General features: G+C 42.4%; 2 protein-coding genes across 9 annotated transcripts; one reads left to right on the forward strand and one right to left on the reverse strand.

The window, feature by feature from the left end:
• The first annotated feature begins 6,472 nt into the window (after nt 1–6,472).
• ATIC (5-aminoimidazole-4-carboxamide ribonucleotide formyltransferase/IMP cyclohydrolase) lies at nt 6,473–37,474 on the forward strand. The gene is made up of 16 exons (XM_004576860.3): nt 6,473–6,594; nt 6,890–7,016; nt 8,326–8,402; nt 9,768–9,834; nt 12,282–12,370; nt 16,558–16,709; nt 17,014–17,170; nt 19,897–20,022; nt 21,690–21,797; nt 22,724–22,809; nt 24,473–24,562; nt 27,696–27,824; nt 31,898–31,990; nt 33,820–34,002; nt 36,845–37,000; nt 37,259–37,474. Exons 1-16 carry the CDS (start codon nt 6,576–6,578, stop codon nt 37,376–37,378), a joined length of 1,779 nt encoding a protein of 592 aa, XP_004576917.2. The 5' UTR covers nt 6,473–6,575; the 3' UTR covers nt 37,379–37,474.
• An 18,603-nt stretch (nt 37,475–56,077) lies between these two features.
• On the reverse strand, nt 56,078–120,277 carry FN1 (fibronectin 1). 8 transcript variants are annotated; one of them, XM_058664982.1, is made up of 46 exons: nt 119,813–120,277; nt 118,815–118,943; nt 117,516–117,653; nt 115,792–115,923; nt 114,733–114,870; nt 112,309–112,464; nt 110,384–110,557; nt 109,521–109,700; nt 108,971–109,147; nt 107,765–107,917; nt 106,184–106,312; nt 105,043–105,186; nt 99,507–99,628; nt 98,290–98,470; nt 97,919–98,095; nt 96,708–96,836; nt 96,521–96,610; nt 95,197–95,391; nt 94,237–94,509; nt 92,756–93,022; nt 88,246–88,340; nt 86,723–86,891; nt 86,202–86,288; nt 82,506–82,697; nt 81,014–81,286; nt 79,843–80,025; nt 77,839–77,928; nt 76,297–76,566; nt 75,456–75,572; nt 74,659–74,823; nt 73,955–74,110; nt 72,951–73,064; nt 71,824–72,093; nt 70,504–70,691; nt 68,985–69,072; nt 68,580–68,756; nt 68,230–68,319; nt 67,837–68,016; nt 66,662–66,751; nt 65,231–65,691; nt 63,852–63,990; nt 61,738–61,902; nt 59,754–59,879; nt 59,143–59,249; nt 57,199–57,309; nt 56,078–56,844 (listed from the first exon to the last, which is right to left on the reverse strand). In XM_058664982.1, the coding sequence occupies exons 1-46, from the start codon at nt 119,961–119,963 to the stop codon at nt 56,773–56,775; spliced, it is 7,410 nt and encodes a 2,469-aa protein (XP_058520965.1). In that variant the 5' UTR covers nt 119,964–120,277; the 3' UTR covers nt 56,078–56,772. The 8 variants fall into 8 exon arrangements, with proteins under 8 accessions (XP_058520965.1, XP_058520963.1, XP_058520959.1 ...); XM_058664980.1 differs by lacking the exon at nt 81,014–81,286 and having other exon boundaries at nt 65,231–65,337; nt 119,813–120,273; XM_058664976.1 differs by lacking the exon at nt 81,014–81,286 and having other exon boundaries at nt 65,231–65,616; nt 119,813–120,273.
• Nucleotides 120,278–144,179: the final 23,902 nt, after the last annotated feature.

Below are 144,179 nucleotides of genomic sequence, written 5' to 3' on the forward strand. Positions count from 1 at the left end.
ACAATTCCATCTCGATCAGGGTAGTTTGGGTGGAGGCATAATGGGAATTATAAATGTACTATTAAATCTTCCCAAAGTCACATTGTTAAGGATTATACATGATTGGTCCTTGCAAACTCAGGCTTGATGAAATGTGGTGGGGGCGTGAGCTAACCATGGCAGCTAGGAGGTGGGGCTGTGGGAGATCCTTAGGTCATGGCCATGGGAGTGGGGTCACTCTTGGAAGGCCCTCAAGAGAGGGCTGGATGTTTATGCTAGATTCACCCTACTTTCTATCTGCGCTTCCCTACTCACACTCCACTTGAGGACACCTGACATCAATGGAGCTGCTCACTCTTGAACTGTGAACTTCCAAACTATGGCCAAAATAAACCTTTTCCTCCTAAGAAATTCTGCTGAAGTAATTCAACATAATAGGGTTTGGTGCTGGGATTCCATGTGGTTGCCAGGTCATGGGGTGCCACTCCCTGCCTGTGGCCTGGGAATGCAACAGAGAATGGCGCAAAGCCTTGGGACCCTGCACCTGTCTCGGAGACCTGGAAGAAGTTCCTGGCTCAGCGGATAGGCCATCGCAGCCAGTTGAGGAGTGAACCAGTGAATGGAAGATATTTCTCTCTGTCATTCCTTCTCTCTGTAAATCTGCCTTCCCAAAATAAATAAATAAATAAACAAATACATTTTTTTCACATTAAAAAAAATCTTATTTAGTTGATTAGGATACAAAGAGTCAAGGGCTACAGGAAAGTAGGTAATACCATTGTTTCTACACTAATATCCCATCCAACGGTCCCCAATGTGAGGCGCGTTCCGAGAGTCCTGCTTAAGTTTTCATAGTTCAACAGTTCTAAGCACGATGAAATCTATTCATAATCCACTGGCTGACATAGTCTCTTCATGGTTGGGGTTCTGAGTTCAGCAGTTCAATTGGAGGGATCCCCAAAGAAACCTTGTCCGAGGTGATCCCAGACCTAATTCTTATGTGTGATTGCCAGTACAGGGTCTGGCACAGTCCGTTGCCCCAATCAGCTTATGCACATGCTGGGGTTGCAACTGCTGGGTCAGTTCTATTTCCAGCCCTGTCTTCCACTTGAACCAATGGGTGTTGCAGCCCCACCCTCCCCACTTCATACATGATATATTTTATTTTAACCAATAGGTCCTAAATCTCATCATATCATGTAATCGATTAAAACCATGACAAATGTCATGGTATACTAGGATAAACTTCTACCTTTGGTGCCAGGATCCATATGGAAACTGGTATTGAGTCCCAGCTGCTCCACTTCTGATCCAGCTCCCTGCTTATGACGTAGCAAAGCAGCAGAGGGTGGATCTAGTCCCTATGCTCCTGCACCAATGTGGAAGACCTGCAGGATGTTCCTGGCTCAAGATGACTCAAGACTGGCCCAGCTCTGACAATTGCAGCCATTTAACAAGTGAACCTTGGGGTGGAAGACCTACCTGCCTCTCCTTTTCTCTGAAGTGTTGCCTTTAAAAAAAAAAGTATTAAAAAAAAAAGAAATATGTTGCACTTTTTGTTGTTTCGGTCTAAGCTTTCAAAATTTGATGCTTATTATATCCTTGCAGAATTTCTTATTTCAGGAATGTCTAGCAACATTTCATATTCTTGATAGAGACACCCAGCACTAGTGGCTGCCAGACTACAGCATGGGTCCTCACTGATACTGCATGTGGGTCAGTGCTATCCTTCGCTAATCTCTTTCTAAAACAATTATGTGTGTGTCTATATAAACTTTTAGGGTATTTTTTAAGCTATTTGAACAGAAGATTCCAAATCAGCTGGCTTACACTAAATGACACCAATTACTCAAATGACAAGAAACTTGAAAGCACTATAGCTTAAAATGTTGTCTCATTCAGAGACTTTGTAATGGCATTAAAAACCTTAGTTCTTGTCATATTTATCTTCAGAGTTGGTCCTTAGAGCTTAAAGTTGGATGCCACACTTTCTAAAATTATATCTAACAAGATAAAAGGGATTTTTTTTTTCTCCCTTGAGCCTCTTGTTAAAAATTTCCCAGGAGACATCTATTTAATAGAAAAAAAAGTAAAAGATGTCAGAACTGAAGAAGATCTGATACCTTCTGAAACCTGATATCAGAATGGTGTCTGCATATGCCAATATAGCAATAACAGTAATAACAGCATTCAAAGGGAGGACTTTGGCCACTAGACCCCACTCAGTGCCCCGAGTTAGCACTCATATTATGTGTGACATCAGTGATCAACTGAGGCTCTTGTCACATGAAGCCTAGGCTGTGGGAGCCTCTTGAATCCACAACAACTCCAGGAGTCATTAGACAAGGACACACACAAAGTGGAGGCTTTCTCTCCATTGACAGAAGAGCACAGCCATCTTTGATGGACACTTCTTTGCACTAGGGCCTGGACTACTGAGGTGATTCACAGAGGGACACTTTTTGCAGCAGTGTCCTGGCTTTCCACACCCGATATGCTCTCTTGTTGGCTTTCCTACTGGACCAGAATGTCTTTTGGGCTGATTCTGAGGCCACTGAGTGCTACTCAAGATTGCCAGTCTATGAGTCGGATATAAGAACTGCTTCCCTTGTTGGAGCATTTTAACTTCCCTGATGTCTGAATTATCATTAAACACTTAAATACATATATCCATATATTTTACCATCTAGCTCATGGGAATTTGGGGTCCCATGACCAGTTTGGTATTGTGCCCTTAGCAGTAAGTCTATTTGAATATATGCAAAACTATACACCTGAACAGAGTTTGTAGGACCTGAGAAAACAGAAACACACATATTTCTCCAAGAAACATGACTCTTCAAGAGCCTGATCATGTATCTATACATTAATTTGGATCCATTAATTTGGATCCACTACACCACTGTAATTCCCTTTAAATTACACCTTAAATTTCCTTTTTGTATGCAAACTGGGGACTACTGTTTAACCCAGCCTACTAGGGGATCCTCTTGCAGATTAGTCACTATTCAATGTCCCTTTTACATGTACAAAGCCACCATGCCCATGGTGCATGCAACCACAACAAAATACCAGTATACTTGAAAGCACATTCATATATATATATATATATATATATATATATATATATATACATATATATATATATATATATATACATACATACATATCTATATAATTGGAGCTTTATCACAACAGTTTAAACAAGTTTCACCGGTTGCACCGTCTCTGGATACAGACATCCAGGAGGCCACACCTCACCCCAGGACGCCGAATTTCTGAGTGGTAAAACCAACTGAAGGAATCTTAAGTGAATTCCATGCTCCTGCATCCCCAATTTTCAGGGCACTTACCCTGCAGTGTGCAAAGAGCATGACTTTAGGAGGTCCTGTCACAGCTGTGATCCTAGTAACCCACAAGGAACATCAGAAAATGAAAAATAAGTCCCAGAGAGGCCTCTATCAGAATCTTCTGAGCATCTCAAGCCATTGGGGGCCATCTTCACCCCATCAGAGAATCCGAAGTGGCAAAGCCACACTCCTAAAATTGGTACTGGGTGACAACCAGACTAACACTTCAAACCAATGAACCAAAAATGGTAGTACTGTGTAGCAGTCCTACAGCGATGGACTTTGTGCACAGAGCCGGTAACGACACGCATGGACTACTGACTGATGGTCAATAGCTGAAGTTTATTAGTGGCATCAGACTTCATATACCAAAGGTCTCATAGGATAAGGGAGGAGGCATTGAGCTTGTCTATAAAACCCATCCACTGTTTCTATACTTTTGTTTGGAACTCCTTTTGTTTTGTGTATTCTACCAAGTGTTATTCACATGCTGTCCACTCAACTGTTCTCATACAAATGATATTCATTTAGTTATATGAATGGTACACACTCAGTTCTCACACAAATGATGTCCAATCAGTGACACAAATGGCATCCATCCAGTTGTTCTCATACACATGTTATCCAATCAATTGTAATCCTGTGCTCGCTGACCTTCTAAGGTCACAATGACCCTCTACAATACTGCTGACCAGATATGTAGTTCTGTGGCTTTCCTTTTGTTTTAGATTCATTTTATTTTATTTGGAAAGGCAGAGATACAGAGAGGAGGAGAGACAGAGAGGAAGATCTTCCATCTGATGATTCATTTCCCAAGTGACCGCATGACCGAAGCTGTGCCAATCTGAAGTCAGGAGCCAGGAGCTCTTCCAAATCTACCATGTGAATGCAGGGGCCCGAGGATTTGGACTGTTCTCAACTGCTTTTCCAGGCCACAAGCAGGGTGCTGGATGGGAAGTGGAGCTGCTAGGATTAGAATGGGATCCCAGGTGTGCAAGGCGAGGACTTGAATCACTACACTATCCTGCTGGGCCCTAGGTCCTTACTCTTATCACTTTATGAACCACTTTGTTAATTACATGAAGTTAAAGCTGGTAAATCCACTTGTATGCTTAGAACACTGAGTTTTGCTCGAACAGATTTCTGTTCTTTGGCCTTCTTCTTCAGTCTATTGCTAGACTTAATGAAGCAAGCTTATCAGGCTCAGCTGCTACTTGAGTGTCATTGACTCTCAGTTTATTTTTACTTAGCCTTGCTTTCATTCCTAATTTGCATTTGTATTTCCAACAATTTACGGTATGATTTTCATTGTGCTCATCTGTTGTAACCCAATATCAGCATTTAAGTACCAAAAACATTATATTTACCTATCTTCTTACTAGATTTACATAAAAGTAGACACAGTTCCAAGCTGTTCTTTCTCATATGCACATGTATATTGCATGTCTATTTGCCTCCTGGGCTGTTTTTAAGAGCATAGCAGGAAATGGCATTCTTATTTCTTTCTAATATTTCTCCTATGAGGAGGGTTCCACATCCTGTTGATGTTACCTCTGATTTTCTCTAACAGAGGAAGAAGACACATTAGACATTTGTAGAAAGTGAAATTTGAAGATATTTATTTTGCTGCAAACAAGGCTCTTCAAAAAGTTTATGGAAACTGCCTATGATGAGAAAATTGCGCTTGGGCAAGGAAAGCAGAAAGCAGATATCTTTCCACAGCTGTGAACATCACACTAAGAATAAAAGATACTCACCACCATTACTCCATGCTATAATCCTAATAGGGAACTTAAAAAAGGCAGCCTTGGGTAGACAGCAATAATATGTACTCATTGCTCAAAGGAATGTCACTTCGCTTTGACTCTAACCTATAGACCACTTGGTCCTCTTGTTTTGTGAGACTGTGGAACTAACGTAAGAGCTAAGTAGTACTAAAGGGTGCTGAAGTGATAGATAAATCAAGAGAATAGTGTGTTAAGCAGTAGGTAACTAGTACTGGAATGATGGTAATAAGAAATAGTATTAGGGAGTAGTATTAAGAAATAGTTTAATTATAAATGAATGTCTACCGATAAAGAAAATAAAGTTAGGTTAACAGAAAAAATATGTATTAAAAGATAACATTAGGTGATTATAAAGATTAAGGTCCAGGGATATCATTAAATAAGTAACAAGTAATAAGGTAATCAAAACAAACATGTAGGTGTTAAGAGAGATAGCAATTGGTAGAGGGTTGGGTAAGTAATGGTTGGGTAAATAAAGTTAAAATGTTGCTGATTGAGCAGTTGTTAAGCTAACTGCTAAGTCTGGCTTCTGTAATGAGATCTTTGCTTGCTACGAGGGGAACCAAGGTGAAGCCATGACAGGGCTCGGACAGGCTAGGCCTAAGTTTCAGTCCCTAGAATTGAGGCACCTGCTTCCCCAAAGTGGGCCGCCACACACCCTAGACAAAGCCGACCAATCAGAGGAGACTTGAAAGGCCCCTAGTCATCAGGTGGTCATGGTGATAGAGGCTGACCCCGGGGATGGGCACGGATAAGAGACTGACCACCAGGGTGGTCGCAGGCGATAGAAACTGACCAATTATAATCTTGCCAATGCTTGTTCGTAGAATCAATGGCCCGTTCCTGGAATTGCAACCAAAACCCTATGTGAAATGTATGGTCGTGGTCCTGGTCAAGACTCCACAGCGTTGGATGAGACTTGGACCCTAGCGCGGTAGCAATTAAGTTCCTTTGCTTTCGCATTTTCTCGTGTGGAACTCCTCTGTTCGAGGCGGTGGGATAAATTCCGGATCCAACAATTTCAATCTATTAAAATGGTAGCTGACCGCTGAGATTCCTTCTAGTCCGTTTGGCTCGTCTTCAGTGCTGGGGCGTTGGACACTGGCTCCCACGTTCCAGCCCCGGGGTCAGGTGTTTTCTCCAGATTCCTCTTTAGGGCAGGGCACTTGGCTGGCTCCCGGTAACCCGAGGGAATCCCGTCAGACTCAGATTCCCAGCCCCGGGGCGCCAGCTGGAGCGCCCCCTAATCCTTTTCCTCGCAGCCCCAAGGTTCCTATTTCACTTTCGAAACTCAGCGGGGCGGGGTCACCGGGTCGCCGGGTCATGTGACGTGTCAGGTGATCACCAGATCAGCCCGCTTCCTGAAGGGGACGGTGGCGGCCGCGCCTCCTCGGCTCTCTGCACGTGGCCTCGCGGCTGCTTCCTCCTCCTGCACCCTCCGGACCCCGCGTCTGCAGCCATGGCTCCCGGCCAGCTAGGTGAGGCCCTGGCGGAGCGAGGCTCCCCGCGCGTCCTTCCCTCCGCCGCCCCCTCTCCCGCAATGGCGGCGGCCGGGCCCCAGCTGCGCGGCCCGGCGGCCCGGGGGTCGCACAGAGCGGGTGGCCGGCCCCTGCAGGGGCTCGCTGGGCGATCCTGGGCGGGCTCCGGGGCTAGACCTGTGTACCATGACCCGGGAGCTGCCAGCTGCTCCCCAGACCCCGACCAAGGCCTTGGAGACTTCAGTTGAAAATACATGGGTGTAAGGAGAGAAAAAAAAAATGTCTTTTCTTTCAGCCGTCTTGAGTGTCTCGGACAAAACCGGTCTCGTGGATTTTGCCAGAAACTTGGCTTCTTTTGGCTTGAATCTCGTCGCCTCTGGAGGGACTGCGAAAGCTCTTAGGGATGCTGGTCTGGCGGTCAGGTAAGGCCCGACTTAGTGTGGAAGTTAGGTCCAGGCACGAGGAGTGGGGCGATCACCTGAACCCTAGGAGGGGGCCCAGGCACTGGGAAGAAAATGCCTTACCTGCCAATAATGCCATGAGGGCCACTTTCAGTGGAGGAGCGAGATTGGGCCGGGGAGTTGGCGACTTCTGCGCCGTGACTGACTGCAAGAACTTAGCATCCCTCGAGTCGGAACTTTCCTTCTGTCCAAGCTGCTTCCTCTGTTGAGTCCACACTGCTCCCGCGATCGGTCCTCACTGAGTGTTGAGGAGTACTAAGATGTGAGGATTCAGATCTGTCTGTCCTGCGGAGAATCCCCGGAACCCCTAGAAGGTGCCAGTCGTCTCTTCGGCGGCCGCTGGCAGGCCTGGCCTGGAGGTGGGAAGGCCGCCTGTAGGGAGGGTGAATGGGGGGCCCTTACTCGCCTCAAAGCGACTCCGCTTGGCAGGAGGAGTAACTCCACTGAAACATACCCTGGAAGTCCAGCAGGCAGAGCTCAGGGAAGGGCAGCCTCACGCGTCATACATGCTACAAGACGGCTCAGATGTCTGCCTGCCTTTGTGGCGATGTGGGAAATCTACCTGGTGTGGTCTGCCCAGGACACCAAGTCCACTGGATGGACCTTCAGCAACTTAGAGGGGTGTTTCATACTTCCAATGAGACAACCACAAGTGTATATATAACAGATCCCGCACCACCTGGGCTTGTATAAATAAATTTGCCTTCTTCAAGTCTTACATGATTCTTCTTAGTTGGAAGAACTGGATTGTTTCCTGAATTTGAGGAAGGGGAGTTATGAATTTGAAGCCAGTTTGTCAGCTGGTGTTAAAACTGTGTGTGTTTGTGTCCTTGGCCCAGGTCAGGCCCGAGCTGCTTAGGGCTCACTGGAGTCTGCTCAGGAAGTTCTGGAACCTTTTGGTGGAGTTTGCTGCTTTGACATTTTTAAGTCACAGAATGAAATTCTTTGTTTCTGCTTTGGTCTGCATCTGCGGGAAGCATACTTTTTTTAAATTTTTTTTGTGAATGTATTGCGAAGTTCTCATGTGTGTTTATTAATTAGCATAATTTGCGATGCAAGTTCAATGGTGATTCTCCCCAATGAAACATCTGTTAGAAAATATGCTGGATGACTTTTTTTTTTTTTAAGGTAAGACAGGAACTACAGTGAAAGACAAGTAATTAGGATCATGCGTTGTCTGAAATGAGAACAGTAGACTTAGATAAGCTCTTTCGACAGTGTGAAATGGCAGCTGACCGAGCCAGTGGCCATGTCCTGTTTCTCTTTTCAGGGATGTCTCCGAGCTGACAGGGTTTCCTGAGATGCTCGGAGGGCGTGTGAAGACCTTGCATCCTGCAGTACATGCTGGTAAGTGGTGGCTGCCTTCCGTGTGACACCGTCCATGGCCTGCAGGCACGTGTAGGGCGACCGTGTGATAAAGGAGGGAAAAGATCTTCAGCTCAAAACCACATTGACTTGTAAGCTGGCACTGGTATCGTCATGTTTGCCATCACGTGTTGTGGTCCAGTAGAACCTTCCCTCGCTACAAGATGATTCTGATCATTTCCTGCTGCTAGCTATTTAGTTCTGCATGGTAACTAATTCAGAGGGTGAGATTTCCTGCTGGAGTTAGTGAAACATTGGGAATCTGTGGCATGAAAAGGGCTTTTGAATGACTGAAGGGTCCAATGCTGGCCTCATGCATGGACATCAGCTTGTGTCCTGACTACTGCCCTTAGGATCCAGCTCCCTGCTAATGCACCTGCGGAAGCAGAGGATGGCCAAGTTCAGGGCTGCAGCTACCGTGCGGGAAGCCTGGGGAAGCTCCTGCCTGCCGGCGTTAGCCTGGCCAGTCCCAGGCGTCGCAGCCATTTGGGGAGTGACCCAGTGGGTGGAAGATCTGCTTGTCTCTCTTTCAAATAAATCAGTTACATTTTTTTTTTTAAGATTACAAAGTCAGATAGACAGAGAGGAGGAGAAATAGAATAAGATCTTCCGTCCAATGATTCACTCCCCAAGTGGCCGCAACAGCCAGTGCTGCACTGATCCGAAGACAGAAGCCAGGAACTTCCTCCAGGTCTCCCACGTGGGTGCAGGGTCCCAAAGCATTGGGCCATCCCCAACTGCTTTCCCAGGTCACAAGCAGGGAGCTGGATGGGAAGTGGAGCTCCCGGGATTAGAAGCGGCGCCCATATGGGATCCCGGCGCGTTCAAGGCAAGGACCTTAGCCACTAGGCCACGCCGCCGGGCCCAGGAGTTACATATATTTTTAAAAAACCAAACTTAGATTCATGCATCACAGTGTGACTAGAGTATTTTTCCTAGCACTTACATTTGCTCATTAAGCTGAGACAGTAAATTGTATATGAACCAAAAAAGACAAGAAAAAAATGTATTTCTAACTTGCTGGTTGCAATGCAATGCAATGCAATTTAGCAAATGACTGAACTCCTATTCATCAGAGAAATAATCGAGTTATAGCAACACATAGTTTGTAATGGAGTGACCTTTAATTTTGTATTTTTTTACTTTTTGATTTTGTTCAAGAAAGGGAAATCTAGTATGAATGATAAGGTTTAAATATACCTGCAAATCCTAATTTTCTTGTTTGGTAACCTCTGACGTATGCATTTGGTGTTCCTTAAAAATAATAGAAGAGTGTAAGTTGACTTATAGGACTGTTTTGAAAGAAGACTGTTTTTGAAGCTCCCACTTTTGTTTTTATTAAACCAGGAATCCTGGCTCGTGACATCCCAGAAGACAATGCTGATATGGCCAGACTTGATTTCAATCTGATAAGGTAAAAATCTGAAATTGAACTTTTAACAATGCATCAACCCTAGTGTCCTTCCCCCACACCTTCTTTATTTTTTATTTTTTATTTATTTATTTTTTTTAGTCACTGTAATCACTGTGTCCTGTGTGGTATATAAACATGTACAGGTTAAATATTTTCCTTTTGCCCATTTTACATTACAAAATCCCTAATTTCCACTAAAAATCACTTCTGCTTTTGTGGGAAGTTAAGATTGAAGTTTTGATATATCTCTTGTTAATATATTAGCACGGGAAAGCCTAAGATGGCTCATTGCTTGTGCTGTACATGCAGCTCAGACAGCTGCTGAGAGCAGGTGCCCAGGGGATTCCCACACACCGTGTGGACGGTCACTCGTGCAGCCCGTCAGGCTGGTTCTTCTCTGTGCTGGTGCACAGTCGATGCTGTCTGCTGGGAGGTAGTGTCCAATCCTACAGGCTCCCGGGACTGTCCCCTGTCTGACATCGCTTGCATGGATAACTCCCAGATAACTGGCTCAGTAAAAAGAATATTATAAATGGGTACAAATGAAGAAGTGTATAGGGCAAGGTATGTGGCACAGTGGGGGTGGAGGGGGTCATCTCTGCTCCCTCAGCTCTTCCGCCTTCCAGAACGTTTCCCTATGTGCTTTCTGCTTTTAGACTAGCCAGCCTGGCCTGTAAGCTTATTCAAACCCATCTATGGCTGTCCAGTTGTCCCAGAATCATTTGCTGAAAAAACCTCTTCTTCCCCAGTGGATGGCACCTCTGTGTGCGTCTCCTGTTACGCCAGCACAACACCGTTACTGTAGTTTGCAGTAGTCAGTTTGGAAATCAGGACTTTGAGTCTCCAACTTTGCTTATCTTAGCCAACACTGTTTTCATTCAGGATCCTTTGCATTTCCTCCTACTTTCTAAGCTCTGCTTGCCTGTTTCTATGAGAAAGAATTTTAGCTGGAACTGCGCTGCATCTGTAAGTCGTTTTGGGGAATATCGTCATCTTCATAGTCTCCTCACCGAGATGGAAAGGATAATTTTCCACTTGTTGAGATTTTCTTTGGTTTCCTTCAACAATGTTTAGTACCTTTAGTATATGAGTCTTGGATTTTTGTTAAATTCTTAAACATTCTGCTATTTTTGGTACTATCATCTAGGATTTTTTTGAAATTTAACTTTCTGATTATCAGATATTGGCAATGTATATTATTAGTACAATTGATTGTTACATATTGATCGTAAGTCCTGCTTCCTTGCTGAACATAGTGTGATTGGGTATTTTTGATAGTGTTTTTGGCAGATTCCTTAGCATTTTTTTCTAAGATTTATTTATTTTTATTGGAAAAGTGGATATACAGAGAGGTTCACTCCCCAATTGCCACAATGGCTGGAGCTGAACCTGTCAGAAACCAGGAGCCAAGAGCCTCTTCTGTGTCACCCACATGGGTGCAGGTCCGAAGGCTTTGGGCTATCATCTTCCACTACTTTCCCAGGTCACAAGCAGGGAGGGTAGCTAGATGGGAAGCAGGGTGGCCAGGATTAGAAACAGTGCCCACATGGGATCCTGGCATGTGCAATGTGAGGACTTCAGCTGCTAGGCCACCATGCCAGGCCTAGAGAAAAAGTTGCTTATTGGAGCTTAATAATTGTGCCTGTTTATGGGATAAGGTGTGATGTTTCAATTGTGCATATAAGGCACAATGGTCAAATCAATGTAATGTTTCTTTTCCTAGCCTTTTTGTTACTTTTGTCTGGGACCTTTTAGCTCCTAGGTTACATTTATGCAGTTTTGTGAGCTATAGTTGCCTGCCAATTTAAAAAAAAAGTTGATGGGCTCAGCGTGATAGCGTAGTGGTTAAGGTACTTGCCTTGAACACACCGGGATCCCATGTGGGCGCTGGTTCTAATCCTGGCAGCCCCACTTCCCATCCAGCTCCCTGCTTGTGGCCTGGGAAAGCAGTCAAGGACAGCCCAAAGCCTTGGGACCCTGCACCTGCGTGTGGGAGACCCAGAAGAGGCTCTTGGCTTCGGATCGGCGCAGCACCGGCCTTTGCGGCTGCTTAGTGAGTGAACCATTGGACGGAAGATCTTCCTCTCTGTCTCTCCTCTCTGTGTATCCACCTTTCCAATAAAAATAAATAAATCTTCAAAAAAAAAGTTGATGGCATGCAAGTACTAGGTGGAAGCTAAGGCTGTGTGGGCAGCAGCAGCGCAGCCTCATTCGGGGGGAGTAATATGTATGCACGTGCTGAACACCTGCTGCCTAAAACTACTGCCTGGCGCAGCAGGAGGACATCCTGACTCCAGAACAGAGTGTTCTAGAATTCTAAAGTGCCAGGATCACCTTTAACACCGCGGATCCCTGTGGGTTTGGGTCACATTGTGCTCAGCTTTTCCTCCCCAGCCGGAAGCTCTGCAAGCCGTGCTGCAGTGACAGCTGCCCCCTCTTTGTCCCAGAGTCGTTGCCTGTAACCTGTACCCGTTTGTGCGGACTGTGGCGTCCCCAGAGGTGACTGTGGAGGAGGCCGTGGAGCAGATCGATATTGGTGAGTGACCTCGGGGGCAGTGAGGGAGGAAGGCATGTTTACATGTTTAAGGTTTCATTTTGATGTTTTTATTAATTATTGATTGTGTTCTGTGATGACTAATTTTGTATCTTATAAACTGTTTTCTGTTTGTATATGCTGAGACCCATCTGTTTTTTTGTATTTTGTTTTACGTTGTATTTTTAATATTTTTTTTAAGAAAATCTGGATTATTTTAAAATAAGAAATTCCATCTTTAAAATATTTACTTATTTTTTATTGTATAGTCAATATGCAGAGAGGAAGGTCCTCTGTCTGATGGTTCACTCCTCAAGTGACCACAATGACCAGACTGCGCTGATCAGAAGCCAGGAGCCACCTCTGGGTATCCCATGCGGGCATAGGGCCCCAAGGCCTTGAGCTGTCCTCAGCAGCTTTCCTAGGCCACAAGCAGGGAGCTGGATGGGAAGCAGGGCCCTGGGATTAGAACCACTACTCTTATGGGATCTCTGCGCATGCAAGGCGAGGACTTTAGCCACTAGGCTACTGCGCCAGGACCTTTCTTCATATTTCTTTAAGAATAAAGTGGGGGCAAGTGTGGTATAGCAATTAAGCTATTGATTGGTATATCTGCATTTCATATTCAAGTCCCAGTTCTACTCCTGAATTCCACTTTCTGCTAATGTTCCTCCTGCAAACCCACAGGTTTAGGTCAAGTAGTTATATTGGAACCTCATTATTGTGCCATTTTGATAGTAGGTCTGCTTGAGGCGATAGCTCAGAATTCGCTGGGATTGAGTGTTCGGCTCCTGGCTTTCACCTGGCCTACACTCTGCTCTTCTAGACTTTTGGGGAATAAAATGGCGGGTGGGAGGTCTCTCCTCGTTAATCTGTTTGCCTGTGAAAATTAAATTTTTTTTTTTACATTTTATTATCATCATTATTATTATTTTATTAGACAGTTCCATAGGCTCCTGGCATTTCCCTTATCCCCTCCCCAATTCCCTCCCCCCCCCAACCCCCATCTTTGGAAGTAGAAATGCATACTACATTGTATCTTCACATCTGGATGTTAGTCTCCATTTCACAGCTACTGTACATCCCCTTAAATGAAAAGTCATAATACAAAATCAACAATAGAAAGAAAAATAGAAATTGCAATGCCATGAAGTTAAATGACATGTTACTAGATATGACAGTCTCCATTACACAGCTACTATACATCCCCTTAAACAAAAAGCCACAAAACAAAATCAACATCAGGGAAAAAAAGAAATTAACAACACCGTGAAGTTAAATAACATGCTACTAAATGACTAACGTGTAGCTGAGGAAATGAAAATCAAGAACCTTCTTGCAGAAAATGATGCTACTCTATGATTGAATGCTTTAATCAGAAGAAAGTGTTTTGAAGAGATGAAACTAACAGAAAACAACAAAACCCATGTGATATAGTTTCCGCTGATCTTTGTCGAAGTGTGTCTCCTCCAGACAATACACAGATAGGTTTTGTTTTTTAATTCAGTCTGCTAATCTATGACATTTGATTGAGATTAAGCCATTTACATTCAGGGTTAATATGTATGGTGGTACTTTGGTCCTGTCATTTTAGGAATGGGTTGTTCATTGATTTAGTCTTCTGTTGTTATTTTACTGGGCTGTTCTTCCTGTTTGCCTTTGGTTTTGGTAGGTGCTATTCCTCTTCTCTGTCAAGAGAACATCTTGAAGTATCATTTGTAGGGCAGCTTTGAAAGAGGCAAATTCTTTTAGCTTTTCTTGACTGTGGAAGAATTTTATCTCATTTTCAAAGACAAGAAAGCTTTGCTGGATATGTTATCCTGGGCCAACAATTTTTTTTTCTTTTAGAATCTGGAATATGTCACTCCATTCTCTTCTTGCCTGTAGAGTTTCCTGTGAGAGATCTCCTGTGAGTTTAATTGGTATTACTTTATATATCAATTGATTTTTTTCATGTGCACATTTAAGGATCTTTTCCTTATGTTCGATTGAAGAGAGCTTGATAATCATGTGTCTTGGTGAAAACTGCTTTTGATCAAGCTTGTTGGGAGTTCTGTGCCCCTCCTGGATCTTGTTTCCCAATTCTTTCTCTAGATTAGGGAAGTTTTCCTTTATTATTTCATTAAATACATTTGCAAACTCAGCTTCTCATTCTGCACCTTCTGGGACTCCCATAACTCTTATATTTGGCCTCTTAATAGTATCTTTCAATCCTTGAATACTTCTTTTGGCCTGATCCAGCTCTGCTTCCAGCTTTTTGTTTGCTTCCCCTTGGTGACAGGAAATATCTTCCAATTCTGAGATTCTTTCTTCTGCTTGCTTCATTCTATTTTGGAGACTCTCCATTGTATTTAATTTACTCTACTGTGTTCTTAATTTCTGATATATCAGCCTTGATTTGCTTTATTGTTTCCTTAAATTCGTTGATCTCTTGTATGTGTTTCTCATTGTTGATCAGAAGCTTTAAAATGAGTCTTATGAATTCTGTGTGCCCCATTTTCTCGATGTCTTCCTCAGTGAACTCTGAGGTTTGCATAGGGTTTTGCTCCTTTGCAGGGGAGTTTTCGGTAATATTCGTTGTGTTTTTGTCTCTTCCTTTGTTCTTGATCATTACACTTCTGGTTAGCAGAGTCTTATCCTTGGGGCAGGTTTCTAAGCTGTGTCACCCACAGATCTACAATGCGATTTTACTTATTGCGGTTAGTACACAACTTTTTGCTTGCAGCCAGTTGTGCCACAACCTCCAGCGAGTTCCAGGTCTGGGTTCTTATGTTAGATTTCCACCGTGGTCTCCACCCCCCTGCTCCTGGCTCACCACTCTCCACCTCCTGTGATACAGTGCTGAGGCTGCATCACTGTCTCTGCAACCTTTCTCCCACTTCCGGTTGGAGCAGGTCCCAGGATTAGAAAGACACCAGGTGTCCTATATAGTTAAGTTGTTGGTGGCACTGATCTTGCCAGAATCTGTGGGACATTAGGTCTGGGTGCCACACGGACCTATTTTGAACCATACGATGCCACAGTCGGTATTGTTTTCCTGTGGGACCAGGGCTATCCATGGAACTCAGCGAATTCTCGCGAGCTCAGCACATGTGCAGTTCACTGTTGTCCCTGCAGTCCTAAAGCTATTGCCACAGTGTACAAAATGGTGCCTGACATACTACTACTCAAGTTCTTGATTGGCTGCCCGTCAGATCCAAGGGCTACTTGGACCTGTCTTGGGTTGAATCTGTAGAATGCCACATTGATGCAATTCATTGAGTCAAAAATGAATTCACTCCCAGCTCAGCGTATGCTCAGTCCTTTCCCTTGCCTTTGCCTCCTTATGCAAAATGGCGCCCAATTCGGCTCTATGGGGCTGACCTGGCTGTGAAATCCACCCTGTTCTCACACTGTCCTTCTGGGATCTGCTGCTCTGTCTCTGCTCCTGGTCAAATCAAACGGACCAGCAGGACGGACAGTTCTTTGTGTGGGTTCACCTCCCAAGCTCCCAGTGAAAGTCCCTTCCCACCTGGTTGCTGATGGAGTTTCGGCTGCTGGTGGAGTTCAGATCGCCATTAGCTGAATGCTGCTGGAGTATCAGCCACTGCAACACCACATCGTTGTGTCCGTAGCTTTCCTGTGTTTGTCAGTCTCCAGGTACCTCTCTGCTGTTGTTCTGTCCTTTCCTAGTTCCTGGAATGTGTCCTCTCTGCTTCATCCTGATTAAATGTTTTTCCATCCATTTAAACGAGTCCTTACCCTATTCTGCCATCTTGATTCTCAAAATTAAAACTTATATTAAAAAATTATTGAAGTAGAAATATGCTCAGATTGTCTCTGAAAGAAGTTCATAAATTGATGAAAGTGGATCTTTTGTTCTTTTCAAAATAAAGACATTATTTATTTGAAATTTAGAATTACAGAGTGAGAAACAGACACAGAGACATCTTCCCATCTGCCATTTTACTCCCTAATTTGCCCCAACCACTAGGACTGGGTCAGGCTCAAGTCAGCAGTTAAGACCGTTTCTTAGCAGCATCTCCGATGTGGGTGACAAGGGCCAGATCTTTGGGCCATCCACTGCTGCATTTTCCATGCCATTAGCAGGGAGCTGAATGGGAAGTGGTGCCCATGTGTAGTGCCCAACTCCTAAGCGGTGGCTGTGCCAGGTATGCAACAATGCCATTCCCATTGTTTGTTTGTGAAAGGTGGAGTGACCTTACTGAGAGCTGCAGCAAAGAACCACGCCCGAGTGACGGTGGTGTGTGAACCAGAGGACTATGCAGTGGTTTCCACGGAGATGCAGACCTCCGACAGTAAAGACACTTCCCTGGAGACTCGACGCCAGTTAGCCCTGAAGGTAGGATGGATGTCTGTAACACATCAAAGTGAACACCAATCTACTCAGCTGTTGGCCAAACCAAGCAGTACTCAGTCCTTTCCAGTTTTATCTTGTTTCTTTTGCCAAAGCTCTGCTTGGAGTTGAGAGATAATATATAGGGATTCTGTCAAAAAGAAGACAAGAGAATTGGAAAGATACAGTCTGTCATCCATTGCCACAGGATGTTGTACATGTGTGTGTGTGTCCCCTGTAATTTGCTTGGTACCTGAAATAGCCTTGTCCCACGGTCTAGCCTTATCTCACAAAACTTAAACTTTTGTAGGCATTCACTCACACAGCGCAGTATGATGAAGCCATTTCCGATTACTTCCGGAGACAGTACAGCAAAGGAATATCGCAGATGCCCCTGAGGTATGGGATGAACCCTCATCAGACTCCTGCCCAGCTCTACACACTGAAGCCCAAGCTGCCCCTCACAGGTGAGTCCTCAGTGTTGTGTCCGGAGCTTTACTGTGTCTGGGGGGTCTTCTGTGTAGCGTTCTTTCCAGGTGTATTTTAGCCGTATTGTGTCTGACGTGGTTCACGTTTGGAAAGTAGGTTATGTGATACCTCTTAAATCTATCTGAGGTCTGAGCTGCCCGTGGGCTTGTCAAGGTCAGCTGGAATTCTGGGCAAAGTCAAGTTGGAGGTGCATTGCTGGAATGTCCTTGGCATACAGATGCTTTTGAAGACAACGGGACGGGATGGAACGGCCTGGGCTTCTAGAAAGGTTTCCCAGACCAAGGTGTAGAGGACTTGCCACTTTGAAGGTAGAGCAGTGCGAGAACCAGCAAGGAGAGTATTGCTTTTAGACTCTAGTGCCAAGCTGTTTCCTTGGAAGCATGGGTCTGGAATGGAAGTGTGAAGTGAAGAAGTGATGCAGGCTCAGGTAATTGTGTGGCAGGTGGAGAGAGGGTTGTTCATTGTGTGCCCCCCTTTTGTTCTTCAGGCTAGCTGAGTATACCTCCTGGAAGAGGGAATCTGTCATTTCATCAATTGATTTTTTATATAGATTTTTTTTCTATTTCATTTATTTCTGTTCTAAGTTTTCTTACTTCTACTATTTCTGAGTTTGATTTGTTCTTGTTCTCATTCCAAAAGATGCACTGATAACTTATCCACTTGATATCTTTTCTGCCAACAAGTGTTGATAAACTTTCCTCTTAGATCTGCTTTTGTTGTAATCCATAGCTTTCTGTAGGCTGCATTTCCCTTCTCATTTATTTCAAGAATTTTTTTAAAGCTTTCTTTTTAATATCTTCAGTAATTCATTAGTTATTTGGGACCCCAAGTCATATGTGGATTCCAAAATTTTTCTTATTGATCTGGTTTTCATTGTACATGGTTAGAAAGTTAGGATTTTTTTTTTTTCTTTTTTTAGTTTGCTGAGCCTGGCTTTGTGGCTCACCACATCATCTGTCTTGGCAAATGTTCCAGGTGCAGTTGAGAATTTTTTATTCTGCAGCTGTTGGATAGAATGTTCTGGGGATGTTTAATAGGGCCAGATGACACAGGGTACAGCTTAACTCAGTCGTTCTAGACCTTCTTCAAATACATGTGTTTGTGTTTATCTCGGACACTGCAGGTACAAAAGACCTATGTTCTCATGTATGATCAGTCTTCTCTGTAAAGAGGAAATAAACATTTTCCTCCATTCTATCTGAGTAGGTGTGTTTCTTTTGATGTATAAAAGATTACAGTAAACATAGAGGAGAGCATACATTGTGGGAGCATAAATTATATCTGGGGACATAAATTGTGATTTCTGATAAGAAATTCATGGGGTTTTCCCAAATGTGCTTATCTTCATGAACAATGAAGGGCACTTTGCCGTTTGAGATGGTTTGCGTATTTGGCAGCCGTGTTTTGCATGCTAGTTTTGTGTCTGAGAAACAAATTTGAAGCACAAATTGAGTTGTGATTGTGTGTATGAAATCTCAACCACTTTTTCTTGTGTCTGGAAACAAAATATTCTTATTTCAGCTATTTAATAGATTAAATAACCGGAACATTTTCCTGTGGCCATTTTTTATTTCTAACCAGTTGTTAGTACCTTTGCAAATCTGATACCTGAAGGAAGGGTGGTATTCTTAATTCAGATATTTCAGAAACAAAATTCTTTCCCATAAATCACAGTTGATTAATTTACTCTCAGAGAGCAGGTACTGGGGGGTTGTGCTCATGGTGTCTTTTTTTTCTTAAGGTTTACTTTATTTTTTATTGCAAAGTCAGATATACAGAGAGGAGGAGAGACAAAGAAAGACCTTCCATCTGATGATTCACTCCCTAAGTGACCACATCAGCCAGTGCTGCGCTGATCCAAAAGTCAGGAGCCAGAAACTTCGTCCAGCTCTCCCATGCAGTGCAGGGTCCCAAAGCTTTGGGCCATCCTTGAATGCTTTCCCAGGCCACAAGCAGGGAGCTGGATGGGAAGTGGAGCTGCCGGAATTAGAACCAGCGCCCATATGGGATCCTGGCTCATTCAAGGCAAGGATTTCAGCCGCCAGACCACCACACCGGGCCCATGGTGTTTTGTTTTACGTCACCCATTCTGTGCCTCAGGGCCATTTGGCTTACCGTGTGCTCCCTGACTTTGCCTCTCATGAGTTCCTTCAGGATGGAGGCTTTTTCTTTCTTCCTTTTTTTTTTTTATGTTGTTGTTTTTTAAAGTAGTATTTTAACAGATCCTTCAGAGCAGTCTTAGATGTTCAGAAAAAAATTGAATAAAGAATTCCTGTGTCTGTTCCCAGTCACTCCCGTCAGTACCTTGCATTGGCCATGGTTTATATTGTCACCCTGTGTTATATATTCCGAGCTTTTGGAGTAATGCTGAAGTCCTGTGTCTCCCATAACACTATTGTGCAGAATCTGCTACTGATTCGTTTGCAGGTCTGTTTCCTTTGGCCCTCCAGTCAAATGGGTGCATATGTATACGCGGGTTGTGTGTTGTGTGTGTGTTCTTGCACATGTGCAGTTTTTTGTTTAAGATGATCTCAGGCTCAGCTCCTGTATTACCATGTTGATGTATGGTTATGAGTATCTATGTGCCTCAGTAGCACTTGAAATATTACTGTCTCCTTGATAGAAGCGTTTGTGTGGGAAGGAACGTCTATTAACTGGCTTACTGCCCTTGCTCACTAATGTGTGTGTTTATTTTTCTATGTAGTTCTCAATGGAGCTCCTGGGTTCATAAACTTGTGCGATGCTTTGAATGCCTGGCAGCTAGTAAAGGAACTCAAAGATGCGTTAGGCATTCCAGCTGCTGCCTCTTTCAAACATGTCAGCCCCGCAGGTAATGTGCTCTAGAATGTCCTGGAATGTGTGATTACATTTTTAATATTGACAAGTTCTAATGTCAGTATAGACATTCTGTGATCAAAGCCATTTTAATGGAATCTACTGATGACATTATCGTCATTTAGCAATAAAAATTGTGGTAGCTTGGGTAGTACAAACCTCAGACGGATGACCAGGCAGTAAGGCTGGTTTTTTTGTTTGTTTGTTTTTTGGGTTTTTTTTTTTTTTTTTTTTTTTGGTTTTTTTTTTTGCTTTGTTTATTGAGGGGGAGGTGTAATTTGTTTTGTTTTTGGTTTTGTTTTTTGTAGTGAAAACATGAAAGTTAAAAAATAGTGAAGTAACTTGAGGCGAATGAGTATTTCTCTAGTGGAGTTCATCCAGTGCCCATGGAGTATGCAATGGCAACATAGTTCCTAAGAGACTTCTGTGTTTCCTTTTAGTTAAGTATGTGCTGCCTACTCAGTGGCACATTACTTAATCAAGGTGCTACAATTTGTTGTTGACGTTGTTGCTGTTGTTATTCATGCTGTGATTGATGTGGCTGTTATGAAATGATGTCAATCCGAAAAATAGTTAAAAAAAAATGTTCTAGACATGAGAAAAAAAATGTCTTTGGTATTTTGAGATTGCAATAAGCTTGTAAATTGCTTTAAGTACGATGGGTATTTTGATGATATTAATACTTTCAATATATAGGAATTTGATTTTAACAGATAATTTTGTACTATGAATGTTTACTGTTAGTACCAGGTGTGAAATATGGCTTTTTGTTATTGTTATACTTTTGTTTTCAAAAGATTAATTTTTCTGGCCGAAAGTCTTAATTATTTTAGAGGTAATCTGTGAAAAAAAAAATAAAATAAAAAATAGTGAAGTAACTTGAGGCGAATGAGTATTTTTCATGGTTGAAGATGGAACCAAATAGACTTAAAGAAACAATTTTTGTTTGTTTATTTTAAGAAGTAGTTATTGGAAAAGCAGAGTTGAAGAAGGAGAGACAGAGGGAGATCTTGCATCTGCTGGTTCAACTTCCCACATGGCCAACATACCTGGAGCTGGGCTGGTTCAGAGCTGGGAACCAGCTGCTTCTTCCGGCTCGGCCACATGGATACAGTGACCCGTGTGGACTGGACTGTTCTCCCATGCGCAATAGCAGGGAACTGGACTGGAAGTGGAGTTGCCGGAACAAACCACTGCCCATATGAAGTGTTGCTGTGCTAGGCAACAGCACCAGCCCCCTATTTTTAGATTTACCTGTAACTGTTTATAGCCATTAGATGATACATTCTTGCCTCTGTTTAGTCTTTAGCTGCACACCTTAGGTATGGGTATCACTAGATCTGCTCTCTGCCAGACACATGGTTCTCAGTACTTACTGCACTTAATAGCAGCGTCAGCAGAGAGGACATCGGAGCCGTGTGAAGTCAAGTGGGAACTTGAGGCAGGAGTGAAGCGAGGCAGCTTCCGCATGCCAGGGACCGTCCGACTCTTCTGCCTCCTCCCCAACTTGCTTTTGGTGTTTCAGTTTGGCACAGGTATTAGCAAATATGTTACCTAGTCTAGATGCTAAAAAACAAATGTAGTCTTGACTCAGGAATGACGGAAGTAGGCAACTTGCGATTTGAGGTTTATTGTTTACTCAATGGTGTTCTGCATTGACAGGTGCCGCGGTGGGAATTCCACTGAGTGAAGATGAGGCCAGGGTCTGCATGGTCCATGATCTCTATCAAACCCTCACAGCTGTGGCAACCGCATATGCCAGAGCAAGAGGTCAGATGAAGTGGGCTTTGTCCTGGGTGAAAGAAAAGCAACATTTTACCTAGTGTAGAAGAAAATAGTAATACTCATTATTTCATTACAAGGTTTCAAGTTACTTGTAGTCTGTTTTTAATTACTACTTGAAAAGTGTTATATGAATACATTCTAGCATATTTTGTTTACAAAAGTATGTGTTAATATTTCAGTATAGTAAAAAGAAACACAGTTTTGTGCATGTCATTTCAAATTAGGCGACTGAAGGTATTTACACTGCTTAATATATGACCACTAGTGTAATATTAAACCACAGGTTATTTAATTCTATAATTATGTAGTATGTTCAATGAATAATTTTTGACATAGATACCACAAATCTTAAAAATTGAATTTAAATTATTATATAAGTAAATTTTGTGATATGTAAGCCTAGTCAGTTTGTGTCAATTACATTTGCTATTAATATTTTGATAAGTGATTATTAGTTGAATGTTAGTGTTAAATAACATGTTATGGTTAATAGATAACCTTGAGTGAAGCGGTCAGGGAAGAATGGTCCTCAGGTTGAACCCATCCTATCACTTATGTTTGTCATACTTTGGTTGAAACAAAATCACATAGCTTGTTTATGCATTATTGGTGGTTGATTTTGAACCTCTTGTGCAAAATTCTGAATGGTTGGAGTAGAAACCATATGATTGCAGAGCGTAATCCAAGCTTTCCAAAGATCCTTCAGAGACAGTTGGCTGAAGGCTGCTCTGAAAGCTGAAGCTGATGGGTGCCTTCCTGCTGTCTAGGCCAATGATTGACGGCCTGTTAGCTCACTCTTACATAAACAATACAGTTAGCTTTGGAGGAAGGGATCTGATCTGATTGCATGGGGACTCTTAAAAACGTTTTTGCTATAGGATTATTTACCTTGTCCTACTGTTCATTTCTAGGGGCTGACAGGATGTCTTCATTTGGTGATTTTGTTGCACTGTCTGATGTTTGTGATGTCCCAACTGCAAAAATTATCTCTAGAGAGGTTAGTGAGCTTTCATGTGTCATGGTTCATATATAATTGAGTAAATCTCATTTGTTCATCGTGTTCATTAAAATTATACCCATGAAATACATGTATTTGTAACATCTGTAAATTAGTCCAGCTTCTTGTTTAGAATATTCACATTTTACATCAAACATTTAATTTTGAGCTACTGGTTGTTTCACATGGATATGTGGCTGCTAGGTTAATTTTCATATATATTGTGAGGATTCAAAAAGTTTGTGGAAAATTTATATATATATATATACATTTTTTTTTAAGATTTATTTTATTTTCATTACAAATTCAGATATACAGAGAGGAGGAGAGACAGAGAGGAAGATCTTCCGTCCAATGATTCACTCCCCAAGTGACCACATCAGCCAGTGCTGTGCCGATCTGAAGCCAGGAGCCAAGAACTTCTTCCAGGTTTCCCACACGGGTGCAGGGTCCCAAGGCTTTGGGCCATCCTTGAATGCTTTCCCAGGCTACAAGCAGGAAGCTGGATGGGAAGTGGAGCTGCTGGGATTAGAACTGGCGTCCATATGGTATCCTGGTGCGTTCAAGGCGAGGAATTTAGCCGCTAGGCCACAGCACTGGGCCCTGAATTTATATTATTTTAAAATTCTATTTTTTCCTTTAACTTTCTAAAATCTATGTAATTCTTTTAAGCTTTCTAGCTCTTCTCTTAATACAAAGTTAGTATTAACAAAGATCAGAAGTTGCTATCCTGGACGGTGCTGTGACAGTGTATAAAAGTCCTAGGTCTGTAAGGGAAAGGACAGTTGAAAATCATTAAAATACTCCATAAAGGTGGTAGGGAGGCAGAAAGAAAAGAAAACAAGCTTTAAGACTGGAGAGATGGCTCGGTGGCTAATCCTTAGCCTGCAAGTACCAACATCTCTGCTCCACTTTCCGTCCAGCTCCCAGCTTATGTCCTAGGAAAGCAGTCAAGGCCCAAAGCGTTGGGACCCTGCACCCATGTGGGAGGCCCGGAAGAAGCTGCAGGCGCCTGGCTTTGATCAGCACTGCTCCGGCTGTTCCAGTCATTTGTGGGATGAACCAGCGATGGAAGGAAGAGCTTTCTGTCTCTCTATAAATCTGCCTTTCCCAGGATGAACAAATGAATATTTTTAAGAAGAGAAAAGGCTTAGAGGGAAATATTGGGTAACAAGGCCGAAGGGGCATGGGTCTAATTTTTGAGTGCTTTTGGGTTTCTTTTGACGGTTGCATCCCAGCGACGGTGGAGCTGTTCTGCCCTGTCCGTGATTGTAGCAAGGCTACAGCCTTTGTAGATACAATTACAAGATAATGTTCCGCTTCCATGCAGTGTATCAGTCTTGCTGCTGAGACACACTCCCAGGCTCTGGACTAGAACCTGCGCTCTGGGGTATAGAACACCACCCTGCTGAGAGTGAGATGCACACGTTAGAACAAATCTACCTTGTTTGCAGAAAGAGATGGGGTCACCTCGAGAATACTGCGTTCTAAAATCAAATTATAATCTGTTCCAAGTGTGACATAGGTATTATCTGCTACAGAATAAAAAAAAATAACTAAAAATTAGTATGCTGCTGTGTTGTTTAAGACAAATGGCTATTGCTAGATTTTTTCAGATGTTCTCCGAGTTTCTAAAAGAGATTCATATTGAATGCATTTGTAGGTGTCTGATGGCATTGTTGCCCCAGGGTATGAGGAAGAAGCCTTGAAAATACTTTCTAAGAAGAAAAATGGAAGTTACTGTGTTCTCCAGGTTAGTCTAATTCATGTTCAAAATATTAACTTGTTCTTTGGTGTCTTTTTCTCTGTGTTTAACTTGCTTCATGAGCTTCATGAAAATTTCCAATTTATTCCTCTTTACTACCATTTTGAACTTTAATGCTGTGTTATTCCCTTCAATGTTAAGATTATTTTCTTACCCTTGATTTGGAAACTTTAAAGATGTTTTATATATGTATAGATATTTATATTCTTATTCAAAAGACATGAAGTATTATTCATTAGAAAATCTCCCCTCTCTTCCCTGTTTTTCAAGAGACTAATACTTCAAATTTCTTACTTCTCTTTCCTGAGATAGTCTCTGCATATTCAGTAAATATTTACATTCCTTTTTCTGTCTTTTTGCTGACAAAAATACACCTGACCTCACCACTGAGAAAATTGTGTCTTAAGCCTGCCTAGCCAGCCACCTGTCTAGATGGCTACCATGTACACTCCTCCCAGGAAGAATCTAGAGAAACCTTAGGAGTGTGTTGGTGGTTTTGCTAGACACTGCCTTTCTTAGAGATTGTACGAAAAAGTTAATGTCTTGATAGGGAGTTTATAAGGGTGTCATCTATTTTCTAACACTTTTGCAAGAATTGTTTTTTCTTTTTTTCTGTTTAATTTTGCTTTTTTGTTGTTGTTGTTCTTGAAGACTCAGTCATTTGAAAGACAAAGTTATAGCTAGAGAAAGTTACAGAGAGAAAGAGTTTCCATCTACTGGTTCACTAGCCAGATGTTGGCAACAGCAAAGACTTGTCCTGGCTGATGCCTAGAGTCCCCTGTCCCCCACGCTCCCCCCGTGCGTGCAGGGGCCCAGGAAAGTCTTGGGCCATCTTTTGCTGTTTTCCCAGGTCCAATAGCTAGATGAAAAGTGGAACAGCCGGGTCTTGAACTGGTGTCCATGGGGATATCAGTGTTGCAGGTGGCCACTTAACCTGGTATGCCATGATGCTGGCCCCCCGCTATGCGTTCTTACGGTTTTTCATCTTCACAGTTAGATAGATGAGAATGGTTTTTTATCAGTTCTAACATCCAGTTGCATGTTGGGCAAACATCTTTTCTATTACGCATCTTTTTACTAAATGAACTGTGTTCATGTTATTTGACTATTTTTGTGGTAAAATTGTTGAATTGCTGGAGTCCCAGTAGTGGTTTAACCCAGGCTGCCATATTATCCCTGCTGAAGGATTTCTGGGAGTTCCTGTATAACAGATACCACAGTAAGATTGTGTCTTTAGAATGCCAAGAGTTAGCTGGATTGCAAGCAAAAAGTCATAATGCTGATTCTCACTTGGTATTGATGCAAAAGAAAATTGAGCTCCCAACTCCATATAATGGAATTATTAAAGATATATTCCTAATTGTAATAGACCAGCGAACATATAATCCACAGGAAAGAGGGAAATGGAACACTAACCTTGCATAGTCTTTCTGTAAAACTGCTAGACAGCAAGTTTACCCATGTAAAACATGCCCCAGTGTTTTTCAGTTTATCTAGTGTCTGTTCAAAGTGTTAGGTACCTATTACAGCTGTCAGAGAAAAACATTTTCTTTAAAATCGAGCTCACCATTTTGTCTTCTTTCTAATGTGACAGCCCCTGTTGAAGCCTGTGAAAGGCCTTCAGCCCTTCGTCTGCATTTACTCGGCAGCTTTCCTATTTTGCATGTGGATACAATCACTTGCTCTGCTTATGATACAAGTGACAAGTTTCTTTTGACATCAGTCAGTAGGAGAGTATAGTGATCTTAGAAATTTTATAAGTTTTATAAGACTATGTAGGGGCAATTGTTTATAGATGATTGAAACATAAGTCACAGGTTATCTAACTGGTAATTGAAGAAATATTACCATGTTTAGAAAAGTAGAGTTTCTTACACATCTGAAAGGTTTTCATAAAGTCCATAGAAAATGCATAATTGAAAAAACTTGCATTGATCTCAGTTTTTTTCACCAGAAAAAATTTCAATTTTCCACAGACTTTCTGAAATATATATATATATATATATATATATATATTTTTTTTTTTTCAGTTCAAACTTTGGGATTGAAAGACAACAATAAATGACATGAGTTCTTTTTCTCACTCTTCTCTCTCTCTCTCTCTCTCTCTCTCTCTGGGTATTTATTTATGGGCCAGCACCATGAAGTGATAGAAGTGCCAGTGTCCCATAAAGGTGCCAGTTCATGTTCCCATGTTCCACTGGTCCAGCTCCCTGCTTAAGCAGGCAAAGCAGCGAAGAATGGTGAAAGTGTTGGGCCCTTGCAGCCACATGGGAGACTTGGAAGAAGCTCCTGGCTTCAGATTCCCTCAGCTCCAGCCACTTGGGCCATTGGGAAGTGAACCAGCAGATGGAAGATATCTTTCTCTTCTTTTCTCTCTCTTTCTGCCTGTTGGTTCTTCTCTCTGTAATTTTGCCTTTCAAAGAGAGGGGGTGGCATAGAGGGAGGGATCTTCTATCCACTGACTCACACCCCGAATGTCCACAACAGCCAAGGATGGGCGATGCCAAGGCCAGGAGCCAGGAACTTCACCTGGGTCTTCCTCCTTGGTGCAGGGGGCTAAGCACTTGGACCATCTTCTGCTGATTTTCCAGCTGAGACTCAATCTGTATCCCTGTGGGATGCTGGCATTGCAGGCAGTAGCTGAACTTGCTGTACCCATAAATTCTGCAGTAGAGATGCCAGACCACAAATCTTTTATTTAACGTTTAAACTCAATTGTTAGCTTTGTGATTTCATAATAAATTTTTTAAAACAAAGGGAAATTAAAATTGAATTTTTGGGTCACAGTCTGCTCCTAAGTAAACCCATTTTGTCTGCTAGATAGAAGGAATAAGTTGTAGTTACTGCAACTAAAGATTCATGGGATCATTTGGCTTTAATGCTATATATAAATTGTAAATTGTATAAAATGCTACAGGGTTGTAATATTTTTAAATGTTGGAGCAAAATAATGGGGCATGGCCATTGTATCATGCCCATATAAAACTGATCTTACACATGTTTAAATTAGAATAATACATCTAATATTTCTAATAATGAATACATTGTGCATATTAATAAAAATATCTTGGAGTGTTGTAGATTATTTAATTTTTAGCTTTTTGTATTTGTATCTTAGATGGATGCGTCTTACAAACCAGATGAAAATGAAGTTCGAACTCTCTTTGGTCTTCGTTTAAGTCAGAAGAGAAACAATGGTGTCATTGACAGATCACTGTTCAGCAATGTTGTCACCAAGAATAAAGAAGTAAGTTGACAGTGTCTGAAGTGAGTGCTTGTTAATACATCGATGAAGGCCCATATTGAGAGGTGGTCGGTATGCATACGGTTAGCACATTAAGTTGTCAAATGAGCCTGAGTGTTTGAATAGTGAAAGACCATCTTAGAAGCTTCTGTACGTGTGTGATGCTCATCTTCAGTTATACATAAGATCGTGTCTTCTAGAATTGTGCTTTTTCCCATCCAGCAGCATGCAGGTGCTTTCCATAACAGGAAGTGTAAGCCCACACCGCTGTTGGAAAGGCCATATGGTACCAAGGATAGATATTTAAGTAGTTTCTATTTTCAGTCCTCTGATCAATGTTTTTGCTTGGCAGTTTTTCCGCGTGTACTTCTTGTCATCCTAGGGTAATAATGAAGACTCTTGGGTTTGGGTTATCATCTCAATACACAAGGCCCGCTACTGAAGTGACTGTCGTCTGTTGCGAAGATTGTACAATTTTGACAGAGAGGATGGTTGAGAAATCTGTGCCAAGCTACACTGTAAGGAAACAGATGTGCTGAAATAAGGCTTTAAAAAGATACACCTCACACATACACGTACAAACTTGGTTTTTTGAAGGTATTTTAGCTGCTGAGTCTGAAGTTCACAGGTTTTTCTGATGCTTTTTTTTTTTTTTTAAGTATTTATTCATTTTATTACAGCCAGATATACACAGTGGAGGAGAGACAGAGAGGAAGATCTTCCGTCCGATGATTCACTTTCCAAGTGAGCCGCAACGGGCCAGTGCGCGCTGATCCGAAGCTGGGAACCTGGAACCTCCTCCGGGTCTCCCACACGGGTGCAGTGTCCCAATGCATTGGGCCGTCCTCAACTGCTTTCCCAGGCCACAGGCAGGGAGCTGGATGGGAAGTGGAGCTGCCAGGATTAGAACCGGCGCCCATATGGGATCCCGGGGCTTTCAAGGCGAGGACTTTAGCCGCTAGGCCACGCTGCCGGGCCCGTTTTTCTGATGCTTTGAAGGCATTGCTTCGTTGTTTGGGATTTTTTTGATTGAGTGCTGCACATCAGGTGTTTGGGGAACACCTTGAGGGCCCGGATGCTGTTGGCTTAGCTTTTGAGTTGCATTGTGCCTCTGCTGGGCAGTTACAGTGCAGCTCATCATTTTCATCCTGGTGAAAATTGACTTGGTTTGCATTTTGGCCTCAGTTTTGTGAGGGCTTCTCTGTTTATGGCCACGCCTGCTCTCCTGAAGCCCTGGCCGTTGACCAGTGTCCCTCTTTGATGTTCGTGGAACTCCGTTTTCATCCCTTAGTGTCCTGCTTGGCAACCTAAAGTTGTGTTTGCTTGTTTGCCTCTTAGTTTTCCGAGGAAGCGTTTTGATTGTCAGGTGCATTTCCTCTGGCTTCTTTGTCTCTGGGACCTTTGCCTGTCAGTATTTCCTGCGTTGCTTGCTCTGCGATTTCGTTTTTCATTTGTTCCTGGAGCAGGATTGATTGGTCTCTTGTCGTTCACATAAGTGGAATGAAGAATTGCAGTTTATTTCTAAGTCTGGCTCCAGTACTTAGAGATTGCTGCAAATTAGTCTTCATGTTTAACGGGATAGTTCTGCTAACAAGCATATGATGATTAAGACATCTTTTCATTTGATGGTTTTTTTGATTTAATAATTGTTCTTCCATTTTTGTCTTTGGAAAATTGATATCTTGACGAAAACAAGCTTGTAAGATATATGTAGCAATAGTAACATACTGAAATTTTTCTTAGTAGAAATTTGAAATTGTCGGATGAGAGTGATGGTTAACATTTTCTTTTTAGTTTCTATATAACCTCATCTGGAATGGGTTTTGTTAAAATTCTAGCCCCGAAGTCATTAATTAGGTCTAGAACCATTTCCATCCCGAGACCAACAGGAGGAAGGAGTGTTGGCTGTTTGTAGACCTAGATTCTTTCCCTCTTAGCCCATCACCCCATTCCTTGCAATTTGCATACACTTTGACCTTAGCTCAGAATGCTGGCCTTGTACCTGAAGCTAAATGTCGAGGAGCTGACTTCGTTACTAATCTTTCATGTAATCAGGGTTATTGAATTAATAGTTGGTGACTTAAATAGCATATAAAGCAGATATTACATTAGTAACACCTTACAATAATAAATTCTTGACTGCTACCAGTTTTTTTAAGGCTTATAATTTTTTTAAAAAGATTTTTATTTAATTGGAAAGGCAGATATGCAGAGAAGAGGAGAGAAAGAGAGGAAAATCCTCCGCCCAATGACTCACTCCCCAAGCGGCCACAACAGCCGGAGCTGAGCCAATCCAAAGCCAGGAACCAGGAGCTTCTTCTGGGTCTCCCACGCGGGTGCAGGGTCCCAAGGCTTTGGGCCGTCCTCGAATGCTTTCCCAAGCCACAGGCTGGGAGCTGGATGGCAAGCAGGACTGCTGGAATTAGAACCGGTGCCCATATGGGATCCTGGCATGTTCAAGGCAAGGACTTTAACCACTATGCTATCATGCTGGACCCTAAAACTTCTAATTTTTAAACGACTGCTTATTTACTTGAAAGGCAGTTATTGAGTAGAGGGATGTAGAGAGACCTTTCCAATAGAATGTCCTGCCTGCTTTCCCAGGTGCATTAGAGGGGAACTGGATCAGAAGGGGGGCAGGCAGGTCTCAAACTGGTGCCCTCATAGCGTGCTGGTCTTGTAGGCAGTGGTGTTACCCTTTATACAGTGTGGGCATTAAGTTAAGTTTTGAGATTAAAAACTGTACATTCCCTTGGAGTTTTCAAAGTTCCTGAAGAGCCCTTAGCCTCCTTTTCTCTGATAGCGTCTTGTAGAACTGTAGTGAAGCGCCTCACCCACAGGTTTGCCATGAAAGCCACAGTCAAGGTGGAATTCCCATGGTGCCCTTCTACAGCCAGGCTCACTTCCCTGCCGCCCCCGCCTCCTCTGAACAGCTGCTTCTTCGGCTTTTCTGTAAATCTTAATCCTTCTCCACGCATGTGCAGGTTTTAGGCTGTGGGGAATGCCCAGTAGAGCTATTGCTTTGTAGTACAGTGGATACCTGTCTAGTTCTAGACGAAGCCACCCATGCTTCAAGCAGCGTTCGTCCTCCCCAGCTTGGGTGTTGCTGCTTTCCTTGAAGACATTCTGATTGTCTCACTGATTTGAAATTAGCTTGTATTTGCTAAAGCCTCACGATGTTCAGTTTTTTCCATGTGCTTAGTGCATCTCTATGTCCTTTACATGAACTGTCTGCTCCTATCATTGGCCCATTTTCTAGAAGTTGAAGTTGAAGTGTTTGTGTAACTCAATTTTGAGAATTTTAAGATATGTTACAGATAATAGCTCTTTGTCGTATGAGGTTTGTAAATATTTTGTCCCAGTCTTTATTCTGTCAACAATAGGTCTTTTGCAGAGTAGATGTTTTCCATTTAGATGAAGTCAAAATTATTGCATTCAGGCTAATCTACCTGCTGCGGCTGCTACCCTTTTCCCACAGCACCGGGGCATGGAGCACCATCCTTCCAGTTTGTATTCACTAAAAGCAGTGACATTTTTGACTGTTACATTGGTTCTACTTGTAATGTTAATATGCAATACATATTGTAGTTCCTGCATAGAATATTCTAAGCGAAAGAGAAATTGATCCTAATTTGATTTTCACTGATTGGTCTTGACCTAGTGTGTACAGCACAGCGGTTTGTAGCATCTGTGAAAACTGTTGTCAGTATTGTTTTCCAGCATAAATTTTATCATGTCTCCAGATATTTAGAGGCTCTCTTGTTGAGAAAATCTTGTGAGTTTTAGAGAGGATGTTGTATTTTATATCTGTATGATATGCAAGACTTAGTCTAAAATTATTGCAAGATGGCATTGGCTTGTCTGTGACACATTAGGCATTGTGCTAAATTTCACTGTTAATAATCTTAAATACTTAATCTTCTTAGAACATTGTAGTCATGTGTAGCATGAACAGTCCATTTTACTGTGTTTTGAGAGCTGTAACCATATTGTAGGTCCATCACATTAATAATAGGTAAGAAGCTCAGAGTTTAAAGGGCCTGATCTTGATCCGGTTTACCATTCTGTTTCTTTAGCTGCCAGAGCCTGCCATCAGAGACCTCATCGTGGCCACCATCGCTGTCAAGTACACTCAGTCTAACTCGGTGTGCTATGCCAAGAACGGGCAGGTAACCAAGCTGTCAGCCCTACCTCAGGGGGACTGGTGTTTCATAAAATCACATTCCAAAGTCCATCTGCCTCAGGCACCAGATAGCTTGGAAGGGAATCTATGCCAAGTTTGTTGGTATTTACTCAGCACCTTGTAGACTGCTCAGGCTAATGTGGTTAAGAAGTATCTTTGGAAACAAGTACGGAAATCTGCGTTGCCTCTCGCCTGCATTAAATTGCACATTTTGAAGTCACACTCCACTGGCTGTTACTGAGTTCCATTACTCGCTCTCTCTCCCCACGTGCTGACATTTCTGATGAAGAGGAGTAAGGGAGGATGCTGCTACCCGGCAGTTTTACAGCTTGCAGTACTATTTTCACAAATACTACTTATGCTACCAAGATTCTTAGTGTAAAGGTTGCTAGAGCAGGAGTTAACCTGAAATTTTACAATTGGGTTCTTGGAGACAAATCTTTGTGTGGCAAAATTCACCCTTTTAAAATGTGTGGTATGACCCCTTTTCATAAGTTGTGTGATTGTGTTACCACTTTCATAATTGCAATGTAGAACATTTTGTATTTGGTGGTAAGCAAGATATTTAACCTCTTTCCTAAGATGCTAAATCATAGACTATAAGGTTGAGTTGCTTGATCACCAAGGCCTCTCTTAACTAGGGTGAACTTGGTTTTGCTGTGCTTGGAGCAGCATTGAGAGCCATTTTTTTTTCACAGTGCCTCTTGAGTCCCCTTATGGCATATGGTAAGTTATCTGGCCCACTAATGGATATTAATTAGCAAGTGACCTGGAAGTCGTGATTTCCAACTGTTAAGATTTCTAGTCTCCATGGACACATTTTGGGAGATGGCGATTACTGGTATCTTGGCCATAGGCTGTTAAGTCCCAGTAAAGCTGTGCAGAATAAATGCATCCAAGATGAGCTTGCTGCATGAGGGTTGCGGCTTCCCTGACTGGTGATGTGGTGGAGGTTGCCCGCAGCAGCCCCTAGGCGTGGAGGGTGCCTTCAGGCAGACCACTAAAAGGCTGACTGTTAGACATCAAACGCAGAAAACACCTATGCCTTAAGGTTATTGTTTCTCAGAATTCAACTTTTTTAATAGAAGAAGAAGAAAAGAAGAAACTTTAGTAGGTTCCTGGGAGGTACTTTTTACCCTTTCCACATCAGTTCTATTGTATTTGAGCTGTAAGTTAAATCTGGTATAAAGGCTTTCAAATAACTGTAGTTATTTTTATAGTTTTCATAATTCTTCCCTCAGGCCATTAATAATGAAAATTTTTTTTAAAAAGGATTTTATTTACTTGAAATGCAGTTAGAGAGAGAAAGCTCTCTTCCTTCTGTTGGTTTACTTCCCAAATGGCCACTCTGGCTGGAGCTGAGGCCAGGTTGAAGCCAAGAACCAGAGGCCAGGACCTTCTTCCAGGTCTCCTATGTGAGTTCAGGACCCCAAGGACATAGACCAATCTCTGTTGCTTTCCCAGGCACATTAGCTGGGAGCTGAATCTGAAGTGGAGCATCCAGGATTCAAACAAGCTGTTCTATAGGATGTTGGTGCTGCCATTGGTAGTTTAATCCTCTGTGCCACAGTATAGTTTTAATAATTTTAGAAAATTCTGGAATATTAAGACATACATTCATTATCATTGAGGTAAAAGGAACATTTAGTCATTATAAAACTCTTACCTTCCCCCTTTTAGTAACTTAAAGAATCACATATTTTTTTTTTCTAATCTTCAACAAAATTAGCAGGTATGTTTTGGGAAATGTGCATAAAAGATCCTTGGAGAGTATTTGTCATTGGAAAGGGCACTCATCTTACACATCTTCCTCAGGTGATTGGCATCGGTGCGGGGCAGCAGTCCCGGATACACTGCACGCGCTTGGCAGGGGATAAGGCCAACTACTGGTGGCTTAGGCACCACCCACAGGTGCTCTCAATGAAGTTTAAGGCAGGAGTGAAGAGAGCAGAGATCTCCAATGCCATCGATCAGTATGTGACTGGAACCATCGGCGAGGTAAGAGGCTCGTCACTGGGTCCTGGACAACCCACATAAACCAGCCCGGCATTTCCTGTGCCACGGACTTTGCCTTCCTGCGTCCAGCCAGTCCCCTTCCCTTAACATTTGAAATCATTTAGAGTTGTTTATCAGAACTTCTTACCAGTACTGTTGGGTGGTTGGTTTGCTTTTTAAATTATTTCTAGTTCACTTTCTTTATCCCTTTCTGAACTTATAAACCTCTTAAAAAAAAAAAAAAAGGAATGACCACTGGTTTTGTTTTATACTTCCCCTCTTGGTGATAAGTTTTGGAAGGCAGGGTTTTTAAAATTAATTTATTCATTAATTACATTGTATTACGTGACAGTTTCATAGGTACTGGGATTTTCCCCACCCCTCCCTAAACCCTCCCCCCATGGTGGATTCCTCCACCTTGTTGCATAACCACAGCTCAAGTTCATTTGGGATTCCCTCATTGCAAGCATATAACAAACATATAGTCCAGAGTCCCATTGTCCAGTCAAGTTCAACACCTTCTCAGGGAGACCCCCTCTAGTCTGAAGGCAGAGCCAGCAGAGTATCATCCCGCTCAGTTAAAAGCTCCAACATACCATCAGCAACAATCCAGGTACAATGAGGCTGGTGCAGAGTCCACTGGTTGACATAGTCCATCATAGAGTCTCCCCTTGTCCAGTATTTCACTGCCAACATATAGCTGAGGTGGTTGGTTGATCTGCTCCATCTTCTATCTTTTCTTGGTTAATGTTCTGATTCCTCCATTTTGATTGAATGGATCCCCAAAGAAACTTTGAGGTGTTCCCAGATCAGGTTCCTATATGTACTAGCAAGCACAGTGCCCGCCTCAGTCCATCACCCCAATCAGCTGGTGGTTGCAACCGCTGGGTTGGTTCTATCCTCAGCCCCGACCTCCACTGGAACCAATGAGTATTGCAGTCCATCCCGGCTCTGCCCATCACACACTCGACCCTCACCTAAACCAGTGGGAAGTGTGCTGGTTGGGTGCTGCGTTCCTAACAGGCACAGGCAGCCTCGCCTTGGCATTTTGTGTTGTGTACTGTTTTTATCACAACCGAACCTGGCCTGACCCCCACCCAGCTCCAGCGCTTGGATGACGCGAACTGATTCAGTCAGGAAGGCAGGTTTTTACTTGAAAACTTAAGGAATCTCACCATTCCTGACCCAGCTCTGACTGCATGGTGGATGTATGCTCAGTGCTAAACACAGATTACCTGACACGGATACACAGCTGTGTTTTGTACCAGTGCCGCCAACAAGTCAATCAGTTTCTCTTACTTTTCCTGGTCTTCACGGTCTTATATTTGGAAGAGGTAACATAGGATTAGAAATGGGATAGGCTACCAAGAGGAAAGATTTGGCAGTCTCTGGGTCTCGTGAGAGTTCAATGAAGTTCTGCAGTAATCAAAGATGTCTGGCTGGAAAAACTGGGTGCTCTTCTGGGGTGCATTCAGCTTGTGCTGAGTTAGCCTGGCAGGAATCAGGATTCCCGGGGGCATCCCTGAAGCCCAACGTTGCAGAGTGTGAGCCTGGCAGCCAGGAAGCAGCTCCAGCAACTCTTCTTCCAATACTCGTTGTGTTTTCATCCAGTAAACCCCTCCTAGGAATTCTGGAAATGTATTTCTTTGTGAACTAGAATGAAAGTATGTTAGTGCCAAAATGTCAGACAGAATGGAAGTGCCTTTTTAAATATGCATGCTAGTCTTAGTGTCTGTGTTGCTATAGGAGAGCACCACAGACTGGGAAACATATAAAAAGCAGTCATTTAGTTCTCACAATTTGAAACTCAGGAAGTTCATCATCCTAGCTGGCGGGCCTGGTGGCTGATGAGAGCCGCTGTCTACTTGCTATAGATCCTCTGCAGGAGATGAGTGGCCCGTGTTCACGGCTGGGAGGCACAGACCAGCCCACAGAGCCTCAGAAAGCACTCCTGCACTCCTGTAGAGGCCACGGAGCTCCAGGAGGCCTCTCACCTGAACACCGTTGCTTCGAAGGTGCAGCAACACCTTCAGAGGGAACATAAAAACAGCCCATAGCAAATATTCTGAGTCATGTGTTTCATTTGTCTACAGCTGACCTCATGTTTGAGTTACAGTTTCAAAATAAAGCTTTTGGTTGTCAATCATCTATTTCCAGATTGATTATGGAAGTTTATCTCCTAATACCTTTGCAGTGTGATATTCCTTTTGCTTGCTTTGCTACATAGAGATTCAGTGGCAGATTTAACTTCAAGAAGATTCAAAAACAAAGTACATTTAGAAAGTACATTTAGATGATCTACTTGGAAAAGTTTTCTTTAGTGAAATCTTTCCAAAACACATTGTTCATCAGTCTTTCAATACTATAATAAACTACCTGAAGCAAGCCATTTATGCAGCTAAGAGAAGTTGTTTGGGCTGTTGGTTTTAGAGATTCAGTCAGGATTAAGCAGTCCCATCATGCATTTGTTGAGGGGTCAAAACATCATGCAAGAGGGAGTGCGTGTGTCTTCTGTGTGGCCTCATAAAGCCACCGTGATTCAGTGACAGGGCCTTCACCTTAGCGACGCCTGCCTCTGAATAGTGTCATTGAATTGAGCTCCCACCAACCCAAGGCTTTAGGAGGAGCCAAGCCTTTAACAGATGGCCTTCAGTGGCACCCAAACTAATGTCCGAACAGCATGCATGGAAGAAATTCCCCAAAAATATGAATTCGAATCGAATCAAGGCAGTGTTGGATAATGAAGATGGCAGAAAAGATGTTCAGATGCTTTCTGGCATTGTGATGTGCATCAGGTTGAAAGCAGAGATGTCAGACTCACCTCCCCGGCCTGCTGTTCCCCTAGGATGAAGATCTGCTCAAGTGGAAGGCTCTCTTTGAAGAAGTCCCTGCAATGTTAACAGAGGCCGAGAAGAAGGAGTGGGTTGACAAACTGAGTGGGGTCTCTGTCAGCTCTGATGCCTTCTTTCCCTTCAGGGATAATGTGGATAGAGCGAAAAGGGTAAGTGTGGAATTGGGTTTGTTTGCATAAAAATGAGCTTTATGAAGCGACCATATCAGAAGCCCTGCTTGTGGTTCTTAAATTTGAGTACAGTATCCAATTGGTGGCCATGTGCTACAGATCAGTAATATCTGGAGAGGCCTTGGACCCAAGTACTGTTATTTTTGCCATTTTGGTTGCAGGTTGCTTCTTCACAGAGGAGGGTTTTGATTATCCATGAAATTCTATTTTGAATGTCACCCTCTATTTTTCCCCCAGAGTGGCGTGGCGTACATTGCTGCTCCATCCGGTTCTGCCGCTGACAAAGTTGTGATTGAGGCTTGCGATGAACTAGGAATCATCCTCGCTCATACGAATCTTCGCCTCTTCCACCACTGACGTCATCACATCTGTACGCAGGGGGTTGCTTTTGTGTAGGTACAAAGAATTTTGAACATGCCTTTTCAGAAAAAAATAAAATGTTACACCTAACAAGTGGATCTACAGTCATTGGAGGCTGGGATTTATTCATCATAAAGAGGCAGGCTCTTAAGACTGTCACGTGATTTGTGTGCTTGGGTATGAGCAAGTTAAGGACACCTGAGCTGTTGGGGCTTAGCCCATCCACAGTGTCACCTGTTGGGAGCAGAAACGCTCTCGGGCGTCAGTGAACCTGAGTAGCAAGGAGCTGTGAGCATTTCAAATTATGTGGCTTTGATCACAAATATTCTTCTCATGCTTGGTGTCTGATAAAAAATCTTGCTTCTCGGGCCAGCGTGGTTGCCTAGTGGCTGGGGTCCCATGTGGGCATTGGTTCTGGTGCCAGTGGCCCCGCTTCCCATCCAACTCCCTGCTGTGGCCTGGGAGGGTGGTCAGGGATGGCCCGGGTCTTTGGGACCCTGTGCCCTTATGGGAGACCCAGAAGAGCTGGCTCCTGGCTTTGGATCGATACTTCTCCGGCCATTGGGGTCACTTGGGGAGTGGGTCATCAGGTGGAAGATCTTCCTCTCTGTCTCCCTTTCTCTCTCTATATATATATGTCTGACTTTGCAATAAAAATGAATTGTTAAAAAAATCTTGCTTCTCTACTTTCTGAACACACAGCACGTGATCACCCATGAGCTGGAAACTTGAAAGGGATTCGTCAATCCCTGTGATTCCTTCCTCCATGAACCAGACCTCCGTGCTAAGTGAGATGCTACCCATCATGCCAGCAGTTCTAGATCCACCCCTTGGAGCAAGAAAATGCCATCAAAGTTTGGTCCCCAGAGTGACGTAGGGCCTTATCTCCAAAGGAGGGCACCATGGGAGGGCAGGACTTTGATGAGCTTGCGTGTGTGGTCCTGATGCATACATTACACCCCTAGTCCACTAAACCCCTTTGGCATCGTTGCTTCTTGGATTGTTTCCTGTGAGGTCAAGGCCATATGCAAGGAGACATGGGCCATCCTACATATTGAGAGAAAGCCTGACTGGCTTATACTGTCTGCCAGCTATGTGACTTAGCCATCCTAGAAATGAAGAGAAATTGTTCTATGAATGCTGTTTTATCTAGCTGTGCTTACATATGAAAGTGTGCCAACCACTACCATTTTGAGTCTAAAATTGTACACTGTATATCCAAGTCTTCAAAATAATAATGGAATTTTACTTTTCTTTTTTGAAGTTGTGAAATAATAGACTATTTTGGTCCATTTTGTCACTAGCCTTTATAAATAAGCTGTTTTATAGTATCATTCTTAATATTTGTGCAAACATTGTTAGGCAGTACAATCTTTTAAAAAGGATTGAAAAGGGTACATCCATTTATGTATATCCAAAGCCGATGAAATCAATATGTTGAAGTAACATTCACATTCCCATGTTTGTTGCAACTCTATTCCCAACAGCCAAGAAACACAAACAGCCTGAGTGTCGCAACTGTTGGGTGACTGAAGGGGTTGTGGCACATGAATGTGAGACACTTTCCCATCATAAAAAGGATACTTCCCTGCCATTTGGGCTAACAGCAGGTAGAACTGGAAGTCATTAAGTGGAATAACCTGACATGGGAAGACAAGTACTCTGTGATCTCACACGTGGGATCTAATCAAGTTCGTTTCCTAGAAACTAAGGGTAAAAGAAGGTGCGATTGCCAGAGGCTGCAGAGTGACTAGAAGGAAGGATTTCCAGTGTTTCCAGCCAAAAATCGATCATTGCAGTGCTGGATGTATCTACCGTGATCTGACCATTACACGGTGTATGCATGTATTAGATGAAGCCTCAGGAACCTCATAAGTATTTACAATCTTTATGTCGATTAAAGGCAAGAATACAGACCCCAGAAAAATATGACTATTTTGGACCTCAGGCTTAATCAACTTAAATAATCATAACCCTTACCACCCAAAATAAAAGCTGGACTCAATATAGCATATTTAATCATTTGGCACACTGAAGTTCTTTGCCCCAGCCCATCTCAAATTCTTTATGATAATCTCATTCTGAATCCCACGTTTTCATTATGTCTGTATTTCTAAAAATTATTAATATTTGCTTATATGTTCAAAGACTATATAAAGATTCTTTATTTTCCTACTGTTGTACAGTTCTCACTTGAATAACCTGCCATCTGCTTCAGTTTTGATGTGATGTGTGGCTTACATTTTAGTTTTGTTTACATATATTTACCCAGTTCCAGAGTCACTTGTTAAAAAAAAAAAAAGAATCACCCTGTTGAATTGCCTTTTGATTTTTAAAAATTCATTGAGAGATATTTCAATCTGCTGGTTTACTCCCCAAATGGCTGCAGTAGTCAGGGCCAGGTCAAGGCCGAAGCCGAGATCCATCCAGACCTCGTGCAGATGCTAAGGATCCATTCACTTGAACCATCACTTGCTGCCTTACAAGGTCTGCGTTAGTGGGAAGCTGGGATCAGGAATTGAAACCAAATACTCTCACTTGCAATGTAGGTGCCTTAATGGTCATATTAACCATCAGTTAAATGCCTGCACCAGTTATGAAGTTGCCTGTCCCTTCATTTTGCATATCATGTAATTGTGAGTCTGTTTTAGTGCTCTGTTCTGTATTCCTGCTGTGGTTATCCCAGTGCCAACCCCGTGCTATCTCATAACTTTATAAAGTATTGAAATCTGGTAGTGTGTATTTCTCAACTTTGTTCTTGTTAAAATATTGTTGTGTCTATCCAGATTCTTACCATTTCCATATGAATTTAAACTAGTCCATTTATACAGAAGATTTACATATATGATGCAGTCTTAATCTGACTGTATGTATCCGTTTTTAGAAAATTGACATACTTGAGTGTTGATGTCTTCCGGCTTCTACCAGCTTTTGCTTGATCTCAGTCCCTTCAAGTTTATTCTTTAAGACTTTTTCAGTGTGCCTATTTACTATCTGCAGGATTTGTCAGGGCAGTCAGTCTCATCAGCCATGACTAGATCAGAGACACCAGTTAACATCCTGTGTAAATATTTCCATTGCCAACTACAGGTTCCTTTGCTCACTTACAAATAGAAATTGACAAGAGCTGGTAAGATTTACTGGGGGTTTGTGCTTGAACACAAGGGAAGTGGCATGACAGAGGTTCTACTGACTGGTTCTCCAATAGGAGTTGAACAGGTTCCCTCCCCCCCCCTTTTTTTTTTAAGATTTACTGATTTTTATTGGAAAGGCAGGTTATGCAGGTCTTCCACCTGCTGATCCATTCCTCAATGGCTGTGATGGCCAAAACTGAGTTGCTCCAAAGGCAGGAACCAAGAGCCTCTTCCAGGTCTCTCATGAGGGTGCAGAGTCCTAATGACTTGGGCCATCATCTGCTGCCTTCCTAGGCAACAGCAAGCAGCCGGATGGGAAGTGGAGCATCCAGGACAGGGCGGAGAATTAGCCTGCTGAGCCATGGAACTGGCCTCAAAAGAGGTGATTTCATAGAGTTGAAGAAGCATGGAGGTTCACCTTTGGTATCCAGCACTTCTGTTTGCCCTCAACTTGGTGTTCTGCTTGTTTCCCTCAGCACATGACACTTTAATTTGCATCCAGCTTAGTGTTTTCCTAATTTGCTGGTTGGGTGGCACACCACACAAAGTAGCAGTATTGCCTGCTACTATCTGCCATCATGAGGTCACATATTTGGCACATCAGGCTGTACTGGGCACATATTCAGGTGGAGGAAATCCCTGACCCGGGGGGAGCATCTTACTGTTACAGTCCAAACACTTCTTGCTGTTGATTGATTTGCAGTGGAGATGTTGCACATCTGGTTGGGGAGGGTTACTTCAGGGAGTCCTGTTTCTATCCTATCTCAGCCACTGCTTCAGTTTCTTTGATAAATGACTCCTAGCGAAGTATTTGAATATTTGTCTCTGTGCTCAAATCTGTTGACATGTAATTATGACTAACACTTTGAATTTTCAGAAGTTCTCTATTATAGAAAATTTGGATTGGGCAAAATTAAAGTAAAACTCAACCATATGTAAGTACCATCCAAGTGTAATAAGTGCTTCCTCACCACTCCTCGTCACTGATCATTTTGGATCAAACTCTGGCTACATAATCTGTAAATATCTCAGTCTATAATCAAAAGATAACCTCAAAGTATTTAGTAGAAATATATTGGGCCCGGCGGCCGTGGCCTAGGTGCTAAAGTCCTCGCCTTGAAAGCCCCGGGATCCCATATGGGCGCCGGTTCTTATCCCGGCAGCTCCACTTCCCATCCAGCTCCCTGCTTGTGGCCTGGGGAAGCAGTCAAGGACGGCCCAATGCATTGGGACACTGCACCCGCGTGGGAGACCCGGAAGAGGTTCCAGGTTCCCGGCATCGGATCGGCGCGCATCGGCCCGTTGTGGCTCACTTGGGGAGTGAATCATTGGACGGAAGATCTTCCTCTCTGTCTCTCCTCCTCTGTGTATATCTGGCTATAATAAAAAATAATAATAATAAAAAAAATAAAAGAAATATATTTATTGGGCCTGGCAAGAAATACACAAAATGAATAGTTGGCATGTAAAGGAAATGCCAATATTTTTCATGAAACCAAAGCCTACAACCATCCACATGATCAGGTTATTGTGAAAGGACATGAGTCAACAAAAAGAGTTCCCAGTGTCCAGACCTAGAATTACTGACAATAAAATTCTGCAGTGTTGGGTTTCAACCAAAGCTATGAAGTACCATGAATTTATGCTTGTATAAGTAAATGATGAATAAGTAGGCAAGTCTTTTATACAGAAGAATTGTAATTATATAGATACTCCGACTCTAAGTGGAGTTCCCTATCAAGGAATAAGATGGCAGTCAGCAAATAAAGGGCAACCATATGGAAAGAACCTGGAAACCTCACCCTGACAAGCAAGGCCAATACCAACCGGATGTCACATTGACAGCATGTAGTTGCAAACAAGGGTGGCCTTTGGCTCTGCCGTTTTTCTGAAAATGTGTAGGTCAGTTCTAATCTTGACAAAAACAAAGTCTTAGCTGAATGATCTATAAAATACCTTGACACTGTCAAGATCATAAAAAGCAAGGGAAATCTGAGGAACTCAACCTAGAGGAGCTGAAAGAGACATGATGACTAAATGTAATGTATCCTGGGTGAAGTACTGGAGCAGAAAAAGAACATTAGGGAGAAGGAAATGAGGCTGAAGAAACAAATGTAGTTACTATGTATCAATATTGCTTCATTAACTGTAACAAAGGTACTATGTTTATGGAAGGAATAACAAAGAAAAGCTAGGTGTGAGGTATATTGAAGCCATTTATCTTCACGACGGTTTCTGTAAATCTATAAGAAAATGAAAGGTCAGTTAATGAAAATATATAGTCGCAATACATCTTTCACACCAAAAAGCCTAGCAGTTTGCTTAGAAAACAAACAAACAAACAAACACAAAACGATTATATTTATTGGAATGATGGCTAGGGGAATGCCTGGTGGATATTAGCAATAGTCACAACACATATATCACACCAAAGAGCCTGCTAGTTTGCTTTAAAAAGAAAAAACAAGGGTTATTTTTATTGGAATGATGGCTGGGGCTATGCCTGGTGGGTATTACCAGGGATTGCTTTGACTAGGCTGCAGTTCTCGCTGGTGTGTGTGGTGGGCAGGGATAGGCTGCATAAGAGACGGGGCTGGGGGCAGAACTGACCCAGCTACAACCACCAGTGTGTGTATAGGCTGATGTGAGTGACAGACTGAGCCAGATGCCCATACTGGCTGGCACAGACGTTAGGTCTGGGGTCACCTCTAGTGAGGTTTCTTATAGGGACTTAACTCCCTCCTCCCAACTGGATTACCGAACTTTCAAAATAACCATGGGGAAAATGACAGGATCTGTGGTCTGACCGTGGAGTGCATTTGTCAGAACTGGCGCTCATCAGTTGCTGAAGCCTGTGCAGTGGATAACATGCCCAGATGCACATGGGGGATATGGCAGTTCATTGGAGTCTGCAAAAAACATCTAGTACCAAAGCAGAGGATGGACAGCAAAACAAATTGAACAGCTTTGACAGTGAGTATCTGGGAAAATGGACTCCAAGATGGGCTATTGTCAGTCAATGGACCTTGAAAGGATTCCCTCATCCTTAGAGCAACACAATCAATAGCATTTCAGAACTACTGAAACCATTCGGGCAGTACTGTCAGAGAATGTTCCACATCGGGGACATGGGATGACATCAGGTAGCCATCCCCCATTCTTGGTAGTGAGGCAGTTGGGATGCTGGGTGTGTGGCCTCTCTCCTTATCTCCCTCCTTCGCCCAGCTGCAGGAAGAAAAATACAGAAATTGGAAACAATGGGCTCATCCGCTAAACCTTGTCCTTGACCCTTCCCACTCCAGTCGGTGGTCCACATGGGTAAGCATCATTCTCTGCTATGTAAACATCATCAGGAAAAAGGGATTTATTTACTTTTGTTGGAAAGTCTGATCAGATTATTGAGAGAAGGAAAGAGAAAGATCTTCTATCCACTGTTTCACTCCCTAAATATCTGTACCATCTTTCTCCCACTTCCAGCTGGAGCAGTTCCCAAGATTTGGGAGACATCAGGTGTCCTATAAAGCCAGGTTGTTGATGGTGTTTATCTTGCCGGGACCTATTGGCCGTTAGGTCTTAGTGCCATACAGACCTGTTTTGACCCATATGGTGGAAAGTTGGTTTTTTCCTGTGGGACCAGTGCAATGCACTGAGCTCGGGGAGTTCTCGCTGAGTTCAGTGCATGCACAGCTCACTGTTGTCCCTGCAGTCTTAAATTCTTTGCCACGCTGTATGAAATGGTGCCTGATGTGCCACTACTAGAGTTCTTGTTGATCTGCTGGCCGTCATGTCTGAGGCTACCCGGACTTATCCTGGGTGGAACCTGTAGGATGCCATATTTTTTTTTCCCTTTCATAGCCATGGACTTTTGGGGCTCCCAAGGCAAAATATAGGGTTTTTTAAAAAGATGTATTTATTTTTATTGGAAAGGCGGATACACAGAGAGGAGGAGAGACAGAGAGGAAGATCTTCCATTTGATGGTTCACCCCCCAATTGGCCGCAATGGCTGGAGCTGAGCCAATCCAAAGCCAGGAGCCAGGAGCTTCCTCTGGGTCTCCCAACGTGGGTACAGGGTCCCAAAGCTTTAAGCTGTCCTCAACTGCTTTCCCAGGCCACAAGCGGGGAGCTGAATGGGAAGCAGGGCTGCCAGGTTTAGAACCAGCGCCCATATGGGATCCCGGACCTGCAAGGCGAGGACCTTAACCACTATGTTATCGGGCCTGGCCCCAAAATATAGGTTTGTAATATGCTGGAGAGTGTGTTAGAAGAGCCCTACTGCATTTCAAACATGATGGAGGCACTTGGAAGCCATATCAAGGAAATGAAATGCACATTTCTTGAGCAGCTGCTACGTACAACAAAATAAGAAAATCAAAATAAATCAGCTACTAATGGAGCTTACCAAGTAGATTATTTTTTATTTTTATTTATTTATTTTTTAATAATCTTACTTAGTTGATTGGGATACAAAGGGTAAAAGGCTATAAGAAAGTGGGTAATACCATTGTTTCCATGCTAATATCATCACTTCTTTCCCCTGTATCTGGGATCAGGGGAGAAACAAAGGGAAAAGCCCTACCCAGCCTCCCACCCATCCTAGGTCCCCGATGTGGGGCATGCTCCGAGAGTCCTGCTCAATCAGTTTTGATGGTTCAACAGTTCTGAATTGCTGCCAATCTCGCCATTCCAAGCTCAATGAAATCTATTCAGAATCCACTGGCTGACATAGTCGCTTTATGGTTGGGGTTCTGAGTTCAGCAGTTCAGCTGGAGGGATCTCCAAAGAAATCTCATCCAAGGTGATCCCAGACCTGATTCTTATGTGTGAATGCCAGTACAGGGTTCGGCAGTCTGTTGCCCCAGTCAGCTTATGCACATGCTGGTGGTTGCAACTGCTGGGTCAGTTCTATTTCCAGCCCTGTCTTCCACACGAACCAATGGGTGTTGCAGTCCAGCCTAATTCTGCCCACTTCATATTTGGCCCTCTCACAAACCTAGTTGGGGCGACCTGCAATAACCCCCACCAGACCTGCCCCCTGCCCTGGTTCCCGTGCTTGCCAGTATGCACCGCAGGCTTGTCCAGTCTGTCCCACATCCCATTTAGCTCTCATACATGTCAATGGACTCTGAAGTCTAGTTCAACCAACCAGCCCCTCTATCCAGCCCACACACACATCCTGGAAGGTGCAGTTCTGTCTAGCCACTACTGCCCCAGTCCTGGTTTTCATGCTCTCCAGTGGGAGTGGTAACCCAAGAGGGAGATGCCCACTATTTCCCTATTTGGTCACTCCCACTCCCAGAATATGCACTCTCCAGGTGGTTCTGAAGTTTAACTTGACAGATTAAGTCCCCAGTGCCATCCTTTGCCAATTGATGCCACAGCAAAGCTCAACAAATCCTCACCCACTCTAATTATTGCTTGCACCGGTAGGAACAGTCAGCCCAGCCTGGATTGTCCCTGACCTAGCTCACATGAGGCCCACGGGGGTTGTAGCCCTGCCTGGTATGGTCTGCCCCCAAGATGCCACATTGTTGCAGTTTGCTGAGCCAGAAATGAGTTCACTCCCAGCTCAGTGCATACACAATACTGTCCATAGCACTTGCCTCCTTAAACAAAATGACGCCTAATATAGCTCTGAGAGGCAGACTGGACTACAAAATTCATTGTGTTCCTGCACTGCTCGTTTGGGATCTGCTGTTCTGTCTTTGCTCCTGGTCAAATCAAACAGACCAGCAGGACAAGCAATTCTTTGTCTGGATTCACCGCCTGATCTCCCCTGGTCAAAGTCCCTTCCCATCTTGTTACCCGTGGGGTTCCGGCTGCTGGTAGAGTTCAGATTGCCGTTTGTTAAATGTCGCTGAGATATCAGTCACTGCAACACCACACCACTGTGTCATCTGCTTTCCTGTGTCTGTCAGTCTCCAGGTACCCCTCTGCTGTTGTTCTGTATTCTCCTATTTCCTGGAATTTTCCCTCTTTGCTTCACACGGGCTATTATTTCTCCACCTGTTTAAACGTGTCCTTACCCTATTCTGCCATGGCTAGAGCTGAACTGAACTGAAGCCAGGAGCCAGGAGCCAGGAACCAGAAGCCAGGAACTTCTTATGGGTCTCCCATTTAGATGCAGGGTCCCAAGGCTCTGGATCATCTTCTGTTGCTTTCCCAGATCATAGGCAAGGAGCTATATGGGAACTGGAGCAGCCAGGTCTTGCACTGGCACCCATACAGGATCCCAGAGCTTCCAAGGGGGGGATCAGTTATTGAGCCGTTGGGTCCCCCTCCCCCATTTTTTTCTAAAGTGTCAGATATCCAATCAACTTTCAGGCCTCCTTCATTGTTTGATTTTGGAGTTTGTTCCTTGGTAATTTGATCAAAATTGGCCACCTACCTTGTGTTTGATGGGCATATCTCAGCTTGGTTAATTTAATAGTCCCTCCTTTAACATTTTGTTTTTGGTTCTCAATTGACTGAAATACCAGATATTTGGTCCTGTGGAGTTTTTTATACTCTGTTACATTCCTGTAGTGGTATTTACCTTGTACTTTTGTCACTTCTTGGTCTTCTGGCTAAGTTCAAGTGCGTTTGCTTTTCTCTTTGTTTATAATTGATAGCTATAGTCAGATGATTATTTTTGGTTTTATGTGTTGATAATTTGGAAAAGGATGCTAAAGCTTCTTTAATGAGGATGATGACTTTTCCATTTTTCTCACAGATATACATGTTTGCATCATATATATTTGAGGCTAATGACACACATGCTTATGGTTACAATTGATTTTTTTTTCTTTTTAATTTGTTTGAAGGGCAAGTACATAAGGACAGAGAACTCCCATCCAAAGCTAGCAATCAGGAATTTAACCTAGTTTTCCTGCATGGGTGGCAGGGACCCACCCACACTTGAGTCCTGGATGTGAATATAACAAGTTGTGATTTAAGCACTGTGTTAAGTGCCTGCCAAGATTTTTCCCCTTCTTTCCTTCCTTCCTTCCCTCCTTCCTTCCTTCCTTCCTTCCTTCCTTCCTTCCTTCCTTTCTTCCTTTCTTCCTTCCTTCCTTCCTTCCTTCTTTCCTTCCTTCCTTCCTTTCTTCCTTCCTTCCTTATTTCTTTCCTTCCTTCCTTCCTTCTTTCCTTCCTTCCTTCCTTTCTTCCTTCCTTCCTTATTTCCTTCCTTCCTTCCTTCCTTCCTTCCTTCCTTCCTTCCTTCCTTTCTTCCAGTTCTTATATAGCACTCTTCATACTGATTTCCACAGTGGTTGTTCTAGCCTATGCTCCCACCAACAGTGATGGAGGGTACCTTTCTCCCCACATATCTTCCAGTAAGTGTTGTTAGTGGCCAGCTGCTCCACTTCTAATCCAGCTTCCCGGATCCCCTGCTACCCATGTGTGAAATCCAGCTGAACCTCTTGGTTCCTGGTTTCACCCTGGCAAAAATGCATTTTGTCAACCTTTATCTTCACATCCAGGCGATTGAGATATATTTCAATTATTGGTAGATTTAGATTCTTTTATTATTTCTGTTAAGTTTGATGCATCTTATCTTTTTCCCTTAGTGTTGTTTTGAATTGATTGTTGTATTTCCCTTAGTAAGATAAGAATTTCCACCCACTTTCCCACCCCACTAATACAGTCTGTTTCTACTGCATTCTGAACTCCAAGACTGGAGAGTCACCAGTGTTCAGTAAATTGCATTGTAATCTTCTGTTTGTCATTTCAACAATGCAAAGGAACAGGATGCCTCTAATGCAATATATATGTTTATGGATTGATCAAGAGCATCTCATTTGGTGGTAGTGATGGTGGGTGGATTCCCTGGGGTACAAAAAGCAATCAGACCCTTTTTATTTTGTGATCACAGCCTGATGGAGACGCCTTTCACTCCTCCAGCTGTTGCCTTGTTCTTCGACTCCGTGCATCATTCCCAGGCCAACACGAGGGCCCTTCTCAAAGAACCAAAATCCGCAGGTCTTTACAGTCTTAGTGACTTCTATCCTTAGATAGTATTAAACCCCATTTTTTCTAACCAAGTATTTTGCTAAGCACAAATCTACCTCAAACAAGAGATCGAAGCAAATCATACACATGTGCAAGAAACATCTACCACTGCAGGAGGACCTTGGAGCTAAGCCACTACTTGGGACACCCACAGCCTATATCAGACAGTCAAGTCCCGCCTCTGCCTCCAGCTTCTTGCTTCGTGTGTGGGAGGCAGCAGATGATGGTCCTGTCACTCAGGAAGGAAACTGGATGGGATTCCTGGCTCCTGACTTTAGTGGCCTGCCCTTGGCTATTGTGGACATTTTGGGAGTGAACCAACAATAGATGCAAGATTCATATTCTCTTTATCTCTCTCTTCCCCTTTTCTCTTCTCCCCATTTCTTTGTTGCTCTATTCTTCAGATTAATAAAGAGATCTGAAAGAAAGAAATGAAGAAAGAAAACAGGGAGGAAAAATAGGAAAATAGGGATGGGAAAATAGGGATAGGAAAAATCCTATATCTACCATCCCTATTTCCCAATCGCTCTTCTTCCAGTGGCCTTACCTACTTCTCACCTATCTGTGGATTTGCCTGTTTGGGACAGTTCACATAAATGGGATCACACACTGTGTTATCCTCCATGTCTGACTTTCTGTTTGGAAGGTGTATGTTGCAGTATTGTTGGTACTCTTCCTGCTTGCAGTCAAATTTCATCCCATTATATGGATTAACTGCATTTGTTCATTTTTGCAGTGACTGACATTTTATTTCTTTCTATGTTTTGAATGGTGTTGCTGTGAATTATGTTGCAAAGAACACCTGCATACAAGTCTTGGTGTGAACCCACCCACGTCTTCAGTTCTCATGGGAATGACCCAGGTGTGGAGCTGTAGGATCTTATGCTCGCTTTGGCCTTGTGGAGCTGCCAGATTTTCAAAGCTGCTAGACATCTTTACAGTTTCAACAACAGTATATGAGAGTTCCAGTTTCTCCATCCAAGCAAGAGGTTTTTGAGTCAACAGTGGGAATCCATTGTTTGGCTCAGCATCTCACCACCAGTGCTGAATCACAGACTGACAAGTTTCACTTTAAAATCCTGTGGCTGGTCTGCTGTGACAGGCAGTGCTTCCCTCTGGAATGAACTACATGCTTCCAAAGGACGATGACACTAACAGCATCCATGGCCCTTGATGTCCTTGACCTAAGGGAACCTGTGGTAGGGGGCTGGGCAGTGTGCAGGATGGGTGACTGGCTCCAGGGTGTGCCACATGGTGACTTCATCCTCCCTGACAGTCTGCAACCAATGCTAATTTCAACCTTTAGGGGGACTTTACACAAGAGCTCTTTTACAGATAACTGTGTCTCCTAAGGTTGTTAAATCCTATATGCCTCTAAAGAGTAAGTAGAAAGGAATTCAAGGAAATGTAAAACATGCTTTTATATTTGCTATCTGACTCTGCTGAGGAGTGTTAAAAATGAAATTTCTCATTTGAGATTTTCAGCTGAAGCTCCGTTTCTCTCACTATTTTATTACTTGGGGGCATTTTCTTCTCTTCATGGGACATTTGTATAGATTTTTGTTTGCAATTCAAATTGAATCTTTCATTTTAAAGATGATATGGCGTGGGATGATGTGGCCATGAAAATAACTTGTATTTTAAATATAAGTGCACTTGGACTTCCCCATACAAGGCTAGAGCCATCCTTGTGCTGCTTCTCCTTTGTCAACCTGAATGGTCACCTTTAAATCTTTTTGTACATGTGACATTCTGACAGTGCCTTTTTCTTTTTCAAATAGTTAAATTGCCTCTTCCGAAGACTGGATTTTTTAATTATAGCCTGCCACTTTCCCTACCATGGTAATGGGAACTAACTGAACAGGAAGCGATTTTAGCACTTACGTGTGCTGATGTGATGTTTCTTAATCACTTTAATGAGTTTCATACAACCAGAAATGGAGTAGAATAGTCAATGGAAATATAATTAAATACAAAAGTCATTTTCTATGCTCGTAATTTCCACCTGATAGTTTCTTCATTCACCTCTATCGAAAGTATGCCTTGCAGGCTTATACTGATATTATCATACGGGTTAGTTTGCATAATTCATTTAGGTCATAAGAGCTCAAAACAATATAGAAACACAATCCATTTCATGCCAAACCAAGCACAATAAGACTAAGTAAAATTTCAAAACTGTAGCTTTGCTTTTTAAAATTCAACGTTATTTACGATTATATAACCTCATTTTTAAAAATCTGATTTTTCTTGAATTGTTACTTTTGCGCCTAAACACTTTTGTGCCTAAACCCAATCTTTTTTAAAAATTAATTTTGATAATCTTTACATAGTTGATTGGGGCACAAAGGGTCAAGGGCTACAGGAAAGTGGGTAAGATCATTGTTACTACATTTTTTTTCTGTATCTGGGGTACAGGGGAGATAAAGAGAGAAGCCCTACCCAGCCTCCCACTCATCCCAGGTTCCCGACGTGGGGCATGCTCCAAGGGTCCTGCTCAGGTGGTTTTGATAGTTCAACAGTTCTGAATTGCTGCCAATCTCACCATTCAAAACATGATGAAATCTCTCCAAAATCCAGTGGCTGACATAATTTACCTTAGAGTCTCAGTTTGCCAAGATTTTCACTGCCAACACATGGCTGGGGTAGTTGATTGATTTGTTCTGTTTCTGTCCTCTGCTGTGGTACCAGGTGTCCTCTGCAGGTTCCAATGGACTGCCATATCCTCCATGTGCACCTAGATATGTTGTCACTACTGCATCTGAGCTTCTGAGGAAGCTTAACTTTGACACCTGCAATCCATGGTCAGACCATGGGACCTGCAGTCTCTTCATGGGTGGGATTCTGAGTTCAGCAGTTCAGTTGGAGGGATCTCCAAAGAAATCTCATCCAAGGTGATCCCAGACCTGATTCTTGTGTGTGAATGCCAGTACAGGGTTCGGCAGTCTGTTGCCCCAATCAGCTTATGCATATGATGGTCATTGCACTTGCTGGGTCAGTTCTGTTTCCAACCTTGTCTTCCATGCAAAACAATGGGTGTTGCAGTCCAGCCTAATTCTGCCCACCATACACTTGGCCCACTGCAGTGGGAGCTGCAGCCTAGTTGGAGCAACCTGTAATAACCCCTACCATGCCTGCCCCCTGCCCTGGTTCCCGTGCTTGCTAGTATGTACAGCAGCAGACTGGTCCAGTCTGTCCCACCTCCAACTCTCATACATGTCAATGGACACTGAAGTCTAGTTCAACCAACCAGCCCCACTATCCAGCCCACACACATGCTGGTGGGTGCCGTTCTGCCTAGCCACTGCTGCCTAAGTCCTGGTTTTCATGCTCTCCAGTGGGAGTGACGCCCAAAGAGGGAGGTGACAACTGTTTTCCTACTGGGCCACTCCCATTCCTGGATCATGCACTCTCCAGGTGGTTCTGAAGTTTAACTTGACAGAATTAGCCTCTAGTGCCAGCATCTACCAGCTGGTGCTGCAGCAAAACCCAACCAACCCTTACCCACTCTGATTTATGCTTGCACCGTTAGGAACCGCCCAGTCTGGATTGTCCCTGATAGCTCACATGAGTCCCACAGGGGTTGTAGTCCTTCCTGGTTTGATCTGCCCCCATCGCAACTCAAGCTCTCCAGTGGGAATGGTGGTCCAGCAGAGGAGCTCTCCACATTCCCCCTACCAGCTTTGCCCCCTCACTCACTGGATCTCGTGTGTGCTGGTTGGGTGCTGCATCCCAGTCTGGCATGGCCTTCCTTGCCTCAGCATTTGCCAGTGGGTGCTGTAGCCTGGCCCCTGCCTGGCCTACCGCCAATTCCAGCTGACGCTGGTGGAGGTTACAGCCTAACCCAGGCCAGAAGGCACCCAATCCCAGCCGTAATGTGCACTGGTATGTATTGCTGCTGCACCTGGCCCAATCCACACTCTGTTCTGGTGCTCGGATTCACCTGCGGTTGATGTGAACTGGTTCAGCTTGGTCTTCCCCTGACCTATGCCAAATATATGTTGATGGGTACCTTTCCCTGGCCTGTTCTGGGCTGTTCCCTATTGGGTTTTTGCACTCACCTTCAGGTACTGTGTCCTGACAGAGTAGTTTCCCATGCTCCTCCATAGAACCTCCCCAAACGCCATATCTTGCACATACCGGTGGGTCCATGAGCCAGTCCTACTTAGTCTACCTCCCTGTCCTGGCAGTAACAGTGGCCTTTCCTGACTGGCCTTCAGTCCATGTCAGTTCTTACTGCTGGATGTTTCAGCCCAGCCAAGGCTCATGCATACCCACACACAGCTCACACATGGCTCAGTTGGGGCAGAAACCTAGCCTAGTTCATCCTACATCTACTCTGGTTCTCCAGAGCACCAAATGGTGCTGGAGTCTAGCCTGGCTCTGTGTGCGCAGCCCTGGTCTACACTTGTGCCAAAGGACACTGCAGCCATATCCGGATCAGAGCACAGCCCCCACTCTGGCCTCTGCATTCACCAGTGGGAACCCCAACCCAGCAAGGGTGTATTCTCATAGCTCCCCAACTGGGCCTATTCCCAGTCATAGATTATGCACATACCAATGGTTGCTCTGATCCAGTTGGCTTAGCTCCTCACCTGTCTCAGCCTTTGCTTTAGATGCTGTGGTCTAACATCCCTGGCGCATGCAGTCAAGTAGGTGTAAAAGCCTCGCTTGGCATGACCTGTGCTCCAGCCTGATTTCTGTTCTTGGTTGTGAGTTAAAGTTTGCTCAGGCTTGCCTGGTTCAGCCCCTTCCATAACCAACCCACACATTAGTCAGCTGTTGAAGCTAATTTGCCCAGCTTGCCCAATCCCCATGCCTGGACCATGTGGTCATCAGTGAGTTATGACCCACTAGGGGAGTTTCCCAAGTTCTCCCACTCGATTCACTCCCAGACCCAGATCTCATACATACCAGTGGGTGTTAGGCCAGTGCCCGATATAGTCTACCCTTCCATCTTGGCCTTGTATGAGCTGGTGAACATTGTAGCCTGGCCCACCCCAAACTCTGCTTTAGTATGCACATTTGGGTGCTGCTGCCTTGATCTGCACAGACTGTTGTCCGATTTTTACCTGTGAGTGATGGCAGGTTCCATGAATCACCACCCCAACTCTTAAGCTAACCAGCAGGACTTGTGTTTTCACATGGTTGGGTCCATTTATCCCCTCGCAGAATCTTTCCCTGGACCTGGTTCTCTTGTGTGCTGGTTGGTATTATGACCCTTCCTAATGTGACCCATCCCCTATTCTGACACTTAGGTACTGGGATGTAGCCTTGCCAGACATGCCCTCAGCCATAGCTTTCATGTGGACTGGTGTGAGGCAGTGATGTCCTATCTCAGGACTCCCGTGTGGGCTGGTGAATCAGTCTGACCCAAACAGATCATATGGACTCTCCCCTCCAAACCACCAGATCTCAGTCCCCATGCTTGCCAACAAGTTCACTGACCCCGTCGCTGGGAGTCACACAGGATTCATCCCTCACCTACACTCACATTGCCATTATGCATGGATGTCTCTAGGCAGCAGTTTCATACCCTAAAAACCCTAGAGCTCACCACCAGGTAGCCCCAGGCAGAGCCTGGCACCCAATGGGTGCACTGGCCACCCAAAGCCCAGGACTCATTCACCACATGGTGACTGTGTACATGGCCAGAGTCCCAAGCATTTGGTCCGACCTGGCTCAGGTACCCCCTGCAGCTGCCACACTGCTAAGGGCTGCTTTCACCCTAGCCCTGCAGCCAAACCTAAACCCAATCTTTTAATTATGGTTTTTAATCTAGCTTGCTAGGGCTGATTTTTAGGGGAAGCATAACGTGAGTCAGTGAAAGTTAAAATGATCCCAGTGACTTGGGCTCTTCACTAAGCCTTCCCAGGTCATCAGCAGGGGCCTGGACTGGAAGTGGAGTCATCGGCTTTTGAACCCTACCCATATGAATTTCTGGTGCCACAGACAGACACGTAGCCTATGTGCCATAGTACTGGCCCCATTTGAACTTTATTTTAGGCAAAATATTTTTAGATTTAAAGGAATTGGTTTAAAGAATAATTCCTGTCAACCCAAAGCTGTTCTCTGTTTTTTTAAATATAAGAATCTTCAAGCCACATCCTCATGAAGATGGAAGTACTACGTGCTTTCTTTTGGGCATGACCTCCATGGGATTTCCATTGCACAGTGTGCAGAAGGATCTTCAGTTCTGTTCTCGCCCATGAGCAGAGAACCCATCTTGTGAGATAGTCATTTAATATCTCCTGAATCTGTACTTTATGTGACATACGTATTTGGGTCAGAAAAAGCACATGTGGACTCATCTGCTACTTCACTCCCCAAAGCCCTCAGTAGCAGGACTGGGCCAGGTGGGAACCAGCTGCCTACAGCTCAATCCAGGTGCCCTATGAGGGTGTCAGGAAGCCAACGAGTTGAGCCATTATTGCTGCTTTCTAGGGTCTGATTATTAGCAGCACACTGGAACGGGAAGCTGGAGCCAAGCTTCAAACTCAGGAACTGTTCTGTGGTATGTGGGTATAGTAAGCAGTTCTTTCTCACTACTCGAAATGCTCACTCCAACTTCCTGTGTTGAAATAAAAATGATATAGAATAACTATCTTTGGAGCAAATTAGTGGGGCTGATAAAGTTGAAAGAGGAATGATGTTAAACAGAAGTCCAGGGTCTGAGCACGTGTTTTGCTGAGCAAAACTCATCAGAACTGTATTATCTATAAAATTAAACTGTGAAGCTTGCTCCAAATGAGAAATGAAATGTCAGAACATTTTACAAGCTGTAGATCAGTTCAAATGTGGGCTAACAAATGAACCTTTACAAAATCTTTCTGGATTTAGTCTTCATATTTTTTTGCTAAGGACTTGTTGAAATACTTGCCTTCATTGAACAACAGTATAAAAAACTGACTTCACTTGTTGTCTGTTACGAACTACTAATGTTTTCCTAATTAATAATCAACTGCTTCCAGGGCTACTACTCACTATTCTGAATGTCAGATTTAATCCCAAGCTTAGTTGTAAAATTGAAGAAAAATATCATCTTTCATCTTTGTAGGTTAGGAGTAAGCAAATTTTCTTCAGTGGTACTTAACTATAGCATGGTAGGTTTTAGCTAGCAGATATTAAAACCAGCTAAATGAGGTTACTATCCTATGGGGATTCCATGACAAAATTTGTTATACCATTCTGTTCAAGTACTTCTACATCCCGGTTATTCCTTTATTTTCCTTGTAGGCAAACTAACTTCAACAGCTGAAGGAAAGAAAGGGTAAGGGAGAGAGGGAAGAATTACAATGGAAGAAACAGAAAGCAAGAAAGGCTGTTTGCATTGTAAACTCAGCTGGAGCATCTGCTTAAATTTCTGGTTATCACATATAAAGCCATCTCCATTACTGAGGAGACGAAATGACCACCATGAATCTGCATTTTAGATACGGTACATGCTGTGAAAACACCGTTAGAAATGAGCGAGCCTGGCACACCATATTTTCAAATGTTTGAATTGAAAACAGAAAAGGTAAGATTATCCCCCTTCAAGTACCCCTTATGTAAAATAAAATGAGTTTCAAGTTGTGAAATGTAAATCTTTTATTAAAACAATTGTCTTTCCACAGTAGTAAAGCTTTGGCACATACAGTATAAAAAATAATCACCAACCATAATTATACCAAATTCCTTTTGTCAACTGCATACTGAGTGTCTTCCATACAATTTTTCTTTTCCATATAAAAATACTGGGAACATTGATAAATAACAGGTAAGAGAAAGATATTTCTAGGCAATTACTAGAATCATTTTGGGAAAATTGAATACTGTGAATATTTCAAATGTCACAGTAACACAGCCAGGCTGTTCCTACAGTGTTGCAGGCCAGAGAATGAAGTGAAAGCAGAAGTGTTTGGGTAACTTTCCTACTTGATATTTTGGTAAGATTATTTCAACACATTTGGTATTTTGGTTGGTTGCATATATGCTTCTCTACTGACCCCAAACCAAATCACAAATCACAATCATTTCCTTTAAAATACTGAGCGGTATTGAATATTTTGAAGCAGAACGGGCATCACCTTGCCCTCATGGATGAGAAAGGTCTCAGAGCGCTCCCAGGGTGATGATTGGAGAAGCCGTGAGTTGAGCTGAAGCTGGAGCCCTTACTTGAGAGCAAAAGGCTTACAAAGAAGCAAACACACTAACACTGGCTCGGCCAGCATCCATTGGGCTGGGCCATCGCGGAGACGCGCGTTTGCCCCTCGGGGCTGGAAGTACTACTCCCTGGAGTCCTCTCTGTCCGCCTGCACATCTAGAGGCATGAAGCATTCAATTGGGCAGTTCACGTTCTGCTCAAATACAAGAAGAAGACAAACGAATGGTCATGTGAAGCATACAGAAAACACAAAGGCAGGTCGGGGAGACTCCCAAGACAACCATGTGTATAAGATCATATGATAGTATTTCCTTCTAGTAAAAGGGAACTAGCAGCACACTAGACTCTGATGTTCAAGACCTTAGTAAATTCTAACTCAAATTATGTTCTACGGTACTAGATTATACCTAGCATTTGTGAGCTTTATTTTACTTCATTTTTTCAATTAAAAAATATTTGGTTCATTCAGAAGGAAGGCACCTGTAGAAAGATGCCCTACTCTGTACCTACTCGGGTTTAGGGAGAGATACAGTACACTCGCACTTACAGTGTTTGTCCTCTGATGATATCTCTGTGAATACTGGTTGTACGAGTGGCTGGTGGAGCCTTCAGGACTGAGTTCAGATCCCGGCCGGCGGCAGTTATCACAGCGCCAGCCCTGAGAAAGCAGATACACAAAGTCAAATGGGGACGGTGATCATCTAAGGACATCATAAGTCAGAGTTCCAATTCAAGAAGAATTTCAGCTCTGCGCACTGGTGAAGCAAGAGTAGTTAATCACAAAGGGAATTACGATGCTGTCATCTAAGAACCTTTGTATTTTGTCTTATTTACATATCTTCTCCCTCCTCGTCTGTTTCTGACCTTTCCTTCTTCCTGAGTCATCCCTGAGAGTCTGGGATCTGCCAGCATCGGGGACTGCTCCTGGGACACATGGGGGCGGGTGTCTCTGCTGGCTCCTCTTACACAGAAGGCCAAATATGAGGCTGGCTGTTAGGGCAGCCAGTTTTGCTAAAATCAAGTGAGACTTTTCTCTTATTATGGAAAGGACCCTAAGCACTACAGTTACTTTCTTGCTTATACTTTCACTGAAATATTTTAGAAAATTCCCCAATTAAAAGCCATATTGTACTAATAATACCTAACACAACACAGTTAAATATCTACTTCGAAGAAATCAATTGATTTTGCTTTCAAATAAAAATGTAACAGTTTGCACGCCAGAACTGTATCATTTTGTGCTTTCTTTTACAACAGGTGTCACATACCAAAGGTTTGCTAAAGTGAGACCAATATCTACTTCCAAACAAATTTGTTCTCCATCACAGTGTTCTATCAAAATGATTACAGTCTTTCAAAGTGTTAAGGATATAGAGGGGGCGGGGCAAAGAGAGAGAAAGCTCAATGGTTTCTTTCCCATCACTATGAGAAACGGCTTCCTCCTCACTTCGGACACTTGCCATGGGCAGCTCCAGGTCTTTGGGTAGGGTATGGACAGGCCCCTAAGGACCCTCTTCTGGTGCAGATTAATCTTCCTAAAATAATTTTTCCATCAGGTTTTTATCCATTTTAGGTATCTGTAATTGGTTAATGCCAAATCCATCTGCCACTGAAACTCAGTGTAAGGTAGGGGCAGGTTTTTCAAGCAGGCTGTGGAGCACTATTGGAAGAGTGTATGCCTCCACTGAAAACGATGGACTAATATGTTCTACTGCTTATCTTTGTGGCATAAGTCAATTCATTTTGGTATTTCAAATAATATTAAAGACAGACACAGTGGTTTGCATAACACTGCAGTGGCATTCAGATTAGAAAAAGTTAAGAAGTACTGGCTTCAACTATGGATTTCCAAAGCCCCCCACATTCTATTTCTTCCACTGTTAATATCATAGCAATAGATAATAAGCAGAGGGTAGCTGAGAAAGCCCATCTGGACTAACATCCTCTCCCAGAGGGTGTGATCATTTTCTTACTGCTTCGTCTTCCCCACCAAATGGTAGCCAAACTGAGCCCCAGCCAATTTACATTTCTTTCTTGCTGGCAGATACCTACCTGGGGATGGTACTTGCCAGACCCACTCAAGACCATACCTGATTCATAAGCAAGGTTAAAGATACTTTGTCAGTTAACATCTGCAACTGACATTAAGAGCCATTACCACCTTCTCCTTTCCTGTCTGTCCTCTATTAGGACAGTGCTAACAAGGCCACAGAGTCACCTGCCCATCAGCATGGAGCTGGAGGCCCAGGGCTACAGAGAATTCAGTACTTTTGTTGCAGAAAAACAAAGAGACAGCCTGAGACTAGTAGGCACAGCAAGGTGCTGAGCTGGCTAGGAGAGGGAGGGTAAAAGAGAGGTACTTTGGCAGAGCCTTATGTTGGCAGCTGTCAACATTGTAAGGGGCACTGTCATGCTGATGTTTGCCATGCAGCAGTGCAGCCACTTCTTCTTTGTCTCAAAAGTGCAGGGAGCCTGGCACAGTTGCTCTTACCCTCTGGCCTCCAAAGCATGTGCAGGAGCAAATGGCACCAAGATATTCCTTCTGCCACTGTTCCCCTACATGGTACATCTTCCCGTCATCGTAGCACGTTGTCTCATCTACATGTAGGCAAAAGTCAGAAGCGCAGGAATGAAAAGATGCATACAATAATGCAGACTTCACCTAGGGCTAGGCTCTATTTTTGTCTTGAATTTGTATACAATCACAGCACAAATCCAATGTATTTATGCGAATCATCCGCGGAGAAGTACCTCTGCCCAGATCTCAGGGCAGTATTTTCAGAATCTAATCAACCATAAAGGATTCAATAGGAAATGCTATTTTTAAGAGTTGAATCTACAGACCTATAAAGGTTCCTTGTTAACACTGCACTGCAGATAATGGTCAAATACTCCAATAAAAAGCACCCCATGATAACATTAAATCATGACACATTTTTGAAGTTTGGCTCTGCTGTCTCACATGAAAAGATTAAAAAACCCACTGTTCACTCCTCAAAGGAACCTAAAAGTCTCCAATCATTTCCGGAAATGAGAGTTACAGCCAGGTAATGAAAGTGGGAGTGTGTGTAAAGGCACTAAAAATGATGTGTGATGACGTACGAGGATCGCACTTGAATTCTCCTTTTCCATTGCCCAGGCATGTGCAGCTCATCATCTGGCCGTTGTCTCCCTGACGATCCCATTTCTCTCCAACTTTGTAGTTCACACCGTTGTCATGGCACCACTCTACAGGGGCGGGGAAAATCAAGGCAAAGAGTTATTTGCGTGTTTGGATTCAAAGAAAAGCACGGCAGTGAGTCAAAAGGTTTTAAAAGCCACAGATCTTGAAGAACTGTTTCCAGTTCTTAAAGGTCCTAATGTCTAGGACAAACCATTTGTATAGTTTTTGTTGGTTTTTAAAATCTTGGATTTTTACCACTTAACATTTTCTATGGTTTTTTTAAATCTAATTTATTCCATTGCAATCATAATTCATAAGAATAGTTAATGAATTTCATTTAAACACTCACTGCTAAGGTTCAAAACTATGGAAGGCTAAAGTAGGACTGAGATTGTGGCTGTCTTTAGGAACAACAAGAAAGAAATAAGCTTTTGGGTCTGAAAGACCCTAGACACTTAACATTTAAATTAAGCCTCAAACAGGTCAGTTGGCTTGTGGGTGTCTGTCACCCCTCACTAAAGGTAAACAGAGAAGAGTCAGAGATTCAGGGTGGGCAGTAAAACAAAACATAAAACAAACAACATCAACAACAACAACAAGTAACGGTCATGATCCCTAAAGATGAAAGAACAGTTTTAGGGAACACCCAGAAGTCACACACAGTCCGTCTTCAATTACCACACAGAAAAGATGACTATTTACTCTTCAAAAGTTTATGTAAAAATACACAAATTCTTGCATTTTGCCAGCAATCAGATCTTCCTTAAATTGTAACAATGCATGTAAGAAAATTATAACATCTAAGCAAAGAATGTGTCAACTGAGCTAAACAATAGCATAAATGATCCTCTATAATTGCACCTAAGAACCTACACTGATAAAAAAAAATGCACAAACTTAAAAGAATTTCTTTTTTAGAAGTTTAAAAAAAAATCCAGCATTTAGTTGATACCAAACATTGAAACTTTCACCTCCTAAACTGCCTGACTTCCTTTTTTCTGGCAGTCAAGCATGGATGTCTGTGTTGAAAACACATTAAAAAATCTGTTCTATTTTGTCTTCACAGAACATCATTTCCACAGATGACCAGAGGAAGCTTATGTATAGGGTATAATGTTTAACATATATAAGAATGAATAGCTGTCAATAATATTTACACATCCTAAGAACTAAAAAAAAAATTTACAAATACAGATACTAAACATCAAATGACAATAAAGAAATACTCTGATCATTTTAATTAAAAGAAAATCTGGAAAATTACTCTCTTTATACTTTGAAAATTAAATATTTAATTAAAGTTGATTCTTAATTTTTTACATATACATGACCTACATGATTTTATGTATATTAATGTGTGTGTTAATATAAATATTAATGGTAATGTTCAAGCTGATTAGGTTGGGGTGTGTGTTTGTAACAGTACGTGTGCATGTGTGTGTAACTGTTTACTCTTCAGTGACAACGTGACAGTGTGTGTCTACTAGGACTTGTGCAGTTTGCCCTGTGTGGAAAGACTATTTGTGAGTACAAATATTCACCACTGATCTCACTCAATACTGAAGACTAAAAGAGTTGTGGGGTTTCTCTGTGTTTACAACCCTCTCCATTACCCATGGTTCCATTGAGCTTGACTTCACAGAGTACATGTAACAGACAATTTCAAAAACCACATTACCACCACAGACTTACGCATTAATGGTTGTATCCACATACAACCCATGAAGTGAAGCAACATTCAGCAAGTAAAATTTCCCATCATTTTGTATGATGCAAAATGTTACTTTTTGTCAAACATTTTTTGTTTGCTTCATGTTTGGAAGGACATGTGTCTGCCAAACATGCCTCCTTGGCACATTAGTGCGAATGCGTGGAACCGGAAGGGATGGACGGACAAGGCGCTGGACAACGCAAGCTACTCACTAGATGAATCGCATTTGAAATGACCACTGCCAAAGCCCAAGCACTGGCATGAGAGCTTAAAGCCAGATTCAGACAACCGCTCCCACTCCTCTCCAACGGCATAGTGGGAAACTGTGTAGGGATCAAAGCACGAATCATCTGTGGGCTGGTTCAGGCCTCCATTGACTGGGAAGAAAAGGAGGAAAAAGCAACAGAAGACATTTTATTGGTGGCATTGAACAGTGAATACTGCACACAGCGTCATAACCCAGAACTGCAGCCATCCGTGCGTCAGCTGCTTCGGTGAATAACCTGCAGGTGCCACCGGTGGGAACTGCTGCAAGTCTCTTAGGAAGAGCCCACCTTTCATAATTGTCTTTGCTTCTAAGAGATGGTCATTTCTGGCAAATTCACATTGTAGAATATGGAACAATTCTTGAGGAAATTTAAGCTAGGTAAGTGCATTGGTGGCAGTCTTTCCCCACTGGCTGTTAAGTTAGTTCAAGTTGGTTATTTAACATCTCTGCCTGACTTTTCTGGTATCTGGTACGAAGGATAATAACAACAATAATCAAACTATCTTAGGGGTCTTGTGAAGATTGTGTGAGGCCAAGAATTCAAAGCATTGGTCCTCTGACAACACAGCACTCCTTAAATTTAAGAATCATTATTCTCATTTATCATCGCAATGTGATCTTCACTTTTGTTATTGAACTTTTTTGCTTACTACTGAAGAAATTGGAGGTTTTGCACATTGTTGCAGGATGCTTTATACAAAGACAAAACGAAAGCCTTTCAAATAGGATGGCTTAGAAATAGACAATCTCTTCATGTCACTCAAAATCTTGTTTCTTTTAGTTTTTAAGAGGCTTATTTTAAAACAACTTACGCAAACAAAGCCTACCTCAAGTTATTCATTAGTAATTAAGTAAGCTAAACTAGCCTGGCTTTAAATTTCACTATGTATTTTTTAGTGGAATGATCACAAGTCCAAAAACAATAGGTATGTGGCGTGCCTAATGTTTTTAAAGGTATCACCTTATAAGAAAACAGAGTCCTGAAGAACTAGGAAATCTGGAATGTGTCTAAGCCGGGAGAACCTGGCTAGACTACAGAATATTTCAGCTGTTATTAAGATCTTGGAAAGAAAAATGAAAGGAGCTTAAACTGTTAGGAGGGGTTTCATTACTCTAAAAATAGTTGGAAATTAAAATCTACCCTAACAAAAGTCATAGAAGGGGAATTTCGCAAAAAAAAAAAAAAAAGATGTAGAAAAGGAAAAAGACCTTTACACGCTGGAAGATTTTTTTTTCTTCACATGGCATTCTACTAGTAAAACTATAAATGAACAAAAGATGAGCATGACTACCAATATGTGATCCAACAAACTCAAAATAATCTCTCTCCCCAGCCGGTCAAATACGAGTAGTCATCTGTTTAATTCACAGGAATTTATTCATTTAAGATAGCAGTCTTTTATCAGATGAAGGAGGCTGAAATTAAGTCACTGGTCCTTGGAATTGTCTCCACCACTCCCTGCTGCTTGCAGGAGTGGAGCCTCCAGGTGGAAGATTCGATTTTCACAACTGTGATCACAGTCCACTTCAAGTTCTTTCTGAACCTCTCTGATGGTTGCAAGTTGAAAAGCAAGGTGGCATACTACAATTCTAACAGAGCTTTCCAAGTGCTGCAGTCAATGGCCATTTAACATTTAATCTTTAAGATTTTGAATGTATACAATTAAAAAAAACTTTCAAATATAGACAAATCTTTTTTTTTTCTTTTTTTGCTAAAAATTACTCAAGAAGACAGCGATGTGGTGAAAAGCAGAAGGCATAGAGGAAAAATATCGGGAAATTTGTGCTCTGCATCAACTCAAGACTTGCTAGCAAGGACTTTAAAATCTATCTTCATATCTGTTTGAAAGTCAGTCAATTTTATGTTTCGTTAGTGCGAGACACTATGGGAAACCATAGGGAATAAATAATCGAGTTTAAAATTTTTCATTTACTTTATGTCAATGTGCAGCATTATTTCCCAAAGCTAACAGACAAGAGCAACCAAATAATAGCCAAGAGAAAAGCCACCTCTGGTGAGGTCCAGAGGGGACAAAGTGCCTGAATGTGTTTACGTACCAGAGTTGCCCACGGTCACGACCTCTTCCCGCACCTTATGCCTTCTGTGGTCCTTCAGCGCCTCCACTATGATGTTGTAGGTGACACCTCGGGTGAGGCCTGTCAGAGTGGCACTGGTAGAAGTTCCAGGAACTCGGAACTGTTTTCATTGTACATCCAAAGGAGGGGACAAGGCATTACAGTGAGGAACACACATGGGCTCCCATGTTTCTACTCACTGATTTGCATGATTTCAACCATTCAAAGGGGAACAAAGAGGAAGGGCTTAGGATGCGCTGCCATCTTTCCTGACACGTGCTCTTGCCCTTAGTCTACCTATATGTTCCAGAATTGCCATGGACCCTGCCCCAGTGCCAGAGACAGCTTTTGTCTCAGCTTGCTGCTGCACTCCTAGTCTGCAAGTCCAGTGGAAACCCCAGCCAGTCCCCACTCCCCTAAAACACGGGACACTGCACCAAATGGGAGATGCGGTGAGGTTGGGTGAAGTGGCAATCCTGAAAACACTTTGACGAATCCTCAAGCTCATGTCTCTAACTGAATACATTTTCCACAGTTGCAGTCAGCTTTAAAAACTGTTCTACTTTCTAGAAATAAGGACACGATAAAAATGGATACTAACATCAGCAAGACAAATGAACAGAAGAGAAGTTTCAGGTAGGGAATCAATCACTTTTAACAGCTGATACGCAAGCTTCCCCTAAGTTCTTTTCTTTTTTAGACATATTATAGATAATGCGATTCTTCAAGGACATGTGATAAAAGAAGGACATTTTTAGATTTCTTCACATAAATGTAAATGAAGGTAGAATATTTTTCCTTCTTTTCTAGGATCAACTCTTGAGTCACTAAGAAGCCTCAAATATGTGAGAATAATAAAAATGATTCCACTCTGTCTAGGAAGTAAAAGCTTATGAGACTCTCTAATACATGCTCCAGAAAACAACCATACTGAGATTCAAAAAACAAACAAACAAAAACAAAACAAAACAAAACCAAGGAGTAGGAATTTGGCCTATTGGACTGACTGGGGTGGAGTCCTGGCTTCTTCACTGAATTGAGCTTTCCCTGATGCACATCCTGGGAGGCAGGGGATGACCCTGCAAGTACTAAGGTCCTGGCCACCAAAAAGAAGAAGTTCTCAGGCCCACAGCTTCAGCCTGGCCCACCTCTGGCTAGTGCAGGCATGATGGAAATGAAGCAACAGAGCTGGGACTCTGAACTAAGTCTGATGGTTTAAAGCCTTAGAGATGAAATGCGCCATCCTGCTGAGCCTACTGGACTTGCATTCACTTTCCCATCAGGGCACACTGTTCCTTTTCGTTACCTAGCTGACTCCTTTCTGGGCTACCCCATTAGAAGTAAAGAGAAAAATGAATTACCTGCAAGGGTTGTTCATCAATGCCAACAGGTTGACATGAAATGATGTACTCAGAACTCTCCTGGAATGGGGTCCAAGAGATGGTTGTCTGAGAGAGAGCTTCTTGTCCTGTAGAGGCATTTGGGTTGAGTCCCAGAACGTGAGGATAGAGGTGGTGGTCCACGTCTCCCCTGGGGACGTGACTAATTTGGAAGTCCTCATCTACATTCGGTGGGTAGGGTCTTGGTCTAAGGTTTACAGGGGTGGCCGCTGTGGGTGGTGTGGTCCGCCTAAAACCATGTTCCTCAAAGATCATTTGTTGCCCAACACTGGGCTGCTGACCGGAAGTGCCGGGAAGCTGAATACCGTTTCCAGTGTCAGGATTGGTGATGAAAGGGGTCTTTTGTACTGTGGAGGGAACATCCAAGATCTCTGGTCCGTGAAGATTGGGGTGTGGAAGGGTTACCAGTTGGGGAAGCTCATCTAGCCAAGAGAGGTTAGAGCCAAAAAAGCAAAGCATGTTAAGCTCCAGGAAATAGCAGCAATCATTGTCATCATCAATACAGGCAACAACGACCGTTCATCAATCTGATCAAAGCTCCTGGGAAATCAGCAGTTCTCTGATCACAAAACACTTTTTTTTCCTGAAAGAAATCTTTAGGATTTTTTTCCCCAAAGGTTTCTTGAAAGTTAAAAAAAAAAGTGTTAGTATGAATTTATCATACACACAAAGCTTTGAACCAGGCAGCCCCATAGAAACCGCCTCTGCTCAAATTAAGCCTAATGGAGCTAAAATGTGCAGCCTTTTCTTTCTCTCCTTTAAAAAACGTAAAAGCAGATGATAAGAACTAGAATCCAGAATAATCACATCAGTGTCTGAAGTATGAGAATAACAAAGGCATGGCTCAATAACTTTCTCATGGTTCCAAATGGCAAAGAATGGATTAAAAACACACCTATGTTTTGTTTTAAAAATTTCCTGCAACACCATTAACACAGTATTGCTTTTTTCAAGTTAAACTGGATGGAAAAACAAGACATTGTTTAGTTCCAAGTTTTAGAAATCATATAAGACAGCGGGGAGGAGTTTATCTCCCTCTGTTTTTGTTTTTTGCTTGTTTGGTTTTTTGTTTTGTTTTTTTTGGGGGGGGGAGTTGAAAATAATTTTAAAACAGAAGTTATTTTTAAAAAAAGGCAGCAATGACAGCAATGTCACTGTTCATTTCAATATCTGGTTTGAGGTTTTCAAAGGTGAATAACAAGACTTTGTATTGACTGACTGTAGGAAAGAAAAAAAAATAAATCCAAACCCTGCAGAGCATGTTACATCATTCAAGTATAATTTATAAATTATGCTGTTAGAAAATTCCACAAGAATGCATCGATACGTAGAGAACATTTTCAATGGCAAATTGTGTGCTGTTAGTTTCTTAACCCCGAGGTTTCTTTTTACCAGTCTTTTTCCTCCCGATCAGGGGTTCACTCTTCTGGTTGTTCTTCAGGGCAATGATGTAGATGGTGTACTCGGTTCCCGGTTCCAGACCTAAAGGAAGACCAGAGCCATTGCGTTACGCTGGTGGATTTAGCCACTCCGCTGGCAGCTGGTCTCATCAGCAGAGGTTGCTGGGAGCAAGCAGATCCCTTCCAGTAGCCTCTATATCTGTTGAGAGGCAAAATCAACCCCCGCCTTTTTTTCCCCATATACACCAAAGACTCTGCATTTGAAGGCCCCTTTGCCAATGACCTTACTATCAAATCTAACACTTGAGTAAGCATTTTCACGCTGTTTCCAGTGCATTCATTTAATATGTTGTCTATACATGTTCTGTGGGACATGATTTGAGAGAGATCATTACAGATGGGTTACAGGAAGTTATTTAGGTATAGTGACCAGGCAGCCCTCAGTGGCAGATCTGGGAAGAGTTAGACTAAAGAAAGCTAAGCGCTGCAACAGAGACAATGAGCAGCCTTTGTGTCGATCCAGTTCAACTTCTCCAACAGCCAATGCTATGTTCCTGTACCCCCAAATTTATAAAAAAGCAGTGTCTCTTCTGGTATTTGTCTGGGAATTTTACCACAAGCTGATAGCCTATGAAGTGCTTTAAATATTTAATTTCTTACACAAAAGTACCAGAGACTTTTCATCTTTCTCATTGAAGTGAAAACTCCTCCCTGTGCTAGGTCTTCTCTCCAGATGCATGGCCAGCACTGTCCTATTTCCAGATTTAGTTTGTGAAACCGGAAATTGCAGACAAAAGCAACAGTCAACTTCTGCCGAACCCACAGATGGAGAAGCAGGGTGACAACAGTCAAAGATGCTTAGATTTGAAAAGTATCTTCCCATCCCCCCCCCAGGATTCAACTAACAGGTAGCAGGTTTAAAAAACAGCAAGTGTAGTTTTGCTATGACAGTAAACCTGCAATTGTATTTTCATGAATTCCTGCCTTTTGAGAGCACAATATAGGTATTGAGCACTATAGCTCCTGAAGAGAGAATGCCTTAGGAAGCTATCAGGAAAAAGGATTCTTGTTCTTATAATACAGCATCAAGATGCACTTGGGGTTTGCTAAGGACCTCATGTATCAGTGGCAGTTCACAGAAAAATCACAGCATAAAATCAGCAATACCTGTGATGGTGGCCTCTGTCACACCAGGCCGGGGTCGAGGGACCACTTCTCTGGGAGGGAACCCGGGCTTCTCGTACTTGATGATGTAGCCAGTAATCTTGGCACGTGGTGGCTGCCATGACACCAGCAAAGAGTTGGGGGTGGTAGCCAGGAAACGGAGGTTGGATGGTGCATCAATGGCTAAAAGAAAACCAAAGTTAAGTTTCTAAATAAATGAATAACCAAGAAAACGACTCTCACATTTTTCCTTCAGTCCTAAACAGACTTGAGGGAATCTGAGGATTCTGTGAGCTATAAACCTGAGGCTTTGGGATCTTTACAAAATAAGCTCAGCCCATCCACATGATTGATTCCCTAGGTCCACTGCCTTATCTCAGTAGAAAGTGTAGTTACCAGTGGAGGCATCAATGACCACAGGAGAGCTTCGCGCATTGTCGTTCAGGGTGTACAGGTGGATCTTGTAGTCAGTGCCTGGCTGCAAACCTGTAAATTAACAAGTAAAGATTTGCAACTGTCCTGGCTTTATCAGGGAGTTTTCAATCTCATGTACAATTTCCTTAGTTTCTTTGCCATCCTAGGCCCATGTGGATGACAAGAGTGAACACTAACGCACAGCATGCTATGAATGTTTGCTCATTGATGAGAAATATATTTCAAAAGCAAACCACTGGTGCTCACCAAGACCGCAGCTAGAGTAATGCAAAGATGTTATGTTAGAAGCAGTCTAACATGGGTTCACTGACCTGTGATGGTGTAGCTTCTGACATCTGGCTTGATGGTTCTCTGAACTGGAGTCAGGCCATTGGTTGGGATGGCATCGACCTGGAAGCCAGTGATGGTCTCTGTCTTGGTTCGCCAGGTGATGGTGATGGTGGTCTCAGTAGCATCGGTCACACGTGCCCTTCTCGGAGGGCTGACATCTGCACAAGATCACAGCTCAAGATCAGTGCCTGCTCCTCAGAGTTTATGGAATGTGAATATTATCTATGGATTTCATTTCTCCATAAACTTCATGAGGATTCCTTTGCATACAAGACTGTGGTTTTAAAAATACTTCCTCATTATTCACCAAATACACCCAAATACAATCATTCTCTCATTTTGGTTGCTAGGGAAGGTTTGTCAAACTAAAACATTTAATTACTTACTCTCTAGAGTGGTGACGACCCCCTGAGCTGGTCTACTTGTCAAAGTGTCTTTAAGAGCATAGACACTCACTTCGTATTTGGTGGCCACCTGGAAATAAGGCACAGTAATAAACAGTGTCATTGCATGAAACTCAAGTAATGTCACTACCATGTTGGGTAAAAGAAAACCACAAATTGGCAAAACCTAAGGCACTATAAATTTCTGGATTAATCTTATTTTTAAAATTTGTTTATTTTTGTTAGGAAGATTTAGATTTATAGAGAGAGAAGCAGAGAGAAATTTCTTTTTTTTTGCTGGTTCACTCCCTAAATGGATGCCTTGGTTGGAGCCGAGCCGATCTGAAACCAGGAGCCAGAAGCTTCTCTCTAGTCTCCCACACAGGTGCAGGGTCCCAAGGTTTTGGTCCATCCTCTACTGCTTTCCCAGGTCATAAGCAGACAGGTGGATGGGAAGTGGAGCAGCCAGGACACAAACTGATGCCTATTTGGGATGCTGGCCTTTGCAAGCAGAGAATTATGGAGTTGAGCCATTGCACTGGCCCTGATTAATTTCATTCTTACATTATAGAGGATCAACGGAATATTTAAACTAGATAATTTTAAGATGCTATTGTGGTGTTGGAGGGAGACACTGTGACATAAACTGCTGCTTAGGATGCCTGAATCCATACCTGAGTGCTGCTCTCAGTCCTAGCTGCTGTGTTTCTGATCAAGCTCCCTGAGCTGCTTGAGGTGACAGCAAAAGGTGGCTCAAGTACTTGGGGCCTCTGGCTGTTCAGTCATTTGGGCAGTAAACCAACAGAAAGAAAATCTGCCTCTCTCTTTGCTTCTCTCAATCTCTGTAACTGTACCTTTAAAAGCAACCAGCCACCAATCTTAAAAATGCTTTTGGGTTTAAAGTAAATCACAACTTACAAAAGTGTATAAAAAAAGGAAGAAGATGGGCATTAGCCTATTTTTTGCCTTTATGATCTGGAAAGTAGAAATCATGGCAAAGAGTTTGCTCTGCTTTATGTGGGAATCTTTTTTTTCCCCTCTAAGTTTAGTTTTGTATTACAACGCATTTCAGCCCCATGAATTCTCATCCAGTTTTCTGCATGCATGTCTAGAAGGATTTAAACATGTTTTAACAAGGGCAGGGTCAAATTGAATTGGTGTAAACTGAATAATATTTCTTGCAAAAGTAACAGAACAGAGAAAATGTATCACTAAAGTGGTCTAAGGTTTTCCCACCTAACAATATATAAATACACAACCTCCATCCCCCAAATTATCTTTTAAAATAAGCAAAATACATCTAAAAGAGTTGCACCAACCCCAAAGCTACTTATAAACTGTGTTCAAAGAGTCATCTGAAAGAGTTTGGGTCCGTATAAAGAATTTCTCTTGACAGAAAATCACACTAAAATTCTTTGATGGCAGAAGAAAACTATAGATTACCACATTGTATTTTCTACCTTATAAACCATGTAAGAGATGACCAACTCCTTTATTGCAATGAAAGAATGTAACTTCTTACCATGAGTCCCGATACAACGACAGACGAGCTATCAGGAGCAAGGTTAATTTCCTTCATTGGTCCGGTCTTCTCCTTGGGAGTCACCTGCACTCGATATCCAGTGAGCTGGACCCTGGGTGGTGTCCATTGGGCAGTCAGGCTTGTGGGTGTAACCTGAATGAACTTCAGGTCGGTTGGTGCAGGAATGGCTGTTGGGATGATCATTAGTTACAGATTAAAGTACAGAAAAATCAGAAAAGGACGAAACTAGTGAATTTCAAGAAGTAGAATGTTAGGTCTGGTGGGTTTCTCTGGGCAAACAGAGGTTTGGGAGAAGAAAGTACAAAAAGAGATGCAATGTGAAAAAAAATGTTCTCTGACAATAGGTTTTATATCCACCAATTCTCAAATAACAATGCTTGGGAAAATGCCAGAACTTTAAAAAATGGGCGGTTTTAAAAATGGGTTTTGTTTTTGTTTTTGTTCTTCCCTGAAAAACCAGAGAAGCTGAATTGACTTATTGGCCATTAGGATTGATTTTTCACTCGTATGAAAAGATGAGCAAGAGCTCTTTTTCTATAGAAATGATCTTAGTGTGGAAAAACCATTTCACAGAGTGTTTCACCTTAAAAAGACAGACTTATTCTTTTTGTCTCTTTCCTTGGACCCCGTGGCAGATATTACTGCTAAATCTGAAGTATTCTCTATGGTACAGCGTAAGAAGAAAATTGGCTTACAACAGAAGCAGAAAAGAGAAGCAAAGAGCAATAATCTAGGTTGTCACCTCTGCGGTTTATCCTGTCACCAGGACACATCTTAAGCATTCTGTTCTGCTTCACAAACAACGCACTAGAGGATAAAGAACTGGGGAGAGTGCTTGCCCTAATGACGGTTTCCTGCGTGTCTGAATCACAATCTTGAAAGCAGATTATACACTGGCACACGCGATCTTCCCAGGGAAGATGAGTCGGCTCCAGGCATTCTCAGAACCACGCTGCTCTGAAATGCATCTGGGTTCCTTTGTTTTTAGAGCTGACCCTGGGATGCCAAATTTCCTTCCTTTACGCACTGGGAAGTTTACCACAGGGAGTCACAGCTTAGGAAATAATCCACAAAATCATCTTCAAATATCTTATGGTATGGCCTTTTTTTATAAGCCAAGATACTCCAAAATCACCATTCATCAGGTTTGTTTAAACAACACCTCTGAGTTTGCCCTGATCGTTTGCTATTTTTTTACCCCCTTATATGGGAATCAATAGCCCAATAGAGTATATTTCATTCAGCGGGGCATTCAGCCGCTGCTCCCGTGAGCACCCGGATGGTGCAGTAACGATATACCTGTGGACTGGACTCCAATCAGGGGCTGGCTCTCCATATCACCGTGCAAGGCAACCACACTGACTGTGTACTCAGAACCCGGCCTGAGGCCTTGCAGCTCTGCAGTGTCCTCTTCACCACCAGGTGCAGGGATTAGCTCATGGATTCCATCCTCAGGGTTCGAGTAGGTCACCCTGTACCTGGAAACTTGCCCCTGTGGGCTTTCCCAAGCAATTTTGATGGAATCGACATCCACATCAGTGAATGCCAGTCGTTTAGGGCGATCAATGTCTGTTAGGCAAATTAACGGTAAGAGGTTATGTGAAAAGCAAGTTGTGAAATAAGCATTTTTTCATAACATGCAAAGCAGTTTTCTCAGATACCATTTTATTCGCTGAATTAAATTTCAATTAACTCATTGCTACCTAGAAAATTACTTGACATTTGCTTAGATATCTTTGGTTTAGAAAATATTTAATTTTGCATCACTTTTTAAAACAGTTGTATGTGATATCTAGAAACATTCTCCCACACTTGAGAGAGTTCTTAAGATATTCTACCAAGATTTGATTTTTGATTTTTTTTTTTTTTTTTTTTTTTTTTTTTGCATTGTGATGTTAGTCTTAAAGACCTCTATTTTCTACGTCTTGGAAGCGGCAAAGTTGATTTTCAGTGTTAGGTTCAGTTTGCTTTACTCTTTTTCAACTCTTCTTTTCCCTCATCTACAAAAACACTTGGAATACTAGTCCCAGCAGTCTTTTAAATGCTTAAGTCCTAATAGGTCCACGAGGCCCACTGCAATCAACTTTTCCTTCCCGTGGTAGAAAAAAGAGGTCCTAGCGAAATATTTTGTAGATCCGCTATAGGCAAATAAGATTGTGCTGAGGCCATTTGAGCAAAAGCAATTTAAAGCACAGCAACTAACGATAGTGGTTTTACAACTTCTTTTCACTGAAGTTCATTGCTTGCCACTGAGAAGAAAAAAGGTGTTCACCAAGGGCTCAGCTGAAGTTATAAACTAAGTGACAAGACAGTAGTTCTCAGATATCAATACAAGACACACAGAAGGCATTCAGAAACAGAAGGCATTCAGGAACCCAAGAGCAAAATCTGACAGTAAAAATGAAAACCAAGCATTGGGCACTTACTGGTGACTGCAGTCTGAACTAGGGGTTTGCTCTCTCCGTTCTGGCTCTGAGCGTACACACTGACCACATACTCCACTGTGGGCTGCAAGCCTTCGATGGTCATTTCTGTTTGATCTGCACAGGGAGGGAAGAGCAAACGCAGCATGTAATGACATCCACTATAAAGTCACCCAGTGAGTTGAGTGTTCAATAGTAAGTGATCCTTGTGGAAGGATCCTGGAAGAGTGGCACACATTTCCTCTTGGATAAAGTTGTCTACTACTGCTGCAAATGATTATATTGGAGTAAGGTCTTACTCAAGGATAAACTCTACAATGTAATACAGTGTAATTCTGCCATTGAGAATAATAAAAATGAACTTGATTTCAAGAGGTTGCCATAAGATCCTCACTAACAAGTATTTCGTATGAACACAAAGGTGTCAGAGTTGAAGCCACCATCTGCTGCATCTTTGTGCACAAGAAAGAAAACCACAAGAGAAGATCCATACCATTAGACAGACACATGCATGCTAGAACAGAAATGACCTGTCCTTAAACTTCTACTCCGGAGTGAACTGGTAATAATCTCAGCCCTTGAGCTCACCGACAGGGAAATTATGCCATAAGACAATAAACAGATAGTACTTACGGTAGGGTGGCTATTTATTTATTTATATTTATTTGAGACACACACAGAGAGAGGAAGAGTATGTGTGTGTGGGTGTGGGTGTGTGTAAATCACATCCCAAGTGTCCCCCAGTAGCTGGAAGCGGACTGTGCAGAAGCCAGGAGTCTTTAGCTCCATTTGGGTCTTTCATGCGGCTGCCAGGCACCTGAATACCGCAGCCATCATCTGCTGCTCCCGAGTGTGCATTGGTGAAGATGGTTGAGAAGCTAAGTCAGATGCCGTGATATAGGATGTTGTACCACCATGCCAGTCTTGGTGGCTGTTTGTATTCACAAAAACGTTCCTTGGTCCTACTCTATCCATGCTGCTAGACGTGTGATGCTGGCTGTTCTTACCTGGGCCTACAGTCTTAGTTTTTGATGGTCCTGAGCCATTTTTGGGGACGGTGGTAACTTTGTAACCGGTAACGGGGGAACGAGAAGGCAGCCACCTGATACTGATGCTGTTATCCTGAACATCTGTCACTTGCATTTGGGAAGGTTTGTCAATTTCTGCAAATAAAAGCAAAGGAGAAATGAGTGAAATGCAAGTCTTCGGGGACAAAGCTGCACATGTCTTTTGGGAAATTCTGGGATACATTCACATGATCCCTTAGTTCCACTAATCTCATCCAGATGTTGCTTTTTGCAGAAATATAGTTATATTTTTCTGTGTGTGAGACAGGAACATGTATTCATTCACTTTTACAATTATCTCCAAGATGACTATTCCTGTAATAAATAAACTGCATTTCCAAGCAGGTGTTTGCTTTTTTTTTTTTACCTTATCAGCCCTCATCCATTCTTCAACATTTATTGACCACCCCTTAAGCCTGTTTCAGCTGTAGACACACAGAATTTGTCAATTAACAAGACAGCCAAAAACTCCTTTCAGGTGCCTCCTTAAATATCTAAGTTCAAAACTCAGTTATAAGCATCAACAGCAGGTTATTATCTTGTTAAAAAGAAAAGTCAATTTCACAATGAGAAAAACACTTTGACAGACACTGTTGAAAATTGTCTTTAAAAAGTGGTGTTACTCCTAGAGAGGGTGTCTGTACCTGTTCGGTAATTAATGGAAATTGGCTCGCTGCTGGCTGGGCTGTCCCCTCGGCCAGTGACAGCATACAAAGTGATGGTATATTCTACTCCAGGTTTAAGGCCACTGATGGTAGCTGTAGACTTAGTCCCAGGCACTCTAATCTCCTGGACAGGGCCATTTTTTCCTGTGGAAAAATAGTTAGTTTGGAGTGTGAGAAGTTTAGATTCATCTGGGTGTTAAGTGAACTAGCGTAGTGAAAGCAGCATGTTAAATACCCCCATCCAATCGCTTAATCAACTTCAAAGGACACTATGCATAGGGCCTGAAAAGAACAGTCAATTTATGCATGGAGCAAAGTTTGATACAAGTATTAAAAAAATCTAGACAACTGTAGTTAATGCTATCTCTTAACACTGTGGCTGCAAAAAAGTCACTGAATTGTAGGTTGATGTTCAATGGGAAAAGAAGATAAGCTTTCTACACAGGATAATACATATCCTTTTTAAAAACTGTTAAATGAAAATTGGAAAATATAGAAAAGTAAAAAGAGAAACAAAAGTCACTGATTTCATGATTGATATTTGTGAATTTGCAGCATTTCCCCCCCCCCGTCTAGTTGCATTATATAAATTATCTTCTGTTTGTTTTGTAATCATTTATATCATACACATCTTCCACGTGTCCTTGGAAAAGACTAGACTCCACCGAAAAAGCTTGCAAAAGATCCTTTGACTGCATGTCCACTGCTGTGCTTGCAGATTACCCACAAAGGAACTTGATTTGACCAGAGTGTGAAGCAGCATTTTAGTAGCGCACCTGTTTCTCTATACATGATCCTGTAATATCTCACTGTGACCGGTGGAGGTTCCCAGCTGATCAACAGGCTGGTGGGAGTTGAGGCAATAACTTCCAAGTCCTTTGGAACATCAGAAACTAGAAGAAACATGAAAAGCATTTCAAACTCATAATTTCCAAAAAATGTCGAGATCCACCACTCTTATTCAAGTTGCTTATCTTTATAACTCTTTTATGCAATCATGCAAATAGTACACTAATTTAGCAGAGCTAAAATTATACACAATTCAAGGTAAGGGGTTAAGGATCTCAAATGGTGATAAAATGATTGAAAGTCATTTCAGATTTTTCCTCTATGTTTTTATTTTGAAAAAAAAAATCAAAACTGTAGAAAAGTTACAAAAATGATAACTCATATTTCATCATCTTAGGTATTTGCTACTTGCTTACATTTGCAACATCTGCTGACCTTCCACTTTGTCTGGCTTAACCATTTGAGACTAGGGAATTAGATACCACGACGACACTTTCCTTCGAATCCAGGAAAACCTCATAAGAACAGCAATACTATCACACTAACATATTTTTAAAGCAATTTTGAAATACAGTTAGTTCTAAATAAACTTTATTTACCCAAAACATACAAATATTTAATCAGGTGAGAAATTTCTTGGGGTAAAGAAATTATTCTCTTATATTCTACAAAGGAGTTTTTTCCTCCTACATTCTCTCTCCTTTCCCTTTTCTGCCTTGTAACTTGATCTGTTCATTAAAGAGGTGATGACTCCAATTACAGGGCTACTTCATTGACTATGGCACCTACATAGGGAGGTCTTGAATTTCTTTGGAAACCAGAAGTTACCTGTTGACTGTTGGCCAATCAAAGGAGGACTTTGCTCCCTGCCATTGAGAGCCACGACGCTGACCACATACTCCGTGCCTGGACTGAGGTTCATCAGGGTGATGGAGTTCCGATTTGGGGGCACACGATCTTCCCGAGGTCTTCCACTGTGGTGCTCAGGATGATGGCGAATCCAGTAGCCCGTAACGTGAGCTCGAGGAGGAATCCAGTGAACGACGAAAGAGTTGGTAGTGATGTCAGAGAAGTCAATGCCAGTTGGAGCAGCGAGACCTGATTTTCCCAACCGAGTGAAGAAGAAGAGGGGTAGAAAAAGGTAAGACACCCTTGGCTTGGGAAGTGACAAAGGGTCACTTGGTGTGGGGAAAAGTGACATGTATCCAGTGTGCGGGTGCTTTCTCATCAATGCCTTGATATATGTGGAACCTCAGGTTGAGATATCAGATATGTCACATACAATTTCTAAAATCATAAACTCAAAAACAGCCAGTGCACACATGCCATTTTTTGTTCTTCTAGGGAATCTTGGTGTTTTTCACGTATTGTTCTACTAGATGTCTACATTACATTTGAAGACAGGCATTTAAAATACTATGGGAGTTGATATTTTCAAGTGCTTCAGTGTTCAAGTATTACGTTTTTATCCTCAGTGAATTCTCAAACGTAACATGAGATCTGTGTATGCCCAAGGTAAGTTTTGTTTTCTAAGAAGTGTCTTACGTTCAGGAAAAAATTAAACTATCAACAGAATGGCAATGGCACAAGGCATTGAAAACTCCAAAACTAAGAACATGCTTCTACACAAATTACAGCACAGACCGTTCCACTTGAACTGAGAACACAGTGCATTTTTGAACAATCAACAGTAATTTTGAGTTTATATCGTATTCAAAATATGTGACCTCTTTGGAACAGCCAGCAAATTTCTGTTCCAGCTATCACATTAACTAATCCTGTCCAATAACAATCATCTCAGAATGAGATACCATCACTTCCCTTTGGAAGCAAGCGGACTATAAATTAATCAGTCAGTATATGAAACTATAATTTCTAAAGGAAAAAAAAACTAAAAGAAGCACTGTTTTAACAAAGGGAATAATATTTATGGAATTTAGTTTCTTTTTTGTTGTAAATGAACATTTCTTCAGGTAGAAAGTGGATATAAATTGACCAGCTTAATAAAGCTAGAAATATTTAGATATCAATGACAATGCTGGGTTAGTCATTAGTTGGAGGTACTTAATCATTACTTTTAGCAATAGGGACCACGAGTTTGGCAGGGGCAGATTCTTTTGAAGAATGATTTCAATTCTCCTTGGAAGCAATGAGTAGAATCCGAGTGACACAATTACTTCTTACTAATTAGCAATTATTAACTGTTGAATAGAGTATCTCTTCATTTCAAGACCAGTGCTAAACAAGTAAGGACAAGGCAATATGCACCCTCACCACCAAGGACAGAGAAGTGATTTTGGGAGTAGCATTTCATCTGGTTCAACTGGGAAGTGAAGGTGATTTGATAAGCTCAGCCCCAACATGACTCACCTGTCTTCTGTCTTCCCCGGAGAGGTGCACTTTCATGTTGTTCATAGACACTGGAGACACTGACCAAATATTCTGTCAAAGGCAGGAGATCTGAAGAAGAAAGTGGGACTTATTTTTAAACATGCACTTGGAAGCATGGCAAGTACATAAGCACACCGTGGATTGCTGCTTTTTAAAGAATCTTTATTGACATATAACATATGTATAAACATGTAAAATTTCACTAGCTTTGAGATACGTATTACCTGTGAAGCCATCACTGAATTCAGGACAATGAACATATCTCCCACTTCCCAAAGTTTCGTTTACTACAATTATCCCTGCAGTGCAAATCTGAAAACTAAGGCACAAAAACACTACTTTCTTTAATGTATTTGCCCCAAATAACACATGTTGACCCAGAGAAAGTCTTAGCAATTAACCTTTAAGAAAGGAGAGCCACACTCCACAGGGAGTGCGGTACGTTCTACCACATTAAGGTGAGACTAATTCTAAAACATTAGATAGGTATTCCTGATTATCATCTCTCCAAAAGGTTCAGAGTTGTTTTTTGACCTTTGAACCCACTATATTCTCATCCTTCCCCTCCCTCCGACAAACACACACCTGCCCTTTGGTCTTTTTTGTAGAGGCTCCTGAGAGGTTTGCAAAAACATCAGACCAGGTAGCTGTTTGCTTGGCTGTTACTTCAATCTTTCTGCTTGGCCAGGGACAAATTCCTTAACCCCTGGCAGCCTCAGTTGTTTCATCTTAAAAGCAGGGTAATGAATTCTCTAGTGGCGGGGGGTGGCTATGATGGCCATTGGTATTTTGCAGGGATGCAAAAGCTCCTATGTTGACTAAAGCTGTGAAGACTGATTCCCAAAGACTCTGGAACAGAAGCAACTGCCCATCCATGTAGACAGGCAGATTTAATAATGTTCTTGTTTGGACCAGCGCAGTGGCATAGCAAGCTAAGCTTCCACGTACGGTACTAGCATCCCATATGGGCATCGGCTCAAGTCCTGACTGACTGCTCCACTTTTACTCCAGCTCCCTGCATATGATCTGGAAAAGCAGCAGTGGCTGGCCCAGATGTGAGACTTGGTAGAAGCTCTTGGCTGCTGGCCTCGCATTAGCCAACTATGACCATTGTGGCCATTTGGGAAGTGAAGCAGAGGATGGAAGATTCTCTATTTCCCCTTCTCTATGTAACTCTGCCTTTTCAACAAAAATAAATACATGTTTGAAAAAAGGTAAATGTTTTTGCCTTCAATCACAAAATGTGAAAGGAAGATCATGGCCAGGCTGGGCTGCCTTTATTTGTGTTTCATTCCCTGAAATATGTTTGAAAGGTGGAAGACATTGTCAGATCATCTTTTGATAATGTACCTGAGCATAAGCTAATTCTCTTTAGTGGAAATGTTTGTCTTTTTGTATACGTTATTAAGATAGTGAAAATAATAACAAAAGTAGCTAATGCTTACATAACACAGAGTACCATGCTACGTCTACTCTCACTTTCTATAGCAAAAGCATCGACTCCAATACTGTAGGAAGACAATTTCCAGAAAGAGTTGATGCTTAATAACAGTTGTCTTCTAAGTATTCAGCCTTCTGAGAAATCCTGCCAACAGATGTTTCATGAAGTACGAATTAAATTTCTGACGCTTAACTTCAAAACAAAATCCTGATGTAGCCCAAGTAATCAGTTTCTATTTCTAAAATTTTCAAATGCTAAGTAGATTACCTGATGACACTGCTGTTCAAATCACAATAAAAAGACAGAGTGACACTATATTTAATCCTCCATTTTTTTCAGTAACATTTAGATTTAATAATATAACTTGTCTTGATATTCACTCATACGTCTTTCAACATTCACAAAGTTGCACACTGAAGGGGAGTTTGGCCCACTGTTCTGTTGCACCTTGCTAACTCTCAATTGCTCTTACTTGAAAACTCAGAATTCGTGCCTTAGGCTTTAGATTAGTATTTGCTGCACAGAAATATTTGATCGCTTACTTGTTAAAACCACTGCATTGTCCGAAGGAGAAATGGACAACTCTGCAACATCTTCCTCGTTCTTCACAGGTGAGTAGCGCACCAAGAAATTGGTCAGTTCAATAGATGGAGGTGGGGCCCAGGTGACACGCATAGTGTCTGACCCAATATTAGTGAATCGCAGGTCAGTGGGTGAAGGGACAGCTGGTTTCAAACAGGAAGGACAAATGAGTTAATATACACTAACAAAAAGCTGGAAAGGTAAAAACTCTATGTCATGCATAAAGGAAACAGAGTCATCATCATGCAAATAGTCTAATCTAAATCTAATCTAAATCATAGTGTACTACTGTTAAAAACAAAACATTACACATAGTACTGTTAGGTCCCTTTAACCCTTCCGCCATCATCAAATACTTTTAAGAATGTATTTTAATCTGCTTCCAAATGCACTGATTTTATATACATTACCAACAACACTAAAGATTAATTTATCCCAGGCTGAAAAGGCTCGAGTGGCCACACAGCATAAAGAAACATAGCAGTACTTTCCAAAGAAACGCATGCACGCAGACACAGATCAGAGGGTCTTAATCCACCCCCCTCCTCCGAAGTGAGATGTCTACAAGCTATGGCGCAGCTACAATTCCATTCCGTGAATTCTACTCACAAGTGAAAAGGGTTCATGCAAATTGGTTCTCGGCATGTTTCTTACCATGCAGGGCAGAGAACCTATAAAATGTTGCATGCTTGTCCCTAGACGATGGTTAAAGAGGCGTTTCTTTACCATGGCATAGCAATAAAGCCTTGACTACTGCATCTCAAATAGTCTCCCTCCTCTCCGTCCTCAATTTGGAAGAGGGATCAGCGTAGAGTTAATTAAGTGTAGGAGAAAGAGCATACTGGTATACTGGTTAGACACGAAAAGATTTATGCATTTAATTATCTGTGCTCTTTAACAGAACAAGTCTCCAAATATTTCTAACTTCAACTATATTTGTGGTTTAGCTGAAAGTACACTTAAAATTCCTGCATATGTTTTATCTAATTAGTTTTACATATGCAATTGATTCCTTGTTTTAATGATGGGCCAATTGCTGGGCTCTCCTATGAAACATCCATGTTTAACCAGAGTGGCTAGTGGCAGCATGCAACACCATCCATGTTTCAAACACAAGTTTTCAAAATTCACCCGTTTGCTGTGTCAGTGTAGTAGGGGCACTCTCTCCGCCATTAATGAGAGTGATAACGCTGATGTCATAGTCAATGCCCGGCTCCAGCCCTGTCACTGTGTAGTATCCTACCGAGGAGTCCACAAATTCTTCAAAAATAGGTATCCCTTCTCCTGCTGCAACTACTGTGATGCGGTACCCAATAATGGTGGAAGAGTTTAGCGGGGTCCACCTCAGGCCGATGCTTGAGTCAGTTATATCAACAAAGCTTAAGTCAGTGAGCTGGGGCACCTCTATTGAGTTAGAGTGCAAAGAAAGGGCACAAGGAAAACGGAGGCAAAAAAAAGAGGAAAAAAAATAAAGCAGTGTACATCAGGTTACTGGTGGCAAAAATTGAAAGAACAGTAAAGCAATGATGGTAATATGCAGTCGGTTTCAAATAATCTGAAAGACTCTTAAGCATCATGATTCATTAGCTTCGCTGGGCGAATAGAACAGGTTACAAGATTCCTTGCAGCATTTTCATGCATGTTGAAAATGTCCCTAAAAATTACAGTTTCAACATTTCAGCTTCTTAATAATTACAGCTGTATTGAGGATATCAAAATGATTCCTAGAACCCAGACAAAATATCTGCAGGATCAGCAGTTTCTAAAAAAAATCTGCAAAAAGAAATTTTTTTAACATAATTTTCCCCATACCAAAAATAACTGTAATATGCTCATAAGGCCGATGCATTATGAACGGTGTGAAAAGTGCCATATAAAAGCACATTCAAGCCAGTGACCAACAGGCCTAAGTTCAATGCCATGGCCGATATCTTAATGTACACTGTTATTTAATTACTAAAAACATTTTTACCAAATAGTACAAGGGGAACACAATCTGCATCATGCATTTACTGTATCATAATCCAATTTTGGACAATAAAATTATCCCTAGATGGGTCTTGGAAGTCTTTAAATTCATCAGAAATAACATGTTGAAGATGTGGTCTTATGGTTTTGACTTCTTTACAAAATTTTATCCAAGAAGGATTTGAAGCTGTAAGATGAAGAATTGGACGTGTCAACCAAATGTTGTTTCAGTGCTCACATATGGTGACCAAAATTATTTTAGAGGTTGCTGTTGGAAATTGATATGGACTGTAAAATCAGGCACAAAGGGACTGGTCGGATGCATTTACCACATTACTTTTAGCCTGTCAGCACTGAACAGACGCATACATTGTTTTAGTACATTTCCAGGTGGGCAGACAGTACAGGGTTAAGGCCACGGCTGCCACATCGTCACACAGCCATTGCCACGAACAGCATCCTGTGAAGCACAGTGAAGCAGCGTTGACAGCAAGCGTTTGTCCAAACAGTTGCTCTGATTTCACGGTTTTCAGGAGTGGAAAGTTAGGATTAAATACCAAATATATTTGACACTTTCAGCTGTCCAGGATACAATGTTAATCCCTACTCTAACTGGAACTGCCTCTGGGAGGATTCCAGCTTAGTCTCCTATTACCTGGAATGATGGTGTCAGAGATAGGGACGCTTTCCTTGTCATCTTTGACAGTGTAAACACTGACATTGTATTCCAGACCAGGACTCAGGTTTTCAAAAGTGCATGAACTCTGATCGGCGTGAACCACTTCTTCCAAGGAATATCCCTGCTGGCCATTAATGGGGGTGGTGGTAATTCTGTAACCACTGATGTCTACGCAAACACAAAGGAGATTGTTATTACACAGAGCATTGGCGACCCATGGCATATTAACTTAGACTCCAATGATGGACCACAAGGAAGAGTGAAGAAGAGACTTGTTCATTATTGGCAATTTCAGTGTCATTCAATGCTTGGAACAGCACTCGCAAGCAGTGTGAAGATATTTGGCTTTAAAGGCAGTCTTGGTTATCATGTAAAGTGAAGCTGACAAAGAATCAGAAATGCCACTGTTCTCACCCACATGTTGAAGCTGACAAAGTTCCCTTCATAGAAAAGAGATCACCACTAGAAACTAGGAAGGGTTGGGATAGGGGCACCAAGAAAGAGACTAGATAACAAATACCAAAATACAGTAAGCTAGGGGGACGTAGCACTAGTTTCCTATAATGCAGTAGGGCCATTACAATTGCCAGTAACCTACAAAGTGTTTCAAAACAACTAGGAAAGAAGGGTCTAGAACTTGCCAACACATTCAGAATAGCTATTAGAGTAGCTAAAAATGGTGATTATCTTGCTTTGATCATTAAATGTTGTATGCATATCAGATTATCATCGGGTATCCTTTTAGTATGCATAAGTATTAGGAGTCCCCAAAAGGCCATTTTAAGCAAAGAACATGGTGGCAAGAACAGGTGGCAACCTCCACCTGCAGTGCCAGTACCCATATGGGCACCAGTTCATGTCCTGGCTGCTCCACTTCCAATCCAACTCCCTGCTTATGTCCTGGGAAAGGAGCAGAGGATGGCTCAAGTCCTTGGGACCCTGTGTCCTTGTGGGAAACCCAGAGGAAGCTCCTGGCTCTCCATTTCGGATTGGCTCAGCTCTGCCCTTTGCAGCCATTTGGTGAGTGAACCAGAGTCTGGAAGACTCTCTCTCTACCTCTCCCTCTCACCCCTTCTTCTGTAAAATATGTCTTTCAAATAAAAACGAGTCTTAAAAAATAAAAAAGAAAAAGAAGACAATCTTGGAAAGGAGCTATGATCACTAGAGGCTATTCTAAATCCCATGCTTCCTCTATCACTCCATCCTACTTCTTCTTAATAGACCAATTTTGGACAGGTGAGGCATGCTTCATTTTGCCTGCCGAGCTAGTACTGAATTGCTTGCTACCTAAAGACATTCCTTGAAAGGGACTCTCTTAATATAAAAGGTCTAATGTGATGGGACTTACAGGATGAAGCTCAAGAAAGGAGCAAAAATGAAAAACAAAAGTGGTGATACCGATTCTAAAAATATTAACCGTTGAAGTATTCAAGAATAATTGGAGTTGGGTAGAGAAAGGGTTGGGGGGAGGAGAAAGACATTTAAATGAATATGTAGTGGTTAGAAATCTGCAGAGCCATATTAAATGTAAACCAAGGAAGTATAATATAGTTAAGCTTGCTACAGAGCAAGAAAATGATGGCACATTTCTCTTTAAGAACTGGGGGAGCACCACCGTGGTTTATAGAAGGGAATCCTACTGGGTAAGGAACAAATATTTAGATCATTACATTTGCCAGATGGGGCCATTTAGCCTGGATATTGATGATGCAGCTGCTAGCAAGCATGAAAGCAAACAACTTCAAGTTTCAACTTCAGGGTACCTCAGCTGGAAACAGCGTGTCTCTGGTTTAAAAACTGTTTCCACAGATATTGAGAACTTAACCAAAATCACTAAACTTTAGAGGAGATTGAGAAGGACCCCTTGAGCTAGCTTTATTTTGTGTGACAGAATATATTAAGCAAAGATTAAGTAGAAGACTTTACTTAGAGAAACATTTGAAGATAACTGCAACAGTGAAAAATAGTGAACCAAATAAATCTTTAAGAAGAATATGCAGTGAGTTTGCAATCAATATTATTGGTTGAAACTTGTGCTTCTGTTTAATTTAAAATTGTTAAATGATGAGTGCTATATCTTAATAACAAATTCCTCCATATATCCAATATTAAATAATGCAATTTCCTTTCCACTTTAATTTCTTAGAGACTTTCATGTGATTTTAGCAAAGGTAATTCATGCTTTAAATTTCCTATCACTGGGGCCCGGTGCCGTGGCCTAGCAGCTAAAGTCCTCGCCTTGAATGTGCCGGGATCCCATATGGGCGCCGGTTCTAATCCTGGCAGCTCCACTTCCCATCCAGCTCCCTGCTTGTGGCCTGGGAAAGCAGTCGAGGACGGCCCAGTGCATTGGGACCCTGCACCTGCATGGGAGACCCGGAAGAGGTTCCTGGTTCCCAGCTTCGGATCAGCACAGCACCGGCCATTGAGCTCACTTGGGGAGTGAAACATCGGATGGAAGATCTTCCTCTCTGTGTCTCCTCCTCTGTGTATATCTGGCTTTGCAATAAAAATAAATAAATCTTTAAAACAATTTCCTATCACTGACATGGCACATAATGCTAGTCAAATACTGCATTAGATATTTTTCACATATTTCAGAATTCTAGAAATACTTTTCGGCACATGGAGTTTACACAAAACTTTCCTTTAAGCTTTTAAAATAGTCATGGGGTTCCTTAAACAAATGTTCACTTTTCATGTAAATGAAAAGCAAGATCAAAAACATGTAAGTTATAATTTCCAAATATGTGATTTGTGGTGTGAGAAGGAGTCAAGAAGTTGAAGCTACACTGCCAGGTCTGTAGCATTCTGAATGTGTCTGTGGGAGCCAGTTCCTGCGTCAGTTCCCTCAGTCTGTCAAAAGAAGGTCAGCTGTCATTTCCTCTTTATATCATCCTTATATCTTTGTGATGCAACTTGTGAAAAATGCATCCCTCCTATCTATCAGTTCCACATTCCGATTCAACCAACCTCAGATCAAAAACATTCAAAAGAAAAATGTCTTTCCCAAATATGCAAAACCTCATTCTCACGATGTATGTATATACAAATGTAAAATCTCTCAATACGTACAACCTCATCACTCAATAATATAATATTACAATAATTTATATGGCATTTACACTGTAATTTGCAAGTGATCCAGAGATGATCTAGCCATACTGGAGCATGTGCATAGGTCATATGTTAATATCAAACCGTTTTTAATAGGAACTTGAGATCTGTGGATTCAAAGAACTGCAAAATGGGGCTGAGGGCAGCACCCTAGGAATACCAAGGAACAGCTGTATTTGTAAACGTCAGTGACTACTAAACTTAAGACCTATGAACAACTCACTAGAGAAATTAGATAGTATGGTTTTCATCGCTTGCTTGGCAATTTTAAATGCCTTGAGCAAAACGCACTTTTCAATTTTCTTCAGCCTTTATGACTCCTTCTAACTGCATACGGGTCTGTCTCTCCCTGACAGGCTGGTACAGGATTACTGGCCTCCCAGACATTAAAGTCCACATACACAGCACACCCTACCTATCATTCCATCACGGACACCCAATGTACGCCTGTGAGCTGATGCCATCTGGATCCTATCTGTCTAAAAGGAGCCCATCTGTAAAATCTCAATCTGGAAAAGGATGACGTGTCTTTGTCCGCGCCCACCCCAGGCTTACCGGGCGCGGTGCTTCTCTCCCAGGAGACTGTGAGCACACCAGTTTCCGGGTTGCTTTCCAGGTGCAAGTTCGTTGGTGGAGACAATGCTATTGTCACAAGAAAACTTTGTTACAAACTAAAACGCTAAACAGAAATCACTTGGCTTATGGAATAGTTCTCCCCTTGCTCTGCCTTTTATCCGCTCCCTCTCCTCCTCCTTCCGTCGTCCTCCTTCCTTCATCAGTAATAAAAGCTATTCTGTGAACATACAGTTAATTCTACTAGTTTCCCAAGAATTTTGATATGATAAAAGAGTCTGCAATACTAATGAAACTGGCATCTTTGTCTACTTCCATCTTGTCAGTTTTGAAGCATTCTTGATACGGACTTGGGACTCCAAATTTAGAAAAAGCTGATTGAGTAGGAATAGGATAGTTCCCCTGTGTCATTCTCACAACCAAAATGACAAACTGATACTGGCTTCCTTTCTAAAAGGAAAACCAGGAGAAAAGCAAAGAACGAGGAAAAGGACTGTTCTTACGTGTCACCACTCTGTTCACGATTGGTGCATCCTTTTCTTTTCCATTTCTCAGGACTTGGAGGGAGTAAATATATTCTATACCAGGGGTCAAGCCAGACACAACGATGCTCCCAGATTCTGAAGTCACTTCTCGTGGTGCTTCCCCTCCCTGGCTGGGTCGTACACCCAACTAGAAGAAGCAAAGCAGAATAAAGCCCGGGATTAAACATTTCCGGAGCCGAGTTACTGCGGAGAGATTGTGGCACAAAGTAATACCCTTTGGGGAAGAGACCTGGGGACTTCACTTTATTATAGCATACGTTGACTGGAAATGCGCTGCATCAGTGGCCCAGGGTGGGAGAGGCATCTTCCACAGTACATTAAGGTGTCTTGTTATGGAAGGCTCTCGAGACATGTCATCATATATCAGTATTTGCTGGCTTTGAGCCCCATGGCACTTCAACTCTACTTTCTCAGTGCCAGAAGAAATCCCCTGGCACTCTGCTTCATCAGTTACTCATGTTCAACTCATTTTTCAGTTACCATTGAAAAGTACTAGCCCCTGTAATGCTTTATGCTGCAAAAACACTTGTTTGAAGAAGTATACTCATAAGCTCAGCTACAGGATGACACACTGGGAAGGAAAAATTAAAATGAATGTGCCCACTGACTTTAGGAGTCTAGGTAACACTGTTGGTAAACAGTGTTTATCACTCAAAAGAACTTCATATGCTAGCAGACTGCTGACAACCACTATGACACTACCAAAAAAAAAAAAAAAAAAAAAAAAAAAGAAATCTTCCACAAGATTTTCTCCAAATTTAAGTACAACCATTGGATTCGGGTGTCTGCATACCTCAAATGAAAGTGACCTTATGTTACTTAAAAAAAAATTATGAGTATGGGAATTTAGTATTGATTTCCAGTCATAAAAATATTTTCTCTCCATACTTTAAATGCCAAAGGAAGTAATTCATTTAAGCATATTCATTTGTATTCACTGCTTTCTCAATATTATTACTTTAAAGGAATGCATTTAGATACCTGCAGGGAAGATCTAAATCTTGACTTCCATTAAAAGATTCCACCCACAGGGCTTTGAACACTTTGAGATGAAACTGATTGGATGAAAATGTGATTTTTAAGTGACTCTGAGCTTAATTGGTCTCCTTAATTGGCTTTCATGAACTCATTGACACCCATTTAGAACAACAACACATCAAACTGAGCCTTTCTCTGCTTTTTTTTTTTTTTTTTGAATGGATTACCCCAGGGGAGAAAGTACAGAGGAAACAAGATAACAACAGCTAATAGTTCCATGCTTAACATCTCTCCTAGGCTTAGCAGGCACTGGCATAGCTTCACTTCTCCTGTGTCCAACCCAGCACTTAAGGAAGCTGCGTGGGTCACAGGTGTCATGAAGTCCTTCCAAAGGCAGACAGGCAGTGGCGGAAGCAGGTACCAAAAGCCATGCCTCTGGACTCTAGAACATCTTGTCTCCCTCTTGAGGGCACTTCCTAACTCTGTCGTAAAGGGCAGTTTACCTTGAAGCCAATCCTTGGTGCAGGGGTCCATGTGATCACAATGCTGGTCTCCGTGACCTCTGTGTTGTAAGCAGGGATGGAGCTGTGAGGCTGCACTGTGAGGCAGAAACAAGGTGCATGTTCAAATGGTGGAACAATACACAGTTGACTGCATAGGACACACACACACACACACACACACACACACACACATATTTTTTAAATCAAGGTTCTTTATTCAACTGGTGGATTGAGGACCTAACATACGCACCTTCACTAGGCAAGGATTTGGAGAAGACAACTGCCTTCAAATCTTTAATGTGCCACGACATTTAACTGGGGCCTGGCTAAAATATTAAGTCCTGATTCTGTAAGTTCAACAGAAAACTAAACAATTTACATTTTGGACAAACCCATAGATAATGCCAATTTTATCTGTCAATCGGTAACAAAGGCCTCAGGATCTCTGGGGAGGTACTTTTTTTTTTTTTAAAGGTTTATTGATTTTTATTACAAAGTCAGATACATAGAGAGGAGGAGAGAGAGAGAGGAAGATCTTCCATCCGATGATTCACTCCCCAAGTGAGCCGCAACGGCCGGTGCTGTGCTGATCCAAAGCCAGGAACCTGGAACCTCCTCCAGGTCTCCCATGTGGGTGCAGGGTCCCAATGCATTGGGCCGTCCTCGACTGCTTCCCCAGGCCACAAGCAGGGAGCTAGATGGGAAGTGGAGCTGCCAGGATTAGAGCTGGTGCCCATATGACATCCTGGCGCATTCAGAGCGAGGACTTTAGCCGCTAGGCTATGCTGCTGGGCCCTGGGGAGGTACTTTTAAACTTTCTGGATTCTAAAATTTCTTTTTTTTTTTTAATCATTTTTTCACATTGTCAGTACGGCATCTGTATAAATTGTAAAGCTAGCCACAACACATTACTGACCATCAGTTTAAGAACAGTTAAGTTACAGGAAGTGATCTTATAATTTGCACTATGCTGAACTGTTCCATTGTGATGGCCGATTTTTTGTCGTCATTATTGTTATGTGCGAGTTAAACAAAAGCTGCTGCCATATACACATGTTAAATTCTAAAGAGGTCTTCCTTTGCTCTTTCTCCTTTATGTATATTTAGTGTCTTACCACTAAAATCAGTGATTATAACAAAAGTTTATTTTTGCACTTCTCAGCATCTGGACACCATGGTTACTTAGTGAAGAAATATTTCTTAAAGAAAACAAAAGAATGAAAGAAAATAGGAAGTTTTGTACACGTAAAATTCAGATAGATGTTCACAATAACTTTACAGATACAAATCTAGAAAGGTGAGACCTCAGATACCAAGCTATTTGAATTGGGTCAGTTAAGGTCAAGGGTTTTATGTTTGGTGGCGTCACAATTTCTTCTTCTTTACAGCCCAATCCAATCGTGTGCCACTGGGAGTGAACTGCTGACTGCAGGAATGCTAAGTTATGAGTGGCTCATGAGACAGAGCTACCCTTCAGATTTATACACACGGGAACTCGAAAGTGTTCAACCTTTACTCAGCTCCGGCTAGTTTTTTTTTTCCTTTGCCACAGAGATTTTAAGTTCAACTTTGTAATTCTATTTTTCTCTTCCAATCTAGATTTGACTGTGTACTTCTGAAATCTTATTTTTAAAAACTATGTGGGAAAAAGTCAAATATATGTGTGGGCCTCTTGACAATTACTGCTCTCATGGTTGAACTGATGTAGTGCTGGTAGCGAGCTGTTTCATAAGTAGGCTATTATTTTCATGGCACTGGGGATGGGGTGGAGGACTAGAATGAGTGACCCATGATGCCTTCCATGCCTCTGAAATCATACGCCACTTGGCCGCTGCTGACTTGGCCAAAAAGGCCTGGCCAGGCTGGGTGATCAGTTTTAACGGTCCGCAAGAAACAACTTAGAGGACAGTTTCTTTGACCGAACATCTGTGAAAGCCACAACTTTTTTACAAATCACATTTTCCCTTAACTATCCTGGGCTGTAAGACTGGGTATTTTCTACTGCTTGAGCCAGCCAGCTAGAAACTTCCTAGGTTTAAGATGATGCTTTCTGCCTGGGAAAGTCATTATGGGAAAATCACCAAACCACAAATCCACAAACTGATGTCAAAGAAAGGGGGCCGCGGGAAGCAGGAGTTACGGGTTCGGGCAGGGCTCGTTAGGTGAAGAACAGCTGGCTGGTAAAGAAATAAAATTTGCTCTATCGGTAAAGGAATAAGTGAAATTTTCCCTAGAAACGGCTCTTTTCTTTCCTGCTTTTCTCACATTTGCTCTTAAGAATTTAACATAAGTCATAAAATTCAGGAAAGTTATTCCCAGAATTCAGCTTAGTGAAACTATAAAAAGCTACAAAGAGGTTAAAGTAATTTCAAAAACATGCAAGCCTTGATAATGTTTACAGTCTAAGGGAGTGCTCAAAATTCAAAGATTTCATTGGTTAATTTACATCTACTTTTGGTTGAAAAATACGTGAAATATATTAGGTTGGCCCTCTCCTTCCATTTAATCAACGTGAGCATCATGGAATTTTTTTAATAGACGCTCTAACTACATAAAATAGGTCTCATACTAAGGAATGAAAAAAGTCAATTTTATAATTCTGGATTTCGGTTAAAAATTGCATCTACTAAAAGGCCACATTCGTTGAAATTCTCCACTCTGGTTCAGTGAAAGACATCTGTAAGAAATGCACACCTCAAAGAAATACACATAGAGCCATGATTTTCATGGATCTTTCACCAATTTAAGCCATGTCAGATCCACGTAGCATAAAATAGAAAAATTGTAGGGTGAATTTACTTTCAAACTGAAAAAAAGACTCTATTTGCTAATAATTAAGTTACTTAGGAAAAAGTCTTCATTGGCCAAATTCATACACCAAATGTAAGTGGAAGAAAACAATGAATTTCTAGGAGGAAATTTTATAAAATTATTCTTCGGAAGCTAAATTTCAGATTTTTTTATCCTCCCCTCTATCCCACCCCACCAAAAAAACCATAACACCTGGTATGCATTGACATCTTGAATGCTTTTCCACTTTGTTAGAAATAACAGATAATGTTCAACTAGGAATAACACTTTCATAATTCTTTAACAGTGGAATGTTTCTGACACAATTCAACTTGCAAGGTCTTTATTATGATGTAGATTTGGGAGATTGAAAACCATGTCCTTGGGCCCTGCGTGGTAGCCTAGTGGCTAAAGTCCTCCTCACCTTGCACGCACAAGGATCCCATATGGGCACAGGTTTGTGTTCCAGCAGCCCCACTTCCCATCCAGCTTCCTGCCTATGGCTTAAGAAAGCAGTCGAGGATGGCCCAAAGCCTTGGGACCCTGCACCCACGTCGGACACGCAGAAGAGGCTCCTGGCTCCTGGCTTTGGATCGGCACAGCTCTGGCCTTTGTGGCCACTTGGGGAGTGAACCAGGGGATGGAGGATCTTCCTCTCTGTCTCTCTTCCTCTCTGTGTATCTGACTTTCCAATACAAAATCAATAAATCTTAAAAAGAAAGAAAACCATGTCCTGTAAAATGTTGAGCAAACAGAAATGACCAAAAATTACTGTTAGTACTTTTCCCCTCTGTGACATTTCAAGAGGAATTTTAGGCAAAAAAAAAAATGCTCTTCTGTTCTGCAGAGGTACTTTAACGGTCTGTAGCCAACACTGCTAAAGAAATCATTTCCTCAGCTTCTTTCTTGGTTGGTTGCTTTCCACTCAGTCTGTTGTTACTTTCTCCTCAGCATTTATGGCTACCGTTTGATGGCCAAAAAACGGAATGGAGATTAACTGAAGTGTTTTCCTTGCCTTAACTGTTTTCTGCACAATTCATTTCAGGCAGTAAAATATCAGGATTGCTTTATAACTACATTAGTCGAAGTGCTGGCCCTGAACAACATAAAAACAGCAATAGTTGCAGATTCACACAACACTTCCTTCATTAAGAAAACCTTATTACAAAATCATTATCATCTGGGGGCCAGCTTGGTGGCTTAGCAAGCTCATCCTCCAGCTGCAGTGCTGCCATGCCATTTTGGCACCAGTTCTAGTCCTGGCTGCTCTGCTTCTGATCCAGCTGCCTGAGAAAGCAATGTAGGATGGCCAAGGCCTTGGGCCACTGCACCTACATGGGAGACCTGGAAGAAGCTCCTGGTTCCCGGCTTTAGACAGGCTTAGCTCTGGCTGTTGTGACCATTCGGGGAGTGAACTATTGGATGAAAGACCTCTCTATCTCTCCCTCTCTCTGTAACTCTTTCAACTAAAAAGTAAATAATTTTAAGTAATTCTCAGCTGAACTAAAACCATGCCTTGTGATTTAAACTCCTTTAGTTGCTGCAAAAACTAATATAAATCATGATTCACTGGCCAGTCCACGGAGCATATGCCAAGTAGCATTGCTTGAAATTAGGTAGTGGCATCTTAAGATTAAATTTTGTCAAATGGATTAACAATATAGAAATCTAGTTAAGAATCTCTGGCATTACTAAAAGGCGTATCTAAATTTTGACTTACGAGTGGTGAAGACGCCAGTGACCTTGGGGCTCTGAAAGTTGTCTTTGAATGCAATCAGGGTCACAGTGTACTCGGATCCAGGCTGCAGATCCTGGACTGGGTACTTTGTGACTGAGGGCCTGAGAGTCTGCTGCGTGGGCTGGCCTCCTCGGGTTGGGCCCACAGTCAGCAGGTAGCCTGTTATGTGAGCCCGAGGTGGAGTCCAAATGATCACTACACTCGAGTCAGTTTCATTGACGAATTGCAGATTAGAGGGAGCATCCAGTTCTAGAAAAGAAAAGATGTTACATGTCAAGAGACCTTTAGATCCATGATCATCACACTGAAATCCTAAAGCCTGATCAAATATCCCAAGTTTTCTCTCCTTAAGGTCGAACCTAAGTGAAAGATGCAACCTTGGAAAAATTGAACCACTAAAAGACTCAGTGCCATGTTGAACTTGGCCAAAAGTCTGTGTCAGTCATGAGAAATTGCTGACCCTCTTGCTTGGCTATCACCCTTTGGAAAGTCTAATTTTCTAGCAAGATTTGCCCATCACACCCAGAAATTATAGTGACATGATAGTAATAGTGCTAAAAAACAAGGCAGAACAAGTATTTTGGAGCCCCGTAATCTACTCAACTCTGAGCCAAACTGACCAAGAGGGATAAAAGCACAACAGTATGAGGGAAGGAGACCGCTGCATATTTCTCTATGCAAACATTGCAAAAGTAGTTATTTACCAGAAAAACAATAGCTATTTTCACATGGTTCAGATTAGTCAATAAATAGAATTATCTAGTTAGAACCCCAGCCTTCTGGTAGGACACAAGTGAGTTTGCACTATCTGAAAGAATCGCATTAATGGTGGATTTTCTTCCTCACCATGAAAACTTGCAGTCTCCCCACAGAAATTTAAAACACCTTCCAGACAGGGGAAATCTAGAAATTCCCAATGTAGTCACTGAAAGCCCGAGCTTTGGAATGGAAAGCATGTACGTTGCAGGGTCAGCTTGAGCATTCCTTTCTCTGTGATTTATTAGTTTCCAGACTTAAAAATCTTCAGTTTCTTTGAATGCAACGGGAATGATAACAAGACCTTTTTCACAAGGTCAAAGTGAAGATTAAACTTGCAAAAAAAAAATATATATAACCTGGGCATACTGGTGCCCAACCATATTACTCAGTCACTTTTTTTAACTTTGATCTAGAAATATTTAATAACACGAAAAGTGGAATCTTAATATTACTCCAAGCATCCATTAGAGGAGAAAATTAGGATTTCTCATGTTCTCCCTGCTTAGTATCATTCCTCTGGTCCATGTATCTTGGTCATAGATTACCACTCAGCAGCTACAGAGCTTGTACGAGTTTTCATTTCAAGTGTAACATGCTCTATGTCCCACTGCAACCCAGGAGTGGACGATATGCTGCATTTCATCACAGGTTGGAATGGAGGGTGGAGAATTGGAGGAGCAGGTACAGTCACAAGCAACACCTACTGGTTGTCTGTTGTGCAGTCAGAGGCCGGCTCTCTCTTCCTTGGTTCACAGCAAAGACCTTGAAGTAATAGGTGACCCCGGGGGACAGTCCAGTGATTTCAGCGAAGGTGTTCCTGCTGACAGGCAGCCTCTGTCCGTGCTCCCCTGGCAGGCTCACAGGGAGTACATCCACTCGGTAGCCGGTCACCGGGCTGTCGGGGGGTGTCCACATGATGGTCACCTTCACGTCCGTCACTTCCACAAACTGCAGGTCTCTGGGAGGGGAAACTTCATCTAACAGACAAGAGTCAACCAATTACTCACAATTCCTGCTGAAGATTATTGCTTTGCAAAAATCTATTTCTGTGGACTTGTCTCTCACTGCAGGAAAATACTGTCTTGTTTTAACCAGATAATGTGCTTTCTCCGTTCATATTTTCACCATTCAGTCTTACAGTTTAAAGTACGCAGGCAAGCAGATATGCTTACAGCACTTGAAATGTCACAGGAGGATGGCTAGCACACACACAATCACAAACACATCACACACACATACACACAAGTAACTTTTAGGCACACATGGAAGAAAGGAAGGAGTTTTTGTTTTACTGAATCATTTTATAACCCCTGAAGGAGACAGGTGAAATGGTGCTTCCTTAGAGAAAACAGGAAGACCTGAGGGGGCCAACTTTCAGTGAGAAACCACAATAGCTTCGTTTGATATTATTCTGTAGTACAAATATTTCAGTGGAATATCCTAAGTATCAAGACGGTTTGACTGCAGAGCAGAACTGCTGACAGAGACAAAAACCACCTTCCTTGGGTTCAACTGTTCTGCCGCCTTGCACTGTTAGCACGCTGCAGGAGGCTAATGCAAAGAACCCAATGGAAGATGGCTGGAAACTCCAACAAACAGCAGGACAGAGATGTCCCGGCTTAAGCCCTACCAGATGCAACAGCACACCATCTTTCTGAAGTTACCTGCACGTGGGATGCCGGTGGTCTCTTGCTGGATGAAAACAGGAGTACTTTCTTGGTTTTCCTCCACAGCGTAGATGGTGATGTTATACTGAACACCAGGTTGCAAGTCACTGAGAGTGACGGAGTTGGCACTTTCTGGAAGGTTGAGTTCTGTGCTACTACCTTCTACAGAGGGTGAATAGACTATTCTGTATCCTGTAGGGGCAGTGGAAAAAGTAAGATATGTTGGTTTTCTGAAAGGGACTTTGAAAAAAAAACATTAAATCCCTTTTTCAAATAGCTCTTAGCATCTTGCCTGATTATGTAAAATTTAGAAAAAAAATTCTTTTTGAAACCTTCAGAAATGTCATTTCTTGTAATAATGACTAATTTACACAAATGTAAAATAAGAAGTTACACAAACTTTTTATTGAAAAACAGTATCCTTAAAGTCCTGAGATCTTTTAAAAATGTCTGTTAGAGAAGCCACTAGATGAAAATATTCCCATGAGACCTGTTTTCCCTCTTGAGGTCTGGAGGCTGGAAGCAATAACCATAAGACCACAGCGTTCTCTGGAAATGCCTGTGCCCTCCAGGCGCTCGTGAGTGAGCAGCGCAGTCACCTTACAGGCCAAGGAGGCCACTCCGCTACCTCTTTAAGATTAAGTCTTAGAGGCAGGTTTTCAAGAAAAACATCTCTCTTCAACCCAAGGATATTTGCTTTAAAAAGTCAGTGAGCTGGCTGTGTGTTTGTGTGTTTGTGTGTGTCTGTACTGTGAAATACATATTGATGCAGGAGCCAGCAAAATGAATTAAAGGGAAAATGATTCATAACAAGGTAAGGCTGGGGCCGACATCGCGGTGTATGTTAAAATGCCAAAACACTAGGACTCCACATGGGACCCAGTTTGAGTCTCAGTTGCTCCATTTCTAACCCAGTTTCCTGACAATGTGCCTGGAAAAGCAGCAGAGGATGGCACAAGTCCTGAAGTCCCTATCACCTATGTGGGAGACCTGGATGGAGCTACTGGCTGCTGGTTGTCAGCCTGGTCCAGCATTAGCCATTGTGATCACTTGTGGAGTGACATAGCAGATCAAAGATCTCCAACCCCCTCTCTTCCTCTAACTCTGTCTTCCAAATAAATAAAATAAATATTCCTCCCCACTCCCCAAAAAAAGAAAGAACATGGGGTTGGAAGACTTGAAAACACACACACACAACTCATCTCTAAAACTTATACGGCAGATTTAAAATAAAAAACAGGTCCACAGTCATCATCCATACCCTTCACACCTATGCCACCAAAATGAACCCAGTGTCCAAGAAGAACAGGGCTGGGCTGACCTGTGATGGGTGCCTGGGGTCTATTCCAGCGAACAACAATCGAGGTGTCATCAACTTGGTCCACAGTAGGATCAGGGGGCGCATCAGGAGCTAAGACAGATGGAAAGGAAGGTGTGAGGCCAAGACGAAGTGCTGACCCTCAGTGTATGCTTTATGACCGTTTTAACCTCATGCAGTACCCATGTACCTGTTGTCTGTGAAGTGGACAGGATCAAGCTCTGCTTTCCGTCTTCAGAGATCTGATAAACATTGACAATGTACTTTCGGCCAGGAAGCAAGTCAGGGATGTTCACAGAAGTGGCTGTGCTTGGAAGATCTTTGAAATAAAAAGGAAAGGTTAGTACTTAGAGCAAGCCAACTCTTCACAAGAAGTTTTATGAAACTTATCGGAACATTTTTAAGTTATATATGCATATGGAGAAAAGACTAAACGAAACATCCTAATGGGTAATCCACAATCATCATGGCACTATGCACTCCTTGCATCTTCCTATTTTTTATTTCAAGATACAAAAATCCACTGCCAAATTCTGAAAACTGGGCCCAGTGCAGTGGCCTAGTGGTTAAAGTCCTCGCCTTGAACGCCCCGGGATCCCATATGGGCGCCAGTTCTAATCCCGGCAGCTCCACTTCCCATCCAGCTCCCTGCTTGTGGCCTGGGAAAGCAGTTGAGGACAGCCCAATGCTTTGGGACCCTGCACCCGCGTGGGAGACCTGGAAGAGGTTCCTGGTCCCGGCATCGGATCGGCGCGCATCGGCCCATTGTGGCTCACTTGGGGAGTGAATCACCGGACGAAGATCTTCCTCTCTGTCTCTCCTCCTCTCATATATCTGACTTTATAATAAAAAAAAATCTTTAAAAAATAAATAAATAAAAAAAATTCTGAAAGCTAACTCCATACCATGAGAAGTTAAGATAATGGTTCTGGGCAAAGGCGTGGCTTGGATGAAAGTAGGAGGGAGGTTCGTTATCCGGATCTGGGTGCTGCTTATCTGACTGGGTTCAACTTGTAAAACCTCCTCCAACTCTAAGCCTGGGATCTGTGCCCCTCACAGTAATGTTCTATAAAGGCCTCTGACCCTGAGAGTTTGTAAACTATGTAACCCCGACACCCAACGTTGCCATCTGTACTTCTCATAGTGATGAGCACTCCCGCGGAGACACAACTTCTGTTCCATGGATCTGTGCCCATGCAAATGCATACTGCAGCTCTCACGGGGACCAGGAAGATGGGAGGCTAGCTCAGAACAACCCAGCTCAGTCTAGACAGCATTAGTACCACCTACCCTCTGAGAGGGCGTGGCTTGTTAAGTCTGAGGCATCAATTAGTTCCAAACAGCAGAGACCAGCTGCTGTAAAGGCCTCTCCTGCAGCCCCTCCAAAGCTGTCACACTCACCAAGGTACTGGGGCTCATCTCCCTCCTCGCTCAGCTCATACTCCACCAGGAATCCGGACACCATGTCAGAGGCTGACACCCACGAGACCACGAAGCTGCTGGCTGTGATTTCAGTCACGGACTCAGAGGTGGCCACAACAGGAGACAACGGTGCTGTCTCTCCTGTGACTGTGTTGCCTGCAGAGACACGGAGAGAGGAAAGAGAGCCTTCAGCCGTGGGGGATGTTTATCACCTTCACCTTGAGGGTATCGTTTTGAAATGAAGGGAGGCAGTATGCTCAGGAGAACATGCATTGCGAAGCACAGCCCTTCCCGAGCTGAGCCCCTCTCTGAGACTGCGGGCACAGACTCCAGGGTGGCAGGACACGTACTGGTCATGGGGGTGCTGGTGCTGGTAGTGGTGAAGTCGAAGCGCGTCACCTCTCTGTGGCCATACTGCTGGATGCTGATGAGCTGCCCTTCGTAGATCACTCCTGGTCTCAGACCTTTGATGGTGTAGGAGTTTAAGTGGCCTGGGATGGTGGCTTCCTTCCAACGGCCTACTGAATTTTTCTGGGGAAAAACAAAAGGCAATTACATCTGCGAACAAAGTTGAACATTCAGAGATGACGTTCAGTGCTCTTCAACGAAAAATGAGGGGCTTGACACTGCTGCATTTTGGAGGAAGATCAGAACAGGGACCTGTGCCAAGCTGAATACTAACGAATATCATAGCCAACACTTAAAAAAAGTCTACCGTGTGCTATGCTCTGTGTCATTGCACTTGCGTTCCCCCATTAATCTCCATCTCTCCTCCTTCTAACCATCCACTTCACAGATGGAGAAGCCGAGTTCAGTCACACGTTCAAGGTCACATTGTTCAACATCAGTGACACAGTTAAGATGAACGTAAGTTTCACCTCTCCCAATCTCTTAGTTCCTCTTGAGTGTTGGAAAAGTCCACCTACTCTTTCTTTTAACGGGTGGGGATACAGCTCAAGCTTCAGGCCATGCTGAAACACTCAAGGGCATTGCGTGCTCTATGAGTCAGTTCCTGGGGCCATTATAAACAACTGGGCTGGCTTTGTGACTCACTTTCCTAATATGAGCTACCCCATCAAGAGTGGCTAGCCAACTTGGGGCAAGGCTGCAGAAAAGTCCGATTTCAATTTATTTAATCTTTTGTTTCCAGTTTACATGTACACATCCTGTCCAACTTCATTAATATGTCATAAAACTCATGGCACTAAAATGTGTGGAAGAGAAATACTCTCATTTTAAACAGGTTGAGACCCTTTTAAGTGTAAATACCCTAAACTGATATCAGTCCAAACAGACTTTTATGTGCAATGATTTTCTAGAATTATACAATCAAACAGTTCCTTAGTAATTCAAATACCCCACAGGGCTGGCCTTGTGGTACAGCAAGCTGAGTTGTTGCCTGCAATGCTGGCATCCCATATTGCAGCATCAGTTGGAGCCCTGACTGCTCTGTCTCAAATCTGTTGCCTGAAAAGCTAGCATGAAAAACAAAACAAAAACCCACATCCACATCTGGTAAGACCATGAGATAATCAGGGTCCACATTTTATTTTGGGCAAATACTCACGGGTCTCCACCTGAGGATGTACTTGGAGATGTGAGATGGTTCTGGTGCATTCCACTGAATAGGGTGTGAGTTGGGCTGACTGGGCGTCTCAGTGATAATTACTTGGACTGGACCACTTGTGCCTGAAAATAAACACGTGGTGTTTGGTTACATTGGGCATTGATTCATTTTCATTTAAACTTCACTGTCTACTGCTATCATTACAGAATTCTACCTATAAGGAAATGCAAATGCAATACAAATTAGCTGTGATTAGTTAATCTTTTACATGATGACTTTGGAAGGCCACGTAACAAATATTTTTTATTTGATAATTGTCCCCATTATAAGGAATGCAAAAGAATTTGCTCATAAGAAAAACTTTAAATGTAAATTCCCTTAGCTTACTCTCTTTAAAGTCCAAATTGTGAGCAAATCAGCAATCTATCCCAACATAAAAGATGGGACACAGAAAACAGACTTCATTTACTTATTTTGGTAAACCTTCATTCACAGAAAATTTTGCTTATTAACCTAGACAGAACAAATTCCATGTATCTCATAAATAAAACTCGAAGAAGATAACCATACCTCTCTCTTTCTCTCAAACCCCCTTCCTTTGCTTCTGAAAACAGATTTTAATTTGTAGAAGTCTTTGTCAAGAATGAATCTATTTAAGAAGGAAACATTCCCAAGGCTATGTGACATGATGTAAAACAAACACATTTCTAAATGGGATAGAATCTTAGATGAACAGGCAAAGGTAATAAAGACACAGTTTTTTTTTTAAAGATTTATTTTTATTGGAAAATCAGATATACAGAGAGGAGGAGAGACAGAGGAAGATCTTCCGTACGTTGATTCACTCCCCCAGTGGCGCCAAGGGCCGTGGCTGCACCAATCAGGAGCCAGGAACCCAGAGCCAAAGCCAGGAGCCTCTTTCAGGTTTCTCATGTGGGTGCAAGGTCCCAAGGCTTTGGGCCATCCTCGACTGCTTTCCCAGGCCACAAGCAGGGAGCTGGATGGGAAGTGGGGACACCAGGATTAGAACCGGTGCCCATATGGGATCCCGGAGCATGCAAGGTGAGGGCTTTAGTTGCTACGCTACTGTGCTGGGTCCAACCCAGTTTTTTTTTTTTTTTTTTAATCTAATCTAAGTATTCTTTTAATCAAGAAAAATAAATCTAGCTTTATTTTCTCAAGTTATCAGAACAAGCTTTTTCTTCCAGAATCCACTGAAATGACATTAAGCATAAACTCGATGGTTCCACATTTTGCAACGAAGGGTTGTTACCAGCAAAATTTAAAGCATGGATTTGATTATTTTGTTTAAAAAACAGAGAGAAATTAAGGAAAGGGAATCAATTTCTAAATAACTTCCTTTATGATGATAATGGAATAGCTGAAAAACTCATTCTTGTGGAACAGAAAATTGCCTTTTTCTATTTATGTCACTGTTGAATCCATTAAAAATTAGAAAAAGGGCCCTGAGCTTGGAGTGGTAGCCTAGTGGCTAAAGCCCTCACCTTGCACGCGCTGGGATTCTATATGGGCGCCAGTTAGTGTGTCAGCAGCCCTGCTTCCCATCCAGCTCCCTGCCTGTGGCCTGGGAAAGCAGTTGAGGACAGCCCAAAGCCTTGGGACCCTGCACCCATGTGGGACACCAGAAGAGGTTCCTGGTCCTGGCATCGGATCGGCTCAGCACTGGCCCTTGTGGCCACTTGGAGAGTGAACCACTGAATGGAAGATCTTTCTCTCTCTGTCTCGCTTTCTCTCTATATATCTGACTTTCTAGTAAAAATAAATAAATGAAATAAATAAATGTTTTAAAAAATTAGAACAACAACAACAACAAAAGGGTAGGGGCTATGGCTCAGTAGATTAAACTGCTCTCTGTATTGCCAACATCCCTTACAGGCACTGGTTCAAGTCCTAGCTGCTCCAATTCCGATCTAGTTCCCTGATCATGCACCTGGGAAAGCAGTATAAGACACCCTTGACCTTGGTCCCCTACGCACACGTGGGCGGCCCAAATGGAGTATTAACATCTGACTTCTGCTCGGCCCAGTGACAGCTACTGCTGTTGTCTGCTGTCTTTTCTTCTCTTTCTGCAACTCTGCCTTTCAAATATGTAAGGAAGTAAGTCTTTTTTCAAGTTCTTTGTAGTCAGTTTTCCAAGAATTCCTCACTGACATGACAGTCAGTCAAACAGTATCAATTTTGCTATTTGATAAAGGACTGAAACCAGTAACAGATGCAGTTCTGAAAGCTCCTAGGAAAAAGATATTGATTTTCAAACTTACTTACTATCTTACCTGTTAAGTTCTCTTGGAAAACAAAGCTTACTCTGGCAGAACAAACATGCCACTTCGGGATCTGTGTGTCTGCAGAAGCTTTAGTGTAAAACACTGACCTATACCCTGGGAATACTCCGAAGTTGGCTGAGGATTCACAAATGTTCTCTGAGTCTAAATTTCACTTATTGCACATATTCCCAACCCACATGGACACTGAAATTTACATGATATTCCCAGTTTCCCATTCTAACATGGAATAGATTTCCCAGAACATGAAAGATGTCCACACCAATAGCAGGCTGCCAATCCCATGACGCCCTTTGAATCACCACTTGTGTTCACCAAAGCCTCACCAATCGGAGTTTCTGAAGCTGATAGCTCAAATCCTGGAGATGTGACTATTTAAAGTGCTTTCATCTAACTGGAAATACAGCACTACCATGTTTTCCAATTATTTACAAGCATGGGCATAAAGTTGTTTGGATATTGAGCTTTAAAGAAATCCTATTTTACTTGTTTAGATAGGAATACCAGATATGTAGAGTTTTACTTTTTCAAATGATTTTGGGAGGGAAAAGCTGAGGGCAGCTAAAAGCTGTTCACTTTTCAGATAACATAAATGAACTTTAACAGTCAGTTATGACACGAGAAGAGGATATGAAGCGAGAAGGAAGGAAAAAGAAAAAGACCCTAGCAATGGCTTTTCCCTAACCCCAGTGGCACAAATCCAGAAAAGTCTACTTTCTTTAGAAAACTTCAATCACTGATCTAAAATCCAAACCTAAAAGATTACGCCATAACCCGCATTTAATGGAACTACACTGATCAGCACATCTTTTTCTCGGGAGTAAAAAGACTATGCACATTACTTGCTGGGCCAATTAAATCCGTAATCATCATTACACTCCATCCTGCACCATAGAGAATTTAAAGCTGGGGAAGTTGAACATTCTGATGTTATTTGCATTACTTAGATCTCATATTTTGGTAATCCTTTAGAAACTGGCTGACTGATAGGTATAATGTTTTAAAACGGCCTACTTAACAGGTATCAGCAATTGTCACTGTGAAATTTCCATTTTCTCTCTTATTCAATATGATCGAGATAACACTAAAATAGTGAAGCAGTGATTGATATGATTTTAAAAATTGACTTAAAACAAGGCCAAAATGAGTAACTTCCAGTAATGGTGACCCAGGAGAAGTTAAACATTCATGACTGTTTGACTCCGTCTTTTTTTTTCTCTCTAATTTGCTGAGACCTGTTCTTTCCTGGTTGCTTATTGACAAACTAAATGCCTCTTATCTTCTGTTAGTTTGAACTACTCTATTAAGTCCACTGTTGGAGCAACAAACAGGGCAAGGCTCACTGACAACCCCCCTGGCCATCTGCTCTTTATTCTTCCTACACCTCAAGTGAGGCATGAACCACTAAGCAAATCATGTACACAGATCAGCATCTAACATAGTGTAGGAAGTCGAGAACCAGTGTTCTTTCCCTCAAACCTCTTCCATGCTCCGTGAGCTCCTGTTGTTACCCTTTCAAGAGAACAGGAAAAAAATCAGCATGTAGACTTTCACACAAAAAGACTTGTTTCTATCCAGATCTTGTCTCTAACATGTCCGCCTACATGCTTCCGGTTAACTCCTTGGAAAACCAACTTATTTTAAAAGAGAGAGTAAAATATCTTTAGGTAAATCAACACATCATTTTTGGTAAATTGTCAGGCCAATGAAATCATAAAGAAATATGAGATTTTTTTTTTAGACATCTCTGTTTTGGTTATATCATAAAAATATTTAGAATGTGGTTTCAAAAAGTTCATGCACATTTTGGACTGGGAAAAATGCACAGAGTTCAATTTTTTGCATCAAAACAAACATTTTTCTTTTGAGAGAGATTTAGTTCTTTGAAAACAAGTGTGATAGAGACGAAAAGAGAGAAATATCTTCCATCTGTTGGCATACTCCTCAAACACCCACAGGATCTGAACTAGCCCAGCTAAAGCCAGGAGCCAGGAACACCATATGGGTATCCATGTGGGTAACAAGAACTCAAACAATTGGGTTATCATTGCTATCTCCCAGATGCATTAGCAAGAAACTGAATCAGAAGAGGGGATACCAAGCTTCCCTGGCACTCTGACAGCAATACAGGCATTGCATTCAGCAACTCAGCTGGTACACTTTGCTCTCTCAAATGTTTTCACGAATAAGCCAGCATACTTCAGACTTGGGAGCAGCCAATGCTTGTCTGTTCCCCATAATCATTAATTTTAAAAGATACTATATTTCCATTTCTCATTTTACAGATCAGGGAAAGTAGTAAACCTTTGTGTGTGCCAAGACCAAAGCCATGGCTCCCACTGCCATTGGTCACATTGTTTCATGGCTTGTTTTCTAGGATAGAATCTCCTATCCCATTCTAGAGGAACTGAGTTTGAATTTCGTCACAGGCCCACTTTGATGCTGTGAAGTTTCTTTGTATCTTAGTGCAGGCTATGTTTTGAAATCTCAAGTTAGGGGACGTTCAGGAGATTTTGGTGCTACAGTCGTTGCTCAAATAATCCGGCTTTCCTAATCCAACAATATGATACTATTTCAGTGTATATTAAATTCAGTTTTTTAATCAAATACAAATTACTAAAAACCTGTAGCTGTGCATGATGTCTTTGTGTCCTAAAACAAAACCCAGAAAAACATTTCAGAATATTTGAACTGCGTGGGCAGAGTTGACCAAGTTGCTCAACTGTTGTCCCTGGGTACTTTGTGCCAGACTCTATTGATCAAAACACTTGAAAAGTTTAACACAAAAAGTACCCAGATGACATGTCAGGGGAACAGATGCCTTGTGATCTATTTCATTTCAACTGTCTGCAAAACACCTCTGGTTAAGAACCATGATTATAAAAACCCTGATCCTTTATCCCCAAATAATTCACTTCTTGCTCTTTATTTTCATGCTTAAATTTGAAATACAATTAGCTAGAATATGTTAACCTAATTGCATATTCTGCATCTCAGGAAAAAAAAGTGTATCAGCACATTTTAACAGTCTTCCCTACCTTTTACTTGATGAAAGGAGAAGGAAAAAATTTTACTCAAAAGTTTGATAGTTAGACATTAGTATGATTATTAGACATTGGATGGTAAAGAGAGGAGACCCTGACTTGGTCATGCAGGTATTAATAAACACTTGTGTATTATGACCTGTGGTATGACCATTGCCAATTCTGTCCTGTAGTAATATCCTTACTTACCTGGATATGTCTGCAAAGGTTGACAGTGCCACTCCCCAATGCCACGGCCATAGCAGTAGCACTGGTATCTGACACCATGCACGAACTTCTCCCATGAGTCTCCAATCTGATAAAATGTTCGAGTTTCTGAATCCTGGCATTGGTCTAAAATTTAAACAAGAAAAAGGTAAACAGCCTTGAAAAGACAGAAATTTAATTTCATTGGGCAAACATACATATTTAGCTTGAATGTAAGTTTGCAACTGTCCTTCTAAATATATGCAGTTGGAAAAAATAGTTTATTCACATCCTTGACCTTCGAGGATAATAGGAAAAAGTGCTCATTGGGAGGAATATTACTTTTCTAATTGGAAAATATTACTAAATATAAGAATTAAGTTTACATTGATAACCTGAATCTTAATTTGAGGAAACAATATATTACATCTTGTGCTTTATCCTTATAAGTGCCACTGACCTGGCAATTGAATAGCAAGGGGAAAAACCGCAATCATTTCACTTTTTATGCTTCTTCAAAATTTGGAGAAATTTTATATGGAAATTAATGAACCAGATTTTCATAATGAATGTTTGTCAAGCAGCTTATAGGAAAACGGCCAGCCATCTCTTAGCTTTGGCAATCTGAGGTCAAACGAACTGATTTAAACTGATTTCATCAGTTTGTTTTCTTAGTGAGCAACCTCTGTTCCAGTAAAGGAGTATCAATGGGGGTCCCCTAAACTAGGAAGTGTAGGTAATGGGACTTTTTTGAGGCTCAAACCCCACTCTGTGCTCAGTTCTATTATAAAGAGGCAGCCTAAAAAACAGCATTTCGGAGGAAGGTATTCACTGCCATAATCACTTGCTCATGTTACTGCACAGTTCACATAGGAAAGTTTCTTTCCAAAATATAAACTTTTTGATGACTCAGAATCCAAGAAAGAATTCCTTTCCATTAAAATAGATATACATTTATTGTTAAATTCAGCAAAAAGAAAAAATAAAACTATCAGTCATATCAAGATTATATGTAGGTTCATGATCAGAAAGACAACTTGGTCATGCCCTCTGTTAGCACCTGACCAAGGTCTAGACCCAACTTGGGTCAACTTTCTAATCATCCTCTTTGTCTAAAATGATGTAGGGAGATGCAGCAGCTTACCCACGGGATCACACTTCCACCTGCCTCGGCCCTGACCATAACAGGTGCAATTCAGCATGTGTCCCTCTTCGTGACGCTTGTGGAACGTGTCATTCACATTGTAAGTGATGTCATCAACAATGCATTGATCTGTTCAGGAAATGGTGAATGAATGAAGAACCTTTTAAAATTTCATTGATGAAATAGAGAAATGATACTTTTCAAAATATACAATTCCTTCCACTTAATTATTAACACCTTCCGCTAAATAACATTTCTACAAGCATATGACAAACATTTTCTTTAAAGCTTATATTTACACTTTTTTTGTCAAAAATCTCTCTTATAGACTTATACATGTCAGAAGTTCAAATATATGCAACTAGAGAATGTGGTAAAATACATGTTCCCATGAAAAGCTCCTGTTTCAATAAATACATGTCAGTGTCTGTAATTTCTACTTAGTTGACCATTTAAATCTTTGCTTTGTATAAGAAAATTAAACATATTTGTGCAGTACCTAGAATAGTGTAGTGGTCTGGCCTTTGGAATGAGCAGGGAGAGGAAACACTTTGATTTGGAAATAATATCTACAGTATTTACAAAGTTGAAGAAATTATCCTCAAAGTGAGGAAATTTACTCTCTCTTTTTCTGTCCCAGCATCTTATCCACAATGAGGAGCTTGTCTGCACGCCTTATTAAGGCCCATTCAGCTCTACGAAATCATGAAATTTTTAGTATTCCTTGATTTGTTACTCATTGTGCACCATAAATGAAACAAATTCAGGCCAATATTTACACTAGTCTAGCTGCACTGGAATATTATCAGTGCAGACTCCTACTTAACTATTACTTTCAAACCAAAGAAATGAAAACCAAAAGTTTTAATGAATCAATAATTCCTAAATTTCTATTTGATTTGTAAGAGGAAAATCTGATATGAACACAGAATACTCTCTCCATATATTTGTCTTCTTAAATTTAGATCTGCAAAGATCTAATCTTAGAAAAGCAAAGTCTTTTTCTTTATAGAAAGTATTCCACCTTTCATAGATACGAATCCAGTGGAGTAACCTCAAGTTCAAAGACCAAATATTTGTGTTCTTATCTCTAAAGTCATCTTTCTGGCTCAACCTGAGTACTTACATCCTGGTAATATTTCAGAATGGCTGTGCAATTTTTTAAAAAAATCATTTATGTATTTGAGTTTCAGGGAGAAAAAGAGAGAGAATCGTTCATGTGTTGTTCAAGAAGATCCAGATCGCCCATGCAGGTGTCAGGTAGTTGGGCCATCTTCTGCCATTTTTTCCAGAACATTAGAAGAGAACTGAATTGCAAGCAGAGCAGCTGTGACAGGAGCCAACACTCCTATGGGATGAGATGTTGTATGGAGCTTTGCAACTACAGCACAATGCCTGCCCTGTGCCAGCTTTTCCTAACTGGTTACCTTAAATACTAACCTTATCCAGCACAGTACACAAATGAAGTGGCAAGGCATATTTCTTTCTCTGTTTTTGGGAGAATATAGCATTTTAAGCCAAAGTCTGTTGTTTTTGGTACACTCTGTTCTCTCGAATGCTTTCACAAGCAACTCAGTATACCTCGGAGTTGAGAGTAGGCCACGCATGTCCATTCTCCACGACCATTCCCAACACAGGTGCACCTCATCATGTGGCCCATGTCATGCTGCTTGTCCCACTGATCTCCAATGCGATACATGACCCCTTCGTTGGTTGTACAGATTTCCTCATGGGCTGTTTGCAAATAGATAAGAAACGCACTGGATAAACAACCACAAGGGCTGAACATGTTTGGATGTGATGTTATCTGACTGGTTTGATCTTCTAAGAACTCTCAGCAGCCTGTGCGTCTCAGGTGAATCTGTGGACTCCTGATGCAACTGCAGTTTTGAGGCTCAGAGGCAGAAGGCATAGTCCAAAGGTAAGGCACACTGTAGCACGTCCTAACAGGAAGGGCTAAGGGAGGTTAAACCTAGCTAATACTTACACATATACACCAAGGACTCACACTGTTCCAGAAGCTGGGGTTTAACTACTGCTTCACAAATTTGCCTAGTTTCAGTTTATTCCAGCTCAAAGAAAAACCATGTTTCGCCATAGAATTACCATTAAAAGCGGATTTTGCACCTAAATCTTATATTTCCTTTGTTTGAAATGAGAATTTAAAAAAAAATCAAAATGAGCGTTAAATATTTTTCTTACTTCATATTCACTCCTGACAATGGCATAGAATCTAGTTCTTCATTTTACTACTGGAAAGATCAAATGTAATCTATGAAGTTCATGAATTTTGAAAACAGATGAAAAAGATTGGTTCCCCTTCATTCATTCATAAAAACTGGAAACATTGTTCAAGAGATTTCCTACTAGGAGTAAATACTGTATTTCAAACACTTTAGTACTTAATATTTGAAAGAACTTATGCCAATACAACCCAAATCACATGCTAATACTGTATGTCTGTGACTATATATATCACATAATGTTTTAAACTACTCAGTTATGTGTTCATTAGGGAAAAAACCTGTGGTACATCAACTTATCCAGATTAACAAAACTGATTTCATTTGTATATTTTCTACATTAAATCATGTCAATGAGATTTTAAAACTCTACAAATGACATTACATTTGCTCAAATCTTAGGACTGTATCACAGAGTCTCTACATACATAATACATCCGGTTTTCTGTTGTCTCTAAATTTCCTTCATGGACAAAACAGAGTTAGCTCAATATTGATGCTTTTACACTAATCTGCAAGCGCAACCTACTAGGACGCATCTTACCAGCCATGGGACAGAATCCAAACTTCTGGTCGGCATCATAGTTCTGTGTGGTTCCACACCATTTCATGTTGTCTCTCCTGCCCTCAGAAGTACAGTCAGTGTAGTTGCGGTTGTTGTATAGGAAGGGGAAGTGGCATAAGGCACCATTGGAATTCCCACCTCGAGTTTGAACCAAAACTGCCAAGAACAATGCACAAGCAGAGAGTAAGGTTACATATGAGCTTTCGCATGCACAGAGGGCACTCCGATAGAAAGATTCAGAAAGAGCCAAGGTATCCTGCTATCTCTCAGACAGCCTAGCCTTAGCAGAAGAGATATCTTGATTTACATTCAAACATCCTGCCTGTGTTTTCCCAGCCCAGGGGTATCACATATTGATTCCAAAATACCAGCTGTTTTCTTTTCATCGCATCATCACCCAGTGTGCTCAGATCAATGAACAACAGGGCTTTTCCCTTGCTGTCATTTCCCGGAGGAATGACATCAGCCGGATGGCTGGAAGATAAAGAGGGCACGAAAGGTGAAGTGTTCTTACTGCGGAGGAACTCACCTGTGTGATCTGTGCAAAAAGAATACTTCTGGTCTTGCTCATAGTTGGAAGTTGTGCTGCACCACAGATGCCCATCCTGGCGCCCTTCCGACGTGCAGGAGTAGAAAGTCCTGCCGTTGTAGGTGAAGGGTAGGACACACGGCTCCCCGTTCGAATTGCCTCCGTACGTCTGGGTTACAGCTACAGGCATAACCAAGTGAGGCTCAGTAAATAGAGCAGCTGGATCTTGGATAGCTTAAATGAGAGACTAAGCTGGTGTTCTAGCAGGAGTAAAGGCCATGACTACAGACTATCACCTGGTTAACCTCAGCAGAACTGCAAGAAGCCTTGACTTTTTGTGGTTAGAACAGCAGCTGAATTCTTGTGCTGATATTTTTTGTTACCAATTCTGCTACTCGGCCTCAGTGTCTCCAATTCTACAACTATATTAACGCAGGTTAACTAAGGATGCTGCTCAAGGATGTTGGCAAGACACCTACAACCACACGAGTGGCATTTCCGCAGTCACTGCCACATCTGTAGCCCAGATGAAATGCTTTCGGTTACTGAAAGAAATTTACTCCATACTGAAATATGTGAAACGATGCAACACTGATGATTAGCTATTGAGAGATAACTCTTACAAGAGCATTTTACAGAAAAAAAGATAATGCATTAATGTTTCGTCCCCATAATGGAAAAAATACAGATAAAAATATTGTAAGAAAATACATCCAAAGTCAATGTGATTGTGATGAGAGTGGTAAGATTAAGTTTTCTTGTCTACTTCATCGTTTCACTTTTCTAAAACATAAGTGATTGTGCTGCCTTTCCAGCTACATGATGAAGCCACCAGTACTGTTCACTGAAAACACAAGGCATACCTGTCTCTTGGCAGCTGACCCCATTGCCCAGACATGTGCAGAGCATCTGTTTATTTCCTTGCGTCTTTAACCACTGCATCCCCTCGGAATAGACCACATCACTGTCTGTGATACAGTGGCCATATGCAGCTGGCTGCTGTGGAGGCTGGGGCTGGTAGACGGATGCTCGCATATCTGTGAAGGGACCAGATAGATCCTAAGTTCATGAGAAATGAAAACCATGAAACCGATTACAGAAGACAGCTAGGCACACTTCCGGACATCACAGGGATCACACCGAAACGTCCGCTATTAATGTTCATTAGAAACACTTCCCGCACCCCCATTCTGCATTAGGTTTGCATTTAGCCTCAGAAATGATCCACAAGGTTCTACCGAATAAATGGTCTACACTCTCAGGCTCATGCAGAGCTACTGGGATTGTATTACTAAGTTACAAGCGGTTTTATCTGCCACTCAACAGAGCAGATACTTTGAACAAAAGCTTACTCACGGCAGTTAACTGCAAAGTTCCTATCTTCACCATCCTTCCCACCAGACTTTGTGGTGGCTTCACTTAAGTCGACTTTCTCCCTTGCTCGATGCCTCAGGCTCACATAGCCACTCATTAGTTCGCTTCGCTCATCCCTCAGTGCATCCAACTTCATGGTTTTGTCTTGTCCTCATGCTTTTTCCTTCACTTGAAATGGTCAGATTCAATCATCCTGTCTTAGCAACTTGCATAAGCTCAACCTCCCTAACAATGCTGTTAGAAGTCCCTGCCATGTCTCAGCAGGCTTCCTGCTTCGCACGTAACTCCTGAGTGAGCTCAGCAGCCACAGCACCTTCTGTGGAATTTGCCACCTTCTTCTACATTTCACTTTCTCTGACAGTGATTTGGGATTGTGCTACAACTTTTCTGCTTGAGACGGCAGTTTTTTTCAAAGCCATACAGCGGAATGTGTTGATCATTTCTTTAAAGTTTTGGAAATCTCTTCATTGGAAGGTCAAGGGCCCCAGCCAGGTCAGAACGGAGGCTAGAACGTCAACCAGACTGAATTCAGTGTCTCCCTAAGTGTACTTACTGAGCACCAAACACCAGCGGTCCTTCCCCAAGAACCTGAAGGCCAAGCACACTGGAGATCCATGGCTCCTGCCTACACATGTCCCACCTTGGAGGCTCTACACAGGAAGTCCAATGTTGCTTAGCCTAGCATATATCCAACTTCCTTGAACAGTGGAACTGTTTCAGAATGTTATTAGTAATATTAACAAAGGGAACCAGTCATATATATCGAGAGTTAACCTTCATTTAAATTCGAACTACTCTTTTAATTCGTTTTAGTAGATTCACAATTGATTCTTTTGTTTTTTCCTTTTTTTGCCGGTGGAAATTTTACTCTTAATAGTCAAGTAACTCAAAGACATTACCAAATCTAATCTTATTTACCAAACTCTGCAAAGCAAAATAAAAACTCATCAAAAGGAGAAAAATTCAGACTACTTAGTATTTCTAGCAAAATGGCTGATTTCTGATGCGCCAAGCAACAAGACGGGCATATCAGACAGTAAAAGTCTAGTGTAAGCACTGTAAAAGTAATAACAGAATGAGCACACTTCAATTTCCATTTTTCTTTCTTCATCCTTACAATAATACCTATGAAGCAGAGACCATTTTTGGGGACTAAAATTGCTTTTATAAGGACACTTGAATATGGTGTTACTCATTTCCATTTCTGGACCCTCCCTGATTTCTCAAGTTTTGGATGCTAATATATGAATGAAATGATTATGTGTTACTTTATGGCATGTTTCAAAAGAAGTTGAATAGCAGGATGAGGACTGCATTTTGAAAAAGAATATTATCCTTATGTAAAAAGGTTGCCTTGCAGAATTTCCGTCTTGTTCAACTCCCCATTTCTGAGCCCTGCTGCCCAGTGTCTCACCGGCCGAGGTGCTCTGAGATGTGTGCCTCTCACACTTCCACTCCCCTCTGCCGTTGCCTGTGCACACGCACTGGAGCAGGTTTCCTCGGTTGTCCTTCTTGCTCCAAGTGTCCCCAATCCTGTAGGAAGTCCTCGTGTCCTGATCATTGCATCTGTCTGTGTCAAAGAGGAAGCATTTATATTTGAAAACCAAGTCAAACCTACAAAAGGATTACGGTAGTGCAAAGCTTGAAGCCATCCTCCCCACTTGTCTTTGATGGTTTGCTCATCGTAATACTGATGTCACAGGCATCAAAGCTCTGACAAGGGATTGCATTTATCACACTGGAAATGAAGTACAGAAATCATGCTTTGGCTTAATTTTACGGCTCTGCCAAAAAACTTTTTATCATCCTTCATATGTTTATTTTTTGAATTTTAAATTTATTTTTCCAACCCAGACTAAATTTAACCAAATTCTTCCTTCTCTGCATTCTTCAACTTTCTCAAGCTTTCTCCTACTAACGAATGTATAGGGTCTGCTCTCAAATGATAATTTTCTCCAGAAAACTGAGAATAGGAGGAAGTTACGTAGGCTTTGAGGGGCTTTTTCCCCAAGGAGCCAAAAAGAAAAGTAAGAGCTCTTTCTTTATTTGTTATATAAAAATATGTTCAAGGAATTGAGGTCCTCTTTGACTACACTGTCTTCTTCTATCCTCCACCTGACCTCAAAAGAAGTTTTTAATAATCACACACACACTCGGACCAGAAATGGTCTCCCCAAGAAACTGTTCAACCCATCTGGACAACAAGTAGCTGGACTCCATGCTTAATATATGTTTGCAAGGAAAGAATCTTGATTGAATTTGAACTGTAATGCTGCATCAAGGTGGAGGAATCCACCAGGGGGGAGGGGAGGGGGAGGGGGAGGGGGATTTCCAAAGCCTATGAAACTGTCATATAATGCTAAATATTAATTAAAAATAAAATAAAAAAAAAATAATCACACACACAAAAAATGGTCTCTTTGAAATTGTTCCTGTTTACCCCCCAGTGGAATGGGGAATTACTGCAAAATGCTAATTGATAGTCAACTTAGTGGGCACAAAGGATTTAATTACTTTATGAAACCAATATTACTGCAACTACCAAGTGGAAGAAAAATATTTTTACAACTAACCAGTGAAAGCTCACACAAATCTATGTTCATGGCCCATCTCAAGGATGGAGATCTGAATGCCAGCACGAGTGCTGATTATAAACCTTTCCCAAATTCCTCGATGAAAGTGCTAACATCCTCCTGCTCAACCACCACCAATCCCCACAGGACAATTTCCAGTCATTCTCATGATACCATTAATATTGTGTATTTCCATAAACAGTGTTTTCTGAAGGCTGGGATAATGTCCAATTCATATTTGCACTGCTACACTGTGCTATACAAAGTAAGCACTTAAAAAATGTCATGAAATAAATGACTTTTCTTTATGAAACTCTTCCCAACTTGCTGTTAGAAGATTTCTAAATAATGTACAAAAGTTTGATGAGATATTAAATTGTCTTAGCCTCAAATATTATCATAAAGGTCTTGGAAGGTTGATGGTTCTAACAGTTTCCATGCAAAGGATCTACCAAACCAGCAAGTCTGGGGGACAAATTTGGTTAGAATTGTTTTCATGTTGTTACAAATGACTTTTCTTTATTAGACAGGAGTCTGAATTTGGATGATAAGCTTTGCATGATAGTTAAATACTTTAAGTGAAATAAATAAACTAGGCTCAAAGTATTTAAATTTGATTTTAAGCTCATTGGCAACACCAACAGTTAATGGCTCTTTGGCTTCAATAACCTCTATAGTTGTCATTAGTTTGCAGTTCCAAGGAAAGTCTGGAAACTGGAAGACCTTGCGACTACCTTGAAGGATGCTGGGGGCTGGCCTCTTTCCAGAACTACTAGGAAGCCTTAGGTAAGCGATCGTTCAGAAGAGTTGGGTAAGGAACACGATCCTTCACTTCAGCGTAAACAATTTTACTCTATTGGACAAGTGCTTTCTACTCTCATCAATTTTGCTCATGAATGTGGCTTATGTAAGTTTCAAATACACACTGTTTAATTCCATATCATAATATGCATATGTCAAAAGCTGTCATCTGCAATCTCTTTTATTGATTTCTTTGCTCTAAATACTTAAAATATCTCAGTGATAATTAAACATCAGTAACTAACCAGGACCATGAAATAGTTGCATTTTAACAAATATAACGGTTGTTAAGACCTCATTAAACTCAACTTGCTTTCCCATATTTTGCTCTGAAGAAGAAACACAAGTTGTACATAGCTTCTAGAAGTTATCACAGCGTGTTGATGCACTGGATGTGTTTTAAGTGAAACTATACCTTAGAATTCCCGAAGACAATATTTTTAACATAAAAATTGGAAACATACTTCTGGAGGTACAAGTGATACGTCCACTGCCTTCTCCCAGACAAGTGCAGTCCACCATCATCCAGCCTTGGTAAGGTTTTTCCCAGGTTTCCCCAACTACATAGGAAGTTCCAGCAGCATGATCAAAACATTTCTCAGCTGTAGAAAAATATGGAAGAAAATCAGAAAAAGAAAAGGTTATTTTGAATTATGCAGTCTCCCTATAATTTGAAGTGTAGTGTGTAAGCAAAAATACAGTCACAGTTTTTTAAGTGGCACTGTGTTCAGAAAGAAAGGCACACCCGGCAACTAAGCACTTAGCAACCAGCCAAAGCCAAAGAGAACTCAAGCCAAGTTGGCAGACACAAGTCCTGTTCTCTTCATGAGTGTACGCACAGCGTATTTCCAGCTAGTTACAAATTTCACACTAGCATTTTTGATAGTCTCTGTATATATCTGATTTGTGGGTGACTACATAGGCAAAATTCCAGTCTTCATGTATGGCCAATTATTAATTATGAATGGCCTATGTAAAATAAGGAAGCTATTTAAAGAATGGATTTCTATTAAAGACAAAACAAAAATCAAAATCTGTGAATTAGAAAGAAGTAAGATAACCAGAAAGTTTTGCATTTGTACTAACAGGGTTTAACTGAGAGTTGAAAGTCATCAATAACTTTGATTCTGAAAAGAAATCCGCAGGGTGTGACAGCCTGTACCATTTTGTGTTTCACTCCAGTACATTTCTAGAAATAAATGTGCCAAAGTGTCATTTTTTTCCTTTTAAATAATTTATATCTTTGCATGGGAGAATCTGAGATCAACCATTAGAAGAAATCACTTCTTCCTAAATTATCACTTCTTGTGTTTTTCAAACATAGCATTAAGTACATGGATAGTTATCTGGATCTAATTCTTTGAAGAACATTAGAAATTCTAGAACATTTCACTATATGAAATAAACTCCCCATTTTATAATTTTTTAGTTGACATTTCGGTCTCTTGTCTATGTAGGTGTTTGGTTCAACGTAACTTTACAATTGTGCATTGCCATCCGACTTATCCCTAATGGTCACACACCTATGGGCTTGCAGGTCCATTCTCCTTTTCCATTACCCAGACACACACACTCCAACATGTAACCACCAGTCTCATGCGGCCTCCTCCAGGTATCACCGATCTTGTAGGACTGACCTCCTTCATGGCAGCGATCTGTTTTAGAAAAGAGGCGAATGTTAGGAAGGGATCATACAGAGAACTTAAGAACAAGTCTCATGTTTCTACCTAGGATAGATATCTAGGTTACTCAAAGCACAAAATCAAAAACACTTTCCGGACAGAGATGGGGGAAAGTCAATAGGTTTAGTCACTTTGAATCAATTCAATCAAATGTCTGCTTAAAGCCCAATGGGAGACCTCAGAGAAGCATGAATGGCAAAGGTGAGGTTATAAATCCCAGTTCCCTAAGCAGACCACAGAAATGGAGTCATGAGACATAGCCTCTACACACACACAGTAGGCTGAGTCCGAGGTCAAGTCAATGAAAAGGCTGCATCGGGCATAACACCCCCGGTTTGGGGAGTATGAAGAATCTAAATCTCATCTTGGGACAGAAACACCACTTTGGTAGAAAGCAGAAAACAAAGTGTGAAAATCCTGGTGCTTTTCAAGGCTGTTAAACTGAATGATGGAATAGCCAAAGGCTGACTACACAACAGTCTGCAAACATGATGAATCACTGACTCCTGTGATCTGCCTATAAATGTAGACAAACCGAGCCCGGCGGCGTGGCCTAGCGGCTAAAGTCCTCGCCTTGAACGCCCCGGAATCCCATGTGGGCGCCGGTTCTGATCCTGGCAGCTCCACTTCCCATCCAGCTCCCTGCTTGTTGCCTGGGAAAGCAGTCGAGGACAGCCCAAAGATTTGGGACCCTGCACCCGCGTGGGAGACCCGGAAGAGGTTCCAGGTTCCTGGCTTCGGATTGGCGCGCATCGGCCCATTGCGGCTCACTTGGGGAGTGAATCATCGGACGGGAGATCTTCCTCTCTGTCTCTCCTCCTCTCTGTATATCTGACTTTGTAATGAAGATAAATAAATCTTTGAAAAAAAATGTAGACAAACCTTCACTCAAGGTATGGGCAGAGCTGACTAGGCCAATTCACAAATGACTGTTTCTCCAGGACAAAAGCCTTTAAGATGACTTATACTTACAAGAAGGATTTTAAAAAGCGTTAAATGTTATACTAACAGACTCTCTTGGTAACCTGGTGAATCATACTGGAAAGATTGACTTAGCTAAACTGGACCTGATGAGAGTTAGCCCAGTCCTCAAAGTTCCCTGGAGAAACTGCTGGACTATTTATTCCATATTATCCCTTGAAACAGAAAGAACTGCTTCCTGTGCTTCCTAGTGGTCATAAAGAAAGCAGACTGGCATTGTGAGAAGGATGAGAGTTCTGCTACTGCAGAGCTGACTCCTTCTTCACCAACATCTTCTCAATCGGCAGAAAATCCCATGATCAGTCTACTCCCAGGAAATAGACACTAAGCACCTGCGCAAGACATGGAGCCCAAGAGAACTAGTTGGCCACATCATGTATACACACACACACACACACACACACACACCCCAATTTACACATTAAAAGCACTGATGTCAGTTAAGCTCAGACAAGTCTTGAAGAAGCGCAGGAGGTCACCAGGGGTGATTGCCAAGGTTAAGATTGTCCCAGTCATGGATGCAAAAAAATGACAGCGATGGTAACAGCACAGCTCACATTTATGTTACAGGATGCCTTCCTTACTTGCAATGGTGCAGCTTATTCTTCCTCTCCCAGCCCCAATGCAGGTACAGTCCCAGATCATGGAGTCTTTAGGGCGCTCATAAGTGTCCCCAACTCTGTAAGTGTTTCCGGTGTACTTGTCAAAGCAAGTTTCTTCAGCTGAGGGGAAACAGAAAGACCATGTGAGCTCACATGTGCAAAAAACATTATTGTTCCCCAAGAATCCCATACATAGTAGGAACAACTGAAGTTTAAAATAAGAGTGATGGGCCCAGCGCGGTAGCTTAGTGGCTAAAGTTCTCGCCTTACATGCACAGGGATCCCATATGGGCGCCGGTTCTAATCCTGGTGACCCACCTCCCAGGCTTGTGGCCTGGGAAAGCAGTAGAAGATGGCCCAAAGCCTTGGGACCCTGAACCCACATGGGGGACTCAGAAGAGGCTCTGGGTTCCTGGCTTCAGATCGATGCAGCTCCGGCCATTGTGGCTGCTTGGGGAATAAATCAATGGACAGATCTTCCTCTCTGTCTCTCCTGCTATCTGTATATCTGACTTTCCAATAAAATAAATAAATTAATTAAACAGAGTGATGCAGATCCTACCCTAGGCTATATCCATGCCACAGTGTTTGACCTTTGACAAGCTCTCAGATTTCCTGTAAATTAATTTTTTTGGGAAAGCACTCTCAGGCCCTCACAGGGCAGGGCTCGCTGAGCAGCTTGCTTGGGAAGGGAAGGGTTTTAGATTTCAATCTCTGACTCAGGAAGTCAAGCCAAGGTCCACACACACACAAAAAAGCAAGCAGTCTGAAGCTCCTCCCCTCCCATTAGGCACTTGCTAATCCTACCAGTATGTCCATCCTAGCTTCCTCAGTGCCTCTCTGCAGGACTTACTATTATTTACAAGAAAGCTACCAGTGGTCTCAAAGAAATGTGAACTTTGAAGTGGTGAGCGGTTTTACAAGGCAGCTGACAAACCGCTTCACAATACAGTGGCCAGAATGTTTTCTGCTTCATACTTGTACAGTTTGAGAGCCACGGGGAACTTTTCATTAAACTTCTATAAGCAAATTTTGTGGAAGGAGAACATGCAAAGTCTTTAATTTTTCTCTTCAAAAATGCTGGAAGAGTAAATGGAAAAGCGAACCCTGGGGGTTGATTTGGAATACGTTTGCCTGCAGGTTTTAAAGGCTACAGTAACGCTGAAAGACTGTAACTGTAAGCAGTTATTAACTGTTTATGAAAGAGGGTAAGATGGAATTCCGACCCCAAGCAACACTGTCTACTAACACACAGTAACCACAAAGTTTCTCACTACTTACGCTCAGGTTTACTTTCGCAGTTGAAACCTCGGCTTCCTCCATAACAGGTGCAAACCAAGGCATTGCCCAGGTAGGTGCGTTCCCACTGCTGGTTTATCTGGTAGTGCTTCCCATTGTCGTAGCAACCCGCTGGAAGTAACGGAAGGGAAAAATGCAATTACATTCCCATCTCACCTTTGGCCTCCATGGTGAAGTTTTCCCTACACCTAACTGGTCAGTCTGAGCATCAAACATCACACAGTAAATGGATCATCAGAAACACACCAGCAGAATTAACAAGCAATATTCTACCCAAACACAAACTAGCTACCCCAAGAGTGGTCACATGTTTACTCATGGGTATTTACATTTCTTTTTCCTTCTTTTGTAAACTTAGCTCAGTGTTACGCAGTGACCTCATTACCATAGAGCCAGGCAGGGGTCGGCATGGAATAAGTGAAAAGGATTGGAAAGGCAGATGCCTGAATTCACATTTTAAAACAGGCCAGCAACTCTGTTACCCATATGCACTAATAAGTCACCAAAGAGCAAGCTGAGCTGAGGTAGGAGGGTGATTCAGTGGAAAACGCACCTCTAGGTGTAGCGCGCTGAGCGGCCCCACAGCAGCCTGCAAGTTAGTTTGACAAAACTTCGCTATTCTTGAACCCACATTTTAGAAACAGCCAACCAATTATTCAGTAAGAAAGGGACCAAGGGGCGGCCAGGACCATACGGATCCCAGGTGTAAAACGTACAAGCACGCATTTTTCCCCCCTTGTAGAGGAAAATTTCCCAGAGCCCTTGTCTCTCAAGGTGCATTGGCTTACTCTAGGCCCTCAGATCCAGCCTGCCCTGACCGAGCGCCTTTTGTGTCCACAGTTGGTCCCTCTCAGTCAAGCGCGCACGCCCTCCCCGAGACGCAAGAACGCGCGCGCGCCGAACTTCAACCGCAACTTGGGTCGGCTCTGGGGTCCCAACCCGCGACGGCCGGCCCAGCCCGCCGCGACCTCAGTACTCACGCTTGCTCTGACTGACAGCCACCGGGGACTGGGGTTGCACTATTTGCTGAGCCTGCCTCTTGCTCTTCGAGGCGCCGGTGGAGGGCACCGCCGTCCCCAGGCACAGGAGGGACAGCAGCAGCAGGAGCCCATGTCCCGGACCCCTAAGCATCTTGAGACGCTGCGGGGAGAGCCGCCCTCACCCCCCCGCCAAGGCAAGTGGCCACCAAGTTTTCGCTGCCCTTCGTAACCTGCGAGAGCAAAGTCTCTGGCAGGGTCCCCCCGGGGCTGGACGCCCCTACGAAGACGGGGGGAGGCGAGGGTAGGGACGGGAGAAGTTGAGGCTGGCTCCCTTCGCCTGGTCCCCGGTCCTCGCCAGTCCAAGCGCTGCCGGCGGGCGGCCGAGTCCCGAGCGCCCGGGGCTTATATGGGACGGTCCCCTCCCGCCCCCCGCGAGGCCACGGGCGCCCACGGGGAGGGTCCGGCCCCGCTCCCCCAGCCCGCCCCCCGCCCCACCGCCGCCTGCGGCCGCGCGCCGATTGGCCCGGGCCCGGGCGACGTCACGGGGGTCTGTGGGTTCGCCGCGAACAAAAGAGATGCTGATGGGCCGCCAGGAGTCGGGCGAGGGAACTTTTTTTTTCCTTTGCGGTCGTCAAACTTTTGGGATGGGGGTAGGGGAGGAGGAGGCGAGGAACGGGAAGCGGCCGTGAAGGGACAGAGGAAAGGGAGGGGCTGGGGCAGTGCGAAGCGACAGGGTGCAGGGCTTCCCCCCCCCCCGCCTCCTTTTTTCCCTTATTTATTTATTTATTTTTTATTGGGGGGGGGGGTGGTAGTGGTGGCGGTGTTTGAGGACATTGCGTCACCTCTGGAAAAAAATAACCTCTGCTCTCTGGAGTGTGTTTTGTGGGGAGGAAAACCCATAAAGTAGCCGCCACCTTGCAGCTGTAGGAATCCGGGCTGGGGCCGGCCGCCGGGTTCCCTCGCTCCCGGATCCAGAGCGCACACTCGGGACTCGTGGTCGGACCTCGCTCCGGCTCCGCGCAGCCCCTGCCCGGCTGCAGCGAAGGGAGAAGCGAGCCCTTTCATGGGCTTAGACCAAGTTCCCGGCGTTCTGGGACCGCTTTGCAGATCTGGAGTTGATTTTGAGAATGTTTCCTTGGACAGGACAAAGCTACAGTTAGCTTTTTCTTTTCTTTTAAAGATATGCAGGAAAGTCTTCCTTTCCTGGGAACGTGTGGACGGAGAGAGAAGTCAGCAAGTGTACAGTCCCAAAACCCCAAAGTCGGACCGGAGGTGGGCACAGAGCACCTTCGTGTCCCGGTGTTCTGTCATCTTTGTCGTTGCCAGTACGAGACAAACAAATGGAGAAAATCAATGAAAACTTGGGGCGCGGGGGGGAGACTTTAACAGTTTGCCCTTGTGTGGCCTCCTCCTTGCGTGTATTCGGTATCTTTTTTTCTTTAATGCAGACAGAAGTTTTATTGCAAATTTCCACTCCCTCCCCGGTTTTCAGCGCCAGATTTTTAACATCAATTGCAAGAATGCAGTTCCCACTTAAGATTCGCCCCTCCCAACCTTTCCAAGTGTTTCTCTGTGAACTCAGAGCTTGGAAAGGGAGTCTGGGACGCGTCTCCGCACCACTCTTTTTCTCCCAGCACACACCACACTCTAGTTTTAAACATGGTCAAAAGGAGGAGTCGGCAGCTTCCACGGTAGCCTCGGGGAGGCTCAGGCACTTAGCTTTAACTTCTCAAGTTAGCAGTGCAAAGGTTGGAGAACATATGAAAGCTACTAACAAAATACGTGTGTTTCTCTAAGATCTTGGTTTTCTCCAAGAGTTCCAATCTTCACTAACTGCCATAGGGGGTAATGTGAACCCTGACAGCTAGAGAAATGCCCAACACATGAAAGACACAAAGCTAACATTTATTTTATTGATGCAGGAATTAACAAACAAACAAGTCAAAGCAAATACCAGTTTCCTGCAAGTGGTATAAAATAACTCTTGAGGAATCTGTTTGACCGACACTGCATGCATGGGAAGGATTTTCCCAAATTTAGAATCCCATCTTTTTATTCCCTTAATTTCTCATCATCACTTGATAAACTGTTATTCTTTTTTGAAATATAAAAAGGCTCCTTGTAAAGCGCTTAGTAAATTTCTGGGAAGCGGATGCTCATTCCAGTGGGAAGGATACCTGGAAACCAGGATATAAGCTAGATTAACCTAAAACTAAAACTTTGTGGGGTAAGGAAGGAAGTGGTCAGGAAAATATTTCATCCACCCAGACCATGAGAGTTTGATATATTTACTGTACCCAAAATATAGTAGAATAATACGCACTTGAGAGCTGAAGGTAGGGGCAGGGAAGCCCATGTTACATGTCAGAGAAAGCTTGGTGCTTTGCCCCCACTTATCTCTAACATCTTGCCATCAAATACACAGCATTTGGCTGAATTTTATAAGAACGCTTGGGAGTTCACCCTTTTCCTTGAAGAACATTTTCCCTCCATTTTCTAACTTTGTTTTTTAGCTTTTGAGATGGAGACTCCCTGCCTCCCGCCCCAGTTAAGATAACAAGGCTTGCTAGAGTATTCACTCATTATCAGAGACCCTGGTAATTGTGTAAGTCTGTTATCACTACTGAGATAATCAAACCTTCAAGACCACACTGGCTCTGACTAACCCGACCAACATGTGCAGTGCTGGACTGTGTGACAGCGATGGGCTCTTCCTCAGTCAACACTGACCTGTTTACTTCCAGGAAATACCTTTGCATTATTTTTTTTATCTCAATTTGGAGAGGCAAATTGATGAAAAGGCAATAGACAGTAAGTGGACTGAACTGGGTGAGAGGAGACACGTGTTCTAAAACCAGATTATGGTTGTGATTTGGTAAAGTTACACAAAAAGTGGGTAGCTTTCTTCTTTTTTTTAAAGATTTATTTTTTTTTTTATTACAAAGTCAGATATACAGAGAGGAGGAGAGACAGAGAGGAAGATCTTCCATCCGATGACTCACTCCCCAAGTGAGCCGCAACGGGCCGGTGCTGTGCCAATCCGAAGCCGGGAACCAGGAACCTCTTCCGGGTCTCCCACGCGGGTGCAGGGTCCCAAATCTTTGGGCCATCCTCGACAGCTTTCTCAGGCCTCAAGCAGGGAGCTGGATGGGAAGTGCAGCTGCCGGGATCAGAACCGGTTCCCATATGAGATCCCGGGGCGTTCAAGGTGAGGACTTCCCCCCCCCACCCCGCCAAAAAAAGTGAGTAGCTTTATGGTATGAAAAGTATATTGAAAGTTGTCTTTGGTGTTTGTTTTACATATGTGTGTCTGTAAAATGAACAAATTTCATTGATTTCACCAGATTGAAGCTTACGGGGGTACTGGCTGCCTCAGCCTGCACTCCCCACCCACACACCCTCCTCCTGCCTTATTTCCTCTCCCCCAATTTTTACAATGACATCTTTCCATTTTGTAAGTTGTCTTTGAAAAGCAGCATCTATTCTTTTGTTTCTATGATCTCCTGGCTTTGTTTCAGGCACACACTCCCCAGTGGAAGCAACAAACACAAGGCATCCTCATTCTTTTTTTTTTTTTTTTCCAAGAGGAAGTTTCCTTGAACACAGTTGTAAAATCTTCCTTCTAGACCCGTGGCTTTTTCTGAAGTCTGTATTTGTGTGGTGGTGTGATTATGGTAGAGACAGAACAAATCTTCACTTGGGACAGTGCTTTGTTTCTTCTTGAATTTTTCCATGGCAATGATAAGGTTTTTCCCCAGAGTTTCAGATAATTTAGTTTTTCAAATTTTCAGTAACAAAAAGGGGCAGACGTATTTGTGTGTGTGTGTGTGTGTGTGTGTGTGTGTGTGTGTCTGTGTGTGTGTGCAGTGGAGGAGATAATGAGGAGCTTGAACAGTCATGCAAATCTGAATCAAACTGATTTCATTTGATTGGAAGATTGGAGATGAAAATATTTGACTAAGCATAAAAAAATAATTGATCGGATTTGGTCATTTAGGACTGAAATCAAAATGATTTAAACGATAAATTTTGAAAAGCATCTTTTTTCCCCAAGTGAAAAATAGGTTTCCTTTAAGACAAATGAAAACACTGCAGACAAATGCCTTATCTCTGATAAGAAATAACTTCCTGACCCCGAGGGTTGCATTTAGATGTTGTGGGTTCTGGGCTGTTTTTCCACTGACTGGGTGGCCTCTAGAACTTTCTCTCTGCCTTAACAACCTGTAGTATCTATAAATGCCATGGTCTTATGTAGATAGGTTAAAGAGAAATAAAACAGACAGTTTTTCTTTCTTATCATGGTTTGATTTTTTTTCTTTTTGGCATGAAATTCTTCCCTTCTTCTTCCTTTGAAAATTGCCAAGTTTATGAAAATGCTACTTAATTAGCACAGGTGTGTGAAGGAAAATAAGCTGCCCCAAGGGCAGGGCCAGTGGTTGTCTGGAATTGACAGGGTGCCTGCAATCAGGGGGAAATACGTGATAAGGACTTTATGTTATGCAGTGAAAGCTAGACAGTTTTCACTTAATAAGTATTTTGTTTATGTTTTAAGTTACTTCACTTTTTTATCAGCACTTTTAAAGGCTCTCTGCCTTTTGTTTTTTAATGGGAGTACTGTTTTCTCATTAGAATGGTGTAACTCCCAAAAGGCATTGCAGAAGACTCCAATTTTTCAAGTAAAATGTAGCTGACTACGCTGCAGGTGGAACGCGCAACCAAAACCATGGCTACAGGACATGTGGGCCATCCAAGATAGGTAGCAGTTTGTTTTTTGTTTTTGTTTTTTTTGTTTTTGAAAAATTGGTTTTTATGTGTTATGCTGGACGTTTGTTTTAAAAAGACTAAACAGGTTTTTGTTTTTGTTTTTTTTTTAATTTAAAACATTTGTCTTTGTTACATTATCTTGCATTGTAAGTATTTCATATGAAGTTAGTCACAAATGCTCAGTTGAGTGCTTAAAGATCAGTACTAGATATTATCTTTTAAATAAACTTTTATTACTGAGAATATACTACCGTAGTAGAGGTGATCAGTAGTCACATTTTCTTTTTTTTCTTTTTAAAGATTTATTCATTTTTATTACAGTCAGATATACAGAGAGGAGGAGAGACAGAGAGGAAGATCTTCCATGCCATGATTCACTCCCCAAGTGACCGCAATGGCCAGTGCTGCGCCAGTCCGAAGCCAGGAACCAGGAACCTCTTCCAGGTCTCCCACGCGGGTGCAGGGTCCCAAAGCTTTGGGCCGTCCTCAACTGCTTTCCCAGGCCACAAGCAGGGAGCTGGATGGGAAGTGGAGCTGCCGGGATCAGAACCGGCGCCCATATGGGATCCTGGGGCGCTCAAGGTGAGGACTTTAGCCGCTATGCCACGCCGCCGGGCCCAGTAGTCACATTTTCTAAGTAATTGTAAGTTAAGAACATATGCAACTGAGTGACAAAAATGCAAATATAAATATCATGATCCTCAAATTTATATTGAACCATTTTCCAGATAAATTTGACATATTCTTTTTTTTGTAAGTAATGATAATATATATTTTTAAAATTTCATTTTATGACACAGTTTCATAGGCTCTGGGATTGCCCCAAACCTTCCGCATGTCCTACCCCCATGCTGGATTCTTCTGCATTGTTGGCAGTAGTACAGTTCATATTCAGTCACGATTCCTTCATTGCGAGCATGTACCATGCATAGAGTCCAGCTTCTTATTGTCCAGATAAGTTCAACAGTTTCCTGGGGGAGACCATCCTTGGTCTGAAAGTAAAGCTGGCAGAATATCATCCCCTCCAATGAAAGGCCACAACATAATATCGACAACAATTTACAACATTATGAAGTTAATTGACATGGTATCGAATGACCAATATGTTAGAAAATGCAAGTTCTTAACCACATCGTGTGACTACTTCATTGACATTTCCTGGATCCTCACCAAGGAGTATCAGTATGGGCACCAATGCCTATATCCCATCTGCCAAGGAGACCACGGGGAACTGGAGTGCCCTCGTAGGCCGAGAACTCTGAGGTCATCCACTCCCTTTCCGGTCTTTCACAGGGGATGCAAGAAGCCCAGATCCTTCCTCACAGGATCTAATGTCATCAAAACAACACCCGGGAGCCCTGAACTGTCCTCAGAAACAGAAGAACAGTAAACTTCCTTCGGGACTCAGGAGAGGCGCTTTCTCTGGTCCTTACTTAGTTCCAAGTTTGGATCCCCACCCTCTCTTGCAATGACAATCAGGTTCGCTCTGAAAGACCCACCTCCCCCCCCAAATTAGATTAGATAGAGACCTATAAGGAAAGCTTAGAACAGACAGGAGACGGTCAACTTGGACTCACATATACCTTACTAGGCAGGACACAAAGATTAGGTACTCCTCACTAAGGTATTGAATATTTCTCTGCACACCCCTTCTAAAGCTGTTATGCACCTCAGTTGTTAACATATGCCTTGTTAGAGTTATAAGCCTGTTTGGACTATCCTAAAATTCGCCAAGTTCAGTAAAAATCATGCTTCAATACTATAAACTGCTAAATATAAAAATGCAAATAGACACGAGACAGCTGAATAGTACGCTATAACCATTATAAGGTGTATAGCAGCCGGTAGTGTATAAACTAAAATTGAAATGACATATTCTTTCATTAAGTGTGAACGCTTTACTGAGATGGAATGGGTAGCTAAAATCACTGCTTTTTTCAACATGAAAAATTAAGGCATGGTTAAATGAACGCACAGGGTCACAAAGATGTCAGTATCTGAGCAGAAATCATTGAAAGCTGGGATTTTACAGCACTGACTGAGCTAGACCCAGTGTGAGATGCTTCATATGCATTTTTCATTCACCCATCAACCATCCTTTGGGAAGCACTATTATTCTCTTACCGATGAGGATGGAAAACTCAGAAAAATAACCAGGATGACGTCTGCTGGATCACCAGCCTTGGAGACATGCTCTCAGTTAACGGTCTCCTTCTGGAATGAAGGAATGCACAGGGTTTTGTGGATGACTTCTCAGTTGAAGATGGTTTCGTTTAAAAGATACCACACACAACTCTGCTACCAGCTTTTCCCTGTTAGGCCCAGCACCGTTCTTTGAATTCACTTTCTTCAAAGTTCAGTGTAGCTGTCATTTAGTTTTTAAACGATTTTCATGTCCTTTGGAAGACAGGAAAATGGAGAGATCTTTCCTCTACTGCTTCATGCCCCAGCTGCCCACCATGGCCAGGGCTGGACCAGGCTGAAGCCAGGATCCCAGGATTCAGTTTGATTCTTCCATGGGGGTCACAGGCACCCTACACCATTACCATTGTCTCCCTGGATGTGCATTAGCAGAAAGCTGGATTCGCAAGTGGAACTGCAACTTGGGCTGGATACTTCGATGTGGAATATAGCCACCTCAAGTGACGTTGGAACCACTCTGCCAAACTCTGGCCCTGGCATTCACTGACTCCCCTCTATACTGCAAGTTTGATGGGAGCATGGTCTCTGTCTTGTTTGCTGTGTGTGTTGGGTGCTGGTTAAACCTTGAGTAACAGTGGGGTAAATGCTGCGTGAGTGAATGGAAGAAGAGGGTGGAAGATAACAAGCCCCAGGTTCATAATTAGTGACTGTACAACCAGGCACAGTGCTGAATGTGCTGCATGTGCTATTTTACTTTATCCTTAAAGTGACTGCCACAAGTAGATATTAGTAGTGTCATTATATTCTCTCGGGCTCGGGGGATTTAAAGGTGGCCATAAGAGACCGTTTTTGTGTCTGAGAGAAGGTGCAGAGCTGAAATTTAAATCAAGGTTCTCCTGACACGAAATTCGATTGCGAACCTAGGCATATGTAGCTTTCTTCATTGTGACAATGACCGTGTAAGAAATGTGGAGAATTTCTTTGGTGGCTTCTTATCTTGTTCTGGGTCTTCGTGCCCTGCTCTGGTCCCAGGGTCTGAGCTTTTGGGCTGTGTGGGCGGCTCCTCTGCTTGCTGGAGGCAGAGAAGAGGTCAGGGTGCTGCTCATGCACTCCTCGTCTGTTTCTGGCAGTTGGCAGCAGCTCTGTCTCTCTCAAGCACATGTATTCTTGTGGTGCAATATTGGCCAGAAAGGGCAAAAATGTGTTATAAAAGTGTGTGTGGGTGGAAGGTTTAAAGGAAATCAGTCCTGTATTCTAACAAAACAAAACCCTTATTATTATTTTTATTCTTGCATAGAATTCAATCAAATTCAATTTCTCTGCAGGTGATAAGGTGGGGGATAATACATTTAGAAAGTGGTGGAAGGGAGGGGACAGTGCTGCACAGCCAGGGCCACTGGCGGGCTGTGCTCCAAGCCTCCAGGTCTCCTGGGCTCTTCCCCAGGGTGGCAGTCCAAGCAGTGACAACGCTTCTGGCCTTACGAACTCCACAAGCCCCGGTGTCTGTTCTTTCTCCCTTGGCCATGTCTGCTGCTCAGTTACCATGCCTTCACTGAAGTCTTCCAGTGGAAATACTTTGAATTCTGTTTTCTGCTGAAATCCTCATGATCTGCATTCTGACAGTCTCTAATCATGACATGAGCCGTTCACATAAACTCTGGTTTTTAGTCTTTAATCATAGCAGAAAAGATCTAGGGCGTACAAATTCTTTTCCAAACTTAGCAACTAATAGTATGCAGTGATTTCCTTGTGTGTAGAATTTCCCATGTCCTGAATGCTCTGATTTTTTTTTTTCATCGCTTCTGAATTCATGCCCTGGAACGTTGCATCCCTTCCAAAATAAAATGTCCTGACTGTAGTGATGGTAAATTTAAAGCAAAGAAATTGGGATTTTATGCCTTAATAGACAGTATTTGTCTTTACTTCTGAACTCATTTGAAAATAGTTTGATTTGTCCATCAAGTAACTTGGTACATGCCAAGAAGCTGGAATCAGAAGCTCTTTATTGTGTGAACCCATTTTTAAGTGTCTTCTATACCTATAAATGCCATATATATAGAAACTAAAGATTTAAGGCTATTTCCCATAAAATACAAGTTTGCTTTTGAATTTATTTTAAAAGCTGAAAAATTTAGCTGAGAGTTTGTGCTTTTAAGGAAATTTATTAAGATCTCTCTTTCTCTCTGTAAATCTGACTTTGCAATTAAAGTAAATTAAAAAATAATTATTTGGGGGGGCTGTAGGAGGCAGCGTCTTGCTCGGATCCCGACCCCAGCCACCATGTGCTCATGGTGAGTTGGGCCTGGGCCCACCTGGATTTGGGGGCTGCTTCCTTTCGGGTGAGTACACCGAGGGGGGGGGAGTCTCCGGGACTGGGTGGGTCCGGGGCCCACCCACCGCCCTCATTGGGCGGTGGATGGGATTGGGGTGGGGCGCAACCTTGGGCCTGTGGGTTTAAACTTCAGCAGCCGGGAGGCTGCTGGGGGCTGCAGGAGGGAGCGTCTTGCTCAGATCCCAATCCCAGCCACCATGTGCTCATGGTGAGCTGGGCCTGTGCGGCCAGTGCGCCATTTGTTGCCAGGCTGTGCCTGCTGGCCTCCTGGCCGGGGAGCTCTGGGGTATTGGTTGTCTGAATCGCTGCTTAGGTAGCTCCAGGCTGACCCCACTGTTTCTGAGATCTGAGTCAATCCCAAAGATTCCCAATGTCAGTAACTCTTCCTTTGAAGAACTTCTGATCACTTAACAATGCTGAGCTGTGAAATTGGTAATGGAACGGAATGTACTGGGCAGGACTGAGCAAACCTTAGCCTACAAGCAAAACTAGAAACCAGTATGGAGCACAGGTCATATCGAGCTAGGCTCTTGCACCTACTGGTCCTCAGAGCAACCACAGGCAGGTGCGTGACTTACAGCTAGGAACAGGCCCAATTGGGGAGGTAAGGGGACACCCTAACTGGGTTGAGGTTCCCACCAAGGGGCGTATGTGCTAGAATTGGAGCTGCGTTCTATCTATGAAACAGTTGTAGTCACCCGAGGCACTAGTGTGGGCTGGGATTGGATGCACCAGGCCAGTTCAGACCCCAACACCATCTGGCATCATGGAGAACCAGGGTAGACGTGGGACTGACTAGGCTGGGTCTCAACCCCCTACTAAACCATGTGTGAGCTGTATGTGGGTATGGATGCGCCAGGGCTGGGCTGAAACATCCAACAAGAACCAGACTGGGGTGAAAGCCAGCCAGGAAAAGCCACTGTTCCTCCTAGGACAGGAGGTGAACTGAGTAGGGTTGGCTCAAGGACCCCCTGGTATGCACAAAATCTGGCATTGGGAGGGGTTCTGATGGAGGAGCCTGGGCAACTCCTCTGGCAGGACACAGTCCCTGCAGGTAAGCGCAAGAAGCATGATAGGAAACAGCCCAGAATAGGCCATGGAAAGTTTCCCACTGGCACACATTCGGCATGGGTCAGGGGCAGACCAGGCTGAATCAGTTCATGTCATCCACTGGCAAATCCGATCACCAGAACAGAGTGTGGGTTGAGCCGGGTTTGGTCGCGACAAAACCAGTACACAATATGGAATGCCAGGGCGTGGTGGCCTGTACTGGATTTGACTGCAGCACCCAACCAGCACACGTGAGATCCAGGAAGGGAGGGGCAGAGCTGACGGGGGGAATAAGGGGCTGGTCCCCTCGCCGGACAGCTACTCCCACTGGATAGCGTGAGCTGGGATGGGGACAGACCAGACTAAGCAAGGCTGCAACACCTGTGTGCTGCATGTGGACTAGATCAGGGAAAAGCCAGGCTGGGCTGATTATTCCTGCTGGTGCAAGCATAAATTAGAGTGGGTGAGGGATGTTTGGGCTTAGCCACAGCATCAGCTGGCAGAAGCTGGCACTGGGGACTAATTCTGTCAAGTCAAATCACAGAACCACCTAAAGAGTGCATACACCGAGAATGAGAGAGACCTGAGAGGGAAAAAGTGGGTTCCCCCTTCTTGGGTTACTATTCCCGTGGGAGGGCATGAAAACTAGGACGGGGGGGCTGGGGTGGCTAGATAGAGAGGCACTCAACAACATCCATGAGGGCTGGAGAGTTGAGTTGGTTAGATGGAACTAATACCCATTGACAAGTACAAGAGCCAAATGGGATGTGGGACAGACTGGACTAGACTGCTACACATACTGGCAAACCAGGGTAGGGGGCGGGCCTGGTGGGGGTTATTGTGGGTCGCCCCGACTAGGCTGCAGCTCCCACTGGTTGATGTGAGGTCCGAGTATGTGCTGGGCAGAACCAGGCTGGACTGCAACACCCATTGGTTCCAGTGCAAGTCAGGACTGAAAACAGAACCAACCCAGCAATTGAAACCACCAGCTGATCGTGGTGACGGACTGTGCCGAGCCCTGTGCTTGCTAGAACATACAAGAATCTGGTCTGAGGACACCTCAGACAAAGTTTCTTTGGAGATCTCTCCAATTGAACTGCTGGACTCAGAACTCTAACCAAGAAAAGACAGAAGACAGAACAGGCCAATCATTCATCTCAGCTATATGTTGGCAGTGAAATATGGGGCAAACGGAGACTTTATGATGGACCATATCAACCAGTGGACGACCTCATCGAGCGAAACTGGCAGCGATTCATAACTGGAGAACTATTAAAACCATTTGAGCGAATATCTCAGAGCATGCCCCACATCCGGGACTTGGGGTGGGTGGGAAACCAGGTGGGGCTTCTCCCTCAATATCCCCCTTTACCTCGGATACATGATGGAAACAATATGGACATAATAGTATTACCCACTTCCTTATGCTCCCTGAACCTTTTTTTTAAACCGTAATTAACTATGTAAACATTGTCAACAATACAATAAAATAAATTTAAAAAATGATTATTTGTATTTATTTGAAAGAGAGAGAGATGGATGTTCTATTCATTGATTCATTCAAGTGCTGGTAGTTGCCAGGGCTGTGCCAGACTGAAGCCAGGGTCCAGGTACCTGATTTGGGCGTCTGTATGGATGCTGGAAAACCAGCTACCTGAGCCATCACCGATGCCATCCTGGGTTATACATCAGCAGACAGAATCTGAAACATAAATAGATTTCAAACCCAGGTGCTCTGATTGGGGGAGGTAAGCATGTCACTGATATGCCAGAATCTTCCCTGTTCCAAATTTTTCAGTCTTTGTGAGGAATTGGGTTCTTAAATTTAAGCACACAATGTATTCATTCAAAATATGATTTCCCTTACAAGTAAAAATCCTTATCTTTTTGTCTTTTAAATGCCCCCCCTTTTTTTTTCACAAATTTTGTTTTTAAGCTATTGTCTGATGAAATTTTCTTAGATAAAGTTATAACCTAGATATCCAGCTCAATTATTTCAGCAAGTTATAATTCTAGTTGTTCTCAAATACTAGCTAGATTTAGGGGAAGAATGTTAGAACATTTAAAAAAAAGACTAATTGTTTTCTCTAAAATGTTCCCCTTCAGTTTTTTGTGACAGCTTCATTGGAGTGCAGTTGCCATGTGATAAATTGCACATCTTCAGAAGAACAGTCTGCTAAGTGCTGGCATGAGTGTATCTAAGAAGTGATCACCACCAACTAAAATACTAAACACACCTATCATATCCCAAGGATGGTCCCCCGGTCATGCTCTCCTGCTGTCTTGCTTATCCCCGGGCCACACTACTCAGAGTTCTTTCTATCTTTATGGCTTGGACTGCAGCTTTTGAAACTCAATGCAGTATATATTCTTCCCTAACTCTTACGCTGTACACTGTAATTGTTTTGAAATTCATCTACTCTGTGATCATATTAATTGCTCATTCTTTTTACTACCAAATAGGATTCAGTTAAATGTTTATCCATTCCTTGATGAGGGGATCTTGAGTAGTTTACAGCTTCTGTTGATTAAAAACAATGCTGTAAATTGTTCTTGTGTGTAAGATTTTGTATAACAGATATTCTTTTCTTTGGTAGATAACCAGGAATGAAATGACTGAATCATATGGTAGGTGTATTTTGAACGTTTGAAGAAAATGTCAGTCTGTTTCTCATTCTTTATTGTGCTGACCAATAAAGTATGAATTCCAGGTCCTCAACTTTATTGTCAGCACTTACTACGGAAAATTTAAAAACCTTAGAAATTTTAGTGGGTGCCTAGCTGCTGCCCGTTGGCAGTTCCCTGGTGATGCTGCGTGTCTTTCCACTGGAGTATTTACCACCTGGATAGCTTCCTTAGTGCAGTGCCTGTTCATGTCTTTTACCCAATTTGAAATGGAGTATTTGCTTTCTTTTGAGTTTAATGACTTTTTATGTTCTGCATACAATTTGTTTATCAGGTACATGCTTTGAAAATGTTTTTTTTTGTGTGTGTGTGTAACTTTCTCCTGCCAATGAGATTTTTTGAAGTGCAGAATTTCCAACTATGGCAAGTACAAGTTTGTGCTTCTCCACCTCATTTGTTTTGTGTCTTTCAGGGATTACTGTCTATTGTAGCCTGATGTCTAGCATCTTCAAAACCCACATTTTATGTGTTTTGTGAGGATTGCTGTTTCTTCACTTTGGTAAACTTGTCAAATTTTTTCAATTTTTTTATTGTATCTTAACTCTCATTATGGTCATCCTTCTGTCTTTAGGTAGTCTAATATACTAACCAATAGTTGGAAAAAAATGCTTCCTTGGCAGCTTCAGTTATAATCTGGGTTCTATTACAAATTTCAAGCAAACTTATTTCTGTGATTTTTATGCTATGAGTTATAAAATATTACTTTTGGCAGTTTTATGACATAATTTTTTACTATTGTTTTAAAATTCCCTTTGCGCTTATGTATTATTACATTCTTTTTTCCCAGTTTCATTTTTGAAAGCTGTATTTCTCTTGGAACATAATGTGAGACTGAAATGGGAAGAAAACAGGAAATAAATTTTATATCCATGGCTTCTCTAAGTGTTGAATTAAATAATAATTAAACTAGTTGGTAGATAACTATGAGACATATTATCATTTAATGTATTTAGTATGTAAGTACTGGGTTATAAGCGATGATATGTAGTAAGTTACGGTGATGGTGGTTGTTATTTCTGTGAAAAGTTAGAAAAATCAGTTGGAAGCCAATGATTATCCAGGACAATGCTAAGGATCACAGGATTCTCTGATTATTCTGGCCCAAAAATATTTTTCAACTCATTTTTATTACATTTATGCAATTTTCTTCATAGACTAAGTTACTAATATAGCTCTTCTAAAATGTACATTGATACTTTTCCATTGCAGTGTAAATGCTTTGATGCTAGGCACCAAATTCATTCCTACCAGGAAGATTTTTTTTTAACTTTGCTGTTTGCGGTTCCTTAAGGAGTTTAATGGAGACTGCTAATTGTCCACCGCATTTGTTCTCTGCTTCCACAGCTAAACTCATTCTGCACCACTAGAGTACATTTTCTAGTTCTTCCTGTGGTTAGCTATGGCCATAGAAATAGTTGTCACCAATGGAATGCCAGAAATGAGGTGTCCCAAGTCCAAACCTGGCACTTAGTTCATTAGCATGTCTTCTGGAAATTCTCTTATTCCTGCCCACATAAGAGACACTCAGCTTTTAGCCATGCAGATGACAGAAATACCTTGGGAAATTCTGGTACCTGAATCATCACAAGGAGCAGAGCTTGACCACTGAATTGGGCTATTCATGTTGACTATTCCATGACAAAGAATTCCTTTCGGAGAACTTCTAATCAGTCAATAATGCTGAGCTTTGAACACCTATAATGCAAAATATAAACCCCGGATTGTCTAGCAGGATATTTTTTTGCCTGACATGATGTTGGTTCAGGAGACTGGTCACATTAGGCAGGTCCATAATTTTAACTAGCACTCTAGAACCTTATACTGGGGTGGACTCTGTGCAGGATGTGTGGGCCACACCCTGTAGAAAGTTTGGCCCCACTGGTAAACCTAAATTTTAGGTGGTTATGGACTAAGCTAGGTGTGACCAAGGAGCCTGCCATCAATCACAGGTAAAGGGATCCACCATAGACTGGACTGGGCAAGGCAGCAGCACCCAAATGTGCATCCTGAATAGGCTGTGGGGTGGGCCGGGCTGCAACATTCACCAGCTCATACAAGGCCAAATGGGAGGCCAGAGTACACCGGGCACTGGCCTAAAAACCAATGGCATGTATGTAAACTGGGTTTGGGAGTGGATCAAGTGGAGGTACTTGGGAAGCTCCCCTGGCGAGTCATAGCTCTCGCTGGTGAACATGCCGTCCAAATCTGGGGGTCAGACTAGCAGGGCATAGTAGCTCCAAAATGTGTAACTTGGTAATGGACCGTAATGTACTGGGCAGGACTGAACAAACCTTTGTTTACAAGCAAAACTAGAAACCAGCATGGAACACAGGTCATACCGAGCTAGGCTCTTGCACCTACTGGTCCCCAGAGCAACCACGGGCAGGTGCATGATTTACAGCTAGGAACAAGCCCAATCGGGGAGGTAACGGGACACCCTAACTAGGTTGAGGTTCCCACCAAGGGGCGCGTGTGCTGGAATTGGGGCTGCGTTCTATCTAGGAAACAGTTGCAGTCACCCGAGGCACTAGTGTGGGCTGGGATTGGATGCACCAGGCCAGTTCAGACCCCAACACCATCTGGTGTCATGGAGAACCAGGGGGTAGATGTGGGACTGACTAGGCTGGGTCTCAACCCCCTACTTGAGCCATGCGTGAGCTGTATGTGGGTATGGACAAGCCATGGCTGGGCTGAAACATCCAACAACAAGAACCAGAATGGGGTGAAAGCCAGCCAGGAAAAGCCACCGTTCCTGCTAGGGCAGGAGGTGAACTGAGTTGGGTTGGCTCAAGGACCCCCTGGCATGCGCAAAACCTGCCTTTGGGAGGGGATCTGATGGAGGAGCCTGGGCAACTCCTCTGGCAGGACACAGTCCCTTCAGGTAAGCGCAAGAAGCATAATAGGAAACAGTCCAGAATAGGCCATGGAAAGTTTCCCACTGGCACACATTCAGCATGGGTCAGGAGCAGACCAGGCTGAATCAGTCCGTATCACCCACTGGCAAATCCGATCACCAGATCAGAGTGTGGGATGAGCCGGGTTTGGTCGCGACAAAACCAGTACACATTATGGAATGCCAGGGCGCGGTTGCCTGTACTGGATATGAATGCAGCACCCAACCAGCACACATGAGATCCAGGAAGGAAGGGAGGGGCAGAACTGGCGGGGGGATTAAGGGGCTGGTTCCCTCGCCGGACAGCTACTCCCACTGGAGAGCGTGGGCTGGGATAGAGACAGACTAGACTGTGCAAGGCTACAACACCTGTGTGCTGCATGTGGACTAGATCAGGGAAAAGCCAGGCTGGGCTGATTATTCCTGCTGGTGCAAGCATAAATTAGAGTGGGTGAGGGATGTTTGGGCATAGCCGCAGAAGCTGGCACTGGGGACTAATTCTGTCAAGTCAAATCACAGAACCACCTAAAGAGTGCATAAACCGGGATAGAGAGACCTGGGAGGGAAAAAGTGGGTTCCCCCTTCTTGGGTCACTATTCCCGTGGGAGGGCATGAAGACTGGGACGGGGGCTGGGATGGCTAGATAGAGAGGCACTCAACAACACCCGTGAGGGCTGGATGGTTGAGTTGGTTAGATAGAACTAAGCTTTAATACCCATTGACACGTACAAGAGCCAAATGGGATGGAGGACAGACTGGTCTTCTGCTACACATACTGGCAAACCGGGGTAGGGGGCGGGCCTGGTGGGGGTTATTGTGGGTCGCCCCAACTAGGCTGCAGCTCCCACTGGTTTGTGTGAGGGCCGAGTACGTGCTGGGCAGAACCAGACTGGACTGCAACACCCATTGGTTCCAGTGCAACTCGGGACTGAAAACAGAACCAACACAGCAATTGCAACCACCAGCTGATCGTGGTGATGGACTTCCACCGGGCCCTGTGCTTGCTAGAGCATACAAGAAACTAGTCTGGGAATACCTCAAAGTTTCTTTGGAGATCTCCCTAATCGAACTGCTGGACTCAGAACTCTAATCAAGAAAAGACAGAAGACAGAGCAGATCAATCATTCATCTCAGCTATATGTTGGCAGCGATATATGGGGCAAACGGAGACTTTATGATGGACCATATCAATCAGTGGACGACCTCATCGAGCGAAACTGGCAGCGATTCATAACTGGAGAACTATTAACACCATTTGAGCGAATATCTCAGAGCATGCCCCACATCCGGGACTCGGGGTGGGCGGGAAACCGGGTGGGCCTTCCCCCTCAATATCCCCCTTTACCTCAGATACAAGATGGAAACAATGTGGACATAATAGTATTACCCACTTCCCTATCCCCCTGAACCTTTTTTTTTCTTTTCTTTTTCTTTCATTAACTGTAATTAACTATGTAAAGATTGTCAACAACACAATAAAATAGATTATTAAAAAAAAAAAAAAAAAAAAAAAAAAAAAAAAAACCATGACAAAGAATTCACACTTATTCATTAGGCCTCTGTATTACTGAGACCTCTATTACAGCAGGATAGCTTTCACAGCACCCAGTGAGCCAGGCCTTACATAGATGTCCAGTTGTTGAGCTCCTCTGGTCTCAAGGGGATTGCATGAGCTTCATTTACTAGCTTTGCCCAGATGTTTGTTCTTTTTCCTTCTTCGCTCCCTTCTGTCTTGATTGCCTCTCTACCTTCCTGATGCCCAACTTTTTTTTTTCTTAAAAGGCAGAGTGAAGGGAAGAGAGTGGGGAGGAAGAGGGAGAGAGATGGAGAGACAGAGGGAGAGAAATGACACTTGCTTTCACTGGTTCACTCTCCAAATGCCTACCATAGCTAAGATGGACCAAGTTGAAGTCAGGTGTCCAGACCTCAGATTGGATTTGCCAGGTGGAAAGCAGGAGCTCAACCACTTGAGCCTTTACCTACTGCTTGCCAGGGAACTCATTAACAGGAAGCTGCAATGCAGAGCTGTGCTGCATCTTGAACCCAGGCACTCTCACATGGGATACACCAGTCCCAACTGGCATCTTAATCATTATTCCAAATATGCCCCTGATACTGGCAATTCTGCTTCTCAGTTTTCTCTCTTTTCTTGGTTCTGCATGTTTCTGTCTATATATAAAGACAGATTTTTTAGCATCTAAATGTCTAGATATCTTGAAATTTATTTATAAGTAGTAAATGTAAGTCATTTGTCATGTATTTTTTAGTACCTGGTAAGAACATTGTGATGGGTTGAATTGGCTCTTCCTCCAAATTTGTATTTTAAAATCTTGATCTCCAATGTATAAAAATGAGACCTTATTTTGACACAGGATCATTAAAGAGGTAACTAAAGGAAAAATCAGATCTTCCATCTGCTGGTTCACCTACCAAGTGAGCTTGCGTATGCCATGGGCATCTCCAAAATGGAGCAGAGGTACACGTGGTGAGTGATTTGCGTGGTCATTATAATGTAATTGTAGTCCAGCTGTTTCAACATGTGGAGCCGAGTTGATCTGAAGCCAGGAGTTTCTCTTACGTCTCCCACAGAGATGCAGGGTCCCAAGGCTTTGGACTATTCTTGACTGCTTTTACAGGCCACAAGTAGGGAGCTGGAAGTAGATCATCTGGAACATGAACCAGCACCTGTATGGGATCCCGGCACATGCAAGGTGAGGATTTAGCCACTAGGTTATCACACCGGGGCCCTGACTGCTATTGTTATAAATAATAAAAAGAGAACATTTGGAGACAGATATGCACACTGGGGAACCATCGTGTATAAAGGTGGTAGTCAGTGTGACCTACAAGGCCAAGAGTGACGAAGATTGTCAGCTTGCCTCAGTCCACATTAGAGAAGCAGCACCAATCAGATTCTGGCTCAGAATCTCAGAAGGAACCAACCACGTTGATATGTTGATTTTTTTACTTCCTTTTTTAGAACTGCAAGACAATAAACATGTTATTGAAGACGGTATGTTTGTGGCACTTTGTTATGATAGACCCAAAAAACTAATGCAGGCACGTGGAGTGGCACTGGTAAGTGTGCTGTTAGTGATGAATTTAGATCAACAGAACTCTAGAGGCACGGTGACACAATCAAAACGCAAACTCCCAATAGCTGAAGGGCTGGCATGACTGGAGATTTAAATACACGCTCTTTTTTGCAAGGTGTTTTTATGTAGTAGTAAATTGCTGGGGTTGAAAAAGCTTGATTTTTACATAAACCTTGACAAGTGTATCAGAATAAGCCATATATGTGCACAGATGTTTGTGGAAATCGTTGCAATCTTTTCCAAAGATGTGTTGGCAGTAAAAATGTCCATGCCTAAAGTATGATAGATTCAACATGTGCATTTCCTTCATACTCTATTGAAATCACATTGACATTATAGTTCTCAGAGATGGGGAGATCCTATAAATACACAACAAGAAAGAGAATAAGAGAGAAGATGGCAAACAAAGATATTGACATTTTGGAAAGAAGATGGAGAAGTGGGAAGTGAGGTCACAGAACAAATGACTACAAGGCAGGAAGAAACAAGCTGATTGACATTAATGAAACCTTGGAAGACTGAGTAGTGGGAGGCACCAAGTTCTTCTGAAGGGAGAGAAAGAGAAGTGGGACTGAAATGTGTTTGGAGGTCTGTTCATAGGACCAGCACCCTCTTCAATGCCTCCTTTATCCTACCCTGCCAACCAACCCCTCTTCTACCTTGCCCAGGTAGGATCCAAGAACTTTATTGCTGGATTGACAGAACCAGAAAAGCATCAAAGTCAGTGATAGCAGAGGTTGGTAGAAGTGACACACAGTGCTGCTGAAACCAAGACACTTGCATGAAAGTCTGCAGATTTGCCGTCTGATAGCAGACTGAAAAATTTGTCTGCAGCATGGAAATCATCTGTAGGTGCTTAGACTGGGGAGTCTTGCCATAAAAGAGTTTGATCCCAATAATTTGACCGCCATATGGTGAGGCTAATCAGTCATTAAGCTCCACCCTCATGCACACTTCCCATTAGATCCTTGTTGTCTTGATCCTAAATGTGAATTAACTGTGAAAGATCACCGAATGTCTGAAGGAAGACTAACACAAAAGAAGGATTGAAGTGACTTGATATCAAATAAAACAAAGGGTGGGAATAAGAGACAAGGAAAGCAATAGAAGAAGATGAAAAGCAAAAATCATTGAAAAATTCTCAAATCGGTGGCTGTAGGGAGAAAATATACTGCATGGAAATTGCAAGAATGTGTATGTATGTATTTATGTGTGGGGATTCAGAGAGGAAGAAGTCACTCAGAAACTTAAAAACAGGGTAGCAGAAAAAAGCTCTGAATACTCTGATCTTACTAAAAATTACAATGGAATTAAGAAGATGAGAGAGAAGTCTGTGCACGGAGTAAGAGGATTACAAGGGAAAATGGAAAATAACAGGGTGAGAACAGCTGTTTTTCATTGAAAACTTTGTAGGGCTTTTTTTTAAATTAAAATTGTATCGTGTTATCTTTGATAAAATGAAATTATAAAAACACTAAATAATGAGAAATAGAAATTATCAAGACTCTTAAACTTGGTGTTCTGAATTATTTTAGTATTGGGATGAATTTGGAGGTTTTTCTCTATTTCAATAGCTTTCCAAGTTGGAAAGACAATAAGAGGTCAGGACAATGAGAGAATTCCGCTGTTCAAACCAAATAAGTGATATTTGGTAAACAAGACGTATTGCAGCTGTTTTGCAAGGAGAAACAAGGACTCGCTCTTAGTGTGCTGATATCCCAGTGTGTTCTGATCTTGGGAACATTTGAACCAGGAGGGGAGTTTTAGATACCAGGTCAGCAGCCACAGAGGAGACTGCTAATGATTACTTCCTGAATGCATTGATATTCTCTTTACCTCTGCTAAAAACATAATCAAAATCATTACACAGACACATGTTAGGGGCTGAATGTGTCCCCGCCAAATTCACGTGCTGAGGTCCTGTCAGCGTAGCTTGTAAATCTCAATGGGGATTTAAAGAGAATATTTAAAGACAAATTAGATCATTTGGGGTGAGGCCTGGATACTAAAGAATTATCATTCTTATAAAATGAGGCATCAGGGTAGCTTTCCCCCAGGAAGTACAGAGGAAAGACTACAGGAGGGCACTGGGAAAGATAGTTATTTATCATTCAGGAAGTAAGCTCTCATTAGAAATGAACACCACAGGATTCAGCTTTGGGACTTCCGGTCTCCAGGACTGTGAGCAAATAAGCTTGTGTTGTTTAACCCATCTAGTTGATGGCATTTTGGATGACATCTGGAGACTAATATATCACATTACACTAAATTAAATGAACACTAAAATAAAAAGCAGTTGTCTTTGGAAGAGGCAGTTTCACATGTATTCGTGTATTCTTTAAGATACCCAACCTACTTCAGGAGTTGGAAAAGTAGAGACCAAATCTAGTCCACTCTTTGCTGTCATACAGCTGATGAACTTTGAAACTGTGAATGATGTAAAAATTTACAAGAAATTTTTCTTTGTGAAGAGAAAATATTCTATGAGATTCAAATCTTAGTGGTCATAAATGAGTTTTCAAAAATACAGCCATGACCATTTTTAACATTTGCCTGGTTTTGTGAGACAACAGAATGGTTGAGTAACTGTCAACAATTGTATTGACTATGAAGCTAAAAAAGTTTATCTTGTGCAATAAAAAACAAGTACAACTGGGCCCGGCGGCGTGGCCTAGCGGCTAAAGTCCTTGCCTTGAAAGCCCTGGGATCCCATATATGGGCGCCGATTCTAATCCCGGCAGCTGCACTTCCCATCCAGCTCCCTGCTTGTGGCCTGGGAAAGCAGTTGAGGACGGCCCAAACCTTTGGGACCCTGCACCCGCGTGGGAGACCTGGAAGAGGTTCCAGGTTTCCGGCTTCGGATCGGTGCGCATCGGCCCGTTGCGGCTCACTTGGGGAGTGAATCATCGGACGGATGATCTTCCTCTCTGTCACTCCTCCTGTGTGTATATTTGGCTGTAATAAAATGAATAAATCTTTAAAAAAAAAAAAAGTACAACTGAGATGAACAGTTGGACAGCCAACATCTGAGTCTGGTAAACACAACTCGACAGGAGCGAGAAGCACTGACAAGTCCAGGGGACCATGAGCTTTGTGTATGCCATGGGCATCTCCAGAATGGAGCACCGGTTCACGTGGTGAGTGACTTGCATGGTCGTTATAATGTAATTAAAGTCCAGCTGTTTCAAATGCTCAATTTTGTCTCCCCAACTCTAGAATAAACTCTTTGAAAGTAGGGATCATACTTCCATTTTTTTGTATCCTTCCAAGTGTGGAGAATCAAGTTGGGCGTATGATATCTGCTCTATAATCCTGAAGTGACAGTTCCTGGGGTAAGTTAGGTCTCAGCCACATCGAAGGGCTTCCTCCACCGCTGACTTTAGATTCCTGATCTGTTTTGATTTGTGATGCTGTATCTTTCTTTTGCCATTCTCCCAAATGGCATGTCTGCTCTCATGATTCATTTTTATGTTTTCTCATCTATCGTTTCAACATTGGGCTTTTGCCTAAGCAGCAAATTTCAGAGAAATCTCTCTTGTTGGAATTGCTGATGTGAGAGAATACTGTAAGGTTCAAATGACCTCATAGCGCATTAAATGATGTGAGTAAATGTTGGGAATACTATTTGTGGTTTAAGACAAAAAAAAAATGAGGAAGTTGTGAAAAGCGTGCTCAGATTTTGGTGAGGTGGGAGTGCTTGCCACGTAGGAAGTCATTTAATATTGGCAAGGTCAAGTGTTATATGTAATCTACATACATCTTCCTTCCAGTATTTTATTTTTAACGAACCAGGAATATGAGTAAGAATCTGTAAGAGTAGAGTCAAGTTTAGGTTGCCTTGTTATTCTAAGAGAAAAATGCATTAAAATTAAAAATTGGCCCAACATTTTGTAACATTTCAGTATAATATATGTGTATTTATGTATTTAAATTCTTTATTTTTTTATGGTACTCTTCCAGGGATTTCCTCTTCACCTTCTGCCACCCACTGTCTTCCTCCGTATTATAACAATGATTATAACAAGACCATCATTCTTCTATTTAAGTGTATATTATTAATGTATGGGAAACACTGATGGTATTAAGATGTTTTTAATTTTACCTTAATTTGCCTTGAAATTGTTGAAAAATTCTAATTTTTAATTTTTTAAAATAAGTTACCTTCCTTTATAAAATCTGTATAAGACCACACATATCTGTTCTTCCCACATCAATAGAATATTAAAAAGATGCACGAAACTTGATCTCCACTAAAGCATTTGCAGTTCTGGGGTTAATGATGTTTATTAATCAGCATTTTTACATAGTTGACATCCTGGCTCCTGCTAGTGTGAATTTGACTACATTTACATTTCTTTGTGCTTCAGGTTTCTTTTTAGTAAAGTGAATGCATTCATTTAGATTAGTTCTAATCCCATGGGCTCAAAATGTATGTAGTTGTTAGAAAGATTTTGCCCATTTTAGTTTTCAGTTTCACTTTTTTAGTAGAATACTGATACATTTATGCTTGCTAAGATTCAACCAACTGTAGATCAAATGCACTTGTACTGAACATATTGTGGACTAAACAGCACATTATAACCTGCACTAGTATTGAATTGTGTAGACTACACAGCTCATTATAACAACTGTGTAAGTATCACTTACTGTATTAGGTATTATAAGTGATCCAGAGATGATTTCAAGCATATGGGAAATTGTGTGTGGCATCCATATAAAAATGCTATACTATTTTGTTTCTAAGTAGGAGAGAATTGAGGTTTTACTACAAGCAAAAATAATAGCATTGTTTATTCCCTCTGATTAAATAATTAAAATATATTTGTTATCCTACCTTGTGATTTCCTACTTTTGGGGTCTCTAAAGGCGAAAAGTATCTCTCTTAGTACCAGGGCTTCTCTCCCCTGATTTCCCAGTGAATGACAGTTGGGGGGTAAGCTGGAGGAACTGGGTTGTGGAGGGTGTGAAATAGGGCTGCTGAGTGGGCCTGGAGCGAAGGTGTTTCATCTGCTCATTGTAGCCTCCTCTGGAAAAGCTATTGGCCTCCCCAGAGGCCAGTGCACAGAGGAGCAGAGAAACAGCCCATCAGGGTGAGCTGTCTCCCTGGCCTGGGACAGAAAGCAGGGCAAAGTTGAGCAGGAAAACCCTAGTTATTCTTTTGATAGTGACAACTGTACGAAGTCAGTTCATTTCTTTCGAAAAGTGAAAAAGCAAAAATGGAGGCGAACCAAGGCTGTGCTTACAGAAAAGCACTAGGAACAGGAAAAAGATGTTTCCTCTGAATTGATAACCATAATCACTGCTAGCTGCAGTCTATGAAAATAAACTTCGTGAATTTAAAGAAGTGTTAGAAAATGTCAATCTATGTCATACAAAGAAATGGAATATAACTTTTCGAGTAGATTG

This window comes from Ochotona princeps, chromosome 5, assembly GCF_030435755.1.
Source record: "Ochotona princeps isolate mOchPri1 chromosome 5, mOchPri1.hap1, whole genome shotgun sequence".
NCBI lineage: Eukaryota > Metazoa > Chordata > Mammalia > Lagomorpha > Ochotonidae > Ochotona > Ochotona princeps.

Bases quoted from the DNA above. Each gene is read 5' to 3' on its own strand.
- ATIC (XM_004576860.3), top strand. The intron at 24,563-27,695 runs GTTAGTCTAATT...TTTGTATCTTAG, and splicing joins GAAGTTACTGTGTTCTCCAG to ATGGATGCGTCTTACAAACC. The intron at 34,003-36,844 runs GTAAGAGGCTCG...CTGTTCCCCTAG, and splicing joins TGACTGGAACCATCGGCGAG to GATGAAGATCTGCTCAAGTG.
- FN1 (XM_058664982.1), bottom strand. From the start codon at position 119,963: ATGCTTAGGGGTCCGGGACATGGGCTCCTGCTGCTGCTGTCCCTCCTG. The intron at 110,558-112,308 runs GTGAGACACTGG...GTCCCTTCACAG, and splicing joins ATCTCAGAGCACCTCGGCCG to ATATGCGAGCATCCGTCTAC. The intron at 88,341-92,755 runs GTAAGTCAAAAT...TCTGCCTCACAG, and splicing joins CACTGGCGTCTTCACCACTC to TGCAGCCTCACAGCTCCATC.